Source organism: Coturnix japonica, chromosome 3, assembly GCF_054131305.1.
Source record: "Coturnix japonica strain WE chromosome 3, WE-NBRP24, whole genome shotgun sequence".
Lineage (NCBI taxonomy): Eukaryota > Metazoa > Chordata > Aves > Galliformes > Phasianidae > Coturnix > Coturnix japonica.
This window is the reverse complement of record NC_140665.1, coordinates 1,162,524-1,299,818: the sequence shown is the minus strand read 5'-3', so window position 1 is coordinate 1,299,818 and position 137,295 is coordinate 1,162,524.

The window sequence follows — 137,295 nt, the reverse complement described above, 5'->3', positions numbered from 1 at the left end:
TTCCTCCGCACTAACCCCGCTTTTCTTGGTTTTCCTCCGCACTTATTCTGCTTTTCTTTGTTTTCCTATGCTCTGACTTCGCTTTTAGTGGTTTTCCTCCGCTCTAACCCCGCTTTACTTGGTTTTCCTCCGCTCTAACCTCGCTTTTCTTTGTTATCCTCCGCTCTAACCCCGCTTTTCTTGGTTTTCCTCCACTCTAACCCCGCTTTTCTTGGTTTTCCTCCGCTCTAACCCCGCTTTTCTTGGTTTTCCTCCGCTCTAACCCCGCTTTTCTTGGTTTTCCTCCGCTTTATCTTCGCTTTTCTTGGTTTTCCTTTGCTCTAACCCTGCTTTTCTTGGTTTTTCTCCGCTCTAACCCCGCTTTTCTTGGTTTACCTTTGCTCTATCACCGATTTTTGTGGTTTTCCTACGCTCTATCACCACTTTTCTTGGTTTTCCTCCGCTCTATCACCGCTTTTCTTTGTTTTCCGACGCTCTAACACCACTTTTCTTGGTTTTCCTCCGCTCTATCACCGCTTTTCTTGGTTTTCCTCCGCTCTAACCCAGCTTTTCTTTGTTTTCCTTTTCTCTGACCCTGCTTTTCTTGGTTTTTCTCCGCTCTAACCCCGCTTTTCTTGGTTTTCCTCCGCTCTATCACCGCTTTTCTTGGTTTTTCTCCACTCTAACCCCGTTTCTCTTGGTATTCCTCTGCTCTAACACCGCTTTTCTTGGTTTTCCTTTGCTCTAACCCCGCTTTTCTTGGTTTTCCTCCGCACTAACCCCTCTTTTCTTGGTTTTCCTCCGCACTAACCCCGCTTTTTTGGTTTTTCTCCACTCTAACCCAGCTTTTCATGGTTTTTCTCCACTCTAACCATGCTTTTCTTATATTTCTGCTGCTCTAACCGCGCTTTTCTTCGTTTTCTTGCTCTAATTTTTTTTTCTTGGTTTTCCTTCGCTCTAACCTAGTTTTTCTTGGTTTTCCTCCTCTCTAACCCTGCTTTTCTGTGTGTTCCTCCGCTCTAACTTCACTTTTCTTGGTTTTATATTGCTCTAACCCCGCTTTTCTTTGTTTTCCTACGCTCTAATCCCTCTTTTCTTGGTTTTTCTCCGCTGTAACCCAGCTTTTCATCGTTTTTCTCCACTCTAACCATGCTTTTCTCGGATTTCTGCTGCTCTAACATTCTTTTCTTCGTTTTCTTCCGTTCTAACTCTGCTTTACTTGGTTTTCCTCCTTTCTAACCCCGCTTTTCTTGGTTTTCCTCCGCTCTAACCCCGCTTTTCTTGGTTTTCCTCTGCTATAACCCCGCTTTTCTTGGTTTTCCTACGCTCTAACCCAGCTTTTCTTGGTTTTCGTCCGCTCTAACTTCGCTTTTCTTGGTTTTCCTTTGCTCTAACCCTGCTTTTCTTGGTTTTCCTCCGCTCTAACCCCGCTTTTCCATGTTTTGCTCCTTTCTAACCCCGCTTTTCTTGGTTTTCCTCCGCTCTATCACCACTTTTCTTGGTTTTCCTCCACTCTAACCCCGCTTTTCTTGGTTTTCATCCGCTCTAACCCCGCTTTTCTTGGTTTTCCTCCTTTCAAACCCCGCTTTTCTTGGTTTTCCTCCGCTCTAACCCCGCTTTTCTTGGTTTTCCTCTGCTATAACCCCGCTTTTCTTGGTTTTCCTACGCTCTAACCCAGCTTTTCTTGGTTTTCGTCCGCTCTAACTTCGCTTTTCTTGGTTTTCCTTTGCTCTAACCCTGCTTTTCTTGGTTTTCCTCCGCTCTAACCCCGCTTTACTTGGTTTTCCTCCTTTCTAACCCCGCTTTTCTTGGTTTTCCTCCGCTCTATCACCACTTTTCTTGGTTTTCCTCCACTCTAACCCCGCTTTTCTTGGTTTTCATCCGCTCTAACCCCGCTTTTCTTGGTTTTCCTCCTTTCTAACCCCGCTTTTCTTGGTTTTCCTCCGCAATAACTTCACTTTTCTTGGTTTTCCATTGCTCTAACCCCGCTTTTCTTGGTTTTCCTCCGCTCCAATCCTGCTTTTCATGGTTTATATCCGTTCTAACCCAGCTTTTCATCGTTTTTCTCCACTCTAACCATGCTTTTCTCGGATTTCTGCTGCTCTAACCACGCTTTTCTTCGTTTTCTTCCGTTCTAACTCTGCTTTACTTGGTTTTCCTCCGCTCTAACCCCGCTTTTCTTGGTTTTCCTCTGCTCTTTCTTCGCTTTTCTTGGTTTTCCTACGCTCTAATCCCGCTTTTCTTGGTTTTTCTCCGCTCTAACCCAGCTTTTCATCGTTTTTCTCCACTCTAACCATGCTTTTCTCGGATTTATGCTGCTCTAACACGCTTTTCTTCGTTTTCTTCCGTTCTAACTCTGCTTTACTTGGTTTTCCTCCGCTCTAACCCCGCTTTTCTTGGTTTTCCTTTGCTCTAACCCCGCTTTTCTTGGTTTTCCTCTGCTATAACCCCGCTTTTCTTGGATTTCCTACGCTCTAACCCAGCTTTTCTTGGTTTTCCTCCGCTCTAACTTCGCTTTTCTTGGTTTTCCTTTGCTCTAACCCTGCTTTTCTTGGTTTTCCTCCGCTCTAACCCCGCTTTGCTTGGTTTTCCTGCTTCCTAACCCCGCTTTTCTTGGTTTTCCTCCGCTCAATTTCAGCTTTTCTTGGTTTTCCTACGCTCTAACCCCGCTTTTCTTGGTTTTCCTCCGCTCTAACCCCGCTTTTCTTGGTTTTCCTCTGCTATAACCCCGCTTTTCTTGGATTTCCTACGCTCTAACCCAGCTTTTCTTGGTTTTCCTCCGCTCTAACTTCGATTTTCTTGGTTTTCCTCCACTCTATCTTCGCTTTTCTTGGATTTCCTCCGCTCTAACCCTGCTTTTCGTGGTTTTCCTACGCTCTATCACCACTTTTCTTGGTTTTCCTCTGCTCTAACCCCGCTTTCCTTGGTTTTCCTACGCTCTAACCTAGTTTTTCTTCGTTTTCTTCCGTTCTTACTCTGCTTTACTTGGTTTTCCTCCGCTCTAACCCCGCTTTTCTTGGTTTCCTTTTCTCTAACCCTGCTTTTCTTGGTTTTTCTCCGCTCTAACCCAGTTTCTCTTGGTTTTCCTCTGCTCTATCTTCGCTTTTCTTGGTTTTCCTTCACTCTAACCCAGCTTTTCTTGGTTTTCTTTTGCTCTAACCCTGTTTTTGTTGGTTTTTCTCTGCTCTAACGCCGCTTTTCTTGGTTTTCCTTTCTTCTATCCCTGCTTTTCTTGGTTTTTCTCCCCTCTAACCCCTTTTCTCTTGGTTTTCCTCCGCTCTAACTTCGCTTTTCTTGGTTTTCCTCCGCACTAACCCCTCTTTTCTTGGTTTTCCTACGCACTAACCCCGCTTTTCTTGGTTTTTCTCCAATCTAACCCAGCTTTTCATGGTTTTTCTCAACTCTAACCATGCTTTTCTCGGATTTCTGCTGCTCTAACACGCTTTTCTTCGTTTTCGTCCGTTCTAACTCTGCTTTTCTTGGTTTTTCTCCGCTCTAACCCCGCTTTTCTTGGTTTACCTTTTCTCTATCACCGCTTTTCGTGGTTTTCCTACGCTCTATCACCACTTTTCTTGGTTTTCCTCCGCTCTATCACCGCTTTTCTTGGTTTTCCGACGCTCTAACACCACTTTTCTTGTTTTTCCTCCGCTCTATCACCGCTTTTCTTGGTTTTCCTCCGCTCTAACCCAGCTTTTCTTTGTTTTCCTTTTCTCTAACCCTGCTTTTCTTGGTTTTCCTCTGCTCTAACCCAGCTTTTCTTTGTTTTCCTCCACTCTAACCTTGCTTTTCTTGGTTTTTCTCCGCTCTAACCCCGCTTTTCTTGGTTTTCCTCCGCTCTATAACCGCTTTTCTTGGTTTTTCTCCGCTCTAACCCCGTTTCTCTTGGTATTCCTCTGCTCTAACACCGCTTTTCTTGGTTTTCCTTTGCTCTAACCACACTTTTCTTGGTTTTCCTCCGCACTAACCCCTCTTTTCTTGGTTTTCCTCCGCACTAACCCCGCTTTTTTGGTTTTTCTCCACTCTAACCCAGCTTTTCATGGTTTTTCTCCACTCTAACCATGCTTTTCTTATATTTCTGCTGCTCTAACCGCGCTTTTCTTCGTTTTCTTCCTCTAATTTTTTTTTCTTGGTTTTCCTTCGCTCTAACCTAGTTTTTCTTGGTTATCCTCCGCTCTAACCCCGCTTTTCTTTGTTTTCATCCGCTCTAACCCCGCTTTTCTTGGTTTTCCTCCTCTCTAACCCTGCTTTTCTGTGTGTTCCTCCGCTCTAACTTCACTTTTCTTGGTTTTCCATTGCTCTAACCCCGCTTTTCTTTGTTTTCCTACGCTCTAATCCCTCTTTTCTTGGTTTTTCTCCGCTGTAACCCTGCTTTTCATCGTTTTTCTCCACTCTAACCATGCTTTTCTCGGATTTCTGCTGCTCTAACATGCTTTTCTTCGTTTTCTTCCGTTCTAACTCTGCTTTACTTGGTTTTCCTCCGCTCTAACCCCGCTTTTCTTGGTTTTCCTCCGCTCTAACCTTGCTTTTCTTGGTTTTCCTCTGCTATAACCCCGCTTTTCTTGGTTTTCCTACGCTCTAACCCAGCTTTTCTTGGTTTTCGTCCGCTCTAACTTCGCTTTTCTTGGTTTTCCTTTGCTCTAACCCTGCTTTTCTTGGTTTTCCTCCGCTCTAACCCCGCTTTTCCATGTTTTGCTCCTTTCTAACCCCGCTTTTGTTGGTTTTCCTCCGCTCTATCACCACTTTTCTTGGTTTTCCTCCCTTCTAACCCCGCTTTTCTTGGTTTTCCTCTGCTATAACCCCGCGTTTCTTGGTTTTCCTACGCTCTAACCCAGCTTTTCTTGGTTTTCCTCCACTCTAACCAAGCTTTTCTTGGTTTTCCTTTGCTCTAACCCTGTTTTTGTTGGTTTTTCTCTGCTCTAACGCCGCTTTTCTTGGTTTTCCTCCCTTCTATCCCTGCTTTTCTTGGTTTTTCTCCCCTCTAACCCCTTTTCTCTTGGTTTTCCTCCGCTCTAACTTCGCTTTTCTTGGTTTTCCTCCGCACTAACCCCTCTTTTCTTGGTTTTCCTCCGCACTAACCCCGCTTTTCTTGGTTTTTCTCCAATCTAAGCCAGCTTTTCATGGTTTTTCTCAACTCTAACCATGCTTTTCTCGGATTTCTGCTGCTCTAACCGCGCTTTTCTTCGTTTTCTTCCTCTCTAACTTCTTTTTCTTGGTTTTCCCCTGCTCTAGCCCCGCTTTTCTTGGTATTCCTGCGCACTTATTCCGCTTTTCTTGGTTTTTCTCCGCTCTAACTTCGCTTTTTTTGGTTTTCCTCCGCTCTAACCCCGCTTTTCTTAGTTTTCCTCCGCTCTAACCCCGCTTTTCTTGGATTTCCTCCGCTTTAACCCCGCTTTTCTTGGTTTTCCTCCCTTCTATCCCCGCTTTTCTTGTTTTTTCTGCGCTGTAACCCAGCTTTTCTTGGTTTTTCTCCGCTCTAACCACGTTTCTCTTGGTTTTCCTCCGCTCTAACCCCGCTTTTCTTGGTTTTCCTCCGCTCTAACCCCGCTTTTCTTGGTTTTCCTCCGCTCTAACTTCGCTTTTCTTGGTTTTCCTACGCTCTAACCCTGCTTTTCTTGGGTTTCCTTTGCTCTAACCCCGCTTTTCTTGGTTTTCCTCCGATCTATCACTGCTTTTCGTGGTTTTCCTACGCTCTATCACCACTTTTCTTGGTTTTCCTCCGCTCTATCACCGCTTTTCTTGATTTTCCTACGCTCTAAGACCACTTTTCTTGGTTTTCCTCCGCTCTATCACCGCTTTTCTTGGTTTTCCTCCGCTCTAACCCAGCTTGTCTTTGTTTTCCTTTTCTCTAACCCTGCTTTACTTGGTTTTTCTCCGCTCTAACCCCGCTTTTCTTGGTTTTCCTCCGCTCTATCACCGCTTTTCTTGGTTTTTCTCCGCTCTAACCCCGTTTCTCTTGGTTTTCCTCTGCTCTAACACCGCTTTTCTTGGTTTTCCTTTGCTCTAACCCCGCTTTTCTTGGTTTTCCTCCGCACAAACCCCTCTTTTCTTGGTTTTCCTCCGCACTAAACCCGCTTTTTTGGTTTTTTTCCACTCTAACCCAGCTTTTCATGGTTTTTCTCCACTCTAACCATGCTTTTCTCAGATTTCTGCTGCTCTAACCGCGCTTTTCTTCAATTTCTTCCTCTAATTTTTTTTTCTTGGTTTTCCTTTGCTCTAATTTAGTTTTTCTTGGTTATCCTCCGCTCTAACCCCGCTTTTCTTGGTTTTCCTCCGCTCTAACCCCGCTTTTCTTGGTTTTCCTCCACACTAACCCCTCTTTTCTTCGTTTTCCTCCGCACTAACCGGGCTTTTCTTGGTTTTTCTCCAATCTAACCCAGCTTTTCTTCGTTTTTCTCCACTCTAACCATGCTTTTCTCGGATTTCTGCTGTTCTAACCGCGATTTTCTTCGTTTATTCCTATCTAAATTCTTTTTCTTGGTTTTCCTTTGCACTAACCCCGCTTTTCTTGGTTTTCCTCCGCACTTATTCTGCTTTTCTTTGTTTTCCTATGCTCTGACTTCGCTTTTAGTGGTTTTCCTCCGCTCTAACCCCGCTTTACTTGGATTTCCTCCGCTCTAACCTCGCTTTTCTTTGTTATCCTCCGCTCTAACCCCGCTTTTCTTGGTTTTCCTCCACTCTAACCCCGCTTTTCTTGGTTTTCCTCCGCTCTAACCCCGCTTTTCTTGGTTTTCCTCCGCTCTATCTTCGCTTTTCTTGGTTTTCCTTTGCTCTAACCCTGCTTTTCTTGGTTTTTCTCCGCTCTAACCCCGCTTTTCTTGGTTTACCTTTGCTCTATCACCGATTTTCGTGGTTTTCCTACGCTCTATCATCACTTTTCTTGGTTTTCCTCCGCTCTATCACCGCTTTTCTTTGTTTTCCGACGCTCTAACACCACTTTTCTTGGTTTTCCTCCGCTCTATCACCGCTTTTCTTGGTTTTCCTCCGCTCTAACCCAGCTTTTCTTTGTTTTCCTTTTCTCTAACCCTGCTTTTCTTGGTTTTTCTCCGCTCTAACCCCGCTTTTCTTGGTTTTCCTCCGCTCTATCACCGCTTTTCTTGGTTTTTCTCCACTCTAACCCCGTTTCTCTTGGTATTCCTCTGCTCTAACACCGCTTTTCTTGGTTTTCCTTTGCTCTAACCCCGCTTTTCTTGGTTTTCCTCCGCACTAACCCCTCTTTTCTTGGTTTTCCTCCGCACTAACCCCGCTTTTTTGGTTTTTCTCCACTCTAACCCAGCTTTTCATGGTTTTTCTCCACTCTAACCATGCTTTTCTTATATTTCTGCTGCTCTAACCGCGCTTTTCTTCGTTTTCTTGCTCTAATTTTTTTTTCTTGGTTTTCCTTCGCTCTAACCTAGTTTTTCTTGGTTATCCTCCGCTCTAACCCCGCTTTTCTTTGTTTTCATCCGCTCTAACCCCGCTTTTCTTGGTTTTCCTCCTCTCTAACCCTGCTTTTCTGTGTGTTCCTCCGCTCTAACTTCACTTTTCTTGGTTTTATATTGCTCTAACCCCGCTTTTCTTTGTTTTCCTACGCTCTAATCCCTCTTTTCTTGGTTTTTCTCCGCTGTAACCCTGCTTTTCATCGTTTTTCTCCACTCTAACCATGCTTTTCTCGGATTTCTGCTGCTCTAACATTCTTTTCTTCGTTTTCTTCCGTTCTAACTCTGCTTTACTTGGTTTTCCTCCGCTCTAACCCCGCTTTTCTTGGTTTTCCTCCGCTCTAACCCCGCTTTTCTTGGTTTTCCTCTGCTATAACCCCGCTTTTCTTGGTTTTCCTACGCTCTAACCCAGCTTTTCTTGGTTTTCGTCCGCTCTAACTTCGCTTTTCTTGGTTTTCCTTTGCTCTAACCCTGCTTTTCTTGGTTTTCCTCCGCTCTAACCCCGCTTTTCCATGTTTTGCTCCTTTCTAACCCCGCTTTTCTTGGTTTTCCTCCGCTCTATCACCACTTTTCTTGGTTTTCCTCCACTCTAACCCCGCTTTTCTTGGTTTTCATCCGCTCTAACCCCGCTTTTCTTGGTTTTCCTCCTTTCAAACCCCGCTTTTCTTGGTTTTCCTCCGCTGTAACCCCGCTTTTCTTGGTTTTCCTCTGCTATAACCCCGCTTTTCTTGGTTTTCCTACGCTCTAACCCAGCTTTTCTTGGTTTTCGTCCGCTCTAACTTCGCTTTTCTTGGTTTTCCTCCACTCTAACCCCGCTTTTCTTGGTTTTCATCCGCTCTAACCCCGCTTTTCTTCGTTTTCCTCCTTTCTAACCCCGCTTTTCTTGGTTTTCCTCCGCTCTAACTTCACTTTTCTTGGTTTTCCATTGCTCTAACCCCGCTTTTCTTGGTTTTCCTCCGCTCCAATCCTGCTTTTCATGGTTTATATCCGTTCTAACCCAGCTTTTCATCGTTTTTCTCTACTCTAGCCATGCTTTTCTCGGATTTCTGCTGCTCTAACCACGCTTTTCTTCGTTTTCTTCCGTTCTAACTCTGCTTTACTTGGTTTTCCTCCGCTCTAACCCCGCTTTTCTTGGTTTTCCTCTGCTCTTTCTTCGCTTTTCTTGGTTTTCCTACGCTCTAATCCCGCTTTTCTTGGTTTTTCTCCGCTCTAACCCAGCTTTTCATCGTTTTTCTCCACTCTAACCATGCTTTTCTCGGATTTATGCTGCTCTAACACGCTTTTCTTCGTTTTCTTCCGTTCTAACTCTGCTTTACTTGGTTTTCCTCCGCTCTAACCCCGCTTTTCTTGGTTTTCCTTTGCTCTAACCCCGCTTTTCTTGGTTTTCCTCTGCTATAACCCCGCTTTTCTTGGATTTCCTACGCTCTAACCCAGCTTTTCTTGGTTTTCCTCCGCTCTAACTTCGCTTTTCTTGGTTTTCCTTTGCTCTAACCCTGCTTTTCTTGGTTTTCCTCCGCTCTAACCCCGCTTTTCTTGGTTTTCCTGCTTCCTAACCCCGCTTTTCTTGGTTTTCCTCCGCTCAATTTCAGCTTTTCTTGGTTTTCCTACGCTCTAACCCCGCTTTTCTTGGTTTTCCTCCGCTCTAACCCCGCTTTTCTTGGTTTTCCTCTGCTATAACCCCGCTTTTCTTGGATTTCCTACGCTCTAACCCAGCTTTTCTTGGTTTTCCTCCGCTCTAACTTCGATTTTCTTGGTATTCCTCCACTCTATCTTCGCTTTTCTTGGATTTCCTCCGCTCTAACCCTGCTTTTCGTGGTTTTCCTACGCTCTATCACCACTTTTCTTGGTTTTCCTCTGCTCTAACCCCGCTTTCCTTGGTTTTCCTACGCTCTAACCTAGTTTTTCTTCGTTTTCTTCCGTTCTTACTCTGCTTTACTTGGTTTTCCTCCGCTCTAACCCCGCTTTTCTTGGTTTCCTTTTCTCTAACCCTGCTTTTCTTGGTTTTTCTCCGCTCTAACCCTGTTTCTCTTGGTTTTCCTCTGCTCTATCTTCGCTTTTCTTGGTTTTCCTTCACTCTAACCCAGCTTTTCTTGGTTTTCTTTTGCTCTAACCCTGTTTTTGTTGGTTTTTCTCTGCTCTAACGCCGCTTTTCTTGGTTTTCCTTTCTTCTATCCCTGCTTTTCTTGGTTTTTCTCCCCTCTAACCCCTTTCTCTTGGTTTTCCTCCGCTCTAACTTCGCTTTTCTTGGTTTTCCTCCGCACTAACCCCTCTTTTCTTGGTTTTCCTACGCACTAACCCCGCTTTTCTTGGTTTTTCTCCAATCTAACCCAGCTTTTCATGGTTTTTCTCAACTCTAACCATGCTTTTCTCGGATTTCTGCTGCTCTAACACGCTTTTCTTCGTTTTCGTCCGTTCTAACTCTGCTTTACTTGGTTTTCCTCCGCTCTAACCCCGCTTTTCTTGGTTTTCCTCCGCTCTAACCCCGCTTTTCTTGGTTTTCCTCTGCTATAACCCCGCTTTTCTTGGTTTTCCTCCGCTCTAACTTCGCTATTCTTGGTTTTCCTTTGCTCTAACCCGGTTTTACTTGGGTTTCCTTTGCTCTAACCCCGCTTTTCTTGGTTTTCCTCCGCACTAACCCCGCTTTTCTTGGTTTTTCTCCAATCTAACCCAGCTTTTCATGGTTTTTCTCAACTCTAACCATGCTTTTCTCGGATTTCTGCTGCTCTAACCGCGCTTTTCTTCGTTTTCTTCCTCTCTAACTTCTTTTTCTTGGTTTTCCCCTGCTCTAGCCCCGCTTTTCTTGGTATTCCTGCGCACTTATTCCGCTTTTCTTGGTTTTTCTCCGCTGTAACCCAGCTTTTCATGGTTTTTCTCCACTCTAACCATGCTTTTCTCGGATTTCTGCTGCTCTAACCACGCTTTTCTTCGTTTTCTTCCGTTCTAACTCTGCTTTACTTGGTTTTCCTCCGCTCTAACCCCGCTTTTCTTGGTTTTCATCCGCTCTAACCCCGCTTTTCTTTGTTTCCCTCTTCTCTAACCCTGCTTTTCTGTGTTTTCCTCCGCTCTAACTTCACTTTTCTTGGTTTTCCATTGCTCTAACCCTGCTTTTCATTGTTTTCCTACGCTCTAATCCCTCTTTTCTTGGTTTTTCTCCGCTCTAACCCAGCTTTTCATCGTTTTTCTCCACTCTAACCATGCTTTTCTCGGATTTCTGCTGCTCTAACACGCTTTTCTTCGTTTTCGTCCGTTCTAACTCTGCTTTACTTGGTTTTCCTCCGCTCTAACCCCGCTTTTCTTGGTTTTCCTCCGCTCTAACCCCGCTTTTCTTGGTTTTCCTCTGCTATAACCCCGCTTTTCTTGGTTTTCCTCCGCTCTAACTTCGCTATTCTTGGTTTTCCTTTGCTCTAACCCGGTTTTACTTGGGTTTCCCTTGCTCTAACCCCGCTTTTCTTGGTTTTCCTCCGCACTAACCCCGCTTTTCTTGGTTTTTCTCCAATCTAACCCAGCTTTTCATGGTTTTTCTCCACTCTAACCATGCTTTTCTCGGATTTCTGCTGCTCTAACCGCGCTTTTCTTCGTTTTCTTCCTCTCTAACTTCTTTTTCTTGGTTTTCCCCTGCTCTAGCCCCGCGTTTCTTGGTATTCCTGCGCACTTATTCCGCTTTTCTTGGTTTTTCTCCGCTCTAACTTCGCTTTTCTTGGTTTTCCTCCGCTCTAACCCTACTTTTCTTGGTTTTCCTCCGCTCTAACCCCGCTTTTCTTGGTTTTCCTCCGCTCTAACCCCGCTTTTCTTGGTTTTCCTCCCTTCTATCCCCGCTTTTCTTGTTTTTTCTGCGCTGTAACCCTGCTTTTCTTGGTTTTTCTCCGCTCTAACCCCGTTTCACTTGGTTTTCCTCCGCTCTAACCCCGCTTTTCTTGGTTTTCCTCCGCTCTAACCTTGCTTTTCTTGGTTTTCCTCCGCTCTAACTTCGCTATTCTTGGTTTTCCTTTGCTCTAACCCAGTTTTACTTGGGTTTCCTTTGCTCTAAGCCCGCTTTTCTTGGTTTTCCTCCGCACTAACCCCGCTTTTTTGGTTTTTCTCCACTCTAACCCAGCTTTTCATGGTTTTTCTCCACTCTAACCATGCTTTTCTCAGATTTCTGCTGCTCTAACCGCGCTTTTCTTCAATTTCTTCCTCTAATTTTTTTTTCTTGGTTTTCCTCTGCTCTATCTTCGCTTTTCTTGGTTTTCCTCCTCTCTAACCCAGCTTTTCTTGGTTTTCCTTTGCTGTAACCCTGTTTTTGTTGGTTTTTCTCTGCTCTAACGCCGCTTTTCTCGGTTTTCCTCCCTTCTATCCCTGCTTTTCTTGGTTTTTCTCCCCTCTAAACCCTTTTCTCTTGGTTTTCCTCCGCTCTAACTCCGCTTTTCTTGGTTTTCCTCCGCACTAACCCCTCTTTTCTTGGTTTTCCTCCGCACTAACCCCGCTTTTCTTGGTTTTTCTCCAATCTAACCCAGCTTTTCATGGTTTTTCTCAACTCTAACCATGCTTTTCTCGGATTTCTGCTGCTCTAACCGCGCTTTTCTTCGTTTTCTTCCTCTCTAACTTCTTTTTCTTGGTTTTCCCCTGCTCTAGCCCCGCTTTTCTTGGTATTCCTGCGCACTTATTCCGCTTTTCTTGGTTTTTCTCCGCTCTAACTTCGCTTTTCTTGGTTTTCCTCCGCTCTAACCCCGCTTTTCTTGGTTTTCCTCCGCTCTAACCCCGCTTTTCTTGGTTTTCCTCCGCTCTAACCCCGCTTTTCTTGGTTTTCCTCCCTTCTATCCCCGCTTTTCTTGTTTTTTCTGCGCTGTAACCCAGCTTTTCTTGGTTTTTCTCCGCTCTAACCCCGTTTCTCTTGGTTTTCCTCCGCTCTAACCCCGCTTTTCTTGGTTTTCCTCCGCTCTAACCCCGCTTTTCTTGGTTTTCCTCCGCTCTAACTTCGCTTTTCTTGGTTTTCCTTTGCTCTAACCCTGCTTTTCTTGGGTTTCCTTTGCTCTAACCCCGCTTTTCTTGGTTTTCCTCCGATCTATCACTGCTTTTCGTGGTTTTCCTACGCTCTATCACCACTTTTCTTGGTTTTCCTCTGTTCTATCACCGCTTTTCTTGGTTTTCCTCCGCTCTAACCCAGCTTTTCTTTGTTTTCCTTTTCTCTAACCCTGCTTTTCTTGGTTTTTCTCCGCTCTAACCCCGCTTTTCTTGGATTTCCTCCGCTCTTTCACCGCTTTTCTTGGTTTTTCTCCGCTCTAACCCCGTTTCTCTTGGTTTTCCTCTGCTCTAACACCGCTTTTCTTGGTTTTCCTTTGCTCTAACCCCGCTTTTCTTGGTTTTCCTCCGCACTAACCCCTCTTTTCTTGGTTTTCCTCCGCACTAACCCAGCTTTTCATGGTTTTTCTCCACTCTAACCATGCTTTTCTCAGATTTCTGCTGCTCTAACCGCGCTTTTCTTCAATTTCTTCCTCTAATTTTTTTTTCTTGGTTTTCCTTTGCTCTAATTTAGTTTTTCTTGGTTATCCTCCGCTCTAACCCCGCTTTTCTTGGTTTTCCTCCGCTCTAACCCCGCTTTTCTTGGTTTTCCTCCACACTAACCCCTCTTTTCTTCGTTTTCCTCCGCACTAACCGGGCTTTTCATGGTTTTCCTCCAATCTAACCCAGCTTTTCTTCGTTTTTCTCCACTCTAACCATGCTTTTCTCGGATTTCTGCTGTTCTAACCGCGATTTTCTTCGTTTTATTCCTATCTAAATTCTTTTTCTTGGTTTTCCTCCGCACTAACCCCGCTTTTCTTGGTTTTCCTCCGCACTTATTCTGCTTTTCTTTGTTTTCCTATGCTCTGACTTCGCTTTTAGTGGTTTTCCTCCGCTCTAACCCCGCTTAACTTGGTTTTCCTCCGCTCTAACCTCGCTTTTCTTGGTTATCCTCCGCACTAACCCCGCTTTTCTTGGTTTTCCTCCACTCTAACCCCGCTTTTCTTGGTTTTCCTCCGCTCTAACCCCGCTTTTCTTGGTTTTCCTCCGCTCTAACCCCGCTTTTCTTGGTTTTCCTCCGCTCTATCTTCGCTTTTCTTGGTTTTCCTTTGCTCTAACCCTGCTTTTCTTGGTTTTTCTCCGCTCTAACCCCGCTTTTCTTGGTTTACCTTTGCTCTATCACCGCTTTTCGTGGTTTTCCTACGCTCTATCACCAATTTTCTTGGTTTTCCTCCGCTCTATCACCGCTTTTCTTGGTTTTCCGACGCTCTAACACCACTTTTCTTGTTTTTCCTCCGCTCTATCACCGCTTTTCTTGGTTTTCCTCCGCTCTAACCCAGCTTTTCTTTGTTTTCCTTTTCTCTAACCCTGCTTTTCTTGGTTTTCCTCTGCTCTAACCCAGCTTTTCTTTGTTTTCCTTTTCTCTAACCCTGCTTTTCTTGGTTTTTCTCCGCTCTAACCCCGCTTTTCTTGGTTTTCCTCCGCTCTATAACCGCTTTTCTTGGTTTTTCTCCGCTCTAACCCCGTTTCTCTTGGTATTCCTCTGCTCTAACACCGCTTTTCTTGGTTTTCCTTTGCTCTAACCACACTTTTCTTGGTTTTCCTCCGCACTAACCCCTCTTTTCTTGGTTTTCCTCCGCACTAACCCCGCTTTTTTGGTTTTTCTCCACTCTAACCCAGCTTTTCATGGTTTTTCTCCACTCTAACCATGCTTTTCTTATATTTCTGCTGCTCTAACCGCGCTTTTCTTCGTTTTCTTCCTCTAATTTTTTTTTCTTGGTTTTCCTTCGCTCTAACCTAGTTTTTCTTGGTTATCCTCCGCTCTAACCCCGCTTTTCTTTGTTTTCATCCGCTCTAACCCCGCTTTTCTTGGTTTTCCTCCTCTCTAACCCTGCTTTTCTGTGTGTTCCTCCGCTCTAACTTCACTTTTCTTGGTTTTCCATTGCTCTAACCCCGCTTTTCTTTGTTTTCCTACGCTCTAATCCCTCTTTTCTTGGTTTTTCTCCGCTGTAACCCTGCTTTTCATCGTTTTTCTCCACTCTAACCATGCTTTTCTCGGATTTCTGCTGCTCTAACATGCTTTTCTTCGTTTTCTTCCGTTCTAACTCTGCTTTACTTGGTTTTCCTCCGCTCTAACCCCGCTTTTCTTGGTTTTCCTCCGCTCTAACCTTGCTTTTCTTGGTTTTCCTCTGCTATAACCCCGCTTTTCTTGGTTTTCCTACGCTCTAACCCAGCTTTTCTTGGTTTTCGTCCGCTCTAACTTCGCTTTTCTTGGTTTTCCTTTGCTCTAACCCTGCTTTTCTTGGTTTTCCTCCGCTCTAACCCCGCTTTTCCATGTTTTGCCCCTTTCTAACCCCGCTTTTGTTGGTTTTCCTCCGCTCTATCACCACTTTTCTTGGTTTTCCTCCCTTCTAACCCCGCTTTTCTTGGTTTTCCTCTGCTATAACCCCGCGTTTCTTGGTTTTCCTACGCTCTAACCCAGCTTTTCTTGGTTTTCGTCCGCTCTAACTTAGCTTTTCTTGGTTTTCCTTTGCTCTAACCCCGCTTTTCTTGGTTTTCCTCCGCTCTAACCCCGCTTTTCTTGGTTTTCCTCCTTTCTAACCCCGCTTTTCTTGGTTTTCCTCCGCTCTATCACCACTTTTCTTTGTTTTCCTCCACTCTTACTCCGCTTTTCTTAGTTTTCCTCCGCTCTAACCCCGCTTTTCTTGGTTTTCCTCCTTTCTAAACCCGCTTTTCTTGGTTTTCCTCCGCTCTAACTTCACTTTTCTTGGTTTTCCATTGCTCTAACCCCGCTTTTCTTGGTTTTCCTCCGCTCCAATCCTGCTTTTCATGGTTTATATCCGTTCTAACCCGGCTTTTCATCGTTTTTCTCTACTCTAGCCATGCTTTTCTCGGATTTCTGCTGCTCTAACCACGCTTTTCTTCGTTTTCTTCCGTTCTAACTCTGCTTTACTTGGTTTTCCTCCGCTCTAACCCCGCTTTTCTTGGTTTTCCTCCGCTCTAACCCCGCTTTTCTTGGTTTTCCTCCTTTCTAACCCCGCTTTTCTTGGTTTTCCTCCGCTCAATCACTACTTTTCTTGATTTTCGTGCACTCTAACCCCGCTTTTCTTGGTTTTTGTGCACTCTAACCCCGCTTTTCTTGGTTTTCCTCCTTTCTAACCCCGCTTTTCTTGGTTTTCCTCCGCTCTAACCCCGCTTTACTTTGTTTTCCTCCGCTCTAACCCCGCTTTTCTTGGTTATCCTCCGCTCTAACCCCGCTTTTCTTGGTTTTCCTCCGCTCTAACTTCGCTTTTCTTGGTTTTCCTCCGCTCTAACCCCGCTTTTCTTGGTTTTCCTCCGCTCTAACCCCGCTTTTCTTGGTTTTCCTCCGCTCTATCTTCGCTTTTCTTGGTTTTCCTTTGCTCTAACCCTGCTTTTCTTGGTTTTTCTCCGCTCTAACCCCGCTTTTCTTAATTTTCCTCCGATCTATCACTGCTTTTCTTGGTTTTCCTACGCTCTATCACCACTTTTCTTGGTTTTCCTCCGCTCTATCTCCGCTTTTCTTGGTTTTCCTCCGCTCTAACCCAGCTTTTCTTTGTTTTCCTTTTCTCTAACCCTGCTTTTCTTGGTTTTTCTCCGCTCTAACCCCGCTTTTCTTGGTTTTCCTCCGCTCTATCACTGCTTTTCTTGGTTTTTCTCCGCTCTTACCCCGTTTCTCTTGGTTTTCCTCTGCTCTAACACCGCTTTTCTTGGTTTTCCTTTGCTCTAACCCCGCTTTTCTTGGTTTTCCTCCGCACTAACCCCGCTTTTTTGGTTTTTCTCCACTCTAACCCAGCTTTTCATGGTTTTTCTCCACTCTAACCATGCTTTTCTCAGATTTCTGCTGCTCTAACCGCGCTTTTCTTCAATTTCTTCCTCTAATTATTTTTTTCTTGGTTTTCCTTTGCTCTAACCTAGTTTTTCTTGGTTATCCTCCGCTCTAACCCCGCTTTTCTTGGTTTTCCTCCGCTCTAACCCCGCTTTTCTTGGTTTTCCTCCACACTAACCCCTCTTTTCTTCATTTTCCTCCGCACTAACCGGGCTTTTCTTGGTTTTTCTCCAATCTAACCCAGCTTTTCTTCGTTTTTCTCCACTCTAACCATGCTTTTCTCTGATTTCTGCTGTTCTAACCGCGATTTTCGTCGTTTTATTCCTCTCTAAATTCTTTTTCTTGGTTTTCCTCCGCACTAACCCCGCTTTTCTTGGTTTTCCTCCGCACTTATTCTGCTTTTCTTTGTTTTCCTATGCTCTGACTTCGCTTTTAGTGGTTTTCCTCCAATCTAACCCCGCTTTACTTGGTTATCCTCCGCTCTAACCCCGCTTTTCTTGGTTTTCCTCCGCTCTAACCCCGCTTTTCTTGGTTTTCCTCCTTTCTAACCCCGCTTTTCTTGGTTTTCCTCCGCTCTATCACCACTTTTCTTGGTTTTCGTGCACTCTAACCCCGCTTTTCTTGGTTTTCCTCCTTTCTAACCCCGCTTTTCTTGGTTTTCCTCCGCTCTAACCCCGCTTTACTTGGTTTTCCTCCGCTCTAACCCCGCTTTTCTTGGTTATCCTCCGCTCTAACCCCGCTTTTCTTGGTTTTCCTCCGCTCTAACCCCGCTTTTCTTGGTTTTCCTCTGCTCTAACCCGCTTTTCTTGGTTTTCATCCGCTCTAACCCCGCTTTTCTTGGTTTCCCTCCTCTCTAACCCTGCTTTTCTGTGTTTTCCTCCGCTCTAACTTCACTTTTCTCGGTTTTCCATTGCTCTAACCCCGCTTTTCTTTTTTTTCCTAAACTCTAATCCCTCTTTTCTTGGTTTTTCTCCGCTGTAACCCAGCTTTTCATCGTTTTTCTCCACTCTAACCATGCTTTTCTCGGATTTCTGCTGCTCTAACACGCTTTTCTTCGTTTTCGTCCGTTCTAACTCTGCTTTACTTGGTTTTCCTCCGCTCTAACCCCGCTTTTCTTGGTTTTCCTCCGCTCTAACCCCGCTTTTCTTGGTTTTCCTCTGCTATAACCCCGCTTTTCTTGGTTTTCCTCCGCACTAACCCCTCTTTTTTGGTTTTTCTCCAGTCTAACCCAGCTTTTCATGGTTTTTCTCCACTCTAACCATGCTTTTCTCAGATTTCTGCTGCTCTAACCGCGCTTTTCTTCAATTTCTTCCTCTAATTTTTTTTTTCTTGGTTTTCCTTTGCTCTAACCTAGTTTTTCTTGGTTATCCTCTGCTCTAACCTCGCTTTTCTTGGTTTTCCTCCGCTCTAACCCTGCTTTTCTTGGTTTTCCTCCACACTAACCCCTCTTTTCTTCATTTTCCTCCGCACTAACCGGGCTTTTCTTGGTTTTTCTCCAATCTAACCCAGCTTTTCTTCGTTTTTCTCCACTCTAACCATGCTTTTCTCGGATTTCTGCTGTTCTAACCGCGATTTTCTTCGTTTTATTCCTCTCTAAATTCTTTTCTTGGTTTTCCTCCGCACTAACCCCGCTTTTCTTGGTTTTCCTCCGCACTTATTCTGCTTTTCTTTGTTTTCCTATGCTCTGACTTCGCTTTTAGTGGTTTTCCTCCAATCTAACCCCGCTTTACTTGGTTATCCTCCGCTCTAACCCCGCTTTTCTTGGTTTTCCTCCGCTCTAACCCCGCTTTTCTTGGTTTTCCTCCTTTCTAACCCCGCTTTTCTTGGTTTTCCTCCGCTCTATCACCACTTTTCTTGGTTTTCGTGCACTCTAACCCCGCTTTTCTTGGTTTTCCTCCTTTCTAACCCCGCTTTTCTTGGTTTTCCTCCGCTCTAACCCCGCTTTACTTGGTTTTCCTCCGCTCTAACCCCGCTTTTCTTGGTTATCCTCCGCTCTAACCCCGCTTTTCTTGGTTTTCCTCTGCTCTAACCCCGCTTTTCTTGGTTTTCCTCCGCTCTAACCCGCTTTTCCTGGTTTTCATCCGCTCTAACCCTGCTTTTCTTGGTTTCCCTCCTCTCTAACCCTGCTTTTCTGTGTTTTCCTCCGCTCTAACTTCACTTTTCTTGGTTTTCCATTGCTCTAACCCCGCTTTTCTTTTTTTTCCTACACTCTAATCCCTCTTTTCTTGGTTTTTCTCCGCTGTAACCCAGCTTTTCATCGTTTTTCTCCACTCTAACCATGCTTTTCTCGGATTTCTGCTGCTCTAACACGCTTTTCTTCGTTTTCGTCCGTTCTAACTCTGCTTTACTTGGTTTTCCTCCGCTCTAACCCCGCTTTTCTTGGTTTTCCTCCGCTCTAACCCCGCTTTTCTTGGTTTTCCTCTGCTATAACCCCGCTTTTCTTGGTTTTCCTACGCTCTAACCCAGCTTTTCTTGGTTTTCGTCCGCTCTAACTTCGCTTTTCTTGGTTTTCCTTTGCTCTAACCCTGCTTTTCTTGGTTTTCCTCCGCTCTAACCCCGCTTTTCTTGGTTTTCCTCCTTTCTAACCCCGCTTTTCTTGGTTTTCCTCCGCTCTATCACCACTCTTCTTGGTTTTCCTCCACTCTAACCCCGCTTTTCTTGGTTTTCATCCGCTCTAACCCCGCTTTTCTTGGTTTTCCTCCCTTTCTAACCCCGCTTTTCTTGGTTTTCCTCCGCTCTAACTTCACTTTTCTTGGTTTTCCATTGCTCTAACCCCGCTTTTCTTGGTTTTCCTCCGCTCCAATCCTGCTTTTCATGGTTTATATCCGTTCTAACCCAGCTTTTCATCGTTTTTCTCTACTCTAGCCATGCTTTTCTCGGATTTCTGCTGCTCTAACCACGCTTTTCTTCGTTTTCTTCCGTTCTAACTCTGCTTTACTTGGTTTTCCTCCGCTCTAACCCCGCTTTTCTTGGTTTTCCTCTGCTCTTTCTTCGCTTTTCTTGGTTTTCCTACGCTCTAATCCCGCTTTTCTTGGTTTTTCTCCGCTCTAACCCAGCTTTTCATCGTTTTTCTCCACTCTAACCATGCTTTTCTTGGATTTATGCTGCTCTAACACGCTTTTCTTCGTTTTCTTCCCTTCTAACTCTGCTTTACTTGGTTTTCCTCCGCTCTAACCCCGATTTCTTGGTTTTCCTCCGCTCTAACCCCGCTTTTCTTGGTTTTCCTCTGCTATAACCCCGCTTTTCTTGGATTTCCTCCTCTCTAACCCCGCTTTTCTTAGTTTTCCTCCGCTCTAACTTCGCTTTTCTTGGTTTTCCTTCGCTCTAACCCTGCTTTTCTTGGTTTTCCTCCGCTCTAACCCCGCTTTGCTTGGTTTTCCTCCTTCCTAACCCCGCTTTTCTTGGTTTTCCTCCGCTCAATTTCAGCTTTTCTTGGTTTTCCTACGCTCTAACCCCGCTTTTCTTGGTTTTCCTCCGCTCTAACCGCGCTTTTCTTGGTTTTCCTCTGCTATAACCCCGCTTTTCTTGGATTTCCTACGCTCTAACCCACCTTTTCTTGGTTTTCCTCCGCTCTAACTTCGATTTTCTTGGTTTTCCTCCGCTCTATCTTCGCTTTTCTTGGTTTTCCTCCGCTCTAACCCCGCTTTTCTTGGTTTTCCTCCGCTCTATCACCACTTTTCTTGGTTTTCGTGCACTCTAACCCCGCTTTTCTTGGTTTTCGTGCACTCTAACCCCGCTTTTCTTGGTTTTCCTCCTTTCTAACCGCGCTTATCTTGGTTTTCCTCCGCTCTAACCCCGCTTTACTTGGTTTTCCTCCGCTCTAACCCCGCTTTTATTGGTTATCCTCCGCTCTAACCCCGCTTTTCTTGGTTTTCCTCCGCTCTAACCCCGCTTTTCTTGGTTTTCCTCCGCTCTAAACCCGCTTTTCTTGGTTTTCCTCCGCTCTAACCCCGCTTTTCTTGGTTTTCCTCCGCTCTATCTTCGCTTTTCTTGGTTTTCCTTTGCTCTAACCATGCTTTTCTTGGTTTTTCTCCGCTCTAACCCCGCTTTTCTTGGTTTTCCTCCGATCTATCACTGCTTTTCGTGGTTTTCCTACACTCTATCACCACTTTTCTTGGTTTTCCTCCGCTCTATCACCGCTTTTCTTGGTTTTCCTACGCTCTAAGACCACTTTTCTTGGTTTTCCTCCGCTCTATCTCCGCTTTTCTTGGTTTTCCTCCGCTCTAACCCAGTTTTTCTTTGTGTTTCTTTTCTCTAACCCTGCTATTCATGGTTTTTCTCCGCTCTAACCAAGCTTTTCTTGGTTTTCCTCTGCTCTATCACCGCTTTCTTGGTTTTTCTCCGCTCTAACCCCGTTTCTCTTGGTTTTCCTCTGCTCTAACACCGCTTTTCTTGGTTTTCCTTTGCTCTAACCTTGCTTTTCTTGGTTTTCCTCCGCACTAACCCCTCTTTTATTGGTTTTCCTCCACACTAGCCCCGCTTTTTTGGTTTTTCTCCACTCTAACCCAGCTTTTCAAGGTTTTTCTCCACTCTAACCATGCTTTTCTCATATTTCTGCTGCTCTAACCGCGCTTTTCTTCGTTTTCTTCCTCTAATTTTTTTTTCTTGGTTTTCCTTCGCTCTAACCTAGTTTTTCTTGGTTATCCTCCGCTCTAACCCCGCTTTTCTTGGTTTTCCTCCGCTCTAACCCCGCTTTTCTTGGTTTTCCTCCTCTCTAATCCTGCTTTTCTGTGTTTTCCTCCGCTCTAACTTCACTTTTCTTGGTTTTCCATTGCTCTAACCCCGCTTTTCTTTGTTTTCCTACGCTCTAATCCCTCTTTTCTTGGTTTTTCTCCGCTCTAACCCAGCTTTTCATCGTTTTTCTCCACTCTAACCATGCTTTTCTCGGATTTCTGCTGCTCTAACATGCTTTTCTTCGTTTTCGTCCGTTCTAACTCTGCTTTTCTTGGTTTTCCTCCACTCTAACCCCGCTTTTCTTGGTTTTCCTCTGCTATAACCTCGCTTTTCTTGGTTTTCCTCCTCTCTAATTCTGCTTTTCTGTGTTTTCCTCCGCTCTAACTTCACTTTTCTTGGTTTTCCATTGCTCTAACCCCGCTTTTCTTTGTTTTCCTACGCTCTAATCCCTCTTTTCTTGGTTTTTCTCCGCTCTAACCCAGCTTTTCATCGTTTTTCTCCACTCTAACCATGCTTTTTTCGGATTTCTGCTGCTCTAACATGCTTTTCTTCGTTTTCGTCCGTTCTAACTCTGCTTTTCTTGGTTTTCCTCCACTCTAACCCCGCTTTTCTTGGTTTTCCTCCGCTCTAACCCCGCTTTTCTTGGTTTTCCTCTGCTATAACCCCGCTTTTCTTGGTTTTCCTCCGCACTAACCCCTCTTTTCTTGGTTTTCGTCCGCACTAACCCCGCTTTTTTGGTTTTTCTCCACTCTAACCCAGCTTTTCATGGTTTTTCTCCACTCTAACCATGCTTTTCTCATATTTCTGCTGCTCTAACCGCGCTTTTCTTCAATTTCTTCCTCTAATTTTTTTTTTCTTGGTTTTCCTTTGCTCTAACCTAGTTTTTCTTGGTTATCCTCCGCTCTAACCCCGCTTTTCTTGGTTTTCCTCCGATCTAACCCCGCTTTTCTTGGTTTTCCTCCACACTAACCGCTCTTTTCTTCGTTTTCCTCCGCACTAACCGGGCTTTTCTTGGTTTTTCTCCAATCTAACCCAGCTTTTCTTCGTTTTTCTCCACTATAACCATGCTTTTCTCGGATTTCTGCTGTTCTAACCGCGATTTTCTTTGTTTTATTCCTCTCTAAATTCTTTTTCTTGGTTTTCCTCCGCACTAACCCCGCTTTTCTTGGTTTTCCTCCGCACTTATTCTGCTTTTCTTTGTTTTCCTATGCTCTGACTTCGCTTTTAGTGGTTTTACTCCGCTCTAACCCCGCTTTACTTGGTTTTCCTCCGCTCTAACCTCGCTTTTCTTGGTTATCCTCCGCTCTAACCCCGCTTTTCTTGGTTTTCCTCCACTCTAACCCCGCTTTTCTTGGTTTTCCTCCGCTCTTACCCAGCTTTTCTTGGTTTTCCTCCGCTCTAACCCCGCTTTTCTTGGTTTTCCTCCGCTCTATCTTCGCTTTTCTTGGTTTTCCTTTGCTCTAACCCTGCTTTTCTTGGTTTTTCTCCGCTCTAACCCCGCTTTTCTTGGTTTACCTTTGCTCTATCACCGCTTTTCGCGGTTTTCCTACGCTCTATCACCACTTTTCTTGGTTTTCCTCCGCTCTATCACCGCTTTTCTTGGTTTTCCTACGCTCTAACACCACTTTTCTTGGTTTTCCTCCGCTCTATCACCGCTTTTCTTGGTTTTTCTCCGCTCTAACCCAGCTATTCATCGTTTTTCTCCACTCTAACCATGCTTTTCTCGGATTTCTGCTGCTCTAACATGCTTTTCTTCGTTTTCTTCCGTTCTAACTCTGCTTTACTTGGTTTTCCTCCGCTCTAACCCCGCTTTTCTTGGTTTTCATCCGCTCTAACCCCGCTTTTCTTGGTTTGCCTCCTCTCTAACCCTGCTTTTCTGTGTTTTCCTCCGCTCTAACTTCACTTTTCTTGGTTTTCCATTGCTCTAACCCCGCTTTTCTTTGTTTCCCGACGCTCTAATCCCTCTTTTCTTGGTTTTTCTCCGCTCTAACCCAGCTTTTCATCGTTTTTCTCCACTCTAACCATGCTTTTCTCGGATTTCTGCTGCTCTAACACGCTTTTCTTCGTTTTCGTCCGTTCTAACTCTGCTTTACTTGGTTTTCCTCCGCTCTAACCCCGCTTTTCTTGGTTTTCCTCCGCTCTAACCCCGCTTTTCTTGGTTTTCCTCTGCTATAACCCTGCTTTTCTTGGTTTTCCTACGCTCTAACCCAGCTTTTCTTGGTTTTCGTCCGCTCTAACTTCGCTTTTCTTGGTTTTCCTTTGCTCTAACCCTGCTTTTCTTGGTTTTCCTCCGCTCTAACCCCGCTTTTCTTGATTTTCCTCCTTTCTAACCCCGCTTTTCTTGGTTTTCCTCCGCTCTATCACCACTTTTCTTGGTTTTCCTCCACTCTAACCCCGCTTTTCTTGGTTTTCATCCGCTCTAACCCCGCTTTTCTTCGTTTTCCTCCTTTCTAACCCCTCTTTTCTGTGTTTTCCTCCGCTCTAACTTCACTTTTCTTGGTTTTCCATTGCTCTAACCCCGCTTTTCTTGGTTTTCCTCCGCTCCAATCCTGCTTTTCATGGTTTATATCCGTTCTAACCCAGCTTTTCATCGTTTTTCTCCACTCTAACCATGCTTTTCTCGGATTTATGCTGCTCTAACACGCTTTTCTTCGTTTTCTTCCGTTCTAACTCTGCTTTACTTGGTTTTCCTCCGCTCTAACCCCGCTTTTCTTGGTTTTCCTCCACTCTAACCCCGCTTTTCTTGGTTTTCCTCTGCTATAACCCCGCTTTTCTTAAATTTCCTACGCTCTAACCCAGCTTTTCTTCTTTTTCCTCCGCTCTAACTTCGCTTTTCTTGGTTTTCCTTTGATCTAACCCTGCTTTTCTTCATTTTCTTCCGTTCTAACTCTGCTTTACTTGGTTTTCCTCCTTTATAACCCCCCTGTCTTGGTTTTCCTCCGCTCAATTTCAGCTTTTCTTGGTTTTCCTACGCTCTAACCCCGCTTTTCTTGGTTTTCCTCCGCTCTAACCCCGCTTTTCTTGGTTTTCCTCTGCTATAAACCCGCTTTTCTTGGATTTCCTACGCTCTAACCCAGCTTTTCTTGGTTTTCCTCCGCTCTATCTTCGCTTTTCTTGGTTTTCCTCCGCTCTAACCCCACTTTTCTTGGTTTTCCTCCTTTCTAACCCCACTTTTCTTGGTTTTCCTTTGCTCTATCACCACTTTTCTTGGTTTTCGTGCACTCTAACCCCGCTTTTCTTGGTTTTCATCCGCTCTAACCCCGCTTTTCTTGGTTTTCCTGCGCTCTAACCCCGCTTTTCTTGGTTTTCCTCCGCTCTAACTTCACTTTTCTTGGTTTTCCATTGCTCTAACCCCGCTTTTCTTGGTTTTCCTCCGCTCTAATCCCGCTTTTCATGGTTTTCCTCCGATCTATCACTGATTTTCGTGGTTTTCCTACGCTCTATCACCACTTTTCTTGGTTTTCCTCCGCTCTATCACCGCTTTTCTTGGTTTTCCTACGCTCTAAGACCACTTTTCTTGGTTTTCCTCCGCTCTATTTCCGCTTTTCTTGGTTTTCCTCCGCTCTAACCCAGCTTTTCTTTGTTTTCCTTTTCTCTAACCCTGCTTTTCTTGGTTTTTCTCCGCTCTAACCAAGCTTTTCTTGGTTTTCCTCCGCTCTATCACCGCTTTTCTTGGTTTTTCTCCGCTCTAACCCCGTTTCTCTTGGTTTTCCTCTGCTCTAACACCGCTTTTCTTGGTTTTCGTTTGCTCTAACCCCGCTTTTCTTGGTTTTCCTCCGCTCTAACCCCTCTTTTCTTGGTTTTCCTCCGCACTAACCCCGCTTTTCTTGGTTTTCCTCCGCTCTAACCCCGCTTTTCTTGGTTTTCCTCCGCTCTAACCCCGCTTTACTTGGTTTTCCTCCGCTCTAACCTCGCTTTTCTTGGTTTTCCTCCACTCTAACCCCGCTTTTCTTGGTTTTCCTCCACTCTAACCCCGCTTTTCTTGGTTTTCCTCCGCTCTAACCTTGCTTTTCTTGGTTTTCCTCCGCTCTAACCCCGCTTTTCTTGGTTTTCCTCCGCTCTATCTTCGCTGTTCTTGGTTTTCCTTTGCTCTAACCCTGCTTTTCTTGGTTTTTCTCCGCTCTATCACCACTTTTCTTGGTTTTCCTCCGCTCTATCACCGCTTTTTGTGGTTTTCCTACGCTCTATCACCACTTTTCTTGGTTTTTCTCCGCTCTATCACCGCTTTTCTTCGTTTTCCTACGCTCTAACACCACTTTTCTTGGTTTTCCTCGGCTCTATCACCGCTTTTCTTGGTTTTCCTCCGCTCTAACCCAGCTTTTCTTTGTTTTCCTTTTCTCTAACCCTGCTTTTCTTGGTTTTTCTCCGCTCTAACCCCGCTTTTCTTGGTTTTCTTCCGCTCTATCACCGCTTTTCTTGGTTTTTCTCCGCTCTAACCCCGTTTCTCTTGGTATACCTCTGCTCTAACCCCGCTTTTCTTGGTTTTCATCCGCTCTAACTCCGCTTTTCTTGGTTTTCCTCGGCACTAACCCCTCTTTTCTTGGTTTTCCTCCGCACTAACCCCGCTTTTTTGGATTTTCTCCACTCTAACCCAGCTTTTCAAGGTTTTTCTCCACTCTAACCATGCTTTTCTCATATTTCTGCTGCTCTAACCGCGCTTTTCTTCGTTTTCTTCCTCTAATATTTTTCCTTGGTTTTCCTTCGCTCTAACCTAGTTTTTCTTGGTTATCCTCCGCTCTAACCCCGCTTTTTTTGGTTTTCATCCGCTCTAACCCCGCTTTTCTTGGTTTTCCTCCGCTCTAATCCCGCTTTTCATGGTTTATCTCCGCTCTAACCCAGCTTTTCATCGTTTTTCTCTACTCTAGCCATGCTTTTCTCTGATTTCTGCTGCTCTAACCACGCTTTTCTTCGTTTTCTTCCGTTCTAACTCTGCTTTACTTGGTTTTCCTCTGCTCTAACTCCGCTTTTCTTGGTTTTCATCCGCTCTAACCCCGCTTTTCTTGGTTTTCCTCCTCTCTAACCCTGCTTTTCTGTGTTTTCCTCCGCTCTAACTTCACTTTTCTTGCTTTTCCATTGCTCTAACCCCGCTTTTCTTTGTTTTCCTACGCTCTGATCCCTCTTTTCTTGGTTTTTCTCCGCTCTAACCCAGCTTTTCATCGTTTTTCTCCACTCTAACCATGCTTTTCTCGGATTTCTGCTGCTCTAACACGCTTTTCTTCGTTTTCGTCCGTTCTAACTCTGCTTTACTTTGTTTTCCTCCGCTCTAACCCCGCTTTTCTTGGTTTTCCTCCGCTCTAACCCCGCTTTTCTTGGTTTTCCTCTGCTATAACTCCGCATTTCTTGGTTTTCCTACGCTCTAACCCAGCTTTTCTTGGTTTTCGTCCGCTCTAACTTCGCTTTTCTTGGTTTTCCTTTGCTCTAACCCTGATTTTCTTGGTTTTCCTCCGCTCTAACCCCGCTTTTCTTGGTTTTGCTCCTTTCTAACCCCGCTTTACTTGGTTTTCCTCCGCTCTAACCTCGCTTTTCTTGGTTTTCCTCCACTCTAACCCCGCTTTTCTTGGTTTTCCTCCACTCTATCCCAGCTTTTGTTGGTTTTCGTCCGCTCTAACCCCGCTTTTCTTGGTTTTCCTCCGCTCTAACCCCGCTTTTCTTGGTTTTCCTCCGCTCTATCTTCGCTTTTCTTGGTTTTCCTTTGCTCTAACCCTGCTTTTCTTGGTTTTTCTCCGCTCTATCACCACTTTTCTTGGTTTTTCTCCGCTCTATCACCGCTTTTTGTGGTTTTCCTACGCTCTATCACCAATTTTATTGGTTTTCCTCCGCTCTATCACCGCTTTTCTTGGTTTTCCTACGCTCTAACACCACTTTTCTTGGTTTTCCTCCGCTCTATCACCGCTTTTCTTGGTTTTCCTCCGCTCTAACCCAGCTTTTCTTTGTTTTCCTTTTCTCTAACCCTGCTTTTCTTGGTTTTTCTCCGCTCTAACCCCGCTTTTCTTGGTTTTCCTCCGCTCTATCACCGCTTTTCTTGGTTTTTCTCCGCTCTAACCACGTTTCTCTTGGTATTCCTCTGCTCTAACACTTCTTTTCTTGGTTTTCCTTTGCTCTAACTCCGCTTTTCTTGGTTTTCCTCCGCACTAACCCCTCTTTTCTTGGTTTTCCTCCGCACTAACCCCGCTTTTTTGGTTTTTCTCCACTCTAACCCAGCTTTTCAAGGTTTTTCTCCACTCTAACCATGCTTTTCTCATATTTCTGCTGCTCTAACCGCGCTTTTCTTCGTTTTCTTCCTCTAATTTTTTTTTCTTGGTTTTCCTTTGCTCTAACCCTGCTTTTCTTGGTTTTCCTCCGCTCTAACCCCGCTTTTCTTGGTTTTGCTCCTTTCTAACCCCGCTTTTCTTGGTTTACCTCCGCTCTATCACCACTTTTCTTGGTTTTCCTCCACTCTAAACCCGCTTTTCTTGGTTTTCATCCGCTCTAACCCCGCTTTTCTTGGTTTTCCTCCTTTCTAACCCCGCTTTTCTTGGTTTTCCTCCGCTCTAACCCCGCTTTTCTTGGTTTTCCTCTGCTATAACCCCGCTTTTCTTGGTTTTCCTACGCTCTAACCCAGCTTTTCTTGGTTTTCGTCCGCTCTAACTTCGCTTTTCTTGGTTTTCCTTTGCTCTAACCGCGCTTTTCTTGGTTTTCCTCCGCTCTAACCCCGCTTTTCTTGGTTTTCCTCCTTTCTAACCCCGCTTTTCTTGGTTTTCCTCCGCTCTATCACCACTTTTCTTGGTTTTCCTCCACTCTAACCCCGCTTTTCTTGGTTTTCATCCGCTCTAACCCCGCTTTTCGTGGTTTTCCTCCGCTCTAACCCCGCTTTTCTTGGTTTTCCTCTGCTCTAACTTCACTTTTCTTGTTTTTCCATTGCTCTAACCCCGCTTTTCTTGGTTTTCCTCCGCTCCAATCCTGCTTTTCATGGTTTATATCCGTTATAACCCAGCTTTTCATCGTTTTTCTCTACTCTAGCCATGCTTTTCTCGGATTTCTGCTGCTCTAACCACGCTTTTCTTCGTTTTCTTCCGTTCTAACTCTGCTTTACTTGGTTTTCCTCCGTACTAACCCCGCTTCTCTTGGTTTTCCTCTGCTCTTTCTTCGCTTTTCTTGGTTTTCCTACGCTCTAATCCCGCTTTTCTTGGTTTTTCTCCGCTCTAACCCAGCTTTTCATCGTTTTTCTCCACTCTAACCATGCTTTTCTCGGATTTATGCTGCTCTAACACGCTTTTCTTCGTTTTCTTCCGTTCTAACTCTGCTTTACTTGGTTTTCCTCCGCTCTATCACCGCTTTTCTTGGTTTTCCTCCGCTAGAACCCCGCTTTTCTTGGTTTTCCTCTGCTATAACCCCGCTTTTCTTGGATTTCCTACGCTCTAACCCCGCTTTTCTTGGTTTTCCTCCGCTCTAACCCCGCTTTACTTGGTTTTCCTCCGCTCTAACCTCGCTTTTCTTGGTTTTCCTCCACTCTAACCCCGCTTTTCTTGGTTTTCCTCCACTCTAACCCCGCTTTTCTTGGTTTTCCTTCGCTCTAACCTTGCTTTTCTTGGTTTTCCTCCGCTCTAACCCCGCTTTTCTTGGTTTTCCTCCGCTCTATCTTCGCTGTTCTTGGTTTTCCTTTGCTCTAACCCTGCTTTTCTTGGTTTTTCTCCGCTCTATCACCACTTTTCTTGGTTTTCCTCTGCTCTATCACCGCTTTTTGTGGTTTTCCTACGCTCTATCACCACTTTTCTTGGTTTTCCTCCGCTCTATCACCGCTTTTCTTGGTTTTCCTACGCTCTAACACCACTTTTCTTGGTTTTCCTCGGCTCTATCACCGCTTTTCTTGGTTTTCCTCCGCTCTAACCCAGCTTTTCTTTGTTTTCCTTTTCTCTAACCCTGCTTTTCTTGGTTTTTCTCCGCTCTAACCCCGCTTTTCTTGGTTTTCTTCCGCTCTATCACCGCTTTTCTTGGTTTTTCTCCGCTCTAACCCCGTTTCTCTTGGTATACCTCTGCTCTAACCCCGCTTTTCTTGGTTTTCATCCGCTCTAACTCCGCTTTTCTTGGTTTTCCTCGGCACTAACCCCTCTTTTCTTGGTTTTCCTCCGCACTAACCCCGCTTTTTTGGATTTTCTCCACTCTAACCCAGCTTTTCAAGGTTTTTCTCCACTCTAACCATGCTTTTCTCATATTTCTGCTGCTCTAACCGCGCTTTTCTTCGTTTTCTTCCTCTAATATTTTTCCTTGGTTTTCCTTCGCTCTAACCTAGTTTTTCTTGGTTATCCTCCGCTCTAACCCCGCTTTTCTTGGTTTTCATCCGCTCTAACCCCGCTTTTCTTGGTTTTCCTCCGCTCTAATCCCGCTTTTCATGGTTTATCTCCGCTCTAACCCAGCTTTTCATCGTTTTTCTCTACTCTAGCCATGCTTTTCTCTGATTTCTGCTGCTCTAACCACGCTTTTCTTCGTTTTCTTCCGTTCTAACTCTGCTTTACTTGGTTTTCCTCTGCTCTAACTCCGCTTTTCTTGGTTTTCATCCGCTCTAACCCCGCTTTTCTTGGTTTTCCTCCTCTCTAACCCTGCTTTTCTGTGTTTTCCTCCGCTCTAACTTCACTTTTCTTGGTTTTCCATTGCTCTAACCCCGCTTTTCTTTGTTTTCCTACGCTCTGATCCCTCTTTTCTTGGTTTTTCTCCGCTCTAACCCAGCTTTTCATCGTTTTTCTCCACTCTAACCATGCTTTTCTCGGATTTCTGCTGCTCTAACACGCTTTTCTTCGTTTTCGTCCGTTCGAACTCTGCTTTACTTTGTTTTCCTCCGCTCTAACCCCGCTTTTCTTGGTTTTCCTCCGCTCTAACCCCGCTTTTCTTGGTTTTCCTCTGCTATAACTCCGCATTTCTTGGTTTTCCTACGCTCTAACCCAGCTTTTCTTGGTTTTCGTCCGCTCTAACTTCGCTTTTCTTGGTTTTCCTTTGCTCTAACCCTGCTTTTCTTGGTTTTCCTCCGCTCTAACCCCGCTTTTCTTGGTTTTGCTCCTTTCTAACCCCGCTTTACTTGGTTTTCCTCCGCTCTAACCTCGCTTTTCTTGGTTTTCCTCCACTCTAACCCCGCTTTTCTTGGTTTTCCTCCACTCTATCCCAGCTTTTGTTTGTTTTCGTCCGCTCTAACCCCGCTTTTCTTGGTTTTCCTCCGCTCTAACCCCGCTTTTCTTGGTTTTCCTCCGCTCTATCTTCGCTGTTCTTGGTTTTCCTTTGCTCTAACCCTGCTTTTCTTGGTTTTTCTCCGCTCTATCACCACTTTTCTTGGTTTTTCTCCGCTCTATCACCGCTTTTTGTGGTTTTCCTACGCTCTATCACCAATTTTATTGGTTTTCCTCCGCTCTATCACCGCTTTTCTTGGTTTTCCTACGCTCTAACACCACTTTTCTTGGTTTTCCTCCGCTCTATCACCGCTTTTCTTGGTTTTCCTCCGCTCTAACCCAGCTTTTCTTTGTTTTCCTTTTCTCTAACCCTGCTATTCTTGGTTTTTCTCCGCTCTAACCCCGCTTTTCTTGGTTTTCCTCCGCTCTATCACCGCTTTTCTTGGTTTTTCTCCGCTCTAACCACGTTTCTCTTGGTATTCCTCTGCTCTAACACTTCTTTTCTTGGTTTTCCTTTGCTCTAACTCCGCTTTTCTTGGTTTTCCTCCGCACTAACCCCTCTTTTCTTGGTTTTCCTCCGCACTAACCCCGCTTTTTTGGTTTTTCTCCACTCTAACCCAGCTTTTCAAGGTTTTTCTCCACTCTAACCATGCTTTTCTCATATTTCTGCTGCTCTAACCGCGCTTTTCTTCGTTTTATTCCTCTAATTTTTTTTTCTTGGTTTTCGTTCGCTCTAACCTAGTTTTTCTTGGTTATCCTCCGCTCTAACCCCGCTTTTCTTGGTTTTCATCCGCTCTAACCCCGCTTTTCTTGGTTTTCCTCCTCTCTAACCCTGCTTTTCTGTGTTTTCCTCCGCTCTAACTTCACTTTTCTTGGTTTTCCATTGCTCTAACCCCGCTTTTCTTTGTTTTCCTCCGCACTAACCCCTCTTTTCTTGGTTTTCCTCCGCACTAGCCCCGCTTTTTTGGTTTTTCTCCACTCTAACCCAGCTTTTCATGGTTTTTCTCCACTCTAACCATGCTTTTCTCATATTTCTGCTGCTCTAACCGTGCTTTTCTTCGTTTTCTTACTCTAATTTTTTTTTCTTGGTTTTCCTTCGCTCTAACCCCGCTTTTCTTGGTTTTCCTCCGCTCTAACCCCGCTTTTCTTGGTTTTCATCCGCTCTAACCCCGCTTTTCTTGGTTTTCCTCCACTCTAACCCTGCTTTTCTGTGTGTTCCTCCGCTCTAACTTCACTTTTCTTGGTTTTCCATTGCTCTAACCCCGCTTTTCTTTGTTTTCCTACGCTCTAATCCCTCTTTTCTTGGTTTTTCTCCGCTCTAACCCAGCTTTTCATCATTTTTCTCCACTCTAACCATGCTTTTCTCGGATTTCTGCTGATCTAACATGCTTTTCTTCGTTTTCTTCCGTTCTAACTCTGCTTTACTTGGTTTTCCTCCGCTCTATCCCCGCTTTTCTTGGTTTTCCTCCGCTCTAACCCCGCTTTTCTTGGTTTTGCTCCTTTCTAACCCCGCTTTTCTTGGTTTACCTCCGCTCTATCACCACTTTTCTTGGTTTTCCTCCACTCTAAACCCGCTTTTCTTGGTTTTCATCCGCTCTAACCCCGCTTTTCTTGGTTTTCCTCCTTTCTAACCCCGCTTTTCTTGGTTTTCCTCCGCTCTAACCCCGCTTTTCTTGGTTTTCCTCTGCTATAACCCCGCTTTTCTTGGTTTTCCTACGCTCTAACCCAGCTTTTCTTGGTTTTCGTCCGCTCTAACTTCGCTTTTCTTGGTTTTCCTTTGCTCTAACTTCGCTTTTCTTGGTTTTCCTCTGCTCTAACCCCGCTTTTCTTGGTTTTCCTCCTTTCTAACCCCGCTTTTCTTGGTTTTCCTCCGCTCTATCACCACTTTTCTTGGTTTTCCTCCACTCTAACCCCGCTTTTCTTGGTTTTCATCCGCTCTAACCCCGCTTTTCTTGGTTTTCCTCCTTTCTAACCCCGCTTTTCTTGGTTTTCCTCCGCTCTAACTTCACTTTTCTTGTTTTTCCATTGCTCTAACCCCGCTTTTCTTGGTTTTCCTCCGCTCCAATCGTGCTTTTCATGGTTTATATCCGTTCTAACCCAGCTTTTCATCGTTTTTCTCTACTCTAGCCATGCTTTTCTCGGATTTCTGCTGCTCTAACCACGCTTTTCTTCGTTTTCTTCCGTTCTAACTCTGCTTTACTTGGTTTTCCTCCGTACTAACCCCGCTTCTCTTGGTTTTCCTCCGCTCTTTCTTCGCTTTTCTTGGTTTTCCTACGCTCTAATCCCGCTTTTCTTGGTTTTTCTCCGCTCTAAACCAGCTTTTCATCGTTTTTCTCCACTCTAACCATGCTTTTCTCGGATTTATGCTGCTCTAACACGCTTTTCTTCGTTTTCTTCCGTTCTAACTCTGCTTTACTTGGTTTTCCTCCGCTCTATCACCGCTTTTCTTGGATTTCCTCCGCTAGAACCCCGCTTTTCTTGGTTTTCCTCTGCTATAACCCCGCTTTTCTTGGATTTCCTACGCTCTAACCCAGCTTTTCTTGGTTTTCCTCCGCTCTAACTTCGCTTTTCTTGGTTTTCCTTTGCTCTAACCCTGCTTTTCTTGGTTTTCCTCCGCTCTAACCCCGCTTTGCTTCGATTTCCTCCTTCCTAACCCCGCTTTTCTTGGTTTTCCTACGCTCAATTTCAGCTTTTCTTGGTTTTCCTACGCTCTAACCCCGCTTTTCTTGGTTTTCCTCCGCTCTAACCCCGCTTTTCTTGGTTTTCCTCTGCTATAACCCCGCTTTTCTTGGATTTCCTACGCTCTAACCCAGCTTTTCTTGGTTTTCCTCCACTCTAACTTCGATTTTCTTGGTTTTCCTCCGCTCTATCTTCGCTTTTCTTGGTTTTCCTCCGCTCTAACCCCGCTTTTCTTGGTTTTCCTCCTTTCTAACCCCGCTTTTCTTGGTTTTCCTCCGCTCTATCACCACTTTTCTTGGTTTTCGTGCACTCTAACCCCGCTTTTCTTGGTTTTCGTGCACTCTAACCCCGCTTTTCTTGGTTTTCCTCCTTTCTAACCCCGCTTTTCTTGGTTTTCCTCCGCTCTAACCCCGCTTTACTTGGTTTTCCTCCGCTCTAACCCCGCTTTTCTTGGTTATCCTCCGCTCTAACCCCGCTTTTCTTGGTTTTCCTCCGCTCTAACCCGCTTTTCTTGGTTTTCCTCCGCTCTAACCCTGCTTTTCTTGGTTTTCCTCCGCTCTAACCCCGCTTTTCTTGGTTTTCCTCCGCTCTATCTTCGCTTTTCTTGGTTTTCCTTTGCTCTAACCCTGCTTTTCTTGGTTTTTCTCCGCTCTAACCCCGCTTTTCTTGGTTTTCCTCCGATCTATCACTGCTTTTCGTGGTTTTCCTACGCTCTATCACCACTTTTCTTGGTTTTCCTCCGCTCTATCACCGCTTTTCTTGGTTTTCCTACGCTCTAAGACCACTTTTCTTGGTTTTCCTCCGCTCTATCTCCGCTTTTCTTGGTTTTCCTCCGCTCTAACCCAGCTTTTCTTTGTTTTCCTTTTCTCTAACCCTGCTTTTCTTCGTTTTTCTCCGCTCTAACCCCGCTTTTCTTGGTTTTCCTCCGCTCTATCACCGCTTTTCTTGGTTTTTCTCCGCTCTAACCCCGTTTCTCTTGGTTTTCCTCTGCTCTAACACCGCTTTTCTTGGTTTTCCTTTGCTCTAACCTTGCTTTTCTTGGTTTTCCTCCGCACTAACCCCTCTTTTCTTGGTTTTCCTCTGCACTAACCCCGCTTTTTTGGTTTTTCTCCACTCTAACCCAGCTTTTCATGGTTTTTCTCCACTCTAACCATGCATTTCTCAGATTTCTGCTGCTGTAACCGCGCTTTTCTTCAATTTCTTCCTCTAATTTTTTTTTTCTTGGTTTTCCTTTGCTCTAACCTAGTTTTTCTTGGTTATCCTCCGCTCTAACCCCTCTTTTCTTGGTTTTCCTCCGCTCTAACCCCGCTTTTCTTGGTTTTCCTCCACACTAACCCCTCTTTTCTTCGTTTTCCTCCGCACTAACCGGGCTTTTCTTGGTTTTTCTCCAATCTAACCCAGCTTTTCTTCGTTTTTCTCCACTCTAACCATGCTTTTCTCGGATTTCTGCTGTTCTAACCGCGATTTTCATCGTTTTATTCCTCTCTAAATTCTTTTTCTTGGTTTTCCTCCTCACTAACCCCGCTTTTCTTGGTTTTCCTCCGCACTTATTCTGCTTTTCTTTGTTTTCCTATGCTCTGACTTCGCTTTTAGTGGTTTTCCTCCGCTCTAACCCCGCTTTACTTGGTTTTCCTCCGCTCTATCCTCGCTTTTCTTGGTTATCCTCCGCTCTAACCCTGCTTTTCTTGGTTTTCCTCCACTCTAACCCCGCTTTTCTTGGTTTTCCTCCGCTCTAACCCCGCTTTTCTTGGTTTTCCTCCGCTCTAACCCCGCTTTTCTTGGTTTTCCTCCGCTCTATCTTCGCTTTTCTTGGTTTTCCTTTGCTCTAACCCTGCTTTTCTTGGTTTTTCTCCGCTCTAACCCCGCTTTTCTTGGTTTACCTTTGCTCTATCACCGCTTTTCGTGGTTTTCCTACGCTCTATCACCACTTTTCTTGGTTTTCCTCCGCTCTATCACCGCTTCTCTTGGTTTTCCTACGCTCTAACACCACTTTTCTTGGTTTTCCTCCGCTCTATCACCGCTTTTCTTGGTTTTCCTCCGCTCTAACCCAGCTTTTCTTTGTTTTCCTTTTCTCTAACCCTGCTTTTCTTGGTTTTTCTCCACTCTAACCCCGCTTTTCTTGGTTTTCCTCTGCTCTATCACCGCTTTTCTTGGTTTTCCTTTGCTCTTACACCGCTTTTCTTGTTTTTCCTCCGCACTAACCCCTCTTTTCTTGGTTTTCCTCCGCACTAACCCCGCTTTTTTGGTTTTTCTCCACTCTAACCCAGCTTTTCATTGTTTTTCTCCACTCTAACCATGCTTTTCTCATATTTCTGATGCTCTAACCGCGCTTTTCTTCGTTTTCTTCCTCTAATTTTTTTTTCTTGGTTTTCCTTCGCTCTAACCTAGTTTTTCTAGGGTATCCTCCGCTCTAACCCCGCTTTTCTTTGTTTTCATCCGCTCTAACCCCGCTTTTCTTGGTTTTCCTTCTCTCTAACCCTGCTTTTCTGTGTGTTCCTCCGCTCTAACTTCACTTTTCTTGGTTTTCCATTGCTCTAACCCCGCTTTTCTTTGTTTTCCTACGCTCTAATCCCTCTTTTCTTGGTTTTTCTCCGCTCTAACCCAGCTTTTCATCGTTTTTCTCCACTCTAACCATGCTTTTCTCGGATTTCTGCTGCTCTAACATGCTTTTCTTCGTTTTCTTCCATTCTAACTCTGCTTTACTTGGTTTTCCTCCGCTCTAACCCCGCTTTTCTTTGTTTTCATCCGCTCTAACCCCGCTTTTCTTGGTTTGCCTCCTCTCTAACCCTGCTTTTCTGTGTTTTCCTCCGCTCTAACTTCACTTTTCTTGGTTTTCCATTGCTCTAACCCCGCTTTTCTTTGTTTTCCTACGCTCTAATCCCTCTTTTCTTGGTTTTTCTCCGCTCTATCCCAGCTTTTCATCGTTTTTCTCCACTCTAACCATGCTTTTCTCGGATTTCTGCTGCTCTAACACGCTTTTCTTCGTTTTCGTCCGTTCTAACTCTGCTTTACTTGGTTTTCCTCCGCTCTAACCTTGGTTTTCTTGGTTTTCCTCCGCTCTAACCCCGCTTTTCTTGGTTTTCCTCTGCTATAACCCTGCTTTTCTTGGTTTTCCTACGCTCTAACCCAGCTTTTCTTGGTTTTCGTCCGCTCTAACTTCGCTTTTCTTGGTTTTCCTTTGCTCTAAACCTGCTTTTCTTGGTTTTCCTCCGCTCTAACCCCGCTTTTCTTGGTTTTCCTCCTTTCTAACCCCGCTTTTCTTGGTTTTCCTCCGCTCTATCACCACTTTTCTTGGTTTTCCTCCACTCTAACCCCGCTTTTCTTGGTTTTCATCCGCTCTAACCCCGCTTTTCTTGGTTTTCCTCCTTTCTAACCCCGCTTTTCTGTGTTTTCCTCCGCTCTAACTTCACTTTTCTTGGTTTTCCATTGCTCTAACCCCGCTTTTCTTGGTTTTCCTCCGCTCCAATCCTGCTTTTCATGGTTTATATCCGTTCTAACCCAGCTTTTCATCATTTTTCTCTACTCTAGCCATGCTTTTCTCGGATTTCTGCTGCTCTAACCACGCTTTTCTTTGTTTTCTTCCGTTCTAACTCTGCTTTACTTGGTTTTCCTCCGCTCTAACCCCGCTTTTCTTGGTTTTCCTCCGCTAGTACCCCGCTTTTCTTGGTTTTCCTACGCTCTAATCCCGCTTTTCTTGGTTTTTCTCCGCTCTAACCCAGCTTTTCATCGTTTTTCTCCACTCTAACCATGCTTTTCTCGGATTTATGCTGCTCTAACACGCTTTTCTTCGTTTTCTTCCGTTCTAACTCTGCTTTACTTGGTTTTCCTCCGCTCTAACCCCGCTTTTCTTGGTTTTCCTCCGCTCTAACCTTGCTTTTCTTGGTTTTCCTCTGCTATAACCCCGCTTTTCTTGGATTTCCTACGCTCTAACCCAGCTTTTCTTGTTTTTCCTCCGCTCTAACTTCGCTTTTCTTGGTTTTCCTTTGCTCTAACCCTGCTTTTCTTGGTTTTCCTCCGCTCTAACCCCGCTTTGCTTGGTTTTCCTCCTTCCTAACCCCGCTTTTCTTGGTTTTCCTCCGCTCAATTTCAGCTTTTCTTGGTTTTCCTACGCTCTAACCCCGCTTTTCTTGGTTTTCCTCCGCTCTAACCCCGCTTTTCTTGGTTTTCCTCTGCTATAACCCCGCTTTTCTTGGATTTCCTACGCTCTAACCCCGCTTTTCTTGGTTTTCCTCCGCTCTAATCCCGCTTTTCATGGTTTATCTCCGCTCTAACCCAGCTTTTCATCGGTTTTCTCTACTCTAGCCATGCTTTTCTCTGATTTCTGCTGCTCTAACCACGCTTTTCTTCGTTTTCTTCCGTTCTAACTCTGCTTTACTTGGTTTTCCTCCGCTCTAACCCCGCTTTTCTTGGTTTTCCTCCTCTCTAACCCTGCTTTTCTGTGTGTTCCTCCGCTCTAACTTCACTTTTCTTGGTTTTCCATTGCTCTAACCCCGCTTTTCTTTGTTTTCCTACGGTCTGATCCCTCTTTTCTTGGTTTTTCTCCGCTCTAACCCCGCTTTTCTTGGTTTTCCTCCGGTCTATCACCGCTTTTCTTGGTTTTTCTCCGCTCTAACCCCGTTTCTCTTGGTATTCCTCTGCTCTAACACTGCTTTTCTTGGTTTTCCTTTGCTCTAACCCCGCTTTTCTTGGTTTTCCTCCGCACTAACCCCTCTTTTATTGGTTTTCCTCCGCACTAGCCCCGCTTTTTTGGTTTTTCTCCACTCTAACCCAGCTTTTCAAGGTTTTTCTCCACTCTAACCATGCTTTTCTCATATTTCTGCTGCTCTAACAGCGCTTTTCTTCGTTTTCTTCCTCTAATTTTTTTTTCTTGGTTTTCCTTCGCTCTAACCTAGTTTTTCTTGGTTATCCTCCGCTCTAACCCCGCTTTTCTTGGTTTTTCTCCGCTCTAACCCCGCTTTTCTTGGTTTACCTTTGCTCTATCACCGCTTTTCGTGGTTTTCCTACGCTCTATCACCACTTTTCTTGGTTTTCCTCCGCTCTATCACCGCTTCTCTTGGTTTTCCTACGCTCTAACACCACTTTTCTTGGTTTTCCTCCGCTCTATCACCGCTTTTCTTGGTTTTCCTCCGCTCTAACCCAGCTTTTCTTTGTTTTCCTTTTCTCTAACCCTGCTTTTCTTGGTTTTTCTCCACTCTAACCCCGCTTTTCTTGGTTTTCCTCTGCTCTATCACCGCTTTTCTTGGTTTTCCTTTGCTCTTACACCGCTTTTCTTGTTTTTCCTCCGCACTAACCCCTCTTTTCTTGGTTTTCCTCCGCACTAACCCCGCTTTTTTGGTTTTTCTCCACTCTAACCCAGCTTTTCATTGTTTTTCTCCACTCTAACCATGCTTTTCTCATATTTCTGATGCTCTAACCGCGCTTTTCTTCGTTTTCTTCCTCTAATTTTTTTTTCTTGGTTTTCCTTCGCTCTAACCTAGTTTTTCTAGGGTATCCTCCGCTCTAACCCCGCTTTTCTTTGTTTTCATCCGCTCTAACCCCGCTTTTCTTGGTTTTCCTTCTCTCTAACCCTGCTTTTCTGTGTGTTCCTCCGCTCTAACTTCACTTTTCTTGGTTTTCCATTGCTCTAACCCCGCTTTTCTTTGTTTTCCTACGCTCTAATCCCTCTTTTCTTGGTTTTTCTCCGCTCTAACCCAGCTTTTCATCGTTTTTCTCCACTCTAACCATGCTTTTCTCGGATTTCTGCTGCTCTAACATGCTTTTCTTCGTTTTCTTCCATTCTAACTCTGCTTTACTTGGTTTTCCTCCGCTCTAACCCCGCTTTTCTTTGTTTTCATCCGCTCTAACCCCGCTTTTCTTGGTTTGCCTCCTCTCTAACCCTGCTTTTCTGTGTTTTCCTCCGCTCTAACTTCACTTTTCTTGGTTTTCCATTGCTCTAACCCCGCTTTTCTTTGTTTTCCTACGCTCTAATCCCTCTTTTCTTGGTTTTTCTCCGCTCTATCCCAGCTTTTCATCGTTTTTCTCCACTCTAACCATGCTTTTCTCGGATTTCTGCTGCTCTAACACGCTTTTCTTCGTTTTCGTCCGTTCTAACTCTGCTTTACTTGGTTTTCCTCCGCTCTAACCTTGGTTTTCTTGGTTTTCCTCCGCTCTAACCCCGCTTTTCTTGGTTTTCCTCTGCTATAACCCTGCTTTTCTTGGTTTTCCTACGCTCTAACCCAGCTTTTCTTGGTTTTCGTCCGCTCTAACTTCGCTTTTCTTGGTTTTCCTTTGCTCTAAACCTGCTTTTCTTGGTTTTCCTCCGCTCTAACCCCGCTTTTCTTGGTTTTCCTCCTTTCTAACCCCGCTTTTCTTGGTTTTCCTCCGCTCTATCACCACTTTTCTTGGTTTTCCTCCACTCTAACCCCGCTTTTCTTGGTTTTCATCCGCTCTAACCCCGCTTTTCTTGGTTTTCCTCCTTTCTAACCCCGCTTTTCTGTGTTTTCCTCCGCTCTAACTTCACTTTTCTTGGTTTTCCATTGCTCTAACCCCGCTTTTCTTGGTTTTCCTCCGCTCCAATCCTGCTTTTCATGGTTTATATCCGTTCTAACCCAGCTTTTCATCATTTTTCTCTACTCTAGCCATGCTTTTCTCGGATTTCTGCTGCTCTAACCACGCTTTTCTTTGTTTTCTTCCGTTCTAACTCTGCTTTACTTGGTTTTCCTCCGCTCTAACCCCGCTTTTCTTGGTTTTCCTCCGCTAGTAACCCGCTTTTCTTGGTTTTCCTACGCTCTAATCCCGCGTTTCTTGGTTTTTCTCCGCTCTAACCCAGCTTTTCATCGTTTTTCTCCACTCTAACCATGCTTTTCTCGGATTTATGCTGCTCTAACACGCTTTTCTTCGTTTTCTTCCGTTCTAACTCTGCTTTACTTGGTTTTCCTCCGCTCTAACCCCGCTTTTCTTGGTTTTCCTCCGCTCTAACCTTGCTTTTCTTGGTTTTCCTCTGCTATAACCCCGCTTTTCTTGGATTTCCTACGCTCTAACCCAGCTTTTCTTGTTTTTCCTCCGCTCTAACTTCGCTTTTCTTGGTTTTCCTTTGCTCTAACCCTGCTTTTCTTGGTTTTCCTCCGCTCTAACCCCGCTTTGCTTGGTTTTCCTCCTTCCTAACCCCGCTTTTCTTGGTTTTCCTCCGCTCAATTTCAGCTTTTCTTGGTTTTCCTACGCTCTAACCCCGCTTTTCTTGGTTTTCCTCCGCTCTAACCCCGCTTTTCTTGGTTTTCCTCTGCTATAGCCCCGCTTTTCTTGGATTTCCTACGCTCTAACCCCGCTTTTCTTGGTTTTCCTCCGCTCTAATCCCGCTTTTCATGGTTTATCTCCGCTCTAACCCAGCTTTTCATCGGTTTTCTCTACTCTAGCCATGCTTTTCTCTGATTTCTGCTGCTCTAACCACGCTTTTCTTCGTTTTCTTCCGTTCTAACTCTGCTTTACTTGGTTTTCCTCCGCTCTAACCCCGCTTTTCTTGGTTTTCCTCCTCTCTAACCCTGCTTTTCTGTGTGTTCCTCCGCTCTAACTTCACTTTTCTTGGTTTTCCATTGCTCTAACCCCGCTTTTCTTTGTTTTCCTACGGTCTGATCCCTCTTTTCTTGGTTTTTCTCCGCTCTAACCCCGCTTTTCTTGGTTTTCCTCCGGTCTATCACCGCTTTTCTTGGTTTTTCTCCGCTCTAACCCCGTTTCTCTTGGTATTCCTCTGCTCTAACACTGCTTTTCTTGGTTTTCCTTTGCTCTAACCCCGCTTTTCTTGGTTTTCCTCCGCACTAACCCCTCTTTTATTGGTTTTCCTCCGCACTAGCCCCGCTTTTTTGGTTTTTCTCCACTCTAACCCAGCTTTTCAAGGTTTTTCTCCACTCTAACCATGCTTTTCTCATATTTCTGCTGCTCTAACCGCGCTTTTCTTCGTTTTCTTCCTCTAATTTTTTTTTCTTGGTTTTCCTTCGCTCTAACCTAGTTTTTCTTGGTTATCCTCCGCTCTAACCCCGCTTTTCTTGGTTTTTCTCCGCTCTAACCCAGCTTTTCATCGTTTTTCTCCACTCTAACCATGCTTTTCTCGGATTTCTGCTGCTCTAACACGCTTTTCTTGGTTTTCGTCCGTTCTAACTCTGCTTTACTTTGTTTTCCTCTGCTATAACTCCGCATTTCTTGGTTTTCCTACGCTCTAACCCAGCTTTTCTTGGTTTTCGTCCGCTCTAACTTCGCTTTACTTGGTTTTCCTTTGCTCTAACCCTGCTTTTCTTGGTTTTCCTCCGCTCTAACCCCGCTTTTCTTGGTTTTCCTCCGCTCTAACCCCGCTTTACTTGGTTTTCCTCCGCTCTAACCTCGCTTTTCTTGGTTATCCTCCGCTCTAACCCCGCTTTTCTTGGTTTTCCTCCTCTCTAACCCCGCTTTTCTTGGTTTTCCTTCGCTCTAACCCTGCTTTTCTTGGTTTTCCTCCGCTCTAACCCCGCTTTTCTTGGTTTTCCTCCGCTCTATCTTCGCTGTTCTTGGTTTTCCTTTGCTCTAACCCTGCTTTTCTTGGTTTTTCTCCGCTATATCACCACTTTTCTTGGTTTTCGTCCGCTCTATCACCGCTTTTTGTGGTTTTCCTACGCTCTATCACCACTTTTCTTGGTTTTCCTCCGCTCTATCACCGCTTTTCTTGGTTTTCCTACGCTCTAACACCACTTTTCTTGGTTTTCCTCCGCTCTATCACCGCTTTTCTTGGTTTTCCTCCGCTCTAACCCAGCTTTTCTTTGTTTTCCTTTTCTCTAACCCTGCTTTTCTTGGTTTTTCTCCGCTCTAACCCCGCTTTTCTTGGTTTTCCTCCGGTCTATCACCGCTTTTCTTGGTTTTTCTCCGCTCTAACCCCGTTTCTCTTGGTATTCCTCTGCTCTAACACTGCTTTTCTTGGTTTTCCTTTGCTCTAACCCCGCTTTTCTTGGTTTTCCTCCGCACTAACCCCTCTTTTATTGGTTTTCCTCCACACTAGCCCCGCTTTTTTGGTTTTTCTCCACTCTAACCCAGCTTTTCAAGGTTTTTCTCCACTCTAACCATGCTTTTCTCATATTTCTGCTGCTCTAACCGCGCTTTTCTTCGTTTTCTTCCTCTAATTTTTTTTTCTTGGTTTTCCTTCGCTCTAACCTAGTTTTTCTTGGTTATCCTCCGCTCTAACCCCGCTTTTCTTGGTTTTCCTCCGCTCTAACCCCGCTTTTCTTGGTTTTCCTCCTCTCTAATCCTGCTTTTCTGTGTTTTCCTCCGCTCTAACTTCACTTTTCTTGGTTTTCCATTGCTCTAACCCCGCTTTTCTTTGTTTTCCTACGCTCTAATCCCTCTTTTCTTGGTTTTTCTCCGCTCTAACCCAGCTTTTCATCGTTTTTCTCCACTCTAACCATGCTTTTCTCGGATTTCTGCTGCTCTAACATGCTTTTCTTCGTTTTCGTCCGTTCTAACTCTGCTTTTCTTGGTTTTCCTCCACTCTAACCCCGCTTTTCTTGGTTTTCCTCTGCTATAACCTCGCTTTTCTTGGTTTTCCTACGCTCTAACCCAGCTTTTCTTGGTTTTCGTCCGCTCTAACTTCGCTTTTCTTGGTTTTCCTTTGCTCTAACCCTGCTTTTCTTGGTTTTCCTCCGCTATAACCCCGCTTTTCTTGGTTTTCCTCCTTTCTAACCCCGCTTTTCTTGGTTTTCCTCCACTCTATCACCGCTTTTCTTGGTTTTCCTCCGCTCTAACCCCGCTTTTCTTGGTTTTCCTCCGCTCTAACCCCGCTTTTCTTGGTTTTCCTACGCTCAAATCCCGCTTTTCTTGGTTTTCCTCCGCTCTAATATCACTTTTCTTGGTTTTCCATTGCTCTAACCCCGCTTTTCTTGGTTTTCCTCCGCTCCAATCCTGCTTTTCATGGTTTATATCCGTTCGAATCCAGCTTTTCATCGTTTTTCTCTACTCTAGCCATGCTTTTCTCGGATTTCTGCTGCTCTAACCACGCTTTTCTTCGTTTTCTTCCGTTCTAACTCTGCTTTACTTGGTTTTCCTCCGCTCTAACCCCGCTTTTCTTGGTTTTCCTCTGCTCTTTCTTCGCTTTTCTTGGTTTTCCTACGCTCTAATCCCGCTTTTCTTGGTTTTTCTCCGCTCTAACCCAGCTTTTCATCGTTTTTCTCCACTCTAACCATGCTTTTCTCGGATTTATTCTGCTCTAACACGCTTTTCTTCGTTTTCTTCCGTTCTAACTCTGCTTTACTTGGTTTTCCTCCGCTCTAACCCCGCTTTTCTTGGTTTTCCTCCGCTCTAACCCCGCTTTTCTTGGTTTTCCTCTGCTATAACCCCGCTTTTCTTGGATTTCCTACGCTCTAACCCAGCTTTTCTTGGTTTTCCTCTGCTCTAACTTCGCTTTTCTTGGTTTTCCTTTGCTCTAACCCTGCTTTTCTTGGTTTTCCTCCGCTCTAACCCCGCTTTGCTTGGTTTTCCTCCTTCCTAACCCCGCTTTCCTTGGTTTTCCTCCGCTCAATTTCAGCTTTTCTTGGTTTTCCTCCGCTCTAACCCCGCTTTTCTTGTTTTTCATCCGCTCTAACCCCGCTTTTCTTGGTTATCCTCCGCTCTAACCCCGCTTTTCTTGGTTTTCCTCCTTTCTAACCCCGCTTTTCTTGGTTTTCCTCCGCTCTAACTTCACTTTTCTTGGTTTTCCTCCGCTCTAACCCTGCTTTTCTTGGTTTTCCTCCGCTCTAATCCCGCTTTTCATGGTTTATCTCCGCTCTAACCCAGCTTTTCATCGTTTTTCTCTACTCTAGCCATGCTTTTCTCTGATTTCTGCTGCTCTAACCACGCTTTTCTTCGTTTTCCTCCGCTCTAACCCCGCTTATCTTGGTTTTCCTCCGCTATAACCCCGCTTTTCTTGGTTTTCCTACACTCTAATACCGCTTTTCTTGGTTTTTCGCCACTCTAACACCGCTTTTCATAGTTTTTCTCCACTCTAACCATGCTTTTCTCGGATTTCTGCTGCTCTAACCACGATTTTCTTCGTTTTCTTCCGTTCTAACTCTGCTCTACTTGGTTTTCCTCCGATCTAACCCTGCTTTTCTTGGTTTTCCTCCACTCTAACCCCGCTTTTCTTGGTTTTCCTCCGCTCTTACCCTGCTTTTCTTGGTTTTCCAACGCTCTAACCCAGCTTCTCTTGGTTTTCCTCCGCTCTAACTTCGCTTTTCTTGGTTTTCAATTGCTCTAACCCTGCTTTTCTTGGTTTTCCTCCGCTCTAACCCCGCTTTTCTTGGTTTTCCTCTGCACTAACCCCTCTTTTCTTGGTTTTCCTCCGCTCTATCCCAGCTTTTCTTGGTTTTCCTCCACTCTAACCCCGCTTTTCTTGGTTTTCCTCCGCACATCTTCCGCTTTCCTTGGTTTTCCTCAGCTCTAAACCCACTTTTCATGCTTTTCCTTTGCTCTAACCCCGATTTTCTTGGTTTTCTTCCGCTCTAACCCAGCTTTTCATGGTTTTCCTCAGCTCTCACCCAGCTTTTCTTGGATTTCCTTTGCTCTAACCCTGCTTTTCTTGGTTTTTCTCTGCTCTAACCCCGCTTTTCTTGGTTTTCCTCTATTCTATCCCCGCTTTTCTTGGTTTTCCTCCGTTCTAACCCCGCTTTTCTTCTTTTTCCTCCGCTCTAACTTCACTTTTCTTGGTTTTCCATTGCTCTAACCCCGCTTTTCTTTGTTTTCCTACGCTCTAATCCCTCTTTTCTTGGTTTTTCTCCGCTCTAACCCAGCTTTTCATCGTTTTTCTCCACTCTAACCATGCTTTTCTCGGATTTCTGCTGCTCTAACATGCTTTTCTTCGTTTTCTTCCATTCTAACTCTGCTTTACTTGGCTTTCCTCCGCTCTAACCCCGCTTTTCTTGGTTTTCATCCGCTCTAACCCTGCTTTTCTTGGTTTTCCTCCTCTCTAACCCTGCTTTTCTGTGTTTTCCTCCGCTCTAACTTCACTTTTCTTGGTTTTCCATTGCTCTAACCCCGCTTTTCTTTGTTTTCCTACGCTCTAATCCCTCTTTTCTTGGTTTTTCTTTGCTCTATCCCAGCTTTTCATCGTTTTTCTCCACTCTAACCATGCTTTTCTCGGATTTCTGCTGCTCTAACACGCTTTTCTTCGTTTTCGTCCGTTCTAACTCTGCTTTACTTGGTTTTCCGCCGCTCTAACCCCGCTTTTCTTGGTTTTCCTCCGCTCTAACCCCGCTTTTCTTGGTTTTCCTCTGCTATAACCCTGCTTTTCTTGGTTTTCCTACGCTCTAACCCAGCTTTTCTTGGTTTTCGTCCGCTCTAACTTCGCTTTTCTTGGTTTTCCTTTGCTCTAACCCTGCTTTTCTTGGTTTTCCTCCGCTCTAACCCCGCTTTTCCATGTTTTGCTCCTTTCTAACCCCGCTTTTCTTGGTTTTCCTCCGCTCTATCACCACTTTTCTTGGTTTTCCTCCACTCTAACCCCGCTTTTCTTGGTTTTCATCCGCTCTAACCCCGCTTTTCTTGGTTTTCCTCCTTTCTAACCCCGCTTTTCTGTGTTTTCCTCCGCTCTAATATCACTTTTCTTGGTTTTCCATTGCTCTAACCCCTCTTTTCTTGGTTTTCCTCCGCTCCAATCCTGGTTTTCATGGTTTATATCCGTTCTAACCCAGCTTTTCATCATTTTTCTCTACTCTAGCCATGCTTTTCTCGGATTTCTGCTGCTCTAACCACGCTTTTCTTTGTTTTCTTCCATTCTAACTCTGCTTTACTTGGTTTTCCTCCGCTCTAACCCCGCTTTTCTTGGTTTTCCTACGCTAGTACCCCGCTTTTCTTGGTTTTCCTACGCTCTAACCCCGCTTTTCTTGGTTTTCATCCGCTCTAACCCTGCTTTTCTTGGTTTTCCTCCTCTCTAACCCTGCTTTTCTGTGTTTTCCTCCGCTCTAACTTCACTTTTCTTGGTTTTCCATTGCTCTAACCCCGCTTTTCTTTGTTTTCCTACGCTCTAATCCCTCTTTTCTTGGTTTTTCTCCGCTCTATCCCAGCTTTTCATCGTTTTTCTCCACTCTAACCATGCTTTTCTCGGATTTCTGCTGCTCTAACACGCTTTTCTTCGTTTTCGTCCGTTCTAACTCTGCTTTACTTGGTTTTCCTCCGCTCTAACCCCGCTTTTCTTGGTTTTCCTCCGCTCTAACCCCGCTTTTCTTGGTTTTCCTCTGCTATAACCCTGCTTTTCTTGGTTTTCCTACGCTCTAACCCAGCTTTTCTTGGTTTTCGTCCGCTCTAACTTCGCTTTTCTTGGTTTTCCTTTGCTCTAACCCTGCTTTTCTTGGTTTTCCTCCGCTCTAACCCCGCTTTGCTTGGTTTTCCTCCTTCCTAACCCCGCTTTTCTTGGTTTTCCTCCGCTCAATTTCAGCTTTTCTTGGTTTTCCTACGCTCTAACCCCGCTTTTCTTGGTTTTCCTCCGCTCTAAATTCGCTTTTCTTGGTTTTCCTCTGCTATAACCCCGCTTTTCTTGGATTTCCTACGCTCTAACCCCGCTTTGCTTGGTTTTCCTCCGCCCTAATCCCGCTTTTCATGGTTTATCTCCGCTCTAACCCAGCTTTTCATCGTTTTTCTCTACTCTAGCCATGCTTTTCTCTGATTTCTGCTGCTCTAACCACGCTTTTCTTCGTTTTCTTCCGTTCTAACTCTGCTTTACTTGGTTTTCATCCGCTCTAACCCCGCTTTTCTTGGTTTTCCTCCTCTCTAACCCTGCTTTTCTGTGTGTTCCTCCGCTCTAACTTCACTTTTCTTGGTTTTCCATTGCTCTAACCCCGCTTTTCTTTGTTTTCCTACGGTCTGATCCCTCTTTTCTTGGTTTTTCTCCGCTCTAACCCAGCTTTTCATCGTTTTTCTCCACTCTAACCATGCTTTTCTCGGATTTCTGCTGCTCTAACACGCTTTTCTTGGTTTTCGTCCGTTCTAACTCTGCTTTACTTGGTTTTCCTCCGCTCTAACCCCGCTTTTCTTGGTTTTCCTCCGCTCTAACCCCGCTTTTCTTGGTTTTCCTCTGCTATAACTCCGCATTTCTTGGTTTTCCTACGCTCTAACCCAGCTTTTCTTGGTTTTCGTCCGCTCTAACTTCGCTTTTCTTGGTTTTCCTTTGCTCTAACCCTGCTTTTCTTGGTTTTCCTCCGCTCTAACCCCGCTTTTCTTGGTTTTCCTCCGCTCTAACCCCGCTTTACTTGGTTTTCCTCCGCTCTAACCTCGCTTTTCTTGGTTATCCTCCGCTCTAACCCCGCTTTTCTTGGTTTTCCTCCTCTCTAACCCCGCTTTTCTTGGTTTTCCTCCGCTCTAACCCTGCTTTTCTTGGTTTTTCTCCGCTCTAACCCCGTTTCTCTTGGTATTCCTCTGCTCTAACACTGCTTTTCTTGGTTTTCCTTTGCTCTAACCCCGCTTTTCTTGGTTTTCCTCCGCACTAACCCCTCTTTTCTTGGTTTTCCTCCACACTAGCCCCGCTTTTTTGGTTTTTCTCCACTCTAACCCAGCTTTTCAAGGTTTTTCTCCACTCTAACCATGCTTTTCTCATATTTCTGCTGCTCTAACCGCGCTTTTCTTCGTTTTCTTCCTCTAATTTTTTTTTCTTGGTTTTCCTTCGCTCTAACCTAGTTTTTCTTGGTTATCCTCCGCTCTAACCCCGCTTTTCTTGGTTTTCATCCGCTCTAACTCTGCTTTTCTTGGTTTTCCTCCTCTCTAATCCTGCTTTTCTGTGTTTTCCTCCGCTCTAACTTCACTTTTCTTGGTTTTCCATTGCTCTAACCCCGCTTTTCTTTGTTTTCCTACGCTCTAATCCCTCTTTTCTTGGTTTTTCTCCGCTCTAAACCAGCTTTTCATCGTTTTTCTCCACTCTAACCATGCTTTTCTCGGATTTCTGCTGCTCTAACATGCTTTTCTTCGTTTTCGTCCGTTCAAACTCTGCTTTACTTGGTTTTCCTCCGCTCTAACCCCGCTTTTCTTGGTTTTCCTCTGCTATAACCCCGCTTTTCTTGGTTTTCCTACGCTCTAACCCAGCTTTTCTTGGTTTTCGTCCGCTCTAACTTCGCTTTTCTTGGTTTTCCTTTGCTCTAACCCTGCTTTTCTTGGTTTTCCTCCGCTCTAACCCCGCTTTTCTTGGTTTTCCTCCTTTCTAACCCCGCTTTTCTTGGTTTTCCTCCACTCTATCACCGCTTTTCTTGGTTTTCCTCCTTTCTAACCCCGCTTTTCTTGGTTTTCCTCCGCTCTAACCCCGCTTTTCTTGGTTTTCCTACGCTCAAATCCCGCTTTTCTTGGTTTTCCTCCGCTCTAACTTCACTTTTCTTGGTTTTCCATTGCTCTAACCCCGCTTTTCTTGGTTTTCCTCCGCTCCAATCCTGCTTTTCTTGGTTTATATCCGTTCGAATCCAGCTTTTCATCGTTTTTCTCTACTCTAGCCATGCTTTTCTCGGATTTCTGCTGCTCTAACCACGCTTTTCTTTGTTTTCTTCCGTTCTAACTCTGCTTTACTTGGTTTTCCTCCGCTCTAACCCCGCTTTTCTTGGTTTTCCTCTGTTCTTACTTCGCTTTTCTTGGATTTCCTACGCTCTAATCCCGCTTTTCTTGGTTTTTCTCCGCTCTAACCCAGCTTTTCATCGTTTTTCTCCACTCTAACCATGCTTTTCTCGGATTTATGCTGCTCTAACACGCTTTTCTTCGTTTTCTTCCGTTCTAACTCTGCTTTACTTGGTTTTCCTCCGCTCTAACCCCGCTTTTCTTGGTTTTCCTCCGCTCTAACCCCGCTTTTCTTGGTTTTCCTCTGCTATAACCCCGCTTTTCTTGGTTTTCCTACGCTCTAACCCAGCTTTTCTTGGTTTTCGTCCGCTCTAACTTCGCTTTTCTTGGTTTTCCTTTGCTCTAACCCTGCTTTTCTTGGTTTTCCTCTGCTATAACCCCGCTTTTCTTGGATTTCCTACGCTCTAACCCCGCTTTTCTTGGTTTTCCTCCGCTCTAATCCCGCTTTTCATGGTTTATCTCCGCTCTAACCCAGCTTTTCATCGGTTTTCTCTACTCTAGCCATGCTTTTCTCTGATTTCTGCTGCTCTAACCACGCTTTTCTTCGTTTTCTTCCGTTCTAACTCTGCTTTAATTGGTTTTCCTCCGCTCTAACCCCGCTTTTCTTGGTTTTCCTCCTCTCTAACCCTGCTTTTCTGTGTGTTCCTCCGCTCTAACTTCACTTTTCTTGGTTTTCCATTGCTCTAACCCCGCTTTTCTTTGTTTTCCTACGGTCTGATCCCTCTTTACTTGGTTTTTCTCCGCTCTAACCCCGCTTTTCTTGGTTTTCCTCCGGTCTATCACCGCTTTTCTTGGTTTTTCTCCGCTCTAACCCCGTTTCTCTTGGTATTCCTCTGCTCTAACACTGCTTTTCTTGGTTTTCCTTTGCTCTAACCCCGCTTTTCTTGGTTTTCCTCCGCACTAACCCCTCTTTTATTGGTTTTCCTCCGCACTAGCCCCGCTTTTTTGGTTTTTCTCCACTCTAACCCAGCTTTTCAGGGTTTTTCTCCACTCTAACCATGCTTTTCTCATATTTCTGCTGCTCTAACCGCGCTTTTCTTCGTTTTCTTCCTCTAATTTTTTTTTCTTGGTTTTCCTTCGCTCTAACCTAGTTTTTCTTGGTTATCCTCCGCTCTAACCCCGCTTTTCTTGGTTTTTCTCCGCTCTAACCCAGCTTTTCATCGTTTTTCTCCACTCTAACCATGCTTTTCTCGGATTTCTGCTGCTCTAACACGCTTTTCTTGGTTTTCGTCCGTTCTAACTCTGCTTTACTTGGTTTTCCTCCGCTCTAACCCCGCTTTTCTTGGTTTTCCTCTGCTCTTTCTTCGCTTTTCTTGGTTTTCCTACGCTCTAATCCCGCTTTTCTTGGTTTTTCTCCGCTCTAACCCAGCTTTTCTTGGTTTTCGTCCGCTCTAACTTCGCTTTTCTTGGTTTTCCTTTGCTCTAACCCTGCTTTTCTTGGTTTTCCTCCGCTCTAACCCCGCTTTTCTTGGTTTTCCTCCGCTCTAACCCCGCTTTACTTGGTTTTCCTCCGCTCTAACCTCGCTTTTCTTGGTTATCCTCCGCTCTAACCCCGCTTTTCTTGGTTTTCCTCCTCTCTAACCCCGCTTTTCTTGGTTTTCCTCCGCTCTAACCCTGCTTTTCTTGGTTTTCCTCCGCTCTAACCCCGCTTTTCTTGGTTTTCCTCCGCTCTATCTTCGCTGTTCTTGGTTTTCCTTTGCTCTAACCCTGCTTTTCTTGGTTTTTCTCCGCTATATCACCACTTTTCTTGGTTTTCGTCCGCTCTATCACCGCTTTTTGTGGTTTTCCTACGCTCTATCACCACTTTTCTTGGTTTTCCTCCGCTCTATCACCGCTTTTCTTGGTTTTCCTACGCTCTAACACCACTTTTCTTGGTTTTCCTCCGCTCTATCACCGCTTTTCTTGGTTTTCCTCCGCTCTAACCCAGCTTTTCTTTGTTTTCCTTTTCTCTAACCCTGCTTTTCTTGGTTTTTCTCCGCTCTAACCCCGCTTTTCTTGGTTTTCCTCCGGTCTATCACCGCTTTTCTTGGTTTTTCTCCGCTCTAACCCCGTTTCTCTTGGTATTCCTCTGCTCTAACACTGCTTTTCTTGGTTTTCCTTTGCTCTAACCCCGCTTTTCTTGGTTTTCCTCCGCACTAACCCCTCTTTTATTGGTTTTCCTCCACACTAGCCCCGCTTTTTTGGTTTTTCTCCACTCTAACCCAGCTTTTCAAGGTTTTTCTCCACTCTAACCATGCTTTTCTCATATTTCTGCTGCTCTAACCGCGCTTTTCTTCGTTTTCTTCCTCTAATTTTTTTTTCTTGGTTTTCCTTCGCTCTAACCTAGTTTTTCTTGGTTATCCTCCGCTCTAACCCCGCTTTTCTTGGTTTTCCTCCGCTCTAACCCCGCTTTTCTTGGTTTTCCTCCTCTCTAATCCTGCTTTTCTGTGTTTTCCTCCGCTCTAACTTCACTTTTCTTGGTTTTCCATTGCTCTAACCCCGCTTTTCTTTGTTTTCCTACGCTCTAATCCCTCTTTTCTTGGTTTTTCTCCGCTCTAACCCAGCTTTTCATCGTTTTTCTCCACTCTAACCATGCTTTTCTCGGATTTCTGCTGCTCTAACATGCTTTTCTTCGTTTTCGTCCGTTCTAACTCTGCTTTTCTTGGTTTTCCTCCACTCTAACCCCGCTTTTCTTGGTTTTCCTCTGCTATAACCTCGCTTTTCTTGGTTTTCCTACGCTCTAACCCAGCTTTTCTTGGTTTTCGTCCGCTCTAACTTCGCTTTTCTTGGTTTTCCTTTGCTCTAACCCTGCTTTTCTTGGTTTTCCTCCGCTATAACCCCGCTTTTCTTGGTTTTCCTCCTTTCTAACCCCGCTTTTCTTGGTTTTCCTCCACTCTATCACCGCTTTTCTTGGTTTTCCTCCGCTCTAACCCCGCTTTTCTTGGTTTTCCTCCGCTCTAACCCCGCTTTTCTTGGTTTTCCTACGCTCAAATCCCGCTTTTCTTGGTTTTCCTCCGCTCTAATATCACTTTTCTTGGTTTTCCATTGCTCTAACCCCGCTTTTCTTGGTTTTCCTCCGCTCCAATCCTGCTTTTCATGGTTTATATCCGTTCGAATCCAGCTTTTCATCGTTTTTCTCTACTCTAGCCATGCTTTTCTCGGATTTCTGCTGCTCTAACCACGCTTTTCTTCGTTTTCTTCCGTTCTAACTCTGCTTTACTTGGTTTTCCTCCGCTCTAACCCCGCTTTTCTTGGTTTTCCTCTGCTCTTTCTTCGCTTTTCTTGGTTTTCCTACGCTCTAATCCCGCTTTTCTTGGTTTTTCTCCGCTCTAACCCAGCTTTTCATCGTTTTTCTCCACTCTAACCATGCTTTTCTCGGATTTATGCTGCTCTAACACGCTTTTCTTCGTTTTCTTCCGTTCTAACTCTGCTTTACTTGGTTTTCCTCCGCTCTAACCCCGCTTTTCTTGGTTTTCCTCCGCTCTAACCCCGCTTTTCTTGGTTTTCCTCTGCTATAACCCCGCTTTTCTTGGATTTCCTACGCTCTAACCCAGCTTTTCTTGGTTTTCCTCTGCTCTAACTTCGCTTTTCTTGGTTTTCCTTTGCTCTAACCCTGCTTTTCTTGGTTTTCCTCCGCTCTAACCCCGCTTTGCTTGGTTTTCCTCCTTCCTAACCCCGCTTTCCTTGGTTTTCCTCCGCTCAATTTCAGCTTTTCTTGGTTTTCCTCCGCTCTAACCCCGCTTTTCTTGTTTTTCATCCGCTCTAACCCCGCTTTTCTTGTTTTTCCTCCGCTCTAACCCCGCTTTTCTTGGTTTTCCTCCTTTCTAACCCCGCTTTTCTTGGTTTTCCTCCGCTCTAACTTCACTTTTCTTGGTTTTCCTCCGCTCTAACCCTGCTTTTCTTGGTTTTCCTCCGCTCTAATCCCGCTTTTCATGGTTTATCTCCGCTCTAACCCAGCTTTTCATCGTTTTTCTCTACTCTAGCCATGCTTTTCTCTGATTTCTGCTGCTCTAACCACGCTTTTCTTCGTTTTCTTCCGTTCTAACCCCGCTTTTCTTGGTTTTCCTCCGCTCTAACCCCGCTTATCTTGGTTTTCCTCCGCTATAACCCCGCTTTTCTTGGTTTTCCTACACTCTAATACCGCTTTTCTTGGTTTTTCGCCACTCTAACACCGCTTTTCATAGTTTTTCTCCACTCTAACCATGCTTTTCTCGGATTTCTGCTGCTCTAACACGCTTTTCTTCGTTTTCGTCCGTTCTAACTCTGCTTTACTTGGTTTTCCGCCGCTCTAACCCCGCTTTTCTTGGTTTTCCTCCGCTCTAACCCCGCTTTTCTTGGTTTTCCTCTGCTATAACCCTGCTTTTCTTGGTTTTCCTACGCTCTAACCCAGCTTTTCTTGGTTTTCGTCCGCTCTAACTTCGCTTTTCTTGGTTTTCCTTTGCTCTAACCCTGCTTTTCTTGGTTTTCCTCCGCTCTAACCCCGCTTTTCCATGTTTTGCTCCTTTCTAACCCCGCTTTTCTTGGTTTTCCTCCGCTCTATCACCACTTTTCTTGGTTTTCCTCCACTCTAACCCCGCTTTTCTTGGTTTTCATCCGCTCTAACCCCGCTTTTCTTGGTTTTCCTCCTTTCTAACCCCGCTTTTCTGTGTTTTCCTCCGCTCTAATATCACTTTTCTTGGTTTTCCATTGCTCTAACCCCGCTTTTCTTGGTTTTCCTCCGCTCCAATCCTGGTTTTCATGGTTTATATCCGTTCTAACCCAGCTTTTCATCATTTTTCTCTACTCTAGCCATGCTTTTCTCGGATTTCTGCTGCTCTAACCACGCTTTTCTTTGTTTTCTTCCATTCTAACTCTGCTTTACTTGGTTTTCCTCCGCTCTAACCCCGCTTTTCTTGGTTTTCCTACGCTAGTACCCCGCTTTTCTTGGTTTTCCTACGCTCTAACCCCGCTTTTCTTGGTTTTCATCCGCTCTAACCCTGCTTTTCTTGGTTTTCCTCCTCTCTAACCCTGCTTTTCTGTGTTTTCCTCCGCTCTAACTTCACTTTTCTTGGTTTTCCATTGCTCTAACCCCGCTTTTCTTTGTTTTCCTACGCTCTAATCCCTCTTTTCTTGGTTTTTCTCCGCTCTATCCCAGCTTTTCATCGTTTTTCTCCACTCTAACCATGCTTTTCTCGGATTTCTGCTGCTCTAACACGCTTTTCTTCGTTTTCGTCCGTTCTAACTCTGCTTTACTTGGTTTTCCTCCGCTCTAACCCCGCTTTTCTTGGTTTTCCTCCGCTCTAACCCCGCTTTTCTTGGTTTTCCTCTGCTATAACCCTGCTTTTCTTGGTTTTCCTACGCTCTAACCCAGCTTTTCTTGGTTTTCGTCCGCTCTAACTTCGCTTTTCTTGGTTTTCCTTTGCTCTAACCCTGCTTTTCTTGGTTTTCCTCCGCTCTAACCCCGCTTTGCTTGGTTTTCCTCCTTCCTAACCCCGCTTTTCTTGGTTTTCCTCCGCTCAATTTCAGCTTTTCTTGGTTTTCCTACGCTCTAACCCCGCTTTTCTTGGTTTTCCTCCGCTCTAAATTCGCTTTTCTTGGTTTTCCTCTGCTATAACCCCGCTTTTCTTGGATTTCCTACGCTCTAACCCCGCTTTGCTTGGTTTTCCTCCGCCCTAATCCCGCTTTTCATGGTTTATCTCCGCTCTAACCCAGCTTTTCATCGTTTTTCTCTACTCTAGCCATGCTTTTCTCTGATTTCTGCTGCTCTAACCACGCTTTTCTTCGTTTTCTTCCGTTCTAACTCTGCTTTACTTGGTTTTCATCCGCTCTAACCCCGCTTTTCTTGGTTTTCCTCCTCTCTAACCCTGCTTTTCTGTGTGTTCCTCCGCTCTAACTTCACTTTTCTTGGTTTTCCATTGCTCTAACCCCGCTTTTCTTTGTTTTCCTACGGTCTGATCCCTCTTTTCTTGGTTTTTCTCCGCTCTAACCCAGCTTTTCATCGTTTTTCTCCACTCTAACCATGCTTTTCTCGGATTTCTGCTGCTCTAACACGCTTTTCTTGGTTTTCGTCCGTTCTAACTCTGCTTTACTTGGTTTTCCTCCGCTCTAACCCCGCTTTTCTTGGTTTTCCTCCGCTCTAACCCCGCTTTTCTTGGTTTTCCTCTGCTATAACTCCGCATTTCTTGGTTTTCCTACGCTCTAACCCAGCTTTTCTTGGTTTTCGTCCGCTCTAACTTCGCTTTTCTTGGTTTTCCTTTGCTCTAACCCTGCTTTTCTTGGTTTTCCTCCGCTCTAACCCCGCTTTTCTTGGTTTTCCTCCGCTCTAACCCCGCTTTACTTGGTTTTCCTCCGCTCTAACCTCGCTTTTCTTGGTTATCCTCCGCTCTAACCCCGCTTTTCTTGGTTTTCCTCCTCTCTAACCCCGCTTTTCTTGGTTTTCCTCCGCTCTAACCCTGCTTTTCTTGGTTTTTCTCCGCTCTAACCCCGTTTCTCTTGGTATTCCTCTGCTCTAACACTGCTTTTCTTGGTTTTCCTTTGCTCTAACCCCGCTTTTCTTGGTTTTCCTCCGCACTAACCCCTCTTTTCTTGGTTTTCCTCCACACTAGCCCCGCTTTTCATCGTTTTTCTCCACTCTAACCCAGCTTTTCAAGGTTTTTCTCCACTCTAACCATGCTTTTCTCATATTTCTGCTGCTCTAACCGCGCTTTTCTTCGTTTTCTTCCTCTAATTTTTTTTTCTTGGTTTTCCTTCGCTCTAACCTAGTTTTTCTTGGTTATCCTCCGCTCTAACCCCGCTTTTCTTGGTTTTCATCCGCTCTAACTCTGCTTTTCTTGGTTTTCCTCCTCTCTAATCCTGCTTTTCTGTGTTTTCCTCCGCTCTAACTTCACTTTTCTTGGTTTTCCATTGCTCTAACCCCGCTTTTCTTTGTTTTCCTACGCTCTAATCCCTCTTTTCTTGGTTTTTCTCCGCTCTAAACCAGCTTTTCATCGTTTTTCTCCACTCTAACCATGCTTTTCTCGGATTTCTGCTGCTCTAACATGCTTTTCTTCGTTTTCGTCCGTTCAAACTCTGCTTTACTTGGTTTTCCTCCGCTCTAACCCCGCTTTTCTTGGTTTTCCTCTGCTATAACCCCGCTTTTCTTGGTTTTCCTACGCTCTAACCCAGCTTTTCTTGGTTTTCGTCCGCTCTAACTTCGCTTTTCTTGGTTTTCCTTTGCTCTAACCCTGCTTTTCTTGGTTTTCCTCCGCTCTAACCCCGCTTTTCTTGGTTTTCCTCCTTTCTAACCCCGCTTTTCTTGGTTTTCCTCCACTCTATCACCGCTTTTCTTGGTTTTCCTCCTTTCTAACCCCGCTTTTCTTGGTTTTCCTCCGCTCTAACCCCGCTTTTCTTGGTTTTCCTACGCTCAAATCCCGCTTTTCTTGGTTTTCCTCCGCTCTAACTTCACTTTTCTTGGTTTTCCATTGCTCTAACCCCGCTTTTCTTGGTTTTCCTCCGCTCCAATCCTGCTTTTCTTGGTTTATATCCGTTCGAATCCAGCTTTTCATCGTTTTTCTCTACTCTAGCCATGCTTTTCTCGGATTTCTGCTGCTCTAACCACGCTTTTCTTCGTTTTCTTCCGTTCTAACTCTGCTTTACTTGGTTTTCCTCCGCTCTAACCCCGCTTTTCTTGGTTTTCCTCTGTTCTTTCTTCGCTTTTCTTGGATTTCCTACGCTCTAATCCCGCTTTTCTTGGTTTTTCTCCGCTCTAACCCAGCTTTTCATCGTTTTTCTCCACTCTAACCATGCTTTTCTCGGATTTATGCTGCTCTAACACGCTTTTCTTCGTTTTCTTCCGTTCTAACTCTGCTTTACTTGGTTTTCCTCCGCTCTAACCCCGCTTTTCTTGGTTTTCCTCCGCTCTAACCCCGCTTTTCTTGGTTTTCCTCTGCTATAACCCCGCTTTTCTTGGTTTTCCTACGCTCTAACCCAGCTTTTCTTGGTTTTCGTCCGCTCTAACTTCGCTTTTCTTGGTTTTCCTTTGCTCTAACCCTGCTTTTCTTGGTTTTCCTCTGCTCTAACCCCGCTTTGCTTGGTTTTCCTCCTTCCTAACCCCGCTTTCCTTGGTTTTCCTCCGCTCAATTTCAGCTTTTCTTGGTTTTCCTCCGCTCTAACCCCGCTTTTCTTGTTTTTCATCCGCTCTAACCCCGCTTTTCTTGGTTTTCCTCCGCTCTAACCCCGCTTTTCTTGGTTTTCCTCCTTTCTAACCCCGCTTTTCTTGGTTTTCCTCCGCTCTAACTTCACTTTTCTTGGTTTTCCATTGCTCTAACCCTGCTTTTCTTGGTTTTCCTCCGCTCTAATCCCGCTTTTCATGGTTTATCTCCGCTCTAACCCAGCTTTTCATCGTTTTTCTCTACTCTAGCCATGCTTTTCTCTGATTTCTGCTGCTCTAACCACGCTTTTCTTCGTTTTCTTCCGTTCTAACCCCGCTTTTCTTGGTTTTCCTCCGCTCTAACCCCGCTTATCTTGGTTTTCCTCTGCTATAACCCCGCTTTTCTTGGTTTTCCTACACTCTAATACCGCTTTTCTTGGTTTTTCGCCACTCTAACACCGCTTTTCATAGTTTTTCTCCACTCTAACCATGCTTTTCTCGGATTTCTGCTGCTCTAACCACGATTTTCTTCGTTTTCTTCCGTTCCAACTCTGCTTTACTTGGTTTTCCTCCGATCTAACCCTGCTTTTCTTGGTTTTCCTCCACTCTAACCCCGCTTTTCTTGGTTTTCCTCCGCTCTTACCCTGCTTTTCTTGGTTTTCCAACGCTCTAACCCAGCTTCTCTTGGTTTTCCTCCGCTCTAACTTCGCTTTTCTTGGTTTTCATTTGCTCTAACCCTGCTTTTCTTGGTTTTCCTCCGCTCTAACCCCGCTTTTCTTGGTTTTCCTCTGCACTAACCCCTCTTTTCTTGGTTTTCCTCCGCTCTATCCCAGCTTTTCTTGGTTTTCCTCCACTCTAACCCCGCTTTTCTTGGTTTTCCTCCGCACATCTTCCGCTTTCCTTGGTTTTCCTCAGCTCTAAACCCACTTTTCATGCTTTTCCTTTGCTCTAACCCCGATTTTCTTGGTTTTCTTCCGCTCTAACCCAGCTTTTCATGGTTTTCCTCAGCTCTCACCCAGCTTTTCTTGGATTTCCTTTGCTCTAACCCTGCTTTTCTTGGTTTTTCTCTGCTCTAACCCCGCTTTTCTTGGTTTTCCTCTATTCTATCCCCGCTTTTCTTGGTTTTCCTCCGTTCTAACCCCGCTTTTCTTCGTTTTCCTCCGCTCTAACTTCACTTTTCTTGGTTTTCCATTGCTCTAACCCCGCTTTTCTTGGTTTTCCTCCGCTCTAATCCCGCTTTTCTTGGTTTATCTCCGCTCTAACCCAGCTTTTCATCGTTTTTCTCCACTCTAGCCATGCTTTTCTCGGATTTCTGCTGCTCTAACCACGCTTTTCTTCGTTTTCTTCCGTTCTAACTCTGCTTTACTTGGTTTTCCTCCGCTCTAACCTTGGTTTTCTTGGTTTTCCTTCGCTCAACCCCGCTTTTCTTGGTTTTCCTCCACTATAACCCCGCTTTTCTTGGTTTTCCTCCGCTCTAACCCAGCTTTTCTTGGTTTTCCTCAGCTCCAACTTCGCTTTTCTTGGTTTTCCATTGCTCTAACCTTGCTTTTCTTGGTTTTCCTTCGCTCTAACCCCACTTTTCTTGGTTTTCCTCCTTTCTAACCCCTCTTTTCTTTGTTTTCCTCCGCTCTATCCCAGCTTTTCTTGGTTTTCCTCCGCTCTAACCCCGCTTTTCTTGGTTTTCCTACGCACATCTTCCGCTTTTCTTGGTTTTTTTCTGCTCTAACCCCACTTTTCATGCTTTTCCTAAGCTCTAACCCCGATTTTCTTGGTTTTCCTCCGCTCTTACCCCGCTTTTCTTGCTTTTCCTCCGCTCTAACCACGCTTTTCTTGGTTTTCCTTTGCTCTAACCCTGCTTTTCTTGGTTTTTCTCTGCTCTAACCCTGTTTCTCTTGGTTTTCCTCCGCTCCATCACCGCTTTTCTTGTTTTTCCTTTGCTCTAACCCCGATTTTCTTGGTTTTCCTCCGCATTAACCCCTCTTTTCTTGGATTTCCTCTGCAGTAACCCCGCTTTTCTCGGTTTTTCTCCGCTCTAACCCCGCTTTTCATGGTTTTTCTCCACTCTAACCATGTTTTTCTCAGATTTCTGCTGCTCTAACCGCGCTTTTCTTCGTTTTCTTCCTCTCTAACTTCTTTTTCTTGGGTTTCCTCCGCTCTAACACCGCTTTTCTTGGTTATCCTCCGCACTTATTCCACTTTTCTTGGTTTTCCTCCGCTCTAACTTCGCTTTTCTTGGTTTACCTCCGCTCTAACCCCGCTTTTCTTGGTTTTCGTCCGCTCTAACCCCGCTTTTCTTGGTTTTCCTCCTTTCTAACCCCGCTTTTCTTGGTTTTCCTCCCTTTCTATCCCCGCTTTTCTTGGTTTTTCTGCGCTCTAAGCCCGCTTTTCATGGTTTTTCTCCGCACTAACCCTGTTTTTCTTGGTTTTCCTCCGCTCTAACATAGCTTTTCTTGGTTTTCCTACGCTCTAACCCCGCTTTTCTTGGTTTTCCTCCTTTCTAACCCCTCTTTTCTTGGTTTTCCTCCGCTCTATCTCAGCTTTTCTTGGTTTTCCTCCGCTCTAACCCCGCTTTTCTTGGTTTTCCTCTGCTCTAACTTCACTTTTCTTGGTTTTCCATTTCTCTAACACTGCTTTTCTTGGTTTTCCTCCGCTCTAATCCCGCTTTTCATGGTTTATCTCCGCTCTAACCCAGGTTTTCATCGTTTTTCTCTACTCTAGCCATGCTTTTCTCTGATTTCTGCTGCTCTAACCACGCTTTTCTTCGTTTTCTTCTGTTCTAACTCTGCTTTACTTGGTTTTCCTCCGCTCTAACCCCGCTTTTCTTGGTTTTCCTCCACTATATCCCCACTTTTCTTGGTTTTCCTACGCTCTAATCCCGCTTTTCTTGGGTTTTCTCCGCTCTAACCCAGCTTTTCATCGTTTTTCTCCACTCTAACCATGCTTTTCTCGGATTTATGCTGCTCTAACACGCTTTTCTTTGTTTTCTTCCGTTCTAACTCTGCTTTACTTGGTTTTCCTCCGCTCTAACCCCGCTTTTCTTGGTTTTCCTCCGCTCTAACCTTGCTTTTCTTGGTTTTCCTCTGCTATAACCCTGCTTTTCTTGGATTTCCTACGCTCTAACCCAGCTTTTCTTGGTTTTCCTCCGTTCTAAATTCGCTTTTCTTGGTTTTCCTTTGCTCTAACCCTGCTTTTCTTGGTTTTCCTCCGCTCTAACCCCGCTTTGCTTGGTTTTCCTCCTTTCTAACCCCGCTTTTCTTGGTTTTCCTCCGCTCTATCCCAGCTTTTCTTGGTTTTCCTCCGCTCTAACCCCGCTTTTCTTGGTTTTCATCCGCACTAACCCCTCTTTTCTTGGTTTTCCTCCGCACTAACCCCGCTTTTTTGGTTTTTCTCCACTCTAACTTCACTTTTCTTGGTTTTCCATTGCTCTAACGCCGCTTTTCTTGGTTTTCCTCCGCTCTAATCCCGCTTTTCATGGTTTTTCTCCGCTCTAACCCAGCTTTTCATCGTTTTTCTCTACTCTAGCCATGCTTTTCTCGGATTTCTGCTGCTCTAACCACGCTTTTCTTCGTTTTCTTCCGTTCTAACTCTGCTTTACTTGGTTTTCCTTTGCTCTAACCCCGCTTTTCTTGGTTTTCCTCCGCTCTAACCCCGCTTTTCTTGGTTTTCCTCCGCTATAACCCCGCTTTTCTTGGTTTTCCTACGCTCTAATCCTGCTTTTCTTGGTTTTTCTCCACTCTAACACCGCTTTTCATCGTTTTTCTCCACTCTAACCTTGCTTTTCACGGATTTGTGCTGCTCTAACCACGATTTTCTTCGTTTTCTTCCGTTCTAACTCTGCTTTACTTGGTTTTCCTCCGATCTAACCCCGCTCTTCTTGGTTTTCCTTCACTCTAACCCCGCTTTTCTTGGTTTTCCTCCGCTATAACCCCGCTTTTCTTGGTTTTCCAACGCTCTAACCCAGCTTCTCTTGGTTTTCCTCCGCTCTAACTTCGCTTTTCTTGGTTTTCATTAGCTCTAAACCTGCTTTTCTTGGTTTTCCATTGCTCTAACCCCGCTTTTCTTGGTTTTCCTCCGCTCTAATCCCGCTTTTCTTGGTTTTTCTCCGCTCTAACCCCGCTTTTCTTGGTTTTCCTCCGCTCTAACCCCGCTTTTCTTGGTTTTCCTCCGCTCTAACTTCACTTTTCTTGGTTTTCCATTGCTCTAACTCCGCTTTTCTTGGTTTTCCTCCGCTCTAACCTTGGTTTTCTTGGTTTTCCTTCGCTCAACCCCGCTTTTCTTGGTTTTCCTCCACTATAACCCCGCTTTTCTTGGTTTTCCTCCGCTCTAACCCAGCTTTTCTTGGTTTTCCTCAGCTCCAACTTCGCTTTTCTTGGTTTTCCATTGCTCTAACCTTGCTTTTCTTGGTTTTCCTCCGCTCTAACCCCGCTTTTCTTGGTTTTCCTACGCACATCTTCCGCTTTTCTTGGTTTTTTTCTGCTCTAACCCCACTTTTCATGCTTTTCCTAAGCTCTAACCCCGATTTTCTTGGTTTTCCTCCGCTCTTACCCCGCTTTTCTTGCTTTTCCTCCGCTCTAACCACGCTTTTCTTGGTTTTCCTTTGCTCTAACCCTGCTTTTCTTGGTTTTTCTCTGCTCTAACCCTGTTTCTCTTGGTTTTCCTCCGCTCCATCACCGCTTTTCTTGTTTTTCCTTTGCTCTAACCCCGATTTTCTTGGTTTTCCTCCGCATTAACCCCTCTTTTCTTGGATTTCCTCTGCAGTAACCCCGCTTTTCTCGGTTTTTCTCCGCTCTAACCCCGCTTTTCATGGTTTTTCTCCACTCTAACCATGTTTTTCTCAGATTTCTGCTGCTCTAACCGCGCTTTTCTTCGTTTTCTTCCTCTCTAACTTCTTTTTCTTGGGTTTCCTCCGCTCTAACACCGCTTTTCTTGGTTATCCTCCGCACTTATTCCACTTTTCTTGGTTTTCCTCCGCTCTAACTTCGCTTTTCTTGGTTTACCTCCGCTCTAACCCCGCTTTTCTTGGTTTTCGTCCGCTCTAACCCCGCTTTTCTTGGTTTTCCTCCTTTCTAACCCCGCTTTTCTTGGTTTTCCTCCCTTTCTATCCCCGCTTTTCTTGGTTTTTCTGCGCTCTAAGCCCGCTTTTCATGGTTTTTCTCCGCACTAACCCTGTTTTTCTTGGTTTTCCTCCGCTCTAACATAGCTTTTCTTGGTTTTCCTACGCTCTAACCCCGCTTTTCTTGGTTTTCCTCCTTTCTAACCCCTCTTTTCTTGGTTTTCCTCCGCTCTATCTCAGCTTTTCTTGGTTTTCCTCCGCTCTAACCCCGCTTTTCTTGGTTTTCCTCCGCTCTAACTTCACTTTTCTTGGTTTTCCATTTCTCTAACCCTGCTTTTCTTGGTTTTCCTCCGCTCTAATCCCGCTTTTCATGGTTTATCTCCGCTCTAACCCAGCTTTTCATCGTTTTTCTCTACTCTAGCCATGCTTTTCTCTGATTTCTGCTGCTCTAACCACGCTTTTCTTCGTTTTCTTCTGTTCTAACTCTGCTTTACTTGGTTTTCCTCCGCTCTAACCCCGCTTTTCTTGGTTTTCCTCCACTATATCCCCACTTTTCTTGGTTTTCCTACGCTCTAATCCCGCTTTTCTTGGGTTTTCTCCGCTCTAACCCAGCTTTTCATCGTTTTTCTCCACTCTAACCATGCTTTTCTCGGATTTATGCTGCTCTAACACGCTTTTCTTTGTTTTCTTCCGTTCTAACTCTGCTTTACTTGGTTTTCCTCCGCTCTAACCCCGCTTTTCTTGGTTTTCCTCCGCTCTAACCTTGCTTTTCTTGGTTTTCCTCTGCTATAACCCTGCTTTTCTTGGATTTCCTACGCTCTAACCCAGCTTTTCTTGGTTTTCCTCCGTTCTAAATTCGCTTTTCTTGGTTTTCCTTTGCTCTAACCCTGCTTTTCTTGGTTTTCCTCCGCTCTAACCCCGCTTTGCTTGGTTTTCCTCCTTTCTAACCCCGCTTTTCTTGGTTTTCCTCCGCTCTATCCCAGCTTTTCTTGGTTTTCCTCCGCTCTAACCCCGCTTTTCTTGGTTTTCATCCGCACTAACCCCTCTTTTCTTGGTTTTCCTCCGCACTAACCCCGCTTTTTTGGTTTTTCTCCACTCTAACTTCACTTTTCTTGGTTTTCCATTGCTCTAACGCCGCTTTTCTTGGTTTTCCTCCGCTCTAATCCCGCTTTTCATGGTTTTTCTCCGCTCTAACCCAGCTTTTCATCGTTTTTCTCTACTCTAGCCATGCTTTTCTCGGATTTCTGCTGCTCTAACCACGCTTTTCTTCGTTTTCTTCCGTTCTAACTCTGCTTTACTTGGTTTTCCTTTGCTCTAACCCCGCTTTTCTTGGTTTTCCTCCGCTCTAACCCCGCTTTTCTTGGTTTTCCTCCGCTATAACCCCGCTTTTCTTGGTTTTCCTACGCTCTAATCCCGCTTTTCTTGGTTTTTCTCCACTCTAACACCGCTTTTCATCGTTTTTCTCCACTCTAACCTTGCTTTTCACGGATTTTTGCTGCTCTGACCACGATTTTCTTCGTTTTCTTCCGTTCTAACTCTGCTTTATTTGGTTTTCCTCCGATCTAACCCCGCTCTTCTTGGTTTTCCTCCACTCTAACCCCGCTTTTCTTGGTTTTCCTCCGCTATAACCCTGCTTTTCTTGGTTTTCCAACGCTCTAACCCAGCTTCTCTTGGTTTTCCTCCGCTCTAACTTCGCTTTTCTTGGTTTTCATTAGCTCTAAACCTGCTTTTCTTGGTTTTCCATTGCTCTAACCCCGCTTTTCTTGGTTTTCCTCCGCTATAATCCCGCTTTTCTTGGTTTTTCTCCGCTCTAACCCAGCTTTTCATCGTTTTTCTCCACTCTAGCCATGCTTTTCTCGGATTTCTGCTGCTCTAACCACGCTTTTCTTCGTTTTCTTCCGTTCTAACTCTGCTTTACTTGGTTTTCCTCCGCTCTAACCTTGGTTTTCTTGGTTTTCCTTCGCTCAACCCCGCTTTTCTTGGTTTTCCTCCACTATAACCCCGCTTTTCTTGGTTTTCCTCCGCTCTAACCCAGCTTTTCTTGGTTTTCCTCAGCTCCAACTTCGCTTTTCTTGGTTTTCCATTGCTCTAACCTTGCTTTTCTTGGTTTTCCTTCGCTCTAACCCCGCTTTTCTTGGTTTTCCTCCTTTCTAACCCCTCTTTTCTTGGTTTTCCTCCGCTCTATCCCAGCTTTTCTTGGTTTTCTGCCGCTCTTACCCCGCTTTTCTTGGTTTTCCTACGCACATCATCCGCTTTTCTTGGTTTTTTTCTGCTCTAACCCCACTTTTCATGCTTTTCCTAAGCTCTAACCCCGATTTTCTTGGTTTTCCTCCGCTCTTACCCCGCTTTTCTTGCTTTTCCTCCGCTCTAACCACGCTTTTCTTGGTTTTCCTTTGCTCTAACCCTGCTTTTCTTGGTTTTTCTCTGCTCTAACCCTGTTTCTCTTGGTTTTCCTCCGCTCCATCACCGCTTTTCTTGTTTTTCCTTTGCTCTAACCCCGATTTTCTTGGTTTTCCTCCGCATTAACCCCTCTTTTCTTGGATTTCCTCTGCAGTAACCCCGCTTTTCTCGGTTTTTCTCCGCTCTAACCCCGCTTTTCATGGTTTTTCTCCACTCTAACCATGCTTTTCTCAGATTTCTGCTGCTCTAACCGCGCTTTTCTTCGTATTCTTCCTCTCTAACTTCTTTTTCTTGGTTTTCCTCCGCTCTAACACCGCTTTTCTTCGTTATCCTCCGCACTTATTCCACTTTTCTTGGTTTTCCTCCGCTCTAACTTCGCTTTTCTTGGTTTACCTCCGCTCTAACCCCGCTTTTCTTGGTTTTCGTCCGCTCTAACCCCGCTTTTCTTGGTTTTCCTCCTTTCTAACCCCGCTTTTCTTGGTTTTCCTCCCTTTCTATCCCCGCTTTTCTTGGTTTTTCTGCGCTCTAAGCCCGCTTTTCATGGTTTTTCTCCGCACTAACCCTGTTTTTCTTGGTTTTCCTCCGCTCTAACATAGCTTTTCTTGGTTTTCCTACGCTCTAACCCCGCTTTTCTTGGTTTTCCTCCTTTCTAACCCCTCTTTTCTTGGTTTTCCTCCGCTCTATCTCAGCTTTTCTTAGTTTTCCTCCGCTCTAACCCCGCTTTTCTTGGTTTTCCTCCGCTCTAACTTCACTTTTCTTGGTTTTCCATTTCTCTAACCCTGCTTTTCTTGGTTTTCCTCCGCTCTAATCCCGCTTTTCATGGTTTTTCTCCGCTCTAACCCAGCTTTTCATCGTTTTTCTCTACTCTAGCCATGCTTTTCTCTGATTTCTGCTGCTCTAACCACGCTTTTCTTCGTTTTCTTCCGTTCTAACTCTGCTTTACTTGGTTTTCCTCCGCTCTAACCCCGCTTTTCTTGGTTTTCCTCCACTATATCCCCACTTTTCTTGGTTTTCCTACGCTCTAATCCCGCTTTTCTTGGGTTTTCTCCGCTCTAACCCAGCTTTTCATCGTTTTTCTCCACTCTAACCATGCTTTTCTCGGATTTATGCTGCTCTAACACGCTTTTCTTTGTTTTCTTCCGTTCTAACTCTGGTTTTCTTGGTTTTCCTCCGCTCTAACCCCGCTTTTCTTGGTTTTCCTCCGCTCTAACCTTGCTTTTCTTGGTTTTCCTCTGCTATATCTCTGCTTTTCTTGGATTTCCTACGCTCTAACCCAGCTTTTCTTGGTTTTCCTCCGTTCTAAATTCGCTTTTCTTGGTTTTCCTTTGCTCTAACCCTGCTTTTCTTGGTTTTCCTCCGCTCTAACCCCGCTTTGCTTGGTTTTCCTCCTTTCTAACCCCGCTTTTCTTGGTTTTCCTCCGCTCTATCCCAGCTTTTCTTGGTTTTCCTCCGCTCTAACCCCGCTTTTCTTGGTTTTCATCCGCTCTAACCCCGCTTTTCTTGGTTTTCCTCCGCTCTAACCCCGCTTTTCTTGGTTTTCCTCCGCTCTAACTTCACTTTTCTTGGTTTTCCATTGCTCTAACTCCGCTTTTCTTGGTTTTCCTCCGCTCTAACCTTGGTTTTCTTGGTTTTCCTTCGCTCAACCCCGCTTTTCTTGGTTTTCCTCCACTATAACCCCGCTTTTCTTGGTTTTCCTCCGCTCTAACCCAGCTTTTCTTGGTTTTCCTCAGCTCCAACTTCGCTTTTCTTGGTTTTCCATTGCTCTAACCTTGCTTTTCTTGGTTTTCCTTCGCTCTAACCCCGCTTTTCTTGGTTTTCCTCCTTTCTAACCCCTCTTTTCTTTGTTTTCCTCCGCTCTATCCCAGCTTTTCTTGGTTTTCCTCCGCTCTAACCCCGCTTTTCTTGGTTTTCCTACGCACATCTTCCGCTTTTCTTGGTTTTTTTCTGCTCTAACCCCACTTTTCATGCTTTTCCTAAGCTCTAACCCCGATTTTCTTGCTTTTCCTCCGCTCTAACCACGCTTTTCTTGGTTTTCCTTTGCTCTAACCCTGCTTTTCTTGGTTTTTCTCATCTCTAACCCTGTTTCTCTTGGTTTTCCTCCGCTCCATCACCGCTTTTCTTGTTTTTCCTTTGCTCTAACCCCGATTTTCTTGGTTTTCCTCCGCATTAACCCCTCTTTTCTTGGATTTCCTCTGCAGTAACCCCGCTTTTCTCGGTTTTTCTCCGCTCTAACCCCGCTTTTCATGGTTTTTCTCCACTCTAACCATGTTTTTCTCAGATTTCTGCTGCTCTAACCGCGCTTTTCTTCGTTTTCTTCCTCTCTAACTTCTTTTTCTTGGGTTTCCTCCGCTCTAACACCGCTTTTCTTGGTTATCCTCCGCACTTATTCCACTTTTCTTGGTTTTCCTCCGCTCTAACTTCGCTTTTCTTGGTTTTCCTCCGCTCTAACCCCGCTTTTCTTGGTTTTCGTCCGCTCTAACCCCGCTTTTCTTGGTTTTCCTCCTTTCTAACCCCGCTTTTCTTGGTTTTCCTCCCTTTCTATCCCCGCTTTTCTTGGTTTTTCTGCGCTCTAAGCCCGCTTTTCATGGTTTTTCTCCGCACTAACCCTGTTTTTCTTGGTTTTCCTCCGCTCTAACATAGCTTTTCTTGGTTTTCCTACGCTCTAACCCCGCTTTTCTTGGTTTTCCTCCTTTCTAACCCCTCTTTTCTTGGTTTTCCTCCGCTCTATCTCAGCTTTTCTTGGTTTTCCTCCGCTCTAACCCCGCTTTTCTTGGTTTTCCTCCGCTCTAACTTCACTTTTCTTGGTTTTCCATTTCTCTAACCCTGCTTTTCTTGGTTTTCCTCCGCTCTAATCCCGCTTTTCATGGTTTATCTCCGCTCTAACCCAGCTTTTCATCGTTTTTCTCTACTCTAGCCATGCTTTTCTCTGATTTCTGCTGCTCTAACCACGCTTTTCTTCGTTTTCTTCTGTTCTAACTCTGCTTTACTTGGTTTTCCTCCACTATATCCCCACTTTTCTTGGTTTTCCTACGCTCTAATCCCGCTTTTCTTGGGTTTTCTCCGCTCTAACCCAGCTTTTCATCGTTTTTCTCCACTCTAACCATGCTTTTCTCGGATTTATGCTGCTCTAACACGCTTTTCTTTGTTTTCTTCCGTTCTAACTCTGCTTTACTTGGTTTTCCTCCGCTCTAACCCCGCTTTTCTTGGTTTTCCTCCGCTCTAACCTTGCTTTTCTTGGTTTTCCTCTGCTATAACCCTGCTTTTCTTGGATTTCCTACGCTCTAACCCAGCTTTTCTTGGTTTTCCTCCGTTCTAAATTCGCTTTTCTTGGTTTTCCTTTGCTCTAACCCTGCTTTTCTTGGTTTTCCTCCGCTCTAACCCCGCTTTGCTTGGTTTTCCTCCTTTCTAACCCCGCTTTTCTTGGTTTTCCTCCGCTCTATCCCAGCTTTTCTTGGTTTTCCTCCGCTCTAACCCCGCTTTTCTTGGTTTTCATCCGCACTAACCCCTCTTTTCTTGGTTTTCCTCCGCACTAACCCCGCTTTTTTGGTTTTTCTCCACTCTAACTTCACTTTTCTTGGTTTTCCATTGCTCTAACGCCGCTTTTCTTGGTTTTCCTCCGCTCTAATCCCGCTTTTCATGGTTTTTCTCCGCTCTAACACAGCTTTTCATTGTTTTTCTCTACTCTAGCCATGCTTTTCTCGGATTTCTGCTGCTCTAACCACGCTTTTCTTCGTTTTCTTCCGTTCTAACTCTGCTTTACTTGGTTTTCCTTTGCTCTAACCCCGCTTTTCTTGGTTTTCCTCCGCTCTAACCCCGCTTTTCTTGGTTTTCCTCCGCTATAACCCCGCTTTTCTTGGTTTTCCTACGCTCTAATCCCGCTTTTCTTGGTTTTTCTCCACTCTAACACCGCTTTTCATCGTTTTTCTCCACTCTAACCTTGCTTTTCACGGATTTGTGCTGCTCTGACCACGATTTTCTTCGTTTTCTTCCGTTCTAACTCTGCTTTACTTGGTTTTCCTCCGATCTAACCCCGCTCTTCTTGGTTTTCCTCCACTCTAACGCCGCTTTTCTTGGTTTTCCTCCGCTATAACCCCGCTTTTCTTGGTTTTCCAACGCTCTAACCCAGCTTCTCTTGGTTTTCCTCCGCTCTAACTTCGCTTTTCTTGGTTTTCATTAGCTCTAAACCTGCTTTTCTTGGTTTTCCATTGCTCTAACCCCGCTTTTCTTGGTTTTCCTCCGCTCTAATCCCGCTTTTCTTGGTTTTTCTCCGCTCTAACCCAGCTTTTCATCGTTTTTCTCCACTCTAGCCATGCTTTTCTCGGATTTCTGCTGCTCTAACCACGCTTTTCTTCGTTTTCTTCCGTTCTAACTCTGCTTTACTTGGTTTTCCTCCGCTCTAACCTTGGTTTTCTTGGTTTTCCTTCGCTCAACCCCGCTTTTTTTTGTTTTCCTCCACTATAACCCCGCTTTTCTTGGTTTTCCTCCGCATTAACCCCTCTTTTCTTGGATTTCCTCTGCAGTAACCCCGCTTTTCTCGGTTTTTCTCCGCTCTAACCCCGCTTTTCATGGTTTTTCTCCACTCTAACCATGCTTTTCTCAGATTTCTGCTGCTCTAACCGCGCTTTTCTTCGTATTCTTCCTCTCTAACTTCTTTTTCTTGGTTTTCCTCCGCTCTAACACTGCTTTTCTTGGTTATCCTCCGCACTTATTCCACTTTTCTTGGTTTTCCTCCGCTCTAACTTCGCTTTTCTTGGTTTACCTCCGCTCTAACCCCGCTTTTCTTGGTTTTCGTCCGCTCTAACCCCGCTTTTCTTGGTTTTCCTCCTTTCTAACCCCGCTTTTCTTGGTTTTCCTCCCTTTCTATCCCCGCTTTTCTTGGTTTTTCTGCGCTCTAAGCCCGCTTTTCATGGTTTTTCTCCGCACTAACCCTGTTTTTCTTGGTTTTCCTCCGCTCTAACATAGCTTTTCTTGGTTTTCCTACGCTCTAACCCTGCTTTTCTTGGTTTTCCTCCTTTCTAACCCCTCTTTTCTTGGTTTTCCTCCGCTCTATCTCAGCTTTTCTTAGTTTTCCTCCGCTCTAACCCCGCTTTTCTTGGTTTTCCTCCGCTCTAACTTCACTTTTCTTGGTTTTCCATTTCTCTAACCCTGCTTTTCTTGGTTTTCCTCCGCTCTAATCCCGCTTTTCATGGTTTTTCTCCGCTCTAACCCAGCTTTTCATCGTTTTTCTCTACTCTAGCCATGCTTTTCTCTGATTTCTGCTGCTCTAACCACGCTTTTCTTCGTTTTCTTCCGTTCTAACTCTGCTTTACTTGGTTTTCCTCCGCTCTAACCCCGCTTTTCTTGGTTTTCCTCCACTATATCCCCACTTTTCTTGGTTTTCCTACGCTCTAATCCCGCTTTTCTTGGGTTTTCTCCGCTCTAACCCAGCTTTTCATCGTTTTTCTCCACTCTAACCATGCTTTTCTCGGATTTATGCTGCTCTAACACGCTTTTCTTTGTTTTCTTCCGTTCTAACTCTGGTTTTCTTGGTTTTCCTCCGCTCTAACCCCGCTTTTCTTGGTTTTCCTCCGCTCTAACCTTGCTTTTCTTGGTTTTCCTCTGCTATATCTCTGCTTTTCTTGGATTTCCTACGCTCTAACCCAGCTTTTCTTGGTTTTCCTCCGTTCTAAATTCGCTTTTCTTGGTTTTCCTTTGCTCTAACCCTGCTTTTCTTGGTTTTCCTCCGCTCTAACCCCGCTTTGCTTGGTTTTCCTCCTTTCTAACCCCGCTTTTCTTGGTTTTCCTCCGCTCTATCCCAGCTTTTCTTGGTTTTCCTCCGCTCTAACCCCGCTTTTCTTGGTTTTCATCCGCTCTAACCCCGCTTTTCTTGGTTTTCCTCCGCTCTAACCCCTCTTTTCTTGGTTTTCCTCTGCTCTAACTTCACTTTTCTTGGTTTTCCATTGCTCTAACTCCGCTTTTCTTGGTTTTCCTCCGCTCTAACCTTGGTTTTCTTGGTTTTCCTTCGCTCAACCCCGCTTTTCTTGGTTTTCCTCCACTATAACCCCGCTTTTCTTGGTTTTCCTCCGCTCTAACCCAGCTTTTCTTGGTTTTCCTCAGCTCCAACTTCGCTTTTCTTGGTTTTCCATTGCTCTAACCTTGCTTTTCTTGGTTTTCCTTCGCTCTAACCCCGCTTTTCTTGGTTTTCCTCCTTTCTAACCCCTCTTTTCTTTGTTTTCCTCCGCTCTATCCCAGCTTTTCTTGGTTTTCCTCCGCTCTAACCCCGCTTTTCTTGGTTTTCCTACGCACATCTTCCGCTTTTCTTGGTTTTTTTCTGCTCTAACCCCACTTTTCATGCTTTTCCTAAGCTCTAACCCCGATTTTCTTGGTTTTCCTCCGCTCTTACCCCGCTTTTCTTGCTTTTCCTCCGCTCTAACCACGCTTTTCTTGGTTTTCCTTTGCTCTAACCCTGCTTTTCTTGGTTTTTCTCTGCTCTAACCCTGTTTCTCTTGGTTTTCCTCCGCTCCATCACCGCTTTTCTTGTTTTTCCTTTGCTCTAACCCCGATTTTCTTGGTTTTCTTCCGCTCTTACCCCGCTTTTCTTGGTTTTCCTCAGCTCTAACCCAGCTTTTCTTGGTTTTCCTTTGCTCTAACCCAGCTTTTCTTGGTTTTTCTCTGCTCTAACCCAGCTTTTCTTGGTTTTCCTCTATTCTATCCCCGCTTTTCTTGGTTTTCCTCCGTTCTAACCCCGCTTTTCTTCGTTTTCCTCCGCTCTAACTTCAATTTTCTTGGTTTTCCATTGATCTAACCCCGCTTTTCTTGGTTTTCCTCTGCTCTAATCCCGCTTTTCTTGGTTTTTCTCCGCTCTAACCCAGCTTTTCATCGTTTTTCTCCACTCTAGCCATGCTTTTCTCGGATTTCTGCTGCTCTAACCACGCTTTTCTTCGTTTTCTTCCGTTCTAACTCTGCTTTACTTGGTTTTCCTCCGCTCTAACCTTGGTTTTCTTGGTTTTCCTTCGCTCAACCCCGCTTTTCTTGGTTTTCCTCAGCTCCAACTTCGCTTTTCTTGGTTTTCCATTGCTCTAACCTTGCTTTTCTTGGTTTTCCTTCGCTCTAACCCCGCTTTTCTTGGTTTTCCTCCTTTCTAACCCCTCTTTTCTTGGTTTTCCTCCGCTCTATCCCAGCTTTTCTTGGTTTTCCTCCGCTCTAACCCTGCTTTTCTTGGTTTTCCTACGCACATCTTCCGCTTTTCTTGGTTTTTTTCTGCTCTAACCCCACTTTTCATGCTTTTCCTAAGCTCTAACCCCGATTTTCTTGGTTTTCCTCCGCTCTTACCCCGCTTTTCTTGCTTTTCCTCCGCTCTAACCACGCTTTTCTTGGTTTTCCTTTGCTCTAACCCTGCTTTTCTTGGTTTTTCTCTGCTCTAACCCTGTTTCTCTTGGTTTTCCTCCGCTCCATCACCGCTTTTCTTGTTTTTCCTTTGCTCTAACCCCGATTTTCTTGCTTTTCCTCCGCACTAACCCCTCTTTTCTTGGATTTCCTCTGCAGTAACCTGGCTTTTCTCGGTTTTTCTCTACTCTAACCCCGCTTTTCATGGTTTTTCTCCACTCTAACCATGCTTTTCTCAGATTTCTGCTGCTCTAACCGCGCTTTTCTTCGTTTTCTTCCTCTCTTACTTCTTTTTCTTGGTTTTCCTCCGCTCTAACACCGCTTTTCTTGGTTATCCTCCGCACTTATTCCACTTTTCTTGGTTTTCCTCCGCTCTAACTTCGCTTTTCTTGGTTTACCTCCGCTCTAACCCCGCTTTTCTTGGTTTTCCTCCGCTCTAACCCCGCTTTTCTTGGTTTTCCTCCTTTCTAACCCCGCTTTTCTTGGTTTTCCTCTTTTCTATCCCCGCTTTTCTTGGTTTTTCTGCGCTCTAATCCCGCTTTTCTTGGTTTTTCTCCGCTCTAACCCCGTTTTTCTTGGTTTTCCTTTGCTCTAACCCTGCTTTTCTTGGTTTTCCTCTGCACTAACCCCGCTTTTCTTGGTTTTCCTCCGCACTAACCCCGCTTTTCTTGGTTTTTCTCCACTCTAACCATGCTTTTCTCGGATTTCTGCTGCTCTAACCGCGCTTTTCTTCGTTTTCTTCCTCTCTAAATTTTTTTTCTTGGTTTTCCTCCGATCTATCCCAGCTTTTCTTGGTTTTCCTCCGTACTTATTCTGCTTTTCTTGGTTTTGCTCCGCTCTAACTTCGCTTTTCTTGGTTATCTTCCGCTCTATCCCCACTTTACTTGGTTTTCCTCTGCTCTAACACCGCTTTTCTTGGTTTTCCTTCGCTCTAACCCCGCTTTTCTTGTTTTTCCTCCGCTCTAATTTTGCTTTTCTTGGTTTTCCTTTGCTCTATCTTCGCTTTTCTGTGTTTTCCTTTGCTCTAACCCTGCTTTTCTTGGCTTTTCTCCGCTCTAACCCCGATTTTTTTGGTTTTCCTCCGCTCTATCACCGCTTTTAGTGGTTTTCCTACGCTCTATCACCACTTTTCTTGGTTTTCCCCCGCTGTATCACTGCTTTTCTTGGTTTTCCTACGCTCTAACCCCGCTTTTCTTGGTTTTCCTCTGCTCTAAACCCGCTTTTCTTGGTTTTCCTCCGCTCTAACTTCGCTTTTCTTGGTTTTCCTTTGCTCTAACCCTGCTTTTCTTGGTTTTTCTCCGCTCTAACCCCGCTTTTCTTGGTTTTCCTCCGTTCTATCACCGCTTTTAGTGGTTTTCCTACGCTCTAACACCACTTTTCTTGGTTTTCCTCCGCTCTCTCACCGCTTTTCTTGGTTTTCCTCCGCTCTAACCCCACTTTTCTAGGATTTCCTCCGCTCTAACTTCACTTATGTTGGTTTTCCTCCTTTCTAACCCCGCTTTTCTTGGTTTTCCTCCGCACTAACCCCGCTTTTCTTGGTTTTCTCCCCTCTAACTCAGCTTTTCATGGTTTTTCTCCACTCTAACCATGCTTTTCTCGGATTTCTGCTGCTCTAACCGCGCTTTTCTTCGTTTTCTTCCTCTCTAAATTCTTTTTCTTGGTTTTCTTCCGCTCTAACACCACTTTTCTTGGTTTTCCTCCGCACTTATTCTGCTTTTCTTGGTTTTCCTCCGCTCTAACTTCGCTTTTCTTGGTTTTCCTCCGCTCTAACCCCACTTTTCTTGGTTTTCCTCCGCTCTAACCCCGCTTTTCTTGGTTTTCCTCCGCTCTAACCCCGCCTTTCTTGGTTTTCCTCCGCTCTATCTTCGCTTTTCTTGGTTTTCCTTTGCTCTATCTTCGCTTTTCTTGGTTTTTCTCCGCTCTAACTCCGCTTTTCTTGGTTTTCCTCCGATCTGTCACCGCTTTTAGTGGTTTTCCTATGCTCTATGACCACTTTTCTTCGTTTTCCTCCGCTCTATCACCGCTTTTCTTGGTTTTCCTACGCTCTAACACCACTTTTCTTGGTTTACCTCCGCACTATCACCGCTTTTCTTGGTTTTCCTCCGCTCTAACCCCTCTTTTCTTGGTTTTCGCAGCTCTAACCCCACTTTTCATGCTTTTCATCCGCTCTAACCCCGCTTTTCTTGATTTTCCTCCATTCTATCCCCGCTTTTCTTGGTTTTCCTCCGCACTTATTTTGCTTTTCTTGGTTTTCCTCCCTTCTATCCCCGCTTTTCTTGGTTTTCCTCCGCTCTAACCCCGCTTTACTTGGTTTTCCTCCGCACTAACCCCTTTTTTCTTGGTTTTCCTCTGCACTAACCCCGCTTTACTTGGTTTTTCTCCGCTCTAACCCCGCTTTTCTTGGTTTTCCTCCTCTCTAACCCTGCTTTTCTGGGTTTTCCTCCGCACTTGTTCCGCTTTTCTTGGTTTTCCTCCGCTCTAACCCAGTTTTTCTTGGTTTTCCTTTGCTGTAACCCTGTTTTTGTTGGTTTTTCTCTGCTCTAACGCCGCTTTTCTTGGTTTTCCTCCCTTCTATCCCTGCTTTTCTTGGTTTTTCTCCGCTCTAACCCCGTTTCTCTTGGTTTTCCTCCGCTCTAACACCGCTTTTCTTGGTTTTCCTCCGCACTAACCCCACTTTTCTTGGTTTTCCTCCGCTCTAACCTATCTTTTCTTGGTTTTTCTCTGCTCTAACCCCGCTTTTCTTGGTTTTCCTCTGCTCTAACCCCGCTTTTCTTGGTTTTTCTCCGCTCTAACCCCGCTTTTCTTGGTTTTCCTCTGCTCTATCCCCGCTTTTCTTGGTTTTTCTCCGCTCTAACCCCGTTTCTCTTGGTTTTCCTCTGCTCTAACACTGCTTTTCTTGGTTTTCCTTTGCTCTAACCCCGCTTTTCTTGGTTTTCCTCCGCACTAACCCCGCTTTTCTTGGTTTTCCTCTGCACTAGCCCCGCTTTTTTGGTTTTTCTCCACTCTAACCCAGCTTTTCATGGTTTTTCTCCACTCTAACCATGCTTTTCTCAGATTTCTGCTGCTCTAACCGCGCTTTTCTTCATTTTCTTCCTCTCTAACATCGCTTATCTAGGTTTTCCTCTGCTCTAAAGCCGCTTTTCTTGATTTTCCTCCGCACTTATTCTGCTTTTCTTGGTTTTCCTCTGCTCTAACTTCGCTTTTATTGGTTTTCCTCCACTCTAACCCCGCTTTACTTGGTTTTCCTCCGCTCTTACCCCGCTTTTCTTGGTTTTCCTACGCTCTAACCCCGCTTTTCTTGTTTTTCCTTTGCTCTAACCCTGCTTTTCTTGGTTTTTCTCTGCTCTAACCACACTTTTCTTGGTTTTCCTCCGATCTATCACCGCTTTTAGTGGTGTACCTCCTCTCTATCACCGCTTTTCTTGGTTTTCCTCAGCTCTAACCCCTCTTTTCATGCTTTTCCTCCTCTGTTACCCTGCTTTTCTTGGTTTTCCTCCTTTCTAACCCCGCTTTTCTTGTTTTTCCTCCGCACTTATTCTTCTTTTCTTGGTTTTCATCCGCTCTAACTCCGCTTTTCTTGGTTTTCCTCCACTCTAACCCCGCTTTACATGGTTTTCCTCCGCACTAACCCCTTTTTTCTTGGTTTTCCTACGCTCTAATCCCTCTTTTCTTGGTTTTTCTCCGCTCTAACCCAGCTTTTCATCGTTTTTCTCCACTCTAACCATGCTTTTCTCGGATTTCTGCTGCTCCAACCACGCTTTTCTACGTTTTATTCCGTTCTAACTTTGCTTTACTTGGTTTTCCTCCGCTCTAACCCCGCTTTTCTTGGTTTTCCTCTGCTCTAACCCCGCTTTTCTTTGTTTTCCTCCGCTATAACCCTGCTTTTCTTGGTTTTCCTACGCTCTAACCCAGCTTTTCTTGGTTTTCCTCCACACTAACTTCGCTTTTCTTGGTTTTCCTCCTTTCTAACCCCGCTTTTCTTGTTTTTCCTCCCTTCTATCCCCGCTTTTCTTGGTTTTCCTCCGCTCTAACACAGCTTTTCTTGGTTTTCCTCCGCACTAACTTCGCTTTTCTTGGTATTCCTTTGCTCTAACCCTGCTTTACTTGGTTTTCCTCAGCTCTAACCCCGCTTTTCTTGGTTTTCCTCCTTTCTAACCCCGCTTTTCTTGGTTATCCTCCGCTCTAACCCCGCTTTTCTTGGTTTTCCTTCGCTCTAACTTCGCTTTTCTTGGTTTTTCTCCGCTCTAACCCCGCTTTTCTTTGTTTTCCTCCGCTCTAACCCCGCTTTTCTTGGTTTATTCCGCTCTAACCCCGCGTTTCTTGGTTTTCCACTGCTCTATCCCTGCTTTTCTTGGTTTTTCTGCGCTCTAACCCTGGTTTTCTTGGTTTTTCTCCGCCTTAACCCCGTTTCTCTTGGTTTTCCTCCGCTCTAACACCGCTTTTCTTGGTTTTCCTCCGCTCTAACCCCGCTTTTCTTGGTTTTCCTCCGCACTCACCCCTCTTTTCTTGGTTTTCCTCCGCACTAACCCCGCTTTTCTTGGTTTTCCTCCGCTCTAACTTCACTGTTCTTGGTTTTCCATTGCTCTAACGCCGCTTTTCTTTGTTTTCCTCCTCTCTAATCCCGCTTTTCAAGGTTTTTCTCCGCTCTAACCCAGCTTTTCATCGTTTTTCTCTACTCTAGCCATGCTTTTCTCGGATTTCTGCTGCTCTAACCACGCTTTTCTTTGTTTTCTTCCTCTCTAAATTCTTTTTCTTTGTTTTCCTCCGATCTAACCCCGCTTTTCTTGGTTTTCCTCCGTACTTATTCTGCTTTTCTTGGATTTGCTCCGCTCTAACTTCGCTTTTCTTGGTTATCTTCCGCTCTATCCCCACTTTACTTATTTTTCCTCCACTCTAACTTCGCTTTTCTTGGTTTTCCTCCGCTCTAACCCCGCTTTTCATGGTTTTCCTCTGCTCTAACCCCGCTTTTCTTGGTTTTCCTTTGCTCTATCGTCGCTTTTCTTGGTTTTCCTTAGCTCTAACCCTGCTTTTCTTGGTTTTTCTCCGGTCTAACCCCTCTTTTCTTGGTTTTCCTCCGCACTAACCCTGCTTTTCTTGGTTTTTCTCCACTCTAACCCAGCTTTTCATGGTTTTTCTCCACTCTAACCATGCTTTTCTCGGATTTCTGCTGCTCTAACCGCGCTTTTCTTCGTTTTCTTCCTCTCTAACTTCTTTTTCTTGGTTTTCCTCCGCTCTAACCCCGCTTTTCATGGTTATCCTCTGCACTTATTACGCTTTTCTCGGTTTTCCTCCGCTCTAACTTCGCTTTTCTTGGTTTTCCTCCGCTCTAACCCCGCTTTTCTTGGTTTTTCTCCGCTCTTACCCCGCTTTTCTTGGTTTTCCTTCCTTCTATCCCTGCTTTTCTTGGTTTTTCTGCGCTCTAACCCTGCTTTTCTTGGTTTTTCTCCGCTCTAACACCGTTTCTGTTGGTTTTCCTCCGCTCTAACACCGCGTTTCTTGGTTTTCCTCCGCACTAACCCCTCTTTTCTTGGTTTTCCTCTGCTCTAACCCCGCTTTTCTTGGTTTTTCTCAGCTCTAACCCAGCTTTTCATCATTTTTCTCCACTCTAGGCATGCTTTTCTCGGATTTCTGCTGCTCTAACCGTGCTTTTCTTCGTTTTCTTCCTCTCTAAATTCTTTTTCTTGGTTTTCCTCTGCTCTAACCCCACTTTTCTTGGTTTTCCTCCGCACTTATTCTGCTTTTCTTGGTTTTCCTCCGCTCTTACTTCGCTTTTCTTGGTTTTCCTCCAATCTAACACCGCTTTACTTGGTTTTCCTCCGCTCTAACCCCGCTTTTCTTGGTTTTCCTCCGCTCTAACCCCACTTTTCTTGGTTTTCCTCCGCTCTAACCCCGCTTTTCATGGTTTTCCTCCGCTCTAACGCCGCTTTTCATGGTTTTCCTCCGCTCTAACCCCGCTTTTCTTGGTTTTCCTACGCTCTAATCCCTCTTTTCTTGGTTTTCCTTTGCTCTAACTTCGCTTTTCTTGGTTTTTCTCCGCTCTAACCCCGCTTTTCTTGGTTTTCCTCCGATCTATCACCGCTTTTAGTGGTTTTCCTACGCTCTATCACCACTTTTCTTGGTTTTCCTCCGCTCTATCACCGCTTTTCTTGGTTTTCCTACGCTCTAACCCCGCTTTTCTTGGTTTTCCTCAGCTCTAACCCCACTTTTCATGCTTTTCCTCTGCTCTAACCCAGCTTTTCTTGGTTTTCCTCTTTTCTAACCCCGCTTTTCTTGGTTTTTCTCTGCACTTATTCTGCTTTTCTTGGTTTTCCTCCGCTCTAACTCCGCTTTTCTTGGTTTTCCACCACTCTAACCCCGTTTTACTTGGTTTTCCTTCGCACTAACCCATTTTTCTTGGTTTTCCTCTAAACTAACTCCGCTTTTCTTGTTTTTTCTCCGCTCTAACCCAGCTTTTCATCGTTTTTCTCCACACTAACCATGCTTTTCTCGGATTTCTGCTGCTCCAACCACGCTTTTCTAAGTTTTATTCCGTTCTAACTTTGCTTTACTTGGTTTTCCTCCGCTCTAACCCCGCTTTTATTGGTTTTCCTTATTTCTAACCCCGCTTTTCTTGGTTTTCTTCCGCTCTATCCCAGATTTTCTTGGTTTTCCTTCGCTCTAACCCCGCTTTTCTTGGTTTTCATCCGCTCTAACCCCGCTTTTCTTGGTTTTCCTCCGCTCTAACTTCACTATTCTTGGTTTTCCATTGCTCTAACCCCGCTTTTCTTGGTTTTCCTCTGCTCTCATCCCGCTTTTCTTGGTTTTTCTCAGCTCTAACCCAGCTTTTCATCATTTTTCTCCACTCTAGGCATGCTTTTCTCGGTTTTCTGCTGCTCTAACCACGCTTTTCTTCGTTTTCTTCCATTCTAACTCTGCTTTACTTGGTTTTCCTCCGCTCTCACCTCGCCTTTATTGGTTTTCCTCCGCTCTAACCCCGCTTTTCTTGTTTATCCTCCCTTCTATCCCCGCTTTTCTTGGTTTTCATACGCACTAACCCCGCTTTTCTTGGTTTTCCTCCGAACCAACTTCGCTTTTCTTGGTTTTCCTTTGCTCTAACCCCGCTTTTCTTGGTTTTCCTCCGCTCTAACCCCGCTTTTCTTGGTTTTCCTCCTTTCTAACCCCTCTTTTCTTGGTTATCCTTTGCTCTAACCCCGCTTTTCTTGGTTTTTCTCCGCTCTAACTTCGCTTTTCTTGGTTTTCCTCCGCTCTAACCCGGCTTTTATTGGTTTTCCTCTGCTCTAACCCTGATTTTCTTGGATTTCCTTTGCTCTAACTTCGCTTTTCTTGGTTTTTCTCCGCTCTAACCCTCTTTTCTTTGTTTTCCTCCGCTCTAACCCAGCTTTTCTTGGTTTTTCTGCGCTCTAACCCTGCTTTTCTTGGTTTTTCTCCGATCTAACCCCGTTTCTCTAGGTTTTCCTCCGCTCTAACTCCGCTTTTCTTGGTTTTCCTCCGCACTAACCCCGCTTTTCTTGGTTTTTCTCCAATCTAACCTAGCTTTTCATGGTTTTTCTCCACTCTAACCATGCTTTTCTCGGATTTCTGCTGCTCTAACCGCGATTTTCTTCGTTTTCTTCTTCTCTAAATTCTCTTTCTTGGTTTTCCTCCGCACTAACCCCACTTTTCTTGGTTTTCCTCCTCACTTATTCTGCTTTTCTTGGTTTTCCTCTGCTCTATCTTCACTTTTCCTGGTTTTCCTCCGCTCTAACCCCGCTTTACTTGGTTTTCCTCCGCTCTAACCCCGCTTTTCTTGGTTATCCTCCGCTCTAACCCCGCTTTTCTTGGCTTTCCTTCGCTCTAACCTTGCTTTTCTTGGCTTTCCTCCGCTCTAACCCCGCTTTTCTTGGTTTTCCTCCGCTCTAACCCCGCTTTTCTTGGTTTTCCTCCGCACTAACCCCGCTTTTCTTGGTTTTCCTCTGCTCTAACCCTGCTTTTCTTGGTTTTTCTCCGCTCTAACCCCACTTTTCTTTGTTTTCCTCCGCTCTATCACCTCTTTTCCTGGTTTTCCTACGCTCTATCACCACTTTTCTTGGTTTTCCTCCGCTCTATCACCGCTTTTCTTGGTTTTCCTCTGCTCTAACACCGCTTTTCTTGGTTTTCCTTTGCTCTAACCCCGCTTTTCTTGGTTTTCCTCCGCACTAACCCCTCTTTTCTTGGTTTTCCTCCGCACTAACCCCGCTTTTTCGGTTTTTCTCCACTCTAACCCAGCTTTTCATGGTTTTTCCCCACTCTAACCATGCTTTTCTCAGATTTCTGCTGCTCTAACCGCGCTTTTCTTTGTTTTCTTCCTCTCATTTTCACTTTTCTTGGTTTTCCTCCGCTCTAACCCCGCTTCTCTTGGTTATCCTCCGCTCTAACCTTGCTTTTCTTGGTTTTCATCCACTCTAACCCCGCTTTTCTTGGTTTTCCTCCTCTCTAACCCCGCTTTTCTTGGTTTTCCTCTGCTCTAACTTCACTTTTCTTGGTTTTCCATCGCTCTAATCCCCCTTTTCTTTGTTTTCCTTCGCTCTAATCCCTCTTTTCTTGGTTTTTCTCCGCTCTAACCCCGCTTTTCTTGGTTTTCCTCTGCTGTAACCCCGCATTTCTTTTATTTCCTACGCTCTAACCCAGCTTTTCTTGGTTTTCCTCCGCTCTAACTTCGCTTTTCTTCGTTTTCCTTTGCTCTAACCCTGCTTTTCTTGGTTTTCCTCCGCTCTAACCCTGCTTTTCTTGGTTTTCCTCCTTTCTAACCCCGCCTTTCCTGGTTTTTGCTCCGCTCTATCACCACTTTTCTTGGTTTTCCTTCGCTCTAACCCTGCTTGTCTTGGTTTTAATCTGCTCTAACCCCGCTTTTCTTGGTTTTCCTCAGCTCTAACCCTGCTTTTCTTGGTTTTCCTCCGCTCTAACATCACTTTTCTTGGTTTTCCATTGCTCTAACCCCGCTTTTCTTGGTTTTCCTCCGCTCTAACCCCGCTTTTCTTGGTTTTCCTCTGCTATAACCCCGTTATTCTTGGATTTCCTACGCTCTAACCCAGCTTTTCTTTGTTTTCCTCCGCTCTAACTTCCCTTTTCTTGGTTTTCCTTTGCTCTAACCCTGCTTTTCTTGGTTTTCCTCCGCTCTAACCCCGCCTTTCTTGTTTTTCCTCCTTTCTAACCCCGCTTTTCTTGGTTTTCCTCAGCTCTATCACCACTTTTCTTGGTTTTCCTCGGCTCTAACCCCGCTTTTCTTGGTTTTCATCCGCTCTAACCCCGCTTTTCTTGGTTTTCCTCCTCTCTAACCCCGCTTTTCTTGGTTTTCCTCTGCTCTAACTTCACTTTTCTTGGTTTTCCATCGCTCTAATCCCCCTTTTCTTTGTTTTCCTTCGCTCTAATCCCTCTTTTCTTGGTTTTTCTCCGCTCTAACCCCGCTTTTCTTGGTTTTCCTCTGCTGTAACCCCGCATTTCTTTTATTTCCTACGCTCTAACCCAGCTTTTCTTGGTTTTCCTCCGCTCTAACTTCGCTTTTCTTCGTTTTCCTTTGCTCTAACCCTGCTTTTCTTGGTTTTCCTCCGCTCTAACCCTGCTTTTCTTGGTTTTCCTCCTTTCTAACCCCGCCTTTCCTGGTTTTTGCTCCGCTCTATCACCACTTTTCTTGGTTTTCCTCCGCTCTAACCCTGCTTGTCTTGGTTTTAATCTGCTCTAACCCCGCTTTTCTTGGTTTTCCTCAGCTCTAACCCTGCTTTTCTTGGTTTTCCTCCGCTCTAACATCACTTTTCTTGGTTTTCCATTGCTCTAACCCCGCTTTTCTTGGTTTTCCTCCGCTCTAACCCCGCTTTTCTTGGTTTTCCTCTGCTATAACCCCGTTATTCTTGGATTTCCTACGCTCTAACCCAGCTTTTCTTTGTTTTCCTCCGCTCTAACTTCCCTTTTCTTGGTTTTCCTTTGCTCTAACCCTGCTTTTCTTGGTTTTCCTCCGCTCTAACCCCGCCTTTCTTGTTTTTCCTCCTTTCTAACCCCGCTTTTCTTGGTTTTCCTCAGCTCTATCACCACTTTTCTTGGTTTTCCTCCGCTCTAACCCCGCTTTTCTTGGTTTTCATCCGCTCTAACCCCGCTTTTCTTGGTTTTCCTCCACTCTAACTTCACTGTTCTTGGTTTTCCATTGCTCTAACCCCGCTTTTCTTGGTTTTCCTTCGCTCTAACCCCACTTTTCTAGGATTTCATCCGCTCCATCTTCACTTTTGTTGGTTTTCCTCCTTTCTAACCCCGCTTTTCTTGGTTTTCCTCCGCACTAACCCCGCTTTTCTTGGTTTTCTCCAATCTAACCCAGCTTTTCTTCGTTTTTCTCCACTCTAACCCAGCTTTTCTCGGATTTCTGCTGCTCTAACCACGCTTTTCTTCGTTTTCTTCCATTCTAACTCTGCTTTACTTGGTTTTCCTCCGCTCTAACCCCGCTTTTCTTGTTTTTCCTCCGCTCTAACCCTGCTTTTCTTGGTTTTCCTCCGCTATAACCCCGCCTTTCTTGGTTTTCCTACGCTCTAACCTAGCTTTTCTTGGTTTTCCTCCGCTCTAACCCCGCTTTTCTTGGTTTTCATTTGCTCTAACCCTGCTTTTCTTGGTTTTCCTCCGCTCTAACCCCGCTTTTCTTGGTTTTCCTCCTTTCTAACCCCTCTTTTCTCGGTTTTCCTCCGCTCTTTCTCAGCTTTTCTTGGTTTTCCTCCGCTCTATCTCAGCTTTTCTTGGTTTTCCTCCACTCTAACCCCGCTTTTCTTGGCTTTCCCCCGCACTTATTCCGCTTTTCTTGGTTTTCCTCAGCTCTAACATTACTTTTCATGCTTTTCCTCCGCTCTAACCCCGCTTTTCTTGGTTTTCCTTCGCACTAACTTCACTATTCTTGGTTTTCCATTGCTCTAACCCCGCTTTTCTTGGTTTTCCTCCGCTCTCATCCCGCTTTTCTTGGTTTTTCTCCGCTCTAACCCAGCTTTTCATCATTTTTCTCCACTCTAGGCATGCTTTTCTCGGATTTCTGCTGCTCTAACCACGCTTTTCTTCGTTTTCTTCCATTCTAACTCTGCTTTACTTGGTTTTCCTCCGCTCTAACCTCGCTTTTCTTGGTTTTCCTCCGCTCTAACCCCGCTTTTCTTTTTTATCCTCCCTTCTATCCCCGCTTTTCTTGGTTTTCCTACGCTCTAACCCATCTTTTCTTGGTTTTCCTCTGCTCTAACTTCGCTTTTCTTGGTTTTCCTTCGCTCTAACCCCGCTTTTCTTAGTTGTGCTCCTTTCTAACCCCTCTTTTCTTGGTTTTCCTCCGCTCTATCCCAGCTTTTCTTGGTTTTCCTCCGCTCTAACACCGCTTTTCTTGGTTTTCCTTTGCACTACTTCGGCTTTTCTTGGTTTTCCTCAGCTCTAACCCCACTTTTCATGCTTTTCCTCCGTTCTATCCCCGATTTTCTTGGTTTTCCCTCGCTCTTACCCTGCTTTTCTTGGTTTTCCTCCGCTCTAACCCAGCTTTTCTTCGTTTTCCTTTGCTCTAACCCTGCTTTTCTTGGTTTTTCTCTGCTCTAACCCCGCTTTTCTTGGTTTTCCTCCCTTCTATCCCCGCTTTTCTTGGTTTTTCTCCGCTCTAACCCTGTTTCTCGTGGTTTTCCTCCGCTCTAACACCGCTTTTCTTGTTTTTCCTTTGCTCTAACCCCGCTTTTCTTGGTTTTCCTCCTTTCTAACCCCGCTTTTCTTGGTTTTCCTTCGCTCTATCACCACTTTTCTTGGTTTTCCTCCGCTCTAACCCCGCTTTTCTTGGTTTTCCATTGCTCTAACCTCGCTTTTCTTGGTTTTCCTCCGTTCTAATCCCGCTTTTTATGGTTTTTCTCCGCTCTAACCCCGCTTTTCATGGTTTTTCTCCACTCTAACCATGATTTTCTCGGATTTCTGCTGCTCTATCCGCGCTTTTCTTCGTTTTCTTCCTCTCTAACTTCTTTTTCTTGGTTTTCCTCCGCTCTAACCCCGCTTTTCTTGGTTATCCTCCGCACTTATTCCAATTTTCTTGGTTTTCCTCCGCTCTAACTTCGCTTTTCTTGGTTTTCCTCCGCTCTATCACCTTTTTTCTTGGTTTTCCTCCGCTCTAACCCAGCTTTTCTTTGTTTTCCTTTTATCTAACCCTGCTTTTCTTGGTTTTTCTCCGCTCTAACCCCATTTCTCTTGGTTTTCCTCTGCTCTAACACCGCTTTTCTTGGTTTTCCTTAGCTCTAACACCGCTTTTCTTGGTTTTCCTCTGCTCTAACCCCTCTTTTCTTGGTTTTCCTCCGCACTAACCCCGCTTTTTTGGTTTTTCTCCACTCTAACCCAGCTTTTCATGGTTTTTCTCCACTCTCACCATGCTTTTCTCAGATTTCTGCTGCTCTAACCCCGCTTTTCTTCGTTTTCTTCCTCTCATTTTCACTTTTCTTGGTTTTCCTCCGCTCTAACCTAGTTTTTCTTGGTTTTCCTCCGCTCTAACCCCGCTTTTCTTGGTTTTCATCCGCTCTAACCCCGCTTTTCTTGGTTTTCCTCCTCTCTAACTTCACTTTTCTTGGTTTTCCATTCCTCTAACCCCGCTTTTCTTTGTTTTCCACCGCTCTAATCCCTCTTTTCTTGGATTTTCTCCGCTCTAACCCAGCTTTTCATCGTTTTTCTCCACTCTAACCATGCTTTTCTCGGATTTCTGCTGCTCTAACACGCTTTTCTTCGTTTTCTTCCGTTCTAACTCTGCTTTACTTGGTTTTCCTCCGCTCTAACCCCGCTTTTCTTGGATTTCCTCCGCTCTAACCCCGCTTTTCTTGGTTTTCCTCCGCTATAACCCCGCTTTTCTTGGTTTTCCTACGCTCTAATCCCGCTTTTCTTGTTTTTCTCCGCTCTAACCCAGCTTTTCATCGCTTTTCTCCACTCTAGCCTTGCTTTTCTCGGATTTCTGCTGCTCTAACCACGATTTTCTTCATTTTCTTCCTTTCTAACTCTGCTTTACTTGGTTTTCCTCCGCTCTAACCCCACTTTTCTTGGTTTTCCTCCGCTCTAACCCCGCTTTTCTTGGTTTTCCTCTGCACTAACCCCGTTTTTCTTGGTTTTCCTACGATCTAACCTAGCTTTTCTTGGTTTTCCTCCGCTCTAACCCCGCTTTTCTTGGTTTTCATTTGCTCTAAACCTGCTTTTCTTGGTTTTCCTCCGCTCTAACCCCGCTTTTCTTGGTTTTCCTCTGCAGTAACCCCTCTTTTCTTGGTTTTCCTCCGCTCTATCTCAGCTTTTCTTGGTTTTCCTCCGCTCTAACCCCGCTTTTCTTGGTTTTCCTCCGCACTTATTCCGCTTTTCTTGGTTTTCCTCAGCTCTAACTTTACTTTTCATGCTTTTCCTCCGCTCTAACCCCGATTTTTTTGGTTTTCCTCCGCTCTCACCCCGCTTTTCTTGGTTTTCCTCCGCTCTAACCAAGCTTTTCTTGGTTTTCCTTTGCTCTAACCCTGCTTTTCTTGGTTTTTCTCTGCTCTAACCCCGCTTTTCTTGGTTTTCCTCCTTTCTATCCCCGCTTTTCTTGGTTTTCCTCCGTTCTAACCCCTCTTTTCTTCGTTTTCCTCCGCTCTAACTTCACTTTTCTTGGTTTTCCATTGCTCTAACCCCGCTTTTCTTGGTTTTCCTCCCTTCTATCCCCGCTTTTCTTGGTTTTTCTCCGCTCTAAACCTGTTTCTCGTGGTTTTCCTTCGCTCTAACACCGCTTTTCTTGTTTTTCCTCCGCTCTAACCCCGCTTTTCTTGGTTTTCCTCCCTTCTATCCCCGCTTTTCTAGGTTTTTCTGCGCTCTAACCCTGCTTTTCTTGGTTTTTCTCCGCTCTAACCCCGCTTTTCTTGGTTTTCCTTTTCTCTAACCCCGTTTTTCTTGGTTTTCCTCCGCTCTAACCTAGTTTTTCTTGGTTATCCTCCGCTCTAACCCCGCTTTTCTTGGTTTTCATCCGCTCTAACCCCGCTTATCTTGGTTTTCGTCCTCTCTAACCCTGCTTTTCTTGGTTTTCATCCGCTCTAACTTCACTTTTCTTGGTTTTCCATTGCTCTAACCCCGCTTTTCTTTGTTTTCCACCGCTCTAATCCCTCTTTTCTTGGTTTTTCTCCGCACTAACCCAACTTTTCATCGTTTTTCTCCACTCTAACCATGCTTTTCTCGGATTTCTGCTGCTCTAACACGCTTTTCTTCGTTTTCTTCCGTTCTAACTCTGCTTTACTTCGTTTTCCTCCGCTCTAACCCCGTTTTTCTTGGATTTCCTACGCTCTAACCCCGCTTTTCTTGGTTTTCCTCCGCTCTAACTTCGCTTTTCTTGGTTTTCCTTTGCTCTAACCCTGCTTTTCTTGGTTTTCCTCCGCTCTAACCCCGCTTTTCTTGGTTTTCCTCCTGTCTAACCCCGCTTTTCTTGGTTTTCCTTCGCTCTAACCCCACTTTTCTAGGATTTCATCCGCTCCATCTTCACTTTTGTTGGTTTTCCTCCTTTCTAACCCCGCTTTTCTTGGTTTTCCTCCGCACTAACCCCGCTTTTCTTGGTTTTCTCCAATCTAACCCAGCTTTTCTTCGTTTTTCTCCACTCTAACCCAGCTTTTCTCGGATTTCTGCTGCTCTAACCACGCTTTTCTTCGTTTTCTTCCTTTCTAACTCTGCTTTACTTGGTTTTCCTCCGCTCTAACCCCGCTTTTCTTGGTTTTCCTCCGCTCTAACCCTGCTTTTCTTGGTTTTCCTCCGCTATAACCCCGCTTTTCTTGGTTTTCCTACGCTCTAACCTAGCTTTTCTTGGTTTTCCTCCGCTCTAACCCCGCTTTTCTTGGTTTTCATTTGCTCTAACCCTGCTTTTCTTGGTTTTCCTCCGCTCTAACCCCGCTTTTCTTGGTTTTCCTCCTTTCTAACCCCTCTTTTCTCGGTTTTCCTCCGCTCTATCTCAGCTTTTCTTGGTTTTCCTCCGCTCTATCTCAGCTTTTCTTGGTTTTCCTCCACTCTAACCCCGCTTTTCTTGGCTTTCCCCCGCACTTATTCCGCTTTTCTTGGTTTTCCTCAGCTCTAACATTACTTTTCATGCTTTTCCTCCGCTCTAACCCCGCTTTTCTTGGTTTTCCTTCGCACTAACTTCACTATTCTTGGTTTTCCATTGCTCTAAGCCCGCTTTTCTTGGTTTTCCTCCGCTCTAATCCCGCTTTTCTTGGTTTTTCTCCGCTCTAACCCAGCTTTTCATCATTTTTCTCCACTCTAGGCATGCTTTTCTCGGATTTCTGCTGCTCTAACCACGCTTTTCTTCGTTTTCTTCCATTCTAACTCTGCTTTACTTGGTTTTCCTCCGCTCTAACCTCGCTTTTCTTGGTTTTCCTCCGCTCTAACCCCGCTTTTGTTTTTTATCCTCCCTTCTATCCCCGCTTTTCTTGGTTTTACTACGCTCTAACCCATCTTTTCTTGGTTTTCCTCTGCTCTAACTTCGCTTTTCTTGGTTTTCCTTCGCTCTAACCCCGCTTTTCTTAGTTGTGCTCCTTTCTAACCCCTCTTTTCTTGGTTTTCCTCCGCTCTATCCCAGCTTTTCTTGGTTTTCCTCCGCTCTAACACCGCTTTTCTTGGTTTTCCTTGGCACTACTTCGGCTTTTCTTGGTTTTCCTCAGCTCTAACCCCACTTTTCATGCTTTTCCTCCGTTCTAACCCCGATTTTCTTGGTTTTCCCTCGCTCTTACCCTGCTTTTCTTGGTTTTCCTCCGCTCTAACCCAGCTTTTCTTCGTTTTCCTTTGCTCTAACCCTGCTTTTCTTGGTTTTTCTCTGCTCTAACCCCGCTTTTCTTGGTTTTCCTCCCTTCTATCCCCGCTTTTCTTGGTTTTTCTCCGCTCTAACCCTGTTTCTCGTGGTTTTCCTCCGCTCTAACACCGCTTTTCTTGTTTTTCCTTTGCTCTAACCCCGCTTTTCTTGGTTTTCCTCCTTTCTAACCCCGCTTTTCTTGGTTTTCCTTCGCTCTATCACCACTTTTCTTGGTTTTCCTCCGCTCTAACCCCGCTTTTCTTGGTTTTCCATTGCTCTAACCTCGCTTTTCTTGGTTTTCCTCCGCTCTAATCCCGCTTTTCATGGTTTTTCTCCGCTCTAACCCCGCTTTTCATGGTTTTTCTCCACTCTAACCATGATTTTCTCGGATTTCTGCTGCTCTATCCGCGCTTTTCTTCGTTTTCATCCTCTCTAACTTCTTTTTCTTGGTTTTCCTCCGCTCTAACCCCGCTTTTCTTGGTTATCCTCCGCACTTATTCCAATTTTCTTGGTTTTCCTCCGCTCTAACTTCGCTTTTCTTGGTTTTCCTCCGCTCTATCACCTTTTTTCTTGGTTTTCCTCCGCTCTAACCCAGCTTTTCTTTGTTTTCCTTTTATCTAACCCTGCTTTTCTTGGTTTTTCTCCGCTCTAACCCCGTTTCTCTTGGTTTTCCTCTGCTCTAACACCGCTTTTCTTGGTTTTCCTTAGCTCTAACACCGCTTTTCTTGGTTTTCCTCTGCTCTAACCCCTCTTTTCTTGGTTTTCCTCCGCACTAACCCCGCTTTTTTGGTTTTTCTCCACTCTAACCCAGCTTTTCATGGTTTTTCTCCACTCTCACCATGCTTTTCTCAGATTTCTGCTGCTCTAACCCCGCTTTTCTTCGTTTTCTTCCTCTCATTTTCACTTTTCTTGGTTTTCCTCCGCTCTAACCTAGTTTTTCTTGGATTTCCTCCGCTCTAACCTTGCTTTTCTTGGTTTTCATCCGCTCTAACCCCGCTTTTCTTGGTTTTCCTCCTCTCTAACTTCACTTTTCTTGGTTTTCCATTCCTCTAACCCCGCTTTTCTTTGTTTTCCACCGCTCTAATCCCTCTTTTCTTGGATTTTCTCCGCTCTAACCCAGCTTTTCATCGTTTTTCTCCACTCTAACCATGCTTTTCTCGGATTTCTGCTGCTCTAACACGCTTTTCTTCGTTTTCTTCCGTTCTAACTCTGCTTTACTTGGTTTTCCTCCGCTCTAACCCCGCTTTTCTTGGATTTCCTCCGCTCTAACCCCGCTTTTCTTGGTTTTCCTCCGCTATAACCCCGCTTTTCTTGGTTTTCCTACGCTCTAATCCCGCTTTTCTTGTTTTTCTCCGCTCTAACCCAGCTTTTCATCGCTTTTCTCCACTCTAGCCTTGCTTTTCTCGGATTTCTGCTGCTCTAACCACGATTTTCTTCGTTTTCTTCCTTTCTAACTCTGCTTTACTTGGTTTTCCTCCGCTCTAACCCCACTTTTCTTGGTTTTCCTTCGCTCTAACCCCGCTTTTCTTGGTTTTCCTCTGCTATAACCCCGTTTTTCTTGGTTTTCCTACGATCTAACCTAGCTTTTCTTGGTTTTCCTCCGCTCTAACCCCGCTTTTCTTGGTTCTCATTTGCTCTAAACCTGCTTTTCTTGGTTTTCCTCCGCTCTAACCCCGCTTTTCTTGGTTTTCCTCTGCAGTAACCCCTCTTTTCTTGGTTTTCCTCCGCTCTATCTCAGCTTTTCTTGGTTTTCCTCCGCTCTAACCCCGCTTTTCTTGGTTTTCCTCCGCACTTATTCCGCTTTTCTTGGTTTTCCTCAGCTCTAACTTTACTTTTCATGCTTTTCCTCCGCTCTAACCCCGATTTTTTTGGTTTTCCTCCGCTCTCACCCCGCTTTTCTTGGTTTTCCTCCGCTCTAACCAAGCTTTTCTTGGTTTTCCTTTGCTCTAACCCTGCTTTTCTTGGTTTTTCTCTGCTCTAACCCCGCTTTTCTTGGTTTTCCTCCTTTCTATCCCCGCTTTTCTTGGTTTTCCTCCGTTCTAACCCCTCTTTTCTTCGTTTTCCTCCGCTCTAACTTCACTTTTCTTGGTTTTCCATTGCTCTAACCCCGCTTTTCTTGGTTTTCCTCCCTTCTATCCCCGCTTTTCTTGGTTTTTCTGCGCTCTAAACCTGTTTCTCGTGGCTTTCCTTCGCTCTAACACCGCTTTTCTTGTTTTTCCTTTGCTCTAACCCCGCTTTTCTTGGTTTTCCTCCGCACTAAACCCTCTTTTCTTGGGTTTCATCTGCAGTAACCCCGCTTTTCTTGGTTTTCCTCCGCTCTAACCCCACTTTACTTGGTTTTTCTCCACTCTAACCATGCTTTTCTCGGATTTCTGCTGCTCTAACCACGCTTTTCTTCGTTTTCTTCCTCTCTAACTTCTTTTTCTTGATTTTCCTTCGCTCTAACCCCGCTTTTCTTGGTTTTCCTCCCTTCTATCCCCGCTTTTCTTGGTTTTTCTGCGCTCTAACCCTGCTTTTCTTGGTTTTTCTCCGCTCTAACCCCGTTTCTCTAGGTTTTCCTCCGCTGTAACTCCGCTTTTCTTGGTTTTCCTTTTCTCTAACCCCGTTTTTCTTGGTTTTCCTCCGCTCTAACCCCGCTTTTCTTGGTTTTCCTCCGCTCTAACCCCGCTTTTCTTGGTTTTCATCCGCTCTAACCCCGCTTATCTTGGTTTTCGTCCTCTCTAACCCTGCTTTTCTTGGTTTTCATCCGCTCTAACTTCACTTTTCTTGGTTTTCCATCGCTCTAATCCCCCTTTTCTTTGTTTTCCTTCGCTCTAATCCCTCTTTTCTTGGTTTTTCTCCGCTCTAACCCCGCTTTTCTTGGTTTTCCTCTGCTGTAACCCCGCATTTCTTTTATTTCCTACGCTCTAACCCAGCTTTTCTTGGTTTTCCTCCGCTCTAACTTCGCTTTTCTTCGTTTTCCTTTGCTCTAACCCTGCTTTTCTTGGTTTTCCTCCGCTCTAACCCTGCTTTTCTTGGTTTTCCTCCTTTCTAACCCCGCCTTTCCTGGTTTTTGCTCCGCTCTATCACCACTTTTCTTGGTTTTCCTCCGCTCTAACCCTGCTTGTCTTGGTTTTAATCTGCTCTAACCCCGCTTTTCTTGGTTTTCCTCAGCTCTAACCCTGCTTTTCTTGGTTTTCCTCCGCTCTAACATCACTTTTCTTGGTTTTCCATTGCTCTAACCCCGCTTTTCTTGGTTTTCCTCCGCTCTAACCCCGCTTTTCGTGGTTTTCCTCTGCTATAACCCCGTTATTCTTGGATTTCCTACGCTCTAACCCAGCTTTTCTTTGTTTTCCTCCGCTCTAACTTCCCTTTTCTTGGTTTTCCTTTGCTCTAACCCTGCTTTTCTTGGTTTTCCTCCGCTCTAACCCCGCCTTTCTTGTTTTTCCTCCTTTCTAACCCCGCTTTTCTTGGTTTTCCTCAGCTCTATCACCACTTTTCTTGGTTTTCCTCCGCTCTAACCCCGCTTTTCTTGGTTTTCATCCGCTCTAACCCCGCTTTTCTTGGTTTTCCTCCACTCTAACTTCACTGTTCTTGGTTTTCCATTGCTCTAACCCCGCTTTTCTTGGTTTTCCTTCGCTCTAACCCCACTTTTCTAGGATTTCATCCGCTCCATCTTCACTTTTGTTGGTTTTCCTCCTTTCTAACCCCGCTTTTCTTGGTTTTCCTCCGCACTAACCCTGCTTTTCTTGGTTTTCTCCAATCTAACCCAGCTTTTCTTCGTTTTTCTCCACTCTAACCCAGCTTTTCTCGGATTTCTGCTGCTCTAACCACGCTTTTCTTCGTTTTCTTCCATTCTAACTCTGCTTTACTTGGTTTTCCTCCGCTCTAACCCCGCTTTTCTTGTTTTTCCTCCGCTCTAACCCTGCTTTTCTTGGTTTTCCTCCGCTATAACCCCGCCTTTCTTGGTTTTCCTACGCTCTAACCTAGCTTTTCTTGGTTTTCCTCCGCTCTAACCCCGCTTTTCTTGGTTTTCATTTGCTCTAACCCTGCTTTTCTTGGTTTTCCTCCGCTCTAACCCCGCTTTTCTTGGTTTTCCTCCTTTCTAACCCCTCTTTTCTCGGTTTTCCTCCGCTCTTTCTCAGCTTTTCTTGGTTTTCCTCCGCTCTATCTCAGCTTTTCTTGGTTTTCCTCCACTCTAACCCCGCTTTTCTTGGCTTTCCCCCGCACTTATTCCGCTTTTCTTGGTTTTCCTCAGCTCTAACATTACTTTTCATGCTTTTCCTCCGCTCTAACCCCGCTTTTCTTGGTTTTCCTTCGCACTAACTTCACTATTCTTGGTTTTCCATTGCTCTAACCCCGCTTTTCTTGGTTTTCCTCCGCTCTCATCCCGCTTTTCTTGGTTTTTCTCCGCTCTAACCCAGCTTTTCATCATTTTTCTCCACTCTAGGCATGCTTTTCTCGGATTTCTGCTGCTCTAACCACGCTTTTCTTCGTTTTCTTCCATTCTAACTCTGCTTTACTTGGTTTTCCTCCGCTCTAACCTCGCTTTTCTTGGTTTTCCTCCACTCTAACCCCGCTTTTCTTTTTTATCCTCCCTTCTATCCCCGCTTTTCTTGGTTTTCCTACGCTCTAACCCATCTTTTCTTGGTTTTCCTCTGCTCTAACTTCGCTTTTCTTGGTTTTCCTTCGCTCTAACCCCGCTTTTCTTAGTTGTGCTCCTTTCTAACCCCTCTTTTCTTGGTTTTCCTCCGCTCTATCCCAGCTTTTCTTGGTTTTCCTCCGCTCTAACACCGCTTTTCTTGGTTTTCCTTTGCACTACTTCGGCTTTTCTTGGTTTTCCTCAGCTCTAACCCCACTTTTCATGCTTTTCCTCCGTTCTATCCCCGATTTTCTTGGTTTTCCCTCGCTCTTACCCTGCTTTTCTTGGTTTTCCTCCGCTCTAACCCAGCTTTTCTTCGTTTTCCTTTGCTCTAACCCTGCTTTTCTTGGTTTTTCTCTGCTCTAACCCCGCTTTTCTTGGTTTTCCTCCCTTCTATCCCCGCTTTTCTTGGTTTTTCTCCGCTCTAACCCTGTTTCTCGTGGTTTTCCTCCGCTCTAACACCGCTTTTCTTGTTTTTCCTTTGCTCTAACCCCGCTTTTCTTGGTTTTCCTCCTTTCTAACCCCGCTTTTCTTGGTTTTCCTTCGCTCTATCACCACTTTTCTTGGTTTTCCTCCGCTCTAACCCCGCTTTTCTTGGTTTTCCATTGCTCTAACCTCGCTTTTCTTGGTTTTCCTCCGTTCTAATCCCGCTTTTTATGGTTTTTCTCCGCTCTAACCCCGCTTTTCATGGTTTTTCTCCACTCTAACCATGATTTTCTCGGATTTCTGCTGCTCTATCCGCGCTTTTCTTCGTTTTCTTCCTCTCTAACTTCTTTTTCTTGGTTTTCCTCCGCTCTAACCCCGCTTTTCTTGGTTATCCTCCGCACTTATTCCAATTTTCTTGGTTTTCCTCCGCTCTAACTTCGCTTTTCTTGGTTTTCCTCCGCTCTATCACCTTTTTTCTTGGTTTTCCTCCGCTCTAACCCAGCTTTTCTTTGTTTTCCTTTTATCTAACCCTGCTTTTCTTGGTTTTTCTCCGCTCTAACCCCATTTCTCTTGGTTTTCCTCTGCTCTAACACCGCTTTTCTTGGTTTTCCTTAGCTCTAACACCGCTTTTCTTGGTTTTCCTCTGCTCTAACCCCTCTTTTCTTGGTTTTCCTCCGCACTAACCCCGCTTTTTTGGTTTTTCTCCACTCTAACCCAGCTTTTCATGGTTTTTCTCCACTCTCACCATGCTTTTCTCAGATTTCTGCTGCTCTAACCCCGCTTTTCTTCGTTTTCTTCCTCTCATTTTCACTTTTCTTGGTTTTCCTCCGCTCTAACCTAGTTTTTCTTGGTTTTCCTCCGCTCTAACCCCGCTTTTCTTGGTTTTCATCCGCTCTAACCCCGCTTTTCTTGGTTTTCCTCCTCTCTAACTTCACTTTTCTTGGTTTTCCATTCCTCTAACCCCGCTTTTCTTTGTTTTCCACCGCTCTAATCCCTCTTTTCTTGGATTTTCTCCGCTCTAACCCAGCTTTTCATCGTTTTTCTCCACTCTAACCATGCTTTTCTCGGATTTCTGCTGCTCTAACACGCTTTTCTTCGTTTTCTTCCGTTCTAACTCTGCTTTACTTGGTTTTCCTCCGCTCTAACCCCGCTTTTCTTGGATTTCCTCCGCTCTAACCCCGCTTTTCTTGGTTTTCCTCCGCTATAACCCCGCTTTTCTTGGTTTTCCTACGCTCTAATCCCGCTTTTCTTGTTTTTCTCCGCTCTAACCCAGCTTTTCATCGCTTTTCTCCACTCTAGCCTTGCTTTTCTCGGATTTCTGCTGCTCTAACCACGATTTTCTTCGTTTTCTTCCTTTCTAACTCTGCTTTACTTGGTTTTCCTCCGCTCTAACCCCACTTTTCTTGGTTTTCCTCCGCTCTAACCCCGCTTTTCTTGGTTTTCCTCTGCTATAACCCCGTTTTTCTTGGTTTTCCTACGATCTAACCTAGCTTTTCTTGGTTTTCCTCCGCTCTAACCCCGCTTTTCTTGGTTTTCATTTGCTCTAAACCTGCTTTTCTTGGTTTTCCTCCGCTCTAACCCCGCTTTTCTTGGTTTTCCTCTGCAGTAACCCCTCTTTTCTTGGTTTTCCTCCGCTCTATCTCAGCTTTTCTTGGTTTTCCTCCGCTCTAACCCCGCTTTTCTTGGTTTTCCTCCGCACTTATTCCGCTTTTCTTGGTTTTCCTCAGCTCTAACTTTACTTTTCATGCTTTTCCTCCGCTCTAACCCCGATTTTTTTGGTTTTCCTCCGCTCTCACCCCGCTTTTCTTGGTTTTCCTCCGCTCTAACCAAGCTTTTCTTGGTTTTCCTTTGCTCTAACCCTGCTTTTCTTGGTTTTTCTCTGCTCTAACCCCGCTTTTCTTGGTTTTCCTCCTTTCTATCCCCGCTTTTCTTGGTTTTCCTCCGTTCTAACCCCTCTTTTCTTCGTTTTCCTCCGCTCTAACTTCACTTTTCTTGGTTTTCCATTGCTCTAACCCCGCTTTTCTTGGTTTTCCTCCCTTCTATCCCCGCTTTTCTTGGTTTTTCTCCGCTCTAAACCTGTTTCTCGTGGTTTTCCTTCGCTCTAACACCGCTTTTCTTGTTTTTCCTCCGCTCTAACCCCGCTTTTCTTGGTTTTCCTCCCTTCTATCCCCGCTTTTCTTGGTTTTTCTGCGCTCTAACCCTGCTTTTCTTGGTTTTTCTCCGCTCTAACCCCGTTTCTCTAGGTTTTCCTCCGCTGTAACTCCGCTTTTCTTGGTTTTCCTTTTCTCTAACCCCGTTTTTCTTGGTTTTCCTCCGCTCTAACCTAGTTTTTCTTGGTTATCCTCCGCTCTAACCCCGCTTTTCTTGGTTTTCATCCGCTCTAACCCCGCTTATCTTGGTTTTCGTCCTCTCTAACCCTGCTTTTCTTGGTTTTCATCCGCTCTAACTTCACTTTTCTTGGTTTTCCATTGCTCTAACCCCGCTTTTCTTTGTTTTCCACCGCTCTAATCCCTCTTTTCTTGGTTTTTCTCCGCACTAACCCAACTTTTCATCGTTTTTCTCCACTCTAACCATGCTTTTCTCGGATTTCTGCTGCTCTAACACGCTTTTCTTCGTTTTCTTCCGTTCTAACTCTGCTTTACTTCGTTTTCCTCCGCTCTAACCCCGCTTTTCTTCGTTTTCCTCCGCTCTAACCCCGCTTTTCTTGGTTTTCCTCTGCTATAACCCCGTTTTTCTTGGATTTCCTACGCTCTAACCCAGCTTTTCTTGGTTTTCCTCCGCTCTAACTTCGCTTTTCTTGGTTTTCCTTTGCTCTAACCCTGCTTTTCTTGGTTTTCCTCCGCTCTAACCCCGCTTTTCTTGGTTTTCCTCCTGTCTAACCCCGCTTTTCTTGGTTTTCCTTCGCTCTAACCCCACTTTTCTAGGATTTCATCCGCTCCATCTTCACTTTTGTTGGTTTTCCTCCTTTCTAACCCCGCTTTTCTTGGTTTTCCTCCGCACTAACCCCGCTTTTCTTGGTTTTCTCCAATCTAACCCAGCTTTTCTTCGTTTTTCTCCACTCTAACCCAGCTTTTCTCGGATTTCTGCTGCTCTAACCACGCTTTTCTTCGTTTTCTTCCATTCTAACTCTGCTTTACTTGGTTTTCCTCCGCTCTAACCCCGCTTTTCTTGGTTTTCCTCCGCTCTAACCCTGCTTTTCTTGGTTTTCCTCCGCTATAACCCCGCTTTTCTTGGTTTTCCTACGCTCTAACCTAGCTTTTCTTGGTTTTCCTCCGCTCTAACCCCGCTTTTCTTGGTTTTCATTTGCTCTAACCCTGCTTTTCTTGGTTTTCCTCCGCTCTAACCCCGCTTTTCTTGGTTTTCCTCCTTTCTAACCCCTCTTTTCTCGGTTTTCCTCCGCTCTATCTCAGCTTTTCTTGGTTTTCCTCCGCTCTATCTCAGCTTTTCTTGGTTTTCCTCCACTCTAACCCCGCTTTTCTTGGCTTTCCCCCGCACTTATTCCGCTTTTCTTGGTTTTCCTCAGCTCTAACATTACTTTTCATGCTTTTCCTCCGCTCTAACCCCGCTTTTCTTGGTTTTCCTTCGCACTAACTTCACTATTCTTGGTTTTCCATTGCTCTAAGCCCGCTTTTCTTGGTTTTCCTCCGCTCTAATCCCGCTTTTCTTGGTTTTTCTCCGCTCTAACCCAGCTTTTCATCATTTTTCTCCACTCTAGGCATGCTTTTCTCGGATTTCTGCTGCTCTAACCACGCTTTTCTTCGTTTTCTTCCATTCTAACTCTGCTTTACTTGGTTTTCCTCCGCTCTAACCTCGCTTTTCTTGGTTTTCCTCCGCTCTAACCCCGCTTTTGTTTTTTATCCTCCCTTCTGTCCCCGCTTTTCTTGGTTTTACTACGCTCTAACCCATTTTTTCTTGGTTTTCCTCTGCTCTAACTTCGCTTTTCTTGGTTTTCCTTCGCTCTAACCCCGCTTTTCTTAGTTGTGCTCCTTTCTAACCCCTCTTTTCTTGGTTTTCCTCCGCTCTATCCCAGCTTTTCTTGGTTTTCCTCCGCTCTAACACCGCTTTTCTTGGTTTTCCTTTGCACTACTTCGGCTTTTCTTGGTTTTCCTCAGCTCTAACCCCACTTTTCATGCTTTTCCTCCGTTCTAACCCCGATTTTCTTGGTTTTCCCTCGCTCTTACCCTGCTTTTCTTGGTTTTCCTCCGCTCTAACCCAGCTTTTCTTCGTTTTCCTTTGCTCTAACCCTGCTTTTCTTGGTTTTTCTCTGCTCTAACCCCGCTTTTCTTGGTTTTCCTCCCTTCTATCCCCGCTTTTCTTGGTTTTTCTCCGCTCTAACCCTGTTTCTCGTGGTTTTCCTCCGCTCTAACACCGCTTTTCTTGTTTTTCCTTTGCTCTAACCCCTCTTTTCTTGGTTTTCCTCCTTTCTAACCCCGCTTTTCTTGGTTTTCCTTCGCTCTATCACCACTTTTCTTGGTTTTCCTCCGCTCTAACCCCGCTTTTTTTGGTTTTCCATTGCTCTAACCTCGCTTTTCTTGGTTTTCCTCCGCACTAATCCCGCTTTTCATGGTTTTTCTCCGCTCTAACCCCGCTTTTCATGGTTTTTCTCCACTCTAACCATGATTTTCTCGGATTTCTGCTGCTCTATCCGCGCTTTTCTTCGTTTTCATCCTCTCTAACTTCTTTTTCTTGGTTTTCCTCCGCTCTAACCCCGCTTTTCTTGGTTATCCTCCGCACTTATTCCAATTTTCTTGGTTTTCCTCCGCTCTAACTTCGCTTTTCTTGGTTTTCCTCCGCTCTATCACCTTTTTTCTTGGTTTTCCTCCGCTCTAACCCAGCTTTTCTTTGTTTTCCTTTTATCTAACCCTGCTTTTCTTGGTTTTTCTCCGCTCTAACCCCGTTTCTCTTGGTTTTCCTCTGCTCTAACACCGCTTTTCTTGGTTTTCCTTAGCTCTAACACCGCTTTTCTTGGTTTTCCTCTGCTCTAACCCCTCTTTTCTTGGTTTTCCTCCGCACTAACCCCGCTTTTTTGGTTTTTCTCCACTCTAACCCAGCTTTTCATGGTTTTTCTCCACTCTCACCATGCTTTTCTCAGATTTCTGCTGCTCTAACCCCGCTTTTCTTCGTTTTCTTCCTCTCATTTTCACTTTTCTTGGTTTTCCTCCGCTCTAACCTAGTTTTTCTTGGATTTCCTCCGCTCTAACCTTGCTTTTCTTGGTTTTCATCCGCTCTAACCCCGCTTTTCTTGGTTTTCCTCCTCTCTAACTTCACTTTTCTTGGTTTTCCATTCCTCTAACCCCGCTTTTCTTTGTTTTCCACCGCTCTAATCCCTCTTTTCTTGGATTTTCTCCGCTCTAACCCAGCTTTTCATCGTTTTTCTCCACTCTAACCATGCTTTTCTCGGATTTCTGCTGCTCTAACACGCTTTTCTTCGTTTTCTTCCGTTCTAACTCTGCTTTACTTGGTTTTCCTCCGCTCTAACCCCGCTTTTCTTGGATTTCCTCCGCTCTAACCCCGCTTTTCTTGGTTTTCCTCCGCTATAACCCCGCTTTTCTTGGTTTTCCTACGCTCTAATCCCGCTTTTCTTGTTTTTCTCCGCTCTAACCCAGCTTTTCATCGCTTTTCTCCACTCTAGCCTTGCTTTTCTCGGATTTCTGCTGCTCTAACCACGATTTTCTTCGTTTTCTTCCTTTCTAACTCTGCTTTACTTGGTTTTCCTCCGCTCTAACCCCACTTTTCTTGGTTTTCCTCCGCTCTAACCCCGCTTTTCTTGGTTTTCCTCTGCTATAACCCCGTTTTTCTTGGTTTTCCTACGATCTAACCTAGCTTTTCTTGGTTTTCCTCCGCTCTAACCCCGCTTTTCTTGGTTTTCATTTGCTCTAAACCTGCTTTTCTTGGTTTTCCTCCGCTCTAACCCCGCTTTTCTTGGTTTTCCTCTGCAGTAACCCCTCTTTTCTTGGTTTTCCTCCGCTCTATCTCAGCTTTTCTTGGTTTTCCTCCGCTCTAACCCCGCTTTTCTTGGTTTTCCTCCGCACTTATTCCGCTTTTCTTGGTTTTCCTCAGCTCTAACTTTACTTTTCATGCTTTTCCTCCGCTCTAACCCCGATTTTTTTGGTTTTCCTCCGCTCTCACCCCGCTTTTCTTGGTTTTCCTCCGCTCTAACCAAGCTTTTCTTGGTTTTCCTTTGCTCTAACCCTGCTTTTCTTGGTTTTTCTCTGCTCTAACCCCGCTTTTCTTGGTTTTCCTCCTTTCTATCCCCGCTTTTCTTGGTTTTCCTCCGTTCTAACCCCTCTTTTCTTCGTTTTCCTCCGCTCTAACTTCACTTTTCTTGGTTTTCCATTGCTCTAACCCCGCTTTTCTTGGTTTTCCTCCCTTCTATCCCCGCTTTTCTTGGTTTTTCTGCGCTCTAAACCTGTTTCTCGTGGCTTTCCTTCGCTCTAACACCGCTTTTCTTGTTTTTCCTTTGCTCTAACCCCGCTTTTCTTGGTTTTCCTCCGCACTAAACCCTCTTTTCTTGGGTTTCATCTGCAGTAACCCCGCTTTTCTTGGTTTTCCTCCGCTCTAACCCCACTTTACTTGGTTTTTCTCCACTCTAACCATGCTTTTCTCGGATTTCTGCTGCTCTAACCGCGCTTTTCTTCGTTTTCTTCCTCTCTAACTTCTTTTTCTTGATTTTCCTTCGCTCTAACCCCGCTTTTCTTGGTTTTCCTCCCTTCTATCCCCGCTTTTCTTGGTTTTTCTGCGCTCTAACCCTGCTTTTCTTGGTTTTTCTCCGCTCCAACCCCGTTTCTCTAGGTTTTCCTCCGCTGTAACTCCGCTTTTCTTGGTTTTCCTTTTCTCTAACCCCGTTTTTCTTGGTTTTCCTCCGCTCTAACCCCGCTTTTCTTGGTTTTCCTCCGCTCTAACCCCGCTTTTCTTGGTTTTCATCCGCTCTAACCCCGCTTATCTTGGTTTTCGTCCTCTCTAACCCTGCTTTTCTTGGTTTTCATCCGCTCTAACTTCACTTTTCTTGGTTTTCCATTGCTCTAACCCCGCTTTTCTTTGTTTTCCACCGCTCTAATCCCTCTTTTCTTGGTTTTTCTCCGCACTAACCCAACTTTTCTTCGTTTTTCTCCACTCTAACCATGCTTTTCTCGGATTTCTGCTGCTCTAACACGCTTTTCTTCGTTTTCTTCCGTTCTAACTCTGCTTTACTTCGTTTTCCTTCGCTCTAACCCCGCTTTTCTTCGTTTTCCTCCGCTCTAACCCCGCTTTTCTTGGTTTTCCTCTGCTATAACCCCGTTTTTCTTGGATTTCCTACGCTCTAACCCAGCTTTTCTTGGTTTTCCTCCGCTCTAACTTCGCTTTTCTTGGTTTTCCTTTGCTCTAACCCTGCTTTTCTTGGTTTTCCTCCGCTCTAACCCCGCTTTTCTTGGTTTTCCTCCTTTCTAACCCCGCTTTTCTTGGTTTTCCTTCGCTCTAACCCGGCTTTTCTTGGTTTTCATCCACTCTAACCCCGCTTTTCTTGGTTTTCCATTGCTCTAACCCCGCTTTTCTTGGTTTTCCTCCGCTCTAATCCCGCTTTTCATGGTTTTTCTCCGCTCTAACCCAGCTTTTCATCGTTTTTCTCTACTCTAGCCATGCTTTTCTCGGATTTCTGCTGCTCTAACCACGCTTTTCTTCGTTTTCTTCTGTTCTAACTCTGCTTTACTTGGTTTTCCTCCGCTCTAACCCCGCTTTTCTTGGTTTTCCTCAGCTCTAATCCCGCTTTTCTTGGTTTTCCTCCGCTATAACCCCGCTTTTCTTGGTTTTCCTACGCTCTAATCCCGCTTTTCTTGGTTTTTCTCCGCTCTAACCCAGCTTTTCATCGTTTTTCTCCAGTCTAGCCATGCTTTTCTCAGATTTCTGCTGCTCTAAACACGCTTTTCTTTGTTTTCTTCCGTTCTAACTCTGCTTTATAGGGTTTTCCTCCGCTCTAACCCCGCTTTTCTTGGTTTTCCTCCACTCTAACCCCACTTTTCTTGGTTTTCCTCCGCTCTAACCCTGCTTTTCTTGGTTTTCCGCCGCTCTAACCCAGCTTTTCTTGGTTTTCCTCCGCTCCAACTTTGCTTTTCTTGGTTTTCCTTCGCTCTAACCCCGCTTTTCTTAGTTGTGCTCCTTTCTAACCCCTCTTTTCTTGGTTTTCCTCCGCTCTATCCCAGCTTTTCTTGGTTTTCCTCCGCTCTAACCCCGCTTTTCTTGGTTTTCCTCCCTTCTATCCCCGCTCTTCTTGGTTTTTCTCCGCTCTAACCCTGTTTCTCGTGGTTTTCCTCCGCTCTAATACCGCTTTTCTTGTTTTTCCTTTGCTCTAACCCCGCTTTTCTTGGTTTTCCTCCTTTCTAACCCCGATTTTCTTGGTTTTCCTTCGCTCTATCACCACTTTTCTTGGTTTTCCTCCGCTCTAACCCCGCTTTTCTTGGTTTTCCATTGCTCTAACCTCGCTTTTCTTGGTTTTCCTCCGCTCTAATCCCGCTTTTCATGGCTTTTCTCCGCTCTAACCCCGCTTTTCATGGTTTTTCTCCACTCTAACCATGATTTTCTCGGATTTCTGCTGCTCTAACCGCGCTTTTCTTCGTTTTCTTCCTCTCTAACTTCTTTTTCTTGGTTTTCCTCCGCTCTAACCCCGCTTTTCTTGGTTATCCTCCGCACTTATTCCAATTTCCTTGGTTTTCCTCCGCTCTAACTTCACTTTTCTTGGTTTTCCTCCGCTCTATCACCTTTTTTCTTGGATTTCCTCCGCTCTAACCCAGCTTTTCTTTGTTTTCCTTTTATCTAACCCTGCTTTTCTTGGTTTTTCTCCGCTCTAACCCCGTTTCTCTTGGTTTTCCTCTGCTCTAACACCGCTTTTCTTGGTTTTCCTTAGCTCTAACACCGCTTTTCTTGGTTTTCCTCTGCTCTAACCCCTCTTTTCTTGGTTTTCCTCCGCACTAACCCCGCTTTTTTGGTTTTTCTCCACTCTAACCCAGCTTTTCATGGTTTTTCTCCACTCTCACCATGCTTTTCTCAGATTTCTGCTGCTCTAACCCCGCTTTTCTTCGTTTTCTTCCTCTCATTTTCACTTTTCTTGGTTTTCCTCCGCTCTAACCTAGTTTTTCTTGGTTATCCTCCGCTCTAACCCCGCTTTTCTTGGTTTTGATCCGCTCTAACCCCGCTTTTCTTGGTTTTCCTCCTCTCTAACTTCACTTTTCGTGGTTTTCCATTCCTCTAACCCCGCTTTTCTTTGTTTTCCACCGCTCTAATCCCTCTTTTCTTGGATTTTCTCCGCTCTAACCCAGCTTTTCATCGTTTTTCTCCACTCTAACCATGCTTTTCTCGGATTTCTGCTGCTCTAACACGCTTTTCTTCGTTTTCTTCCGTTCTAACTCTGCTTTACTTGGTTTTCCTCCGCTCTAACCCCGCTTTTCTTGGATTTCCTCCGCTCTAACCCCGCTTTTCTTGGTTTTCCTCCGCTATAACCCCGCTTTTTTTGGTTTTCCTACGCTCTAATCTCGCTTTTCTTGTTTTTCTCCGCTCTAACCCAGCTTTTCATCGCTTTTCTCCACTCTAGCCTTGCTTTTCTCGGATTTCTGCTGCTCTAACCACGATTTTCTTCGTTTTCTTCCTTTCTAACTCTGCTTTACTTGGTTTTCCTCCGCTCTAACCCCACTTTTCTTGGTTTTCCTTCGCTCTAACCCCGCTTTTCTTGGTTTTCCTCTGCTATAACCCCGTTTTTCTTGGTTTTCCTACGATCTAACCTAGCTTTTCTTGGTTTTCCTCCGCTCTAACCCCGCTTTTCTTGGTTTTCATTTGCTCTAAACCTGCTTTTCTTGGTTTTCCTCCGCTCTAACCCCGCTTTTCTTGGATTTCCTCTTTTTTAACCCCTCTTTTCTTAGTTTTCCTCCGCTCTGTCTCAGCTTTTCTTGGTTTTCCTCCGCTCTAACCCCGCTTTTCTTGGTTTTCCTCAGCTCTAACTTTACTTTTCATGCTTTTCCTCCGCTCTAACCCCGATTTTTTTGGTTTTCCTCCGCTCTCACCCCGCTTTTCTTGGTTTTCCTCCGCTCTAACCAAGCTTTTCTTGGTTTTCCTTTGCTCTAACCCTGCTTTTCTTGTTTTTTCCCTGCTCTAACCCCGCTTTTCTTGGTTTTCCTCCTTTCTATCCCCGCTTTTCTTGGTTTTCCTCCGTTCTAACCCCTCTTTTCTTCGTTTTCCTCCGCTCTAACTTCACTTTTCTTGGTTTTCCATTGCTCTAACCCCGCTTTTCTTGGTTTTCCTCCCTTCTATCCCCGCTTTTCTTGGTTTTTCTCCGCTCTAAACCTGTTTCTCGTGGTTTTCCTTCGCTCTAACACCGCTTTTCTTGTTTTTCCTTTGCTCTAACCCCGCTTTTCTTGGTTTTCCTCCGCACTAACCCCTCTTTTCTTGGGTTTCATCTGCAGAACCCCGCTTTTCTTGGTTTTCCTCCGCTCTAACCCCACTTTACTTGGTTTTTCTCCACTCTAACCATGCTTTTCTCGGATTTCTGCTGCTCTAACCGCGCTTTTCTTCGTTTTCTTCCTCTCTAACTTCTTTTTCTTGATTTTCCTCCGCTCTAACCCCGCTTTTCTTGGTTATCCTCCGCACTTATTCCACTGTTCTTGGTTTTCCTCCGCTCTAACTTCGCTTTTCTTGGTTTTCCTCCGCTCTAACCCCGCTTTTCTTGGTTTTCCTCCGCTCTAACCCCGCTTTTCTTGGTTTTCCTTCGCTCTAACCCCGCTTTTCTTGGTTTTCCTTCTTTCTAACCCCGCTTGTCTTGGTTTTCCTCCCTTCTATCCCCGCTTTTCTTGTTTTTTCTGCGCTCTAACCCCGCTTTTCTTGGTTTTTCTCCTCTCTAACCCCGTTTTTCTTGGTTTTCCTCCGCTCTAACATAGCTTTTCTAGGTTTTCCTTTGCTCTAACTTCGCTTTTCTTGGTTTTCCTCTGCACTAACCCCTCTTTTCTTGGTTTTCCTCCGCACTAACCCCGCTTTTCTTGGTTTTTCTCCACTCTAACCATGCTTTTCTCGGATTTCTGCTGCTCTAGCCGCGCTTTTCTTCGTTTTCTTCCTCTCTAAATTCTTTTTCTTGGTTTTCCTCCGATCTAACCCCGCTTTTCTTGGTTATCCTCCGCACTTATTCCACTTTTCTTGGTTTTCCTCCGCTCTAACTTCGCTTTTCTTGGATATCTTTCGCTCTAACCCCGCTTTTCATGGTCTTCCTCCTCTCTAACCCTGCTTTTCTTGGTTTTCCTTTGCTCTATCTTCGCTTGTCTTGGTTTTCCTTTGCTCTAACCCTGCTTTTCTTGGTTTTACTCCGCTCTAACCGCGCTTTTCTTGGTTTTCCTTTGCTCTAACTTCGCTTTTCTTGGTTTTCCTTTGCTCTAATCCTGCTTTTCTTGGTTTTTCTCCGCTCTAACCCCGCTTTTCTTCCTTTTCCTCCACTCTATCACCGCTTTTAGTGGTTTTCCTACGCTCTAACACCACTTTTCTTGGTTTTCCTCCGCTCTATCCACGCTTTGCTTGGTTTTCCTCCGCTCTAACCCCACTTTTCTTGGTTTTCCTCCGCACTTATTCTGCTTTTCTTGGTTTTCCTCCGCTCTAACTTCGCTTTTCTTGGTTTTCCTCCACTCTAACCCCGTTTACTTGGTGTTCCTCCGCTCTAACACCGAATTTCTTGGTTTTCCTTCGCTCTAACCCCACTTTTCTTGGTTTACCTCCGCTCTAACCCAGCTTTTCTTGGTTTTCCTCCGCTCTAACCCCGCTTTTCTTGGTTTTCCTCCGCTCTATCTTCGCTTTTCTTGGTTTTCCTTTGCTCTAACTCTGCTTTTCTTGGTTTTTCTCCGCTCTAACCCCGCTTTTCTTGGTTTTCCTCCGCTCTATCACCGCTTTTAGTGGTTTTCCTACGCTCTATCACCACTTTTCTAGGTTTTCCTCCGCTCTATCACCGCTTTTCTTGGTTTTCCTACGCTCTAACACCACTTTTCTTGGTTTACCTCCGCTCTATCACCGCTTTTCTTGGTTTTCCTCTGCTCTAACCCCGCTTTTCTTGGTTTTCCTTTGCTCTAACCCTTCTTTTCTTGGTTTTTCTCCGCTCTAACCAGGATTTTCTTGATTTTCCTCCCTTCTATCCCCGCTTATCTTTGTTTTTCTCTGCTCCAACCCCGTTTCTCTTGGTTTTCCTCCGCACTAACCCCGCTTTTCTTGGTTTTCTCCACTCTAACCCAGCTTTTCATGGTTTTTCTCCACTCTAACCATGCTTTTCTCGGATTTCTGCTGCTCTAACACGCTTTTCATCGTTTTCTTCCGTTCTAACTCTGCTTTACTTCGTTTTCCTCCGCTCTAACCCCGCTTTTCGTCGTTTTCCTCCGCTCTAACCCCGCTTTTCTTGGTTTTCCACTGCTATAACCCCGCTTTTCTTGGATTTCCTACGCTCTAACCCAGCTTTTCTTGGTTTTCCTCCGCTCTAACCCCGCTTTTCTTGGTTTTCCTCTTTTCTAAACCCGCTTTTCTTGGTTTTCCTCCACTCTATCACCACTTTTCTTGGTTTTCCTCCGCTCTAACCCCGCTTTTCTTGGTTTTCATCCGCTCTAACCCAGCTTTTCTTGGTACTCCTCCGCTCTAACCCCCCTTTTCTTGGTTTTCCTCCGCTCTATCTTCGCTTTTCTTGGTTTTCCATTGCTCTAACCCCGCTTTTCTTGGTTTTCCTCCTCTCTAATCCCGCTTTTCATGGTTTTTCTCCGCTCTAACCCAGCTTTTCATCGTTTTTCTCTACTCTAGCCATGCTTTTCTCGGATTTCTGCTGCTCTAACCACGCTTTTCTTCGTTTTCTTCCGTTCTAACTCTGCTTTACTTGGTTTTCCTCCGCTCTAACCCCGCTTTTCTTGGTTTTCCTCTGCTCTAACCCCGCTTTTCTTGGTTTTCCTTTGCTATAACCCCGCTTTTCTTGGTTATCCTACGCTCTAATCCCGCTTTTCTTGGTTTTTCTCCGCTCTAACCCAGCTTTTCATCGTTTTTCTCTACTCTAGCCATGCTTTTCTCGGACTTCTGCTGCTCTAACCACAATTTTCTTCGTTTTCTTCCGTTCTAACTCTGCTTTACTTGGTTTTCCTCCGCTCTAACCCCACTTTTCTTGGTTTTCCTCCGCTCTAACCCTGCTTTTCTTGGTTTTCCTCCGCTATAACCCCGCTTTTCTTGGTTTTCCTACGCTCTAACCTAGCTTTTCTTGGTTTTCCTCCGCTCTAACCCCGCTTTTCTTGGTTTTCATTTGCTCTAACCCTGCTTTTCTTGGTTTTCCTCCGTACTAACCTTACTTTTCATGCTTTTCCTCCGGTCTAATCCCGATTTTCTTGGTTTTCCTCCGCTCTTACCCCTCTTTTCTTGGTTTTCCGCCGCTCTAACCGAGCTTTTCTTGGTTTTCCTCCGCTCCAAATTCGCTTTTCTTGGTTTTCCTTTGCTCTAACCCTGCTTTTCTTGGTTTTCCTTCGCTCTAACCCCGCTTTTCTTAGTTGTCCTCCCTTCTAACCCCTCTATTCTTGGTTTTCCTCCGCTCTATCCCAGCTTTTCTTGGTTTTCCTCCGCTCTAACAAGGCTTTTCTTGGTTTTCCTCCGCACTTCTTCGGCTTTTCTTGGTTTTCCTCATCTCTAACCCCACTTTTCATGCTTTTCCTCCGCTCTAACCCCGATTTTCTTGGTTTTCCTCCGCTCTTATCCCGCTTTTCTTGGTTTTCCTCTGCTCTAACCCAGCTTTTCTTCGTTTTCCTTTGCTCTAACCCTGCTTTTCTTGGTTTTTCTCTGCTCTAACCCCGCTTTTCTTGGTTTTCCTCCCTTCTATCCCCGCTTTTCTTGGTTTTTCTCCGCTCTAACCCTGTTTCTCGTGATTTTCCTCCGCTCTAACACCGCTTTTCTTGGTTTTCCTTTGCTCTATCCCACTTTTCTTGGTTTTCCTCCGCACTAACCCCTCTTTTCTTGGTTTTCCTCTGCAGTAACCCCGCTTTTCTTGGTTTTCCTCCGCTCTAACTTCGCTTTTCTTGGTTTTCCTACGTCCTAACACCACTTTTCTTGGTTTTCCTCCGCTCTATCAGCTTTTTTCTTGGTTTTCCTGCGTTCTAACCCAGCTTTTCTTTGTTTTCCTGTTATCTAACCCTGCTTTTCTTGGTTTTTCTCCGCTCTAACCCCTCTTTTATTGGTTTTCCTCCGCTCTATCACCGCTTTTCTTGGTTTTTCTCCACTCTAACCCCATTTCTCTTGGTTTTCCTCTGCTCTAACACTGCTTTTCTTGGTTTTCCATTGCTCTAACCCCGCTTTTCTTGGTTTTCCTCCGCACTAACCCCTCTTTTCTTGGTTTTCCTCCGCACTAACCCCGCTTTTTTGGTTTTTCTCCACTCTAACCCAGCTTTTTATGGTTTTTCTCCACTCTAACCATGCTTTTCTCAGATTTCTGCTGCTCTAACCGCGCTTTTCTTCGTTTTCTTCCTCTCATTTTCACTTTTCTTGATTTTCCTCCGCTCTAACCTAGTTTTTCTTGGTTATCCTCCGCTCTAACCCTGCTTTTCTTGGTTTTCATCCGCTCTAACCCCGCTTTTCTTGGTTTTCCTCCTCTCTAACCCCGCTTTTCTTGGTTTTCATCCGCTCTAACTTCACTTTCCTTGGTTTTCCATTGCTCTAACCCCGCTTTTCTTTGTTTTCCACCGCTCTAATCCCTCTTTTCTTGGTTTTTCTCCGCTCTAACCCAGCTTTTCATCGTTTTTCTCCACTCTAACCATGCTTTTCTCGGATTTCTGCTGCTCTAACACGGTTTTCTTCGTTTTCTTCCGTTCTAACTCTGCCTTACTTGGTTTTCCTCCGCTCTAACCCCGCTTTTCCTGGTTTTCCTCTGCTATAACACCGTTTTTCTTGGATTTCCTACGCTCTAACCCAGCTTTTCTTGGTTTTCCTCCGCTCTAACTTCGCTTTTCTTGGTTTTCCTTTGCTCTAACCCTGCTTTTCTTGGTTTTCCTCCGCGCTATCACCGCTTTTCTTGGTTTTCCTCCTTTCTAACCCCGCTTTTCTTGGTTTTCCTTCGCTCTATCACCGCTTTTCTTGGTTTTCCTCCGCTCTAACCCCGCTTTTCTTGGTTTTCCTCCGCTCTAACCCCGCTTTTCTTGGTTTTCCTCCTCTCTAATCCCGCTTTTCATGGTTTTTCTCCACTCTAACCCAGCTTTTCATCGTTTTTCTCTACTCTAGCCACGCTTTTCTCGGATTTCTGCTGCTCTAACCACGCTTTTCTTCGTTTTCTTCCGTTCTAACTCTGCTTTACTTGGTTTTCCTCCGCTCGATCCCCGCTTTTCTTGGTTTTCCTCCGCTCTAACCCCGCTTTTCTTGGTTTTCCTCCGCTATAACCTTGCTTTTCTTGGTTTTCCTACGCTCTAATCCCGCTTTTCTTGGTTTTTCTCCGCTCTAACCCAGCTTTTCATAGTTTTTCTCCACTCTAGCCATGCTTTTCTCGGATTTCTGCTGCTCTAACCACGATTTTCTTCGTTTTCTTCTGTTCTAACTCTGCTTTACTTGGTTTTCCTCCGCTCTAACCCCACTTTTCTTGGATTTCCTCCGCTCTAACTTCGCTTTTCTTGGTTTTCCTCCGCTATAACCCCGCTTTTCTTGGTTTTCCTACGCTCTAACCTAGCTTTTCTTGGTTTTCCTTTGCTCTAACCCCGATTTTCGTGGTTTTCATTTGCTCTAACCCTTCTTTTCTTGGTTTTCCTCCGCTCTAACCCCGCTTTTCTTGGTTTTCATTTGCTCTAACCCCTCTTTTCTTGGTTTTCCACCGCTCTAACCCCGCTTTTTTTGGTTTTCCTCCGCACTTATTCCGCTTTTCTTGGTTTTCCTCAGCTCTAACCTTACTTTTCTTGCTTTTCCTCCGCTCTAACCCCGATTTTCTTGGTTTTCCTCCGCTCTTACCCCGCTTTTCTTGGTTTTCCTCCGCTCTAACCGAGCTTTTCTTGGTTTTCCTTTGCTCTAACCCTGCTTTTCTTGTTTTTTCTCTGCTCTAACCCCGCTTTTCTTGGTTTTCCTCCCTTCTATCCCCGCTTTTCTTTGTTTTCCTCCGTTCTAACCCCTCTTTTCTTGGTTTTCCTCTGCTCTAACTTCACTTTTCTTGGTTTTCCATTGCTCTAACCCCGCTTTTCTTGGTTTTCCTCCACTCTAATCCCGCTTTTCTTGGTTTTTCTCCGCTCTAACCCACCTTTTCATCGTTTTCATTTGTTCTAACCCCGCTTTTCTTGGTTTTCCTCCCTTCTATCCCCGCTTTTCTTGGTTTTTCTCCGCTCTAACCCTGTTTCTCGTGGTTTTCCTCCGCTCTAACACCGCTTTTCTTCTTTTTCCTTTGCTCTATCCCCGCTTTTCTTGGTTTTGCTCCGCACTAACCCCGCTTTTCTCGGTTTTCCTCTGCAGTAACCCCGCTTTTCTTGGTTTTTCTCCGCTCTAACCCCGCTTTTCTTGGTTTTTCTCCACTCTAACCATGCTTTTCTCGGATTTCTGCTGCTCTAACCGCGCTTTTCTCCGTTTTCTTCCTCTCTAACTTCTTTTTCTTGGTTTTCCTCCGCTCTAACCCCGCTTTTCTTGGTTATCCTCTGCACTTATTCCACTTTTCATGGTTTTCCTCCGCTCTAACTTCGCTTTTCTTGGTTTTCCTCCGCTCTAACCCCGCTTTTCTTGGTTTTCATTTGCTCTAACCCTGCTTTTCTTGGTTTTCCTCCGCTCTAACCCAGCTTTTCTTGGTTTTCCTCCTTTCTAACCCCTCTTTTCTTGGTTTTCCTCCGCTCTAACCCCGCTTTTCTTGGTTTTCCTCCGCACTTATTCCCCTTTTCTTTGTTTTCCTCAGCTCTAACCTTACTTTTCATGCTTTTCCTCCGCTCTAACCCCGATTTTCTTGGTTTTCCTCCGCTCTTACCCCGCTTTTGTTGGTTTTCCTCCGCTCTAACCAAGCTTTTCTTCGTTTTTCTCTGCTCTAACCCCACTTTTCTTGGTTTTCCTCCCATCTATCCCCGCTTTTCTTGGTTTTCCTCCGTTCTAGCTCCTCTTTTCTTGGTTTTCCTCTGCTCTAACTTCACTTTTCTTGGTTTTCCATTGCTCTAACCCTGCTTTTCTTGGTTTTCCTCCACTCTAATCCCGCTTTTCTTGGTTTTTCTCCGCTCTAACCCACCTTTTCATCGTTTTCCTTTGCTCTAACCCCGCTTTTCTTGGTTTTCCTCCCTTCTATCCCCGCTTTTCTTGGTTTTTCTCCGCTCTAACCCTGTTTCTCGTGGTTTTCCTCCGCACTAACACCGCTTTTCTTGGTTTTCCTCCGCTCTAACCCCGCTTTTCTTGGTTTTCCTCCGCTCTAACCCCGCTTTTCTTGGTTTTCCTCCGCACTAACCCCTCTTTTCTTGGTTTTCCTCTGCTCTAACCCCACTTTTCTATAATTTCCTCCGCTCTAACTTCACTTTTGTTGGTTTTCCTCCTTTCTAACTACGCTTCTCTTGGTTTTCCTCTGCACTAACCCCTCTTTTCTTGGTTTTTCTCCACTCTAACCATGCTTTTCATGGTTTTTCTCCACTCTAACCATTCTTTTCTCGGATTTCTGCAGCTCTAACCCCGCTTTTCTTCGTTTTCTTCCTCTATAAATTCTTTTTCTTGGTTTTCCTCCGATCTAACCCCACTTTTCTTGGTTTTCCTCCGTACTTATTCTGCTTTACTTGGTTTTCCTCTGCTGTAACTTCGCTTTTCTTGGTTTTCCTCCACTCTAACCCCGCTTTACTTGGTGTTCCTCCGCTCTAACCCCGCTTTTCTTGGTTTTCCTCCGCTCTAACCCTTCTTTTCTTGGTTTTCCTCCGCTCTAACACCGCTTTTCTTGGTTTTCCTCCGCTCTATCTTCGCTTTTCTTGGTTTTCCTTTGCTCTAACCCTGCTTTTCTTGGTTTTTCTCCGCTCTAACCCTGCTTTTCTTGGTTTTCCTCCACTCTGTCACCGCTTTTAGTGGTTTTCCTACGCTTTATCACCACTTTTCTTGGTTTACCTCCGCTCTATCACTGCTTTTCTTGGTTTTCCTCCGCTCTAACTTCGCTTTTCTTGGTTTTCCTTTGCTCTAACCCTGCTTTTCTTGGTTTTTCTCCGCTCTAACCCGGATTTTCTTGGTTTTCCTCCCTTCTATCCCCGCTTATCTTTGTTTTTCTCTGCTCCAACGCCGTTTCTCTTGGTTTTCCTCCGCACTAACCCCGCTTTTCTTGGTTTTCTCCACTCTAACCCAGCTTTTCATGGTTTTTCTCCACTCTAAACATGCTTTTCTCGCATTTCTGCTGCTCTAACCTCGCTTTTCTTTGTTTTCTTCCTCTCTAAATTCATTTTCTTGGTTTTCCTCTGCTGTAACCCCGCTTTTCTTGGTTTTCCTGCGCTCTAACCCCGCTTTTCTTGATTTTCCTCCGCTCTAACCCCACTTTTCTTGGATTTCCTCCGCTCTAACCATGCTTTTCTTGGTTTTCCTCCGCTCTAACCCCGCTTTTCTTGGTTTTCCTCCGCTCTATCTTCGCTTTTCTTGGTTTTCCTTTGCTCTAACTCTGCTTTTCTTGGTTTTTCTTTGCTCTAACCCCACTTTTCTTGGTTTTGCTCCGCTCTATCACCGCTTTTAGTTGTTTTCCTACGGTCTATCACCACTTTTCTTGGTTTTCCTCCGCTCTATCACCGCTTTTCTTGGTTTTCCTACGCTCTAACCCCTCTTTTCTTGGTTTACCTCCGATCTATCACCGCGTTTCTTGGTTTTCCTTTGCTCTAACCCTGCTTTTCTTGGTTTTCCTTTGCTCTAACCCTGCTTTTCTTTGTTTTTCTCCGCTCTAACCCGGATTTTCTTGGTTTTTCTCCCTTCTATCCCTGCTTATCTTTGTTTTTCTCTGCCCCAACCCCATTTCTCTTGGTTTTCCTCCGCTCTAACACCGCTTTTCTTGGTTTTCCTTTGCTCTAACCCCGCTTTTCTTGGTTTTCCACCGCACTATCACCTCTTTTCTTGGTTTTCATTTGCAATAACCCCGCTTGTTCTGTTTTTCTCCATTCTAACCGTGCTTTTCATTGTTTTTCTCCACTCTAACCATGCTTTTCTCATATTTCTGCTGCTCTAACCGCGCTTTTCTTCGTTTTCTTCCTCTCTAACTACTTTTTCTTGGTTTACCTCCGCTCTAACCCCGCTTTTCTTGGTTTTCCTCAGCACTTATTCTGCTTTTCTTGGATTTCCTTTGCTCTAACTTTGCTTTTCTTGGTTTTCCTTTGCTCTAACCCCGCTTTTCTTGGTTTTTCTCCGCTCTATCACCGCTTTTCTTGGTTTTCCTCCGCTCTAACACCGTTTTTCTTGGTTTTCCTTTGCTCTAACCCCGCTTTTCTTGGTTTTCCTCCGCTCTAACACCGCTTTTCTTGGTTTTCCTCCGTACTTATTCTGCTTTTCTTGGTTTTCCTTTGCTCTATCTTCGCTTTTCTTGGTTTTCCTTTGCTCTAACCCCGCTTTTCTTGGTTTTCCTCCACTCTAACTTCACTGTTCTTGGTTTTCCATTGCTCTAACCCCGCTTTTCTTGGTTTTCCTCCGCTCTAATCCCGCTTTTCATGGTTTTCTTCCGCTCTAATCCAGCTTTTCTCGGATTTCTCCTGCTCTAACCACGCTTTTCTTCGTTTTCTTCCATTCTAACTCTGCTTTACTTGGTTTTCCTCCGCTCTAACCCCGCTTTTCTTGGTTTTCCTCCGCTCTAACCCTGCTTTTCTTGGTTTTCCTCCGCTATAACCCCGCTTTTCTTGGTTTTCCTTTGCTCTAACCCTGCTTTTCTTCGTTTTCCTCCGCTCTAACCCCGCTTTTCTTGGTTTTCATTTGCTCTAACCCTGCTTTTCTTGGTTTTCCTCCGCTCTAACCCCGCTTTTCTTGGCTTTCCTCCTTTCTAACCCCTCTTTTCTTGGTTTTCCTCCGCTCTATCTCAGCTTTTCTTGGTTTTCCTCCACTCTAACCCCGCTTTTCTTGGTTTTCCTCCGCACTTATTCCACTTTTCTTGGTTTTCCTCAGCTCTAACCTTACTTTTCATGCTTTTCCTTTGCTCTAACCCCGCTTTTCATGGTTTTCCTCCGCTCTAACCCCGCTTTTCTTGGTTTTCCTTTGCTCTATCTTCGCTTTTCTTCGTTTTCCTTTGCTCTAACCCCGCTTTTCTTAGTTTTCCTCCGCTCTATCACCGCTTTTCTTGGTTTTCCTCCGCTCTAACCCCGCTTTTATTGGTTTTCCTTTGCTCTAACCCTGCTTTTCTTTGTTTTTCTCCGCTCTAACCCGGATTTTCTTGGTTTTTCTCTCTTCTATCCCCGCTTATCTTTGTTTTTCTCTGCCCCAACCCAGTTTCTTTTGGTTTTCCTCCGCTCTAACACTGCTTTTCTTGGTTTTCCTTTGCTCTAACCCTGCTTTTCTTGGTTTTCCACCGCACTATCACCTCTTTTCTTGGTTTTCATTTGCACTAACCCCGCTTGTTTGTTTTTTCTCCATTCTAACCGTGCTTTTCATGGTTTTTCTCCACTCTAACCATGCTTTTCTCATATTTCTGCTGCTCTAACCGCGCTTTTTCTCGTTTTCTTCCTCTCTAACTACTTTTTCTTGGTTTACCTCCGCTCTAACCCCGCTTTTCTTGGTTTTCCTCAGCACTTATTCTGCTTTTCTTGGATTTCCTTCGCTCTAACTTTGCTTTTCTTGGTTTTCCTCCGCTCTAACCCCACTTTTCTTGGTTTTCCTCCCTTCTACCCCCGCTTTTCTTGGTTTTTCTCCGCTCTAACCCCTCTTTTCTTGGTTTTTCTCCGCTCTAACACCGTTTTTCTTGGTTTTCCGTTGCTCTAACCCCGCTTTTCTTGGTTTTCCTCCGCTCTAACACCGCTTTTCTTGTTTTTCCTTTGCTATAACCCTGCTTTTCTTGTTTTTTCTCCGCTCTAACCCTGCTTTTCTTGGTTTTCCTCCGCTCTAACCCCGCTTTTCTTGGTTTTCCTCCTTTCTAACCCCGCTTTTCTTGGTTTTCCTCAGCTCTATCACCACTTTTCTTGGTTTTCCTCCGCTCTAACCCCGCTTTTCTTGGTTTTCATCCGCTCTAACCCCGCTTTTCTTGGTTTTCCTCCACTCTAACTTCACTGTTCTTGGTTTTCCATTGCTCTAACCCCGCTTTTCTTGGTTTTCCTCCGCTCTAATCCTGCTTTTCATGGTTTTCCTCCGCTCTAACCCAGCTTTTCTCGGATTTCTCCTGCTCTAACCACGCTTTTCTTCGTTTTCTTCCATTCTAACTCTGCTTTACTTGGTTTTCCTCCGCTCTAACCCCGCTTTTCTTGGTTTTCCTCCGCTCTAACCCCGCTTTTCTTGGTTTTCCTCCGCTATAACCCCGCTTTTCTTGGTTTTCCTACGCTCTAACCTAGCTTTTCTTGGTTTTCCTCCGCTCTAACCCCGCTTTTCTTGGTTTTCATTTGCTCTAACCCTGCTTTTCTTGGTTTTCCTCCGCTCTAACCCCGCTTTTCTTGGCTTTCCTCCTTTCTAACCCCTCTTTTATTGGTTTTCCTCCGCTCTATCTCAGCTTTTCTTGGTTTTCCTCCACTCTAACCCCGCTTTTCTTGCTTTTCCTCCGCACTTATTCCGCTTTTCTTGGTTTTCCTCAGCTCTAACCTTACTTTTCATGCTTTTCCTCCGCTCTAACCCCGATTTTCTTGGTTTTCCTCCGCTCTTACCCCGCTTTTCTTGGTTTTCCTCCGCTCTAACACCGCTTTTCTTGGTTTTCCAACGCTCTAACCCCGCTTTTCTTGTTTTTCCTCCGCTCTAACCCCGCTTTTCTTGGTTTTCCTCTGCTCTAACCCCGCTTTTCTTGGTTTTCCTCCACTCTAACTTCACTGTTCTTGGTTTTCCATTGCTCTAACTCCGCTTTTCTTGGTTTTCCTCCGCTCTAATCCCGCTTTTCATGGATTTCCTCCGCTCTTACCCAGCTTTTCTCGGATTTCTGCTGCTCTAACCACGCTTTTCTTCGTTTTCTTCCATTCTAACTCTGCTTTACTTGGTTTTCCTCCGCTCTAACCCCGTTTCCCTTGGTTTTCCTCTGCTCTAACACCGCTTTTCTTGGTTTTCCTCCGCCCTAACCCCTCTTTTCTTGGTTTTCCTCCGCACTAACCCCGCTTTTTTGGTTTTTCTCCACTCTAACCCAGCTTTTCATGGTTTTTCTCCACTCTAACCATGCTTTTCTCAGATTTCTGCTGCTCTAACTGCGCTTTTCTTCGTTTTCTTCCTCTCATTTTCACTTTTCTTGGTTTTCCTCCGCTCTAACCTAGTTTTTCTTGGTTATCCTCCCTTCTATCCCCGCTTTTCTTGGTTTTCCTACGCTCTAACCCTGCTTTTCTTGGTTTTCCTCCGAACTAACTTCGCTTTTCTTGGTTTTCCTTTGCTCTAACCCCGCTTTTCTTGGTTTTCCTCCTTTCTAACCCCTCTTTTCTTGGTTATCCTCCGCTCTAACCCCGCTTTTCTTGGTTTTTCTCCGCTCTAACCCCGCTTTTCTTGGTTTTCCTCCGCTCTAACTCCGTTTTTCTTGGTTTTCCTTTGCTCTAATCTTGCTTTTCTTGGTTTTCCTCCGCTCTAACACCGCTTTTCTTGGTTTTCCTCCGCTCTAACCCCGCTTTTTTTGGTTTTCCTTCGCTCTAACCCCGCTTTTCTTGGTTTTTCTGCGCTCTAACCCCGCTTTTCTCGGTTTTTCTCCCCTCTAACCCCGTTTCTCTTGGTTTTCCTCTGCTCTAACATAGCTTTTCTTGGTTTTCCTTTGCTCTAACCCCGCTTTTCTTGGTTTTCCTCTGCATTAACCCCTCTTTTCTTGGTTTTCCTCCGCTCTAACCTAGTTTTTCTTGGTTTTTCTCCACTCTAACCATGCTTTTCTCGGATTTCTGCTGCTCTAACGGCGCTTTTCTTCTTTTTCTTCCTCTCTAAATTCTTTTTCTTGGTTTTCCTCCGATCTAACCCCGCTTTTCTTGGTTTTCCTCCGTACTTATTCTGCTTTTCTTTGTTTTCCTCCGCTCTAACTTTGCTTTTCTTGGTTATCTTCCTCTCTATCCCCACTTTCCTTAGTTTTCCTCCGCTCTAACCCCGCTTTTCTTGGTTTTCCTCCGCTCTAACCCCGCTTTTCATGGTTTTCCTCCGCTCTAACCCCGCTTTTCTTGGTTTTCCTTTGCTCTATCTTCGCTTTTCTTGGTTTTCCTTTGCTCTAACCCCGCTTTTCTTAGTTTTCCTCCGCTCTATCACCGCTTTTCTTGGTTTTCCTCCGCTCTAACCCCGCTTTTATTGGTTTTCCTTTGCTCTAACCCTGCTTTTCTTTGTTTTTCTCCGCTCTAACCCGGATTTTCTTGGTTTTTCTCCCTTCTATCCCCGCTTATCTTTGTTTTTCTCTGCCCCAACCCCGTTTCTCTTGGTTTTCCTCCGCTCTAACACCGCTTTTCTTGGTTTTCCTTTGCTCTAACCCTGCTTTTCTTGGTTTTCCACCGCACTATCACCTCTTTTCTTGGTTTTCATTTGCACTAACCCCGCTTGTTTGTTTTTTCTCCATTCTAACCATGCTTTTCATGGTTTTTCTCCACTCTAACCATGCTTTTCTCATATTTCTGCTTGGTTTTCCTCCGCACTAACCCCGCTTTTCTTGGTTTTCCTCCTCACTTATTCTGCTTTTCTTGGTTTTCCTCTGCTCTATCTTCACTTTTCCTGGTTTTCCTCCGCTCTAACCTCGCTTTACTTGGTTTTCCTCCGCTCTAACCCCGCTTTTCTTGGTTATCCTCCGCTCTAACCCCGTTTTTCTTGGCTTTCCTCCGCTCTAACCCCGCTTTTCTTGGTTTTCCAACGCTCTAACCCCGCTTTTCTTGGTTTTCCTCCGCTCTAACCCCGCTTTTCTTGGTTTTCCTCCGCACTAACCCTGCTTTTCTTGGTTTTCCTCTGCTCTAACCCCGCTTTTCTTGGTTTTCCTCCGCTCTATCACCGCTATTCGTGGTTTTCCCTTGCTCTATCACCACTGTTCTTGGTTTTCCTCAGCTCTATCCCCGCTTTTCTTGGTTTTCCTACGCTCTAACACCACTTTTCTTGGTTTTCCTCCGCTCTATCACCTTTTTTCTTGGTTTTTCTCATCTCTAACCCCGCTTTTCTTCGTTTTCTTCCTCTCATTTTCACTTTTCTTGGTTTTCCTCCGCACTAACCCCTCTTTTCTTGGTTTTCCTCCGCACTAACCCCGCTTTTTTGGTTTTTCTCCACTCTAACCCAGCTTTTCTTCGTTTTTCTCCACTCTAACCATGCTTTTCTCAGATTTCTGCTGCTCTAACTGCGCTTTTCTTCGTTTTCTTCCTCTCATTTTCACTTTTCTTGGTTTTCCTCCGCTCTAACCTAGTTTTTCTTGGTTATCCTCCCTTCTATCCCCGCTTTTCTTGGTTTTCCTACGCTCTAACCCTGCTTTTCTTGGTTTTCCTCCGAACTAACTTCGCTTTTCTTGGTTTTCCTTTGCTCTAACCCCGCTTTTCTTGGTTTTCCTCCTTTCTAACCCCTCTTTTCTTGGTTATCCTCCGCACTAACCCCGCTTTTCTTGGTTTTTCTCCGCTCTAACCCCGCTTTTCTTGGTTTTCCTCCGCTCTAACTCCGTTTTTCTTGGTTTTCCTTTGCTCTAACCTTGCTTTTCTTGGTTTTCCTCCGCTCTAACACCGCTTTTCTTGGTTTTCCTCCGCTCTAACACAGCTTTTCTTGGTTTTCCTTCGCTCTAACCCCGCTTTTCTTGGTTTTTCTGCGCTCTAACCCCGCTTTTCTCGGTTTTTCTCCCCTCTAACCCCGTTTCTCTTGGTTTTCCTCTGCTCTAACATAGCTTTTCTTGGTTTTCCTTTGCTCTAACCCCGCTTTTCTTGGTTTTCCTCTGCATTAACCCCGCTTTTCTTGGTTTTCCTCCGCTCTAACCTAGTTTTTCTTGGTTTTTCTCCACTCTAACCATGCTTTTCTCGGATTTCTGCTGCTCTAACCGCGCTTTTCTTCTTTTTCTTCCTCTCTAAATTCTTTTTCTTGGTTTTCCTCCGATCTAACCCCGCTTTTCTTGGTTTTCCTCCGTACTTATTCTGCTTTTCTTGGTTTTCCTCCGCTTTAACTTTGCTTTTCTTGGTTATCTTCCTCTCTATCCCCACTTTCCTTAGTTTTCCTCTGCTCTAACCCCGCTTTTCTTGGTTTTCCTCCGCTCTAACCCCGCTTTTCATGGTTTTCCTCCGCTCTAACCCCGCTTTTCTTGGTTTTCCTTTGCTCTATCTTCGTTTTTCTTGGTTTTCCTTTGCTCTAACCCCGCTTTTCTTAGTTTTCCTCCGCTCTATCACCGCTTTTCTTGGTTTTCCTCCGCTCTAACCCCGCTTTTATTGGTTTTCCTTTGCTCTAACCCTGCTTTTCTTTGTTTTTCTCCGCTCTAACCCGGATTTTCTTGGTTTTTCTCCCTTCTATCCCCGCTTATCTTTGTTTTTCTCTGCCCCAACCCCGTTTCTCTTGGTTTTCCTCCGCTCTAACACCGCTTTTCTTGGTTTTCCTTTGCTCTAACCCTGCTTTTCTTGGTTTTCCACCGCACTATCACCTCTTTTCTTGGTTTTCATTTGCACTAACCCCGCTTGTTTGTTTTTTCTCCATTCTAACCGTGCTTTTCATGGTTTTTCTCCACTCTAACCATGCTTTTCTCATATTTCTGCTGCTCTAACCGCGCTTTTTCTCGTTTTCTTCCTCTCTAACTACTTTTTCTTGGTTTACCTCCGCTCTAACCCCGCTTTTCTTGGTTTTCCTCAGCACTTATTCTGCTTTTCTTGGATTTCCTTCGCTCTAACTTTGCTTTTCTTGGTTTTCCTCCGCTCTAACCCCACTTTTCTTGGTTTTCCTCCCTTCTACCCCCGCTTTTCTTGGTTTTTCTCCGCTCTAACCCCTCTTTTCTTGGTTTTTCTCCGCTCTAACACCGTTTTTCTTGTTTTTCCGTTGCTCTAACCCCGCTTTTCTTGTTTTTCCTCCGCTCTAACACCGCTTTTCTTGTTTTTCCTTTGCTATAACCCTGCTTTTCTTGTTTTTTCTCCGCTCTAACCCCGCTTTTCTTGGTTTTCCTCCCTTCTATCCCCGCTTTTCTTGGTTTTCCTTTGCTCTAAGCCTGCTTTTCTTGGTTTTCCTCCGCTCTAACCCCGCTTTTCTTGGTTTTCCTCTGCTCTAACACCGCTTTTCTTGGTTTTCCTCAGCTCTATCACCACTTTTCCTGGTTTTCCTCCGCTCTAACCCCGCTTTTCTTGGTTTTCATCCGCTCTAACCCCGCTTTTCTTGGTTTTCCTCCACTCTAACTTCACTGTTCTTGGTTTTCCATTGCTCTAACCCCGCTTTTCTTGGTTTTCCTCCGCTCTAATCCCGCTTTTCATGGTTTTCCTCCGCTCTAACCCAGCTTTTCTCGGATTTCTCCTGCTCTAACCACGCTTTTCTTCGTTTTCTTCCATTCTAACTCTGCTTTACTTGGTTTTCCTCCGCTCTAACCCCGCTTTTCTTGGTTTTCCTCCGCTCTAACCCCGCTTTTCTTGGTTTTCCTCCGCTATAACCCCGCTTTTCTTGGTTTTCCTACGCTCTAACCTAGCTTTTCTTGGTTTTCCTCCGCTCTAACCCCGCTTTTCTTGGTTTTCATTTGCTCTAACCCTGCTTTTCTTGGTTTTCCTCCGCTCTAACCCCGCTTTTCTTGGCTTTCCTCCTTTCTAACCCCTCTTTTCTTGGTTTTCCTTTGCTCTATCTCAGCTTTTCTTGGTTTTCCTCCACTCTAACCCCGCTTTTCTTGGTTTTCCTCCGCACTTATTCCGCTTTTCTTGGTTTTCCTCAGCTCTAACCTTACTTTTCATGCTTTTCCTCCGCTCTAACCCCGATTTTCTTGGTTTTCCTCCGCTCATACCCCGCTTTTCTTGGTTTTCCTCTGCTCTAACACCGCTTTTCTTGGTTTTCCAACGCTCTAACCCCGCTTTTCTTGTTTTTCCCCCTCTCTAACCCCGCTTTTCTTGGTTTTCCTCTGCTCTAACCCCGCTTTTCTTGGTTTTCCTCCACTCTAACTTCACTGTTCTTGGTTTTCCATTGCTCTAACCCCGCTTTTCTTGGTTTTCCTCCGCTCTAATCCCGCTTTTCATGGTTTTCCTCCGCTCTTACCCAGCTTTTCTCGGATTTCTGCTGCTCTAACCACGCTTTTCTTCGTTTTCTTCCATTCTAACTCTGCTTTACTTGGTTTTCCTCCGCTCTAACCCCGCTTTTCTTGTTTATCCTCCCTTCTATCCCCGCTTTTCTTGGTTTTCCTTTGCTCTAACCCCGCTTTTCTTTGTTTTCCTCCTTTCTAACCCCTCTTTTCTTGGTTATCCTCCGCTCTAACCCCACTTTTCTTGGTTTTCCTCCGCTCTAACTTCGCTTTTCTTGGTTTTCCTCCGCTCTTACCCCGCTTTTCTTGGTTTTCCTCCGCTCTAACACCGCTTTTCTTGTTTTTCCTTTGCTATAACCCTGCTTTTCTTGTTTTTTCTCCGCTCTAACTCCGCTTTTCTTGGTTTTCCTTTTCTCTAACCCCGTTTTTCTTGGTTTTCCTCTGCACTAACCCCTCTTTTCTTCGTTTTCCTCCGCACTAACCCCGCTTTTCTTGGTTTTTCTCCAATCTAACCTAGCTTTTCATGGTTTTTCTCCACTCTAACCATGCTTTTCTCGGATTTCTGCTGCTCTAACCGCGATTTTCTTCGTTTTCTTCCTCTCTAAATTCTCTTTCTTGGTTTTCCTCCGCACTAACCCCGCTTTTCTTGGTTTTCCTCCTCACTTATTCTGCTTTTCTTGGTTTTCCTCTGCTCTATCTTCACTTTTCCTGGTTTTCCTCCGCTCTAACCCCGCTTTACTTGGTTTTCCTCCGCTCTAACCCCGTTTTCTTGGTTATCCTCCGCTCTAACCCCGTTTTTCTTGGCTTTCCTCCGCTCTAACCCCGCTTTTCTTGGTTTTCCAACGCTCTAACCCCGCTTTTCTTGGTTTTCCTCCGCTCTAACCCCGCTTTTCTTGGTTTTCCTCCGCACTAACCCTGCTTTTCTTGGTTTTCCTCTGCTCTAACCCCGCTTTTCTTGGTTTTTCTCCGCTCTAACCCCGCTTTTCTTTGTTTTCCTCCGCTCTATCACCGCTTTTCGTGGTTTTCCCTTGCTCTATCACCACTTTTCTTGGTTTTCCTCAGCTCTATCTTCGCTTTTCTTGGTTTTCCTACGCTCTAACACCACTTTTCTTGGTTTTCCTCCGCTCTATCACCTTTTTTCTTGGTTTTCCTCCACTCTAACCTAGCTTTTCTTTATTTTCCTTTTATCTAACCCTGCTTTTCTTGGTTTTTGTCCGCTCTAACCCCGCTTTTCTTGGTTTTCCTCCACTCTATCACCGCTTTTCTTGGTTTTTCTCCGCTCTAACCCCGTTTCCCTTGGTTTTCCTCTGCTCTAACACCGCTTTTCTTGGTTTTCCTCCGCACTAACCCCTCTTTTCTTGGTTTTCCTCCGCACTAACCCCGCTTTTTTGGTTTTTCTCCACTCTAACCCAGCTTTTCATGGTTTTTCTCCACTCTAACCATGCTTTTCTCAGATTTCTGCTGCTCTAACTGCGCTTTTCTTCGTTTTCTTCCTCTCATTTTCACTTTTCTTGGTTTTCCTCCGCTCTAACCTAGTTTTTCTTGGTTATCCTCCGCTCTAACCCCGCTTTTCTTGGTTTTCATCCGCTCTAACCCCGCTTTTCTTGGTTTTCGTCCTCTCTAACCCCGCTTTTCTTGGTTTTCATCCGCTCTAACTTCACTTTTCTTGGTTTTCCATTGCTCTAACCCCGCTTTTCTTTGTTTTCCACCGCTCTAATCCCTCTTTTCTTGGTTTTTCTCCGCACTAACCCAACTTTTCATCGTTTTTCTCCAATCTAACCATGCTTTTCTCGGATTTCTGCTGCTCTAACACGCTTTTCTTCGTTTTCTTCCGTTCTAACTCTGCTTTACTTCGTTTTCCTCCGCTCTAACCCCGCTTTTCTTCGTTTTCCTCCGCTCTAACCCCGCTTTTCTTGGTTTTCCTCAGCTATAACCCCGTTTTTCTTGGATTTCCTACGCTCTAACCCAGCTTTTCTTGGTTTTCCTCCGCTCTAACTTCGCTTTTCTTGGTTTTCCTTTGCTCTAACCCTGCTTTTCTTGGTTTTCCTCTGCGCTATCACCGCTTTTCTTGGTTTTCCTCCTTTCTAACCCCGCTTTTCTTGGATTTCCTTCGCTCTATCACCACTTTTCTTGGTTTTCCTCCGCTCTAACCCCACTTTTCTTGGTTTTCATCCGCTCTAACCCCGCTTTTCTTGGTTTTCCTCCGCTCTAACCCCGCTTTTCTTGGTTTTCCTCCGCTCTAACCCCGCTTTTCTTAGTTTTCCTCCGCTCTAACCTCGCTTTTCTTGGTTTTCCTCCGCTCTAATCCCGCTTTTCATGGTTTTCCTTTGCTCTATCTTCGCTTTTCTTGGTTTTCCTTTGCTCTAACCCTGCTTTTCTTGGTTTTCCTTCGCACTAACCCCGCTTTTCTTGGTTTCCCTCCGCTCTAAACCCGCTTTTCTTAGTTTTCCTCCGCTCTAACTTCGCTTTTCTTGGTTTTCCTTTGCTCTAACCCTGCTTTTCTTGGTTTTTCTCCGCTCTAACCCCGATTTTCTTGGTTTTCCTCCGCTCTAACTTCGCTTTTCTTGGTTTTCCTTTGCTCTAACTCTGCTTTTCTTGGTTTTTCTCCGCTCTAACCCTGCTTTTCTTGGTTTTTCTCCACTCTATCACCGCTTTTAGTGGTTTTCCTCCGCTCTAACTTCACTTTTGTTGGTTTTCCTCCTTTCTAACCCCGCTTTTCTTGGTTTTCCTCCGCTCTAACCCCGCTTTTCTTGGTTTTCCTTCGCTCTAACTTTGCTTTTCTTGGTTTTCCTTTGCTCTAACCCTGCTTTTCTTGGTTTTTCTCCGCCCTAACCCCGCTTTTCTTAGTTTTCCTCCGCTCTATCACCGCTTTTCTTGGTTTTCCTACGCTCTATCACCACTTTTCTTGGTTTTCCTCCGCTCTATCACCGCTTTTCTTGGTTTTCCTACGCTCTAACACCACTTTTCTTGGTTTTCCTGCGCTCTAACCCCGCTTTTCTTGGTTTTCCACCGCACTAACACCGCTTTTCTTGGTTTTCATTTGCATTAACCCCGCTTGTTTGGTTTTTCTCCATTCTAACCGTGCTTTTCATGGTTTTTCTCCACTCTAACCATGCTTTTCTCATATTTCTGCTGCTCTAACCGCGCTTTTCTTCGTTTTCTTCCTCTCTAAATTCTTTTTCTTTGTTTTCCTCCGATCTAACCCCGCTTTTCTTGGTTTTCCTCTGTACTTATTCTGCTTTTCTTGGTTTTCCTCCGCTCTAACTTTGCTTTTCTTGGTTATCTTCCTCTCTATCCCCACTTCCCTTGGTTTTCCTCTGCTCTAACCCCGCTTTTCTTGGTTTTCCTCCGCTCTAACCCCGCTTTTCATGGTTTTCCTCCGCTCTAACCCCGCTTTTCTTGGTTTTCCTTTGCTCTATCTTCGGTTTTCTTGGTTTTCCTTTGCTCTAACCCTGCTTTTCTTGGTTTTCCTCCGCTCTAACCCCGCTTTTCTTGGATTTCCTACGCTCTAACCCAGCTTTTCTTGGTTTTCCTTAGCTCTACCCCGCTTTTCTTGGTTTTCCTCCGCTATAACCCCGCTTTTCTTGGTTTTCCTACGCTCTAACCTAGCTTTTCTTGGTTTTCCTACGATCTAACCCTGCTTTTCTTGGTTTTCCTCCGAACTAACTTCGCTTTTCTTGGTTTTCCTTTGCTCTAACCCCGCTTTTCTTGGTTTTCCTCCTTTCTAACCCCTCTTTTCTTGGTTATCCTCCGCTCTAACCCCGCTTTTCTTGGTTTTCCTCCGCTCTAACTTCGCTTTTCTTGGTTTTCCTCCGCTCTTACCCCGCTTTTCTTGGTTTTCCTCCGCTCTAACACCGCTTTTCTTGTTTTTCCTTTGCTATAACCCTGCTTTTCTTGTTTTTTCTCCGCACTAACCCCGCTTTTCTTGGTTTTTCTCCAATCTAACCTAGCTTTTCATGGTTTTTCTCCACTCTAACCATGCTTTTCTCGGATTTCTGCTGCTCTAACCGCGATTTTCTTCGTTTTCTTCCTCTCTAAATTCTCTTTCTTGGTTTTCCTCCGCACTAACCCCGCTTTTCTTGGTATTCCTCCTCACTTATTCTGCTTTTCTTGGTTTTCCTCTGCTCTATCTTCACTTTTCCTGGTTTTCCTCCGCTCTAACCCCGCTTTACTTGGTTTTCCTCCGCTCTAACCCCGCTTTTCTTGGTTATCCTCCGCTCTAACCCCGTTTTTCTTGGCTTTCCTCCGCTCTAACCCCGCTTTTCTTGGTTTTCCAACGCTCTAACCCCGCTTTTCTTGGTTTTCCTCCGCTCTAACCCCGCTTTTCTTGGTTTTCCTCCGCACTAACCCTGCTTTTCTTGGTTTTCCTCTGCTCTAACCCCGCTTTTCTTGGTTTTTCTCCGCTCTAACCCCGCTTTTCTTTGTTTTCCTCCGCTCTATCACCGCTTTTCGTGGTTTTCCCTTGCTCTATCACCACTTTTCTTGGTTTTCCTCAGCTCTATCTTCGCTTTTCTTGGTTTTCCTACGCTCTAACACCACTTTTCTTGGTTTTCCTCCGCTCTATCACCTTTTTTCTTGGTTTTCCTCCACTCTAACCTAGCTTTTCTTTGTTTTCCTTTTATCTAACCCTGCTTTTCTTGGTTTTTCTCCGCTCTAACCCCGCTTTTCTTGGTTTTCCTCCATTCTATCACCGCTTTTCTTGGTTTTTCTCCGCTCTAACCCCGTTTCCCTTGGTTTTCCTCTGCTCTAACAACGCTTTTCTTGGTTTTCCTCCGCACTAACCCCTCTTTTCTTGGTTTTCCTCCGCACTAACCCCGCTTTTTTGGTTTTTCTCCACTCTAACCCAGCTTTTCATGGTTTTTCTCCACTCTAACCATGCTTTTCTCAGATTTCTGCTGCTCTAACTGCGCTTTTCTTCGTTTTCTTCCTCTCATTTTCACTTTTCTTGGTTTTCCTCCGCTCTAACCTAGTTTTTCTTGGTTATCCTCCGCTCTAACCCCGCTTTTCTTGGTTTTCATCCGCTCTAACCCCGCTTTTCTTGGTTTTCGTCCTCTCTAACCCCGCTTTTCTTGGTTTTCATCCGCTCTAACTTCACTTTTCTTGGTTTTCCATTGCTCTAACCCCGCTTTTCTTTGTTTTCCACCGCTCTAATCCCTCTTTTCTTGGTTTTTCTCCGCACTAACCCAACTTTTCATCGTTTTTCTCCAATCTAACCATGCTTTTCTCGGATTTCTGCTGCTCTAACACGCTTTTCTTCGTTTTCTTCCGTTCTAACTCTGCTTTACTTCGTTTTCCTCCGCTCTAACCCCGCTTTTCTTCGTTTTCCTCCGCTCTAACCCCGCTTTTCTTAGTTTTCCTCCGCTCTAACCTCGCTTTTCTTGGTTTTCCTCCGCTCTAATCCCGCTTTTCATGGTTTTCCTTTGCTCTATCTTCGCTTTTCTTGGTTTTCCTTTGCTCTAACCCTGCTTTTCTTGGTTTTCCTCCGCGCTATCACCGCTTTTCTTGGTTTTCCTCCTTTCTAACCCCGCTTTTCTTGGATTTCCTTCGCTCTATCACCACTTTTCTTGGTTTTCCTCCGCTCTAACCCCACTTTTCTTGGTTTTCATCCGCTCTAACCCCGCTTTTCTTGGTTTTCCTCCGCTCTAACCCCGCTTTTCTTGGTTTTCCTCCGCTCTAACCCCGCTTTTCTTGGTTTTCCTCCGCTCTAACCTCGCTTTTCTTGGTTTTCCTCCGCTCTAATCCCGCTTTTCTTGGTTTTCCTTTGCTCTATCTTCGCTTTTCTTGGTTTTCCTTTGCTCTAACCCTGCTTTTCTTGGTTTTCCTTCGCACTAACCCCGCTTTTCTTGGTTTCCCTCCGCTCTAAACCCGCTTTTCTTGGTTTTCATTTGCATTAACCCCGCTTGTTTGGTTTTTCTCCATTCTAACCGTGCTTTTCATGGTTTTTCTCCACTCTAACCATGCTTTTCTCATATTTCTGCTGCTCTAACCGCGCTTTTCTTCGTTTTCTTCCTCTCTAAATTCTTTTTCTTTGTTTTCCTCCGATCTAACCCCGCTTTTCTTGGTTTTCCTCTGTACTTATTCTGCTTTTCTTGGTTTTCCTCCGCTCTAACTTTGCTTTTCTTGGTTATCTTCCTCTCTATCCCCACTTCCCTTGGTTTTCCTCTGCTCTAACCCCGCTTTTCTTGGTTTTCCTCCGCTCTAACCCCGCTTTTCATGGTTTTCCTCCGCTCTAACCCCGCTTTTCTTGGTTTTCCTTTGCTCTATCTTCGGTTTTCTTGGTTTTCCTTTGCTCTAACCCTGCTTTTCTTGGTTTTCCTCCGCTCTAACCCCGCTTTTCTTGGATTTCCTACGCTCTAACCCAGCTTTTCTTGGTTTTCCTTAGCTCTACCCCGCTTTTCTTGGTTTTCCTCCGCTATAACCCCGCTTTTCTTGGTTTTCCTACGCTCTAAACTAGCTTTTCTTGGTTTTCCTACGATCTAACCCTGCTTTTCTTGGTTTTCCTCCGAACTAACTTCGCTTTTCTTGGTTTTCCTTTGCTCTAACCCCGCTTTTCTTGGTTTTCCTCCTTTCTAACCCCTCTTTTCTTGGTTATCCTCCGCTCTAACCCCGCTTTTCTTGGTTTTCCTCCGCTCTAACTTCGCTTTTCTTGGTTTTCCTCCGCTCTTACCCCGCTTTTCTTGGTTTTCCTCCGCTCTAACACCGCTTTTCTTGTTTTTCCTTTGCTATAACCCTGCTTTTCTTGTTTTTTCTCCGCACTAACCCCGCTTTTCTTGGTTTTTCTCCAATCTAACCTAGCTTTTCATGGTTTTTCTCCACTCTAACCATGCTTTTCTCGGATTTCTGCTGCTCTAACCGCGATTTTCTTCGTTTTCTTCCTCTCTAAATTCTCTTTCTTGGTTTTCCTCCGCACTAACCCCGCTTTTCTTGGTTTTCCTCCTCACTTATTCTGCTTTTCTTGGTTTTCCTCTGCTCTATCTTCACTTTTCCTGGTTTTCCTCCGCTCTAACCCCGCTTTTCTTGGTTTTCCAACGCTCTAACCCCGCTTTTCTTGGTTTTCCTCCGCTCTAACCCCGCTTTTCTTGGTTTTCCTCCGCACTAACCCCGCTTTTCTTGGTTTTCCTCTCCTCTAACCCCGCTTTTCTTGGTTTTTCTCCGCTCTAACCCCGCTTTTCTTTGTTTTCCTCCGCTCTATCACCGCTTTTCGTGGTTTTCCCTTGCTCTATCACCACTTTTCTTGGTTTTCCTCAGCTCTATCTTCGCTTTTCTTGGTTTTCCTACGCTCTAACACCACTTTTCTTGGTTTTCCTCCGCTCTATCACCTTTTTTCTTGGTTTTCCTCCACTCTAACCTAGCTTTTCTTTGTTTTCCTTTTATCTAACCCTGCTTTTCTTGGTTTTTCTCCGCTCTAACCCCGCTTTTCTTGGTTTTCCTCCACTCTATCACCGCTTTTCTTGGTTTATCTCCGCTCTAACCCCGTTTCCCTTGGTTTTCCTCTGCTCTAACACCGCTTTTCTTGGTTTTCCTCCGCACTAACCCCTCTTTTCTTGGTTTTCCTCCGCACTAACCCCGCTTTTTTGGTTTTTCTCCACTCTAACCCAGCTTTTCATGGTTTTTCTCCACTCTAACCATGCTTTTCTCAGATTTCTGCTGCTCTAACTGCACTTTTCTTCGTTTTCTTCCTCTCATTTTCACTTTTCTTGGTTTTCCTCCGCTCTAACCTAGTTTTTCTTGGTTATCCTCCGCTCTAACCCCGCTTTTCTTGGTTTTCATCCGCTCTAACCCCGCTTTTCTTGGTTTTCGTCCTCTCTAACCCCGCTTTTCTTGGTTTTCATCCGTACTAACTTACATTTCTTGGTTTTCCATTGCTCTAACCCCGCTTTTCTTTGTTTTCCACCGCTCTAATCCCTCTTTTCTTGGTTTTTCTCCGCACTAACCCAACTTTTCATCGTTTTTCTCCAATCTAACCATGCTTTTCTCGGATTTCTGCTGCTCTAACACGCTTTTCTTCGTTTTCTTCCGTTCTAACTCTGCTTTACTTCGTTTTCCTCCGCTCTAACCCCGCTTTTCTTCGTTTTCCTCCGCTCTAACCCCGCTTTTCTTGGTTTTCCTCAGCTATAACCTTGTTTTTCTTGGATTTCCTACGCTCTAACCCAGCTTTTCTTGGTTTTCCTCCGCTCTAACTTCGCTTTTCTTGGTTTTCCTTTGCTCTAACCCTGCTTTTCTTGGTTTTCCTCCGCGCTATCACGGCTTTTCTTGGATTTCCTCCTTTCTAACCCCGCTTTTCTTGGTTTTCCTTCGCTCTATCACCACTTTTCTTGGTTTTCCTCCGCTCTAACCCCACTTTTCTTGGTTTTCATCCGCTCTAACCCCGCTTTTCTTGGTTTTCCTCCGCTCTAACCCCGCTTTTCTTGGTTTTCCTCCGCTCTAACCCCGCTTTTCTTGGTTTTCCTCCGCTCTAACCTCGCTTTTCTTGGTTTTCCTCCGCTCTAATCCCGCTTTTCATGGTTTTCCTTTGCTCTATCTTCGCTTTTCTTGGTTTTCCTTTGCTCTAACCCTGCTTTTCTTGGTTTTCCTTCGCACTAACCCCGCTTTTCTTGGTTTCCCTCCGCTCTAAACCCGCTTTTCTTAGTTTTCCTCCGCTCTAACTTCGTTTTCTTGGTTTTCCTTTGCTCTAACCCTGCTTTTCTTGGTTTTTCTCCGCTCTAACCCCGATTTTCTTGGTTTTCCTCCGCTCTAACTTCGCTTTTCTTGGTTTTCCTTTGCTCTAACTCTGCTTTTCTTGGTTTTTCTCCGCTCTAACCCTGCTTTTCTTGGTTTTTCTCCACTCTATCACCGCTTTTAGTGGTTTTCCTCCGCTCTAACTTCACTTTTGTTGGTTTTCCTCCTTTCTAACCCCGCTTTTCTTGGTTTTCCTCCGCTCTAACCCCGCTTTTCTTGGTTTTCCTTCGCTCTAACTTTGCTTTTCTTGGTTTTCCTTTGCTCTAACCCTGCTTTTCTTGGTTTTTCTCCGCCCTAACCCCGCTTTTCTTAGTTTTCCTCCGCTCTATCACCGCTTTTCTTGGTTTTCCTACGCTCTATCACCACTTTTCTTGGTTTTCCTACGCTCTAACACCACTTTTCTTGGTTTTCCTGCGCTCTAACCCCGCTTTTCTTGGTTTTCCACCGCACTAACACCGCTTTTCTTGGTTTTCATTTGCATTAACCCCGCTTGTTTGGTTTTTCTCCATTCTAACCGTGCTTTTCATGGTTTTTCTCCACTCTAACCATGCTTTTCTCATATTTCTGCTACTCTAACCGCGCTTTTCTTCGTTTTCTTCCTCTCTAAATTCTTTTTCTTTGTTTTCCTCCGATCTAACCCCGCTTTTCTTGGTTTTCCTCTGTACTTATTCTGCTTTTCTTGGTTTTCCTCCGCTCTAACTTTGCTTTTCTTGGTTATCTTCCTCTCTATCCCCACTTCCCTTGGTTTTCCTCTGCTCTAACCCCGCTTTTCTTGGTTTTCCTCCGCTCTAACCCCGCTTTTCATGGTTTTCCTCCGCTCTAACCCCGCTTTTCTTGGTTTTCCTTTGCTCTATCTTCGGTTTTCTTGGTTTTCCTTTGCTCTAACCCTGCTTTTCTTGGTTTTCCTCCGCTCTAACCCCGCTTTTCTTGGATTTCCTACGCTCTAACCCAGCTTTTCTTGGTTTTCCTTAGCTCTACCCCGCTTTTCTTGGTTTTCCTCCGCTATAACCCCGCTTTTCTTGGTTTTCCTACGCTCTAACCTAGCTTTTCTTGGTTTTCCTACGATCTAACCCTGCTTTTCTTGGTTTTCCTCCGAACTAACTTCGCTTTTCTTGGTTTTCCTTTGCTCTAACCCCGCTTTTCTTGGTTTTTCTCCAATCTAACCTAGCTTTTCATGGTTTTTCTCCACTCTAACCATGCTTTTCTCGGATTTCTGCTGCTCTAACCGCGATTTTCTTCGTTTTCTTCCTCTCTAAATTCTCTTTCTTGGTTTTCCTCCGCACTAACCCCGCTTTTCTTGGTTTTCCTCCTCACTTATTCTGCTTTTCTTGGTTTTCCTCTGCTCTATCTTCACTTTTCCTGGTTTTCCTCCGCTCTAACCCCGCTTTACTTGGTTTTCCTCCGCTCTAACCCCGCTTTTCTTGGTTATCCTCCGCTCTAACCCCGTTTTTCTTGGCTTTCCTCCGCTCTAACCCCGCTTTTCTTGGTTTTCCAACGCTCTAACCCCGCTTTTCTTGGTTTTCCTCCGCTCTAACCCCGCTTTTCTTGGTTTTCCTCCGCACTAACCCCGCTTTTCTTGGTTTTCCTCTGCTCTAACCCCGCTTTTCTTGGTTTTTCTCCGCTCTAACCTCGCTTTTCTTTGTTTTCCTCCGCTCTATCACCGCTTTTCGTGGTTTTCCCTTGCTCTATCACCACTTTTCTTGGTTTTCCTCAGCTCTATCTTCGCTTTTCTTGGTTTTCCTACGCTCTAACACCACTTTTCTTGGTTTTCCTCCGCTCTATCACCTTTTTTCTTGGTTTTCCTCCACTCTTACCTAGCTTTTCTTTGTTTTCCTTTTATCTAACCCTGCTTTTCTTGGTTTTTCTCCGCTCTAACCCCGCTTTTCTTGGTTTTCCTCCACTCTATCACCGCTTTTCTTGGTTTTTCTCCGCTCTAACTTCGTTTCCCTTGGTTTTCCTCTGCTCTAACACCGCTTTTCTTGGTTTTCCTCCGCACTAACCCCTCTTTTCTTGGTTTTCCTCCGCACTAACCCCGCTTTTTTGGTTTTTCTCCACTCTAACCCAGCTTTTCATGGTTTTTCTCCACTCTAACCATGCTTTTCTCAGATTTCTGCTGCTCTAACTGCGCTTTTCTTCGTTTTCTTCCTCTCATTTTCACTTTTCTTGGTTTTCCTCCGCTCTAACCTAGTTTTTCTTGGTTATCCTCCGCTCTAACACCGCTTTTCTTGGTTTTCATCCGCTCTAACCCCGCTTTTCTTGGTTTTCGTCCTCTCTAACCCCGCTTTTCTTGGTTTTCCTACGCTCTAACACCACTTTTCTTGGTTTTCCTGCGCTCTAACCCCGCTTTTCTTCGTTTTCCACCACTCTAATCCCTCTTTTCTTGGTTTTCATTTGCATTAACCCCGCTTGTTTGGTTTTTCTCCATTCTAACCGTGCTTTTCATGGTTTTTCTCCACTCTAACCATGCTTTTCTCATATTTCTGCTGCTCTAACCGCGCTTTTCTTCGTTTTCTTCCTCTCTAAATTCTTTTTCTTGGTTTTCCTCCGATCTAACCCCGCTTTTCTTGGTTTTCCTCTGTACTTATTCTGCTTTTCTTGGTTTTCCTCCGCTCTAACTTTGCTTTTCTTGGTTATCTTCCTCTCTATCCCCACTTCCCTTGGTTTTCCTCTGCTCTAACCCCGCTTTTCTTGGTTTTCCTCCGCTCTAACCCCGCTTTTCATGGTTTTCCTCCGCTCTAACCCCGCTTTTCTTGGTTTTCCTTTGCTCTATCTTCGCTTTTCTTGGTTTTCCTTTGCTCTAACCCTGCTTTTCTTGGTTTTCCTCCGCTCTAACCCCGCTTTTCTTGGATTTCCTACGCTCTAACCCAGCTTTTCTTGGTTTTCCTTAGCTGTACCCCGCTTTTCTTGGTTTTCCTCCGCTATAACCCCGCTTTTCTTGGTTTTCCTACGCTCTAACCTAGCTTTTCTTGGTTTTCCTCCGCTCTAACCCCGCTTTTCTTGGTTTTCATTTGCTCTAACCCTGCTTTTCTTGGTTTTCCTCCGCTCTAACCCCGCTTTTCTTGGCTTTCCTCCTTTCTAACCCCTCTTTTCTTGGTTTTCCTCCGCTCTATCTCAGCTTTTCTTGGCTTTCTTCCGCACTTATTCCGCTTTTCTTGGTTTTCCTCAGCTCTAACCTTACTTTTCATGCTTTTCCTCCGCTCTAACCCCGATTTTCTTGGTTTTCCTCCGCACTTACCCCGCTTTTCTTGGTTTTCCTCCGCTCTAACACCGCTTTTCTTGGTTTTCCAACGCTCTAACCCCGCTTTTCTTGTTTTTCCTCTGCTCTAACCCCGCTTTTCTTGGTTTTCCTCCACTCTAACTTCACTGTTCTTGGTTTTCCATTGCTCTAACCCCGCTTTTCTTGGTTTTCCTCCGCTCTAATCCCGGTTTTCATGGTTTTCCTCTGCTCTTACCCAGCTTTTCTCGGATTTCTGCTGCTCTAACCACGCTTTTCTTCGTTTTCTTCCATTCTAACTCTGCTTTGTTTTTGTTTTCTCGGATTTCTGCTGCTCTAAACACGCTTTTCTTCGTTTTCTTCCATTCTAACTCTGCTTTGTTTTTGTTTTTCTTGGTTTTCCTCCGCTCTAACCCCACTTTTCTTGGTTTTCCTCCGCACTAACCCCGCTTTTCTTGGTTTTCCTCTGCTCTAACCCCGCTTTTCTTGGTTTTTCTCCGCTCTAACCCCGCTTTTCTTTGTTTTCCTCCGCTCTATCACCGCTTTTCGTGGTTTTCCCTTGCTCTATCACCACTTTTCTTGGTTTTCCTCCGCTCTATCACCGCTTTTCTTGGTTTTCCTCCACTCTAACCCAGCTTTTCTTTGTTTTCCTTTTATGTAACCCTGCTTTTCTTGGTTTTTCTCCACTCTAACCCCGCTTTTCTTTGTTTTCCTCCACTCTATCACCGCTTTTCTTGGTTTTTCTCCGCTCTAACCCCGTTTCCCTTGGTTTTCCTCTGCTCTAACACCGCTTTTCTTGGTTTTCCTCCGCACTAACCCCTCTTTTCTTGGTTTTCCTCCGCTCTATCCCAGCTTTTCTTGGTTTTCCTCCGCTCTAACACCGCTTTTCTTGGTTTTCCTCCGCACTTCTTCGGCTTTTCTTGGTTTTCCTCAGCTCTAACCCCACTTTTCATGCTTTTCCTTTGTTCTAACCCCGATTTTCTTGGTTTTCCTCCGCTCTTACCCCGCTTTTCTTGGTTTTCCTCCGCTCTAACCCAGCTTTTCTTCGTTTTCCTTTGCTCTAACACCGCTTTTCTTGGTTTTTCTCTGCTCTAACCCCGCTTTTCTTGGTTTTCCTCCCTTCTATCCCCGCTTTTCTTGGTTTTTCTCCGCTCTAACCCTGTTTCTCGTGGTTTTCCTCTGCTCTAACACCGCTTTTCTTGTTTTTCCTTTGCTCTAATCCCGCTTTTCTTGGTTTTCCTCCGCACTAACCCCTCTTTTCTTGGTTTTCCTCTGCAGTAACCCCGCTTTTCTTGGTTTTTCTCCGCTCTAACCCAGCTTTTCATCGTTTTTCTCCACTCTAACCATGCTTTTCTCGGATTTCTGCTGCTCTAACACGCTTTTCTTCATGTTCTTCCGTTCTAACTCTGCTTTACTTGGTTTTCCTCCGCTCTAACCCCGCTTTTCTTGGATTTCCTCCGCTCTAACCCCGCTTTTCTTGGTTTTCCTCCGCTATAACCCCGCTTTTCTTGGTTTTCCTACGCTCTAATCCCGCTTTTCTTGTTTTTCTCCGCTCTAACCCAGCTTTTCATCGCTTTTCTCCACTCTAGCCTTGCTTTTCTCGGATTTCTGCTGCTCTAACCACGATTTTCTTCGTTTTCTTCCGTTCTAACTCTGCTTTACTTGGTTTTCCTCCGCTCTAACCCCACTTTTCTTGGTTTTCCTCCGCTCTAACCCCGCTTTTCTTGGTTTTCCTCCGCTCTAACCCCGCTTTTCTTGGTTTTCATTTTCTCTAACCCTGCTTTTCTTGGTTTTCCTCCGCTCTAACCCCGCTTTTCTTGATTTTCCTCTTTTATAACCCCTCTTTTCTTGGTTTTCCTCCGCTCTATCTCAGCTTTTCTTGGTTGTCCTCCGCTCTAACCCCGCTTTTCTTGGTTTTCCTTTGCACTTATTCCGTTTTCTTGGTTTTCCTCAGCTCTAACCTTACTTTTCATGCTTTTCCTCCGCTCTAACCCCGATTTTTTTGGTTTTCCTCCGCTCTCACCCCGCTTTTCTTGGTTTTCCTCCGCTCTAACCAAGCTTTTCTTGGTTTTCCTTTGCTCTAACCCTGCTTTTCTTGGTTTTTCTCTGCTCTAACCCCGCTTTTCTTGGTTTTCCTCCTTTCTATCCCCGCTTTTCTTGGTTTTCCTCCGTTCTAACCCCTCTTTTCTTCGTTTTCCTCCGCTCTAACTTCTCTTTTCTTGGTTTTCCATTGCTCTAACCCCGCTTTTCTTGGTTTTCCTCCACTCTAATCTTGCTTTTCTTGGTTTTTCTCCGCTCTAAATCTGTTTCTCGTGGTTTTCCTTCGCTCTAACACCGCTTTTCTTGTTTTTCCTTTGCTCTAACCCCGCTTTTCTTGGTTTTCCTCCGCACTAACCCCTCTTTTCTTGGGTTTCTTCTGCAGTAACCCCGCTTTTCTTGGTTTTCCTCCGCTCTAACCCCACTTTACTTGGTTTTTCTCCACTCTAACCATGCTTTTCTCGGATTTCTGCTGCTCTAACCGCGCTTTTCTTCGTTTTCTTCCTCTCTACCTTCTTTTTCTTGATTTTCCTCCGCTCAACCCCGCTTTTCTTGGTTATCCTCCGCACTTATTCCACTTTTCTTGGTTTTACTCCGCTCTAACTTCGCTTTTCTTGGTTTTCCTCCGCTCTAACCCCGCTTTTCTTGGTTTTCCTCCGCTCTAACCCCGCTTTTCTTGGTTTTCCTCCGCTCTAACCCCGCTTTTCTTGGTTTTCCTTCTTTCTAACCCCGCTTGTCTTGGTTTTCCACCCTTCTATCCCCGCTTTTCTTGGTTTTTCTGCGCTCTAACCCCGCTTTTCTAGGTTTTTCTCCTCTCTAACCCCGTTTTTCTTGGTTTTCCTCCGCTCTAACGTAGCTTTTCTTGGTTTTCCTTTGCTCTAACCCCGCTTTTCTTGGTTTTCCTTTTATCTAACCCTGCTTTTCTTCGTTTTTCTCCAATCTAAGCCCGCTTTTCTTTGTTTTCCTCCACTCTCACCTTTTTTCTTGGTTTTCCTCCGCTCTAACCCAGCTTTTCTTGGTTTTCCTTTTATCTAACCCTGCTTTTCTTGGTTTTTCTCCACTCTAACCCCGCTTTTCTTTGTTTTCCTCCACTCTATCACCGCTTTTCTTGGTTTTTCTCCGCTCTAACCCCGTTTCCCTTGGTTTTCCTCTGCTCTAACACCGCTTTTCTTGGTTTTCCTCCGCACTAACCCCTCTTTTCTTGGTTTTCCTCCGCTCTATCCCAGCTTTTCTTGGTTTTCCTCCGCTCTAACACCGCTTTTCTTGGTTTTCCTCCGCACTTCTTCGGCTTTTCTTGGTTTTCCTCAGCTCTAACCCCACTTTTCATGCTTTTCCTCCGTTCTAACCCCGATTTTCTTGGTTTTCCTCCGCTCTTACCCCGCTTTTCTTGGTTTTCCTCCGCTCTAACCCAGCTTTTCTTCGTTTTCCTTTGCTCTAACACCGCTTTTCTTGGTTTTTCTCTGCTCTAACCCCGCTTTTCTTGGTTTTCCTCCCTTCTATCCCCGCTTTTCTTGGTTTTTCTCCGCTCTAACCCTGTTTCTCGTGGTTTTCCTCTGCTCTAACACCGCTTTTCTTGTTTTTCCTTTGCTCTAACCCCGCTTTTCTTGGTTTTCCTCCGCACTAACCCCTCTTTTCTTGGTTTTCCTCTGCAGTAACCCCGCTTTTCTTGGTTTTTCTCCGCTCTAACCCAGCTTTTCATCGTTTTTCTCCACTCTAACCATGCTTTTCTCGGATTTCTGCTGCTCTAACACGCTTTTCTTCGTGTTCTTCCGTTCTAACTCTGCTTTATTTGGTTTTCCTCCGCTCTAACCCCGCTTTTCTTGGATTTCCTCCGCTCTAACCCCGCTTTTCTTGGTTTTCCTCCGCTATAACCCCGCTTTTCTTGGTTTTCCTACGCTCTAATCCCGCTTTTCTTGTTTTTCTCCGCTCTAACCCAGCTTTTCATCGCTTTTCTCCACTCTAGCCTTGCTTTTCTCGGATTTCTGCTGCTCTAACCACGCTTTTCTTCGTTTTCTTCCGTTCTAACTCTGCTTTACTTGGTTTTCCTCCGCTCTAACCCCACTTTTCTTGGTTTTCCTCCGCTCTAACCCCGTTTTTCATGGTTTTCCTACGATCTAACCTAGCTTTTCTTGGTTTTCCTCCGCTCTAACCCCGCTTTTCTTGGTTTTCATTTTCTCTAACCCTGCTTTTCTTGGTTTTCCTCCGCTCTATCCCCGCTTTTCTTGATTTTCCTCTTTTATAACCCCTCTTTTCTTGGTTTTCCTCCGCTCTATCTCAGCTTTTCTTGGTTTTCCTCCGCTCTAACCCCGCTTTTCTTGGTTTTCCTTTGAACTTATTCCGTTTTCTTGGTTTTCCTCAGCTCTAACCTTACTTTTCATGCTTTTCCTCCGCTCTAACCCTGATTTTTTTGGTTTTCCTCCGCTCTCACCCCGCTTTTCTTGGTTTTCCTCCGCTCTAACCAAGCTTTTCTTGGTTTTCCTTTGCTCTAACCCTGCTTTTCTTGGTTTTTCTCTGCTCTAACCCCGCTTTTCTTGGTTTTCCTCCTTTCTATCCCCGCTTTTCTTGGTTTTCCTCCGTTCTAACCCCTCTTTTCTTCGTTTTCCTCCGCTCTAACTTCTCTTTTCTTGGTTTTCCATTGCTCTAACCCCGCTTTTCTTGGTTTTCCTCCACTCTAATCTTGCTTTTCTTGGTTTTTCTCCGCTCTAAATCTGTTTCTCGTGGTTTTCCTTCGCTCTAACACCGCTTTTCTTGTTTTTCCTTTGCTCTAACCCCGCTTTTCTTGGTTTTCCTCCGCACTAACCCCTCTTTTCTTGGGTTTCATCTGCAGTAACCCCGCTTTTCTTGGTTTTCCTCCGCTCTAACCCCACTTTACTTGGTTTTTCTCCACTCTAACCATGCTTTTCTCGGATTTCTGCTGCTCTAACCGCGCTTTTCTTCGTTTTCTTCCTCTCTACCTTCTTTTTCTTGATTTTCCTCCGCTCTAACCCCGCTTTTCTTGGTTATCCTCCGCACTTATTCCACTTTTCTTGGTTTTCCTCCGCTCTAACTTCGCTTTTCTTGGTTTTCCTCCGCTCTAACCCCGCTTTTCTTGGTTTTCCTCCGCTCTAACCCCGCTTTTCTTGGTTTTCCTCCGCTCTAACCCCGCTTTTCTTGGTTTTCCTTCTTTCTAACCCCGCTTGTCTTGGTTTTCCACCCTTCTATCCCCGCTTTTCTTGGTTTTTCTGCGCTCTAACCCCGCTTTTCTTGTTTTTCTCCTCTCTAACCCCGTTTTTCTTGGTTTTCCTCCGCTCTAACGTAGCTTTTCTTGGTTTTCCTTTGCTCTAACCCCGCTTTTCTTGGTTTTCCTTTTATCTAACCCTGCTTTTCTTCGTTTTTCTCCACTCTAAGCCCGCTTTTCTTTGTTTTCCTCCACTCTATCACCTTTTTTCTTGGTTTTCCTCCGCTCTAACCCAGCTTTTCTTTGTTTTCCTTTTATCTAACCCTGCTTTTCTTGGTTTTTCTCCACTCTAACCCCGCTTTTCTTTGTTTTCCTCCACTCTATCACCGCTTTTCTTGGTTTTTCTCCGCTCTAACCCCGTTTCCCTTGGTTTTCCTCTGCTCTAACACCGCTTTTCTTGGTTTTCCTCCGCACTAACCCCTCTTTTCTTGGTTTTCCTCCGCTCTATCCCAGCTTTTCTTGGTTTTCCTCCGCTCTAACACCGCTTTTCTTGGTTTTCCTACGCTCTAACCCCGCTTTTCTTGGTTTTCCTCCGCTCTAACCCCGCTTTTCTTGGTTTTCCTTCTTTCTAACCCCGCTTGTCTTGGTTTTCCACCCTTCTATCCCCGCTTTTCTTGGTTTTTCTGCGCTCTAACCCCGCTTTTCTAGGTTTTTCTCCTCTCTAACCCCGTTTTTCTTGGTTTTCCTCCGCTCTAACGTAGCTTTTCTTGGTTTTCCTTTGCTCTAACCCCGCTTTTCTTGGTTTTCCTTTTATCTAACCCTGCTTTTCTTGGTTTTTCTCCACTCTAACCCCGCTTTTCTTTGTTTTCCTCCACTCTATCACCGCTTTTCTTGGTTTTTCTCCGCTCTAACCCCGTTTCCCTTGGTTTTCCTCTGCTCTAACACCGCTTTTCTTGGTTTTCCTCCGCACTAACCCCTCTTTTCTTGGTTTTCCTCCGCTCTATCCCAGCTTTTCTTGGTTTTCCTCCGCTC